The 136,000-nt window shown below is 56.1% G+C and overlaps 7 protein-coding genes and 1 non-coding gene across 20 annotated transcripts in view; 2 read left to right on the top strand and 6 right to left on the bottom strand.

Annotated features, from left to right (window-relative positions):
- Positions 1–7,670, bottom strand: part of SLC5A5 (solute carrier family 5 member 5) — a 12,824-nt gene extending 5,154 nt beyond the window's left edge. The window contains exons 1-12 of the mRNA XM_047096869.1: positions 7,177–7,670; positions 6,305–6,370; positions 5,865–5,916; positions 5,606–5,673; positions 4,924–5,078; positions 4,374–4,514; positions 4,162–4,291; positions 3,184–3,272; positions 2,469–2,581; positions 2,303–2,373; positions 1,778–1,864; positions 1,508–1,701 (exon numbers count right to left, since the gene is read on the bottom strand). Of these exons, the coding sequence (XP_046952825.1) occupies positions 1,508–1,701; positions 1,778–1,864; positions 2,303–2,373; positions 2,469–2,581; positions 3,184–3,272; positions 4,162–4,291; positions 4,374–4,514; positions 4,924–5,078; positions 5,606–5,673; positions 5,865–5,916; positions 6,305–6,370; positions 7,177–7,533 (1,523 nt within the window). The 5' untranslated portion in view covers positions 7,534–7,670. The remainder of the gene's footprint in view (positions 1–1,507; positions 1,702–1,777; positions 1,865–2,302; positions 2,374–2,468; positions 2,582–3,183; positions 3,273–4,161; positions 4,292–4,373; positions 4,515–4,923; positions 5,079–5,605; positions 5,674–5,864; positions 5,917–6,304; positions 6,371–7,176) is intronic.
- Positions 7,671–13,269: 5,599 nt separating this feature from the next.
- On the bottom strand, positions 13,270–16,657 carry RPL18A (ribosomal protein L18a). Its single transcript, XM_047096945.1, has 5 exons — positions 16,589–16,657; positions 15,110–15,289; positions 14,351–14,480; positions 13,649–13,758; positions 13,270–13,427 (listed from the first exon to the last, which is right to left on the bottom strand). Exons 1-5 carry the CDS (start codon positions 16,604–16,606, stop codon positions 13,335–13,337), a joined length of 531 nt encoding a protein of 176 aa, XP_046952901.1. The 5' UTR covers positions 16,607–16,657; the 3' UTR covers positions 13,270–13,334.
- On the bottom strand, positions 13,862–13,994 carry LOC124525243 (small nucleolar RNA SNORA68). Its single transcript, XR_006965451.1, has one exon. It is a non-coding gene; the product is annotated as a small nucleolar RNA SNORA68 (small nucleolar RNA).
- An 11,653-nt stretch (positions 16,658–28,310) lies between the features above and the next one.
- JAK3 (Janus kinase 3) lies at positions 28,311–44,112 on the top strand. 4 transcript variants are annotated; one of them, XM_047094773.1, is made up of 24 exons: positions 28,318–28,822; positions 30,992–31,184; positions 31,626–31,749; positions 32,539–32,650; positions 32,842–32,987; positions 33,336–33,630; positions 34,205–34,327; positions 34,438–34,595; positions 35,046–35,157; positions 35,410–35,596; positions 36,343–36,470; positions 36,639–36,770; positions 37,482–37,566; positions 37,991–38,118; positions 38,759–38,891; positions 38,967–39,118; positions 39,238–39,388; positions 40,002–40,141; positions 40,218–40,407; positions 40,681–40,805; positions 41,072–41,244; positions 41,861–41,978; positions 42,306–42,416; positions 43,302–44,112. In XM_047094773.1, exons 2-24 carry the CDS (start codon positions 31,001–31,003, stop codon positions 43,413–43,415), a joined length of 3,321 nt encoding a protein of 1,106 aa, XP_046950729.1. In that variant the 5' UTR covers positions 28,318–28,822; positions 30,992–31,000; the 3' UTR covers positions 43,416–44,112. The 4 variants fall into 4 exon arrangements, with proteins under 4 accessions (XP_046950731.1, XP_046950729.1, XP_046950728.1 ...); XM_047094772.1 differs by having other exon boundaries at positions 30,988–31,184; XM_047094774.1 differs by lacking the exons at positions 28,318–28,822; positions 30,992–31,184; positions 32,842–32,987 and having other exon boundaries at positions 31,632–31,749.
- Positions 44,113–47,547: 3,435 nt separating this feature from the next.
- Positions 47,548–49,127, top strand: INSL3 (insulin like 3). The gene is made up of 2 exons (XM_047096589.1): positions 47,548–47,740; positions 48,850–49,127. Exons 1-2 carry the CDS (start codon positions 47,548–47,550, stop codon positions 49,050–49,052), a joined length of 396 nt encoding a protein of 131 aa, XP_046952545.1. The 3' UTR covers positions 49,053–49,127.
- Positions 49,128–51,805: 2,678 nt separating this feature from the next.
- On the bottom strand, positions 51,806–66,854 carry B3GNT3 (UDP-GlcNAc:betaGal beta-1,3-N-acetylglucosaminyltransferase 3). Of its 3 annotated transcripts, none has more exons than XM_047096244.1 (3): positions 57,153–57,614; positions 54,943–55,541; positions 51,806–53,339 (listed from the first exon to the last, which is right to left on the bottom strand). In XM_047096244.1, exons 1-3 carry the CDS (start codon positions 57,337–57,339, stop codon positions 52,788–52,790), a joined length of 1,338 nt encoding a protein of 445 aa, XP_046952200.1. In that variant the 5' UTR covers positions 57,340–57,614; the 3' UTR covers positions 51,806–52,787. The 3 variants fall into 3 exon arrangements, with proteins under 3 accessions (XP_046952200.1, XP_046952199.1, XP_046952198.1); XM_047096243.1 differs by lacking the exon at positions 57,153–57,614 and adding an exon at positions 66,697–66,854 and having other exon boundaries at positions 51,807–53,339; positions 54,943–55,560; XM_047096242.1 differs by lacking the exon at positions 57,153–57,614 and adding an exon at positions 66,697–66,854 and having other exon boundaries at positions 51,807–53,339.
- Positions 66,855–78,316: 11,462 nt separating this feature from the next.
- FCHO1 (FCH and mu domain containing endocytic adaptor 1) lies at positions 78,317–104,405 on the bottom strand. Of its 7 annotated transcripts, none has more exons than XM_047095723.1 (29): positions 104,382–104,401; positions 99,410–99,454; positions 99,093–99,179; positions 98,575–98,645; positions 95,412–95,503; positions 94,307–94,381; positions 93,130–93,271; positions 91,327–91,479; positions 91,123–91,227; positions 89,686–89,784; positions 89,496–89,592; positions 88,522–88,566; positions 88,326–88,404; positions 87,800–87,824; positions 87,416–87,473; positions 86,809–86,987; positions 86,699–86,723; positions 86,310–86,361; positions 85,138–85,229; positions 84,507–84,782; positions 82,576–82,688; positions 82,373–82,460; positions 82,128–82,236; positions 81,267–81,422; positions 80,820–80,952; positions 80,175–80,374; positions 79,528–79,583; positions 78,993–79,157; positions 78,317–78,600 (listed from the first exon to the last, which is right to left on the bottom strand). In XM_047095723.1, the coding sequence occupies exons 4-29, from the start codon at positions 98,599–98,601 to the stop codon at positions 78,578–78,580; spliced, it is 2,664 nt and encodes an 887-aa protein (XP_046951679.1). In that variant the 5' UTR covers positions 98,602–98,645; positions 99,093–99,179; positions 99,410–99,454; positions 104,382–104,401; the 3' UTR covers positions 78,317–78,577. The 7 variants fall into 7 exon arrangements, with proteins under 7 accessions (XP_046951679.1, XP_046951678.1, XP_046951682.1 ...); XM_047095722.1 differs by lacking the exon at positions 104,382–104,401 and adding an exon at positions 101,284–101,331; XM_047095726.1 differs by lacking the exon at positions 104,382–104,401 and adding an exon at positions 101,284–101,331 and having other exon boundaries at positions 82,576–82,658.
- Positions 104,406–113,876: 9,471 nt separating this feature from the next.
- Positions 113,877–134,201, bottom strand: MAP1S (microtubule associated protein 1S). Of its 2 annotated transcripts, XR_006965172.1 has the most exons (8): positions 134,081–134,201; positions 132,661–132,762; positions 131,111–131,193; positions 129,966–130,106; positions 126,973–129,328; positions 118,286–118,521; positions 117,214–117,446; positions 113,877–116,839 (listed from the first exon to the last, which is right to left on the bottom strand). XR_006965172.1 is itself a non-coding variant. In XM_047096270.1 (7 exons), the coding sequence occupies exons 1-7, from the start codon at positions 134,199–134,201 to the stop codon at positions 117,291–117,293; spliced, it is 3,195 nt and encodes a 1,064-aa protein (XP_046952226.1). In that variant the 3' UTR covers positions 117,202–117,290. The 2 variants fall into 2 exon arrangements, 1 of the variants encoding a protein (XP_046952226.1); XM_047096270.1 differs by lacking the exon at positions 113,877–116,839 and having other exon boundaries at positions 117,202–117,446.
- Positions 134,202–136,000: the final 1,799 nt, after the last annotated feature.

Raw genomic sequence — 136,000 nt, 5'->3', positions numbered from 1 at the left:
AAAAAAAAATAAAAAAAAATAAATGTTTATTTATTTTTGAGTGAAAGAGAGCGTGAGTGGGGGAGGCGCGGGGGCGGGGACAGAGGATCTGAGGCCGGCTCTACACTGACAGCGGAGAGCCCGACGCGGGGCTCGAACTCACGAACCGTGAGATCACGCCCCGAGCTGAAGGCGGGTGCCCAACTGACGGAGCCACCCAATCACCCCAGGATTTTAAAGAATGGAAAATAACACGTCTTCTCAAGGATGCGGAGGGATTGGAACCCTCATGCAGCCGCTGTGGGAAACAGTCTGCTGGTTCCTTGAAAAGTCAAACGTAGAATTACTACGTGGGGGTGGGGGTTGGGGTGGGGCGTTCGAGCCCCACCTTGGGCATAGAGATTACTTAAACAAACATTTAAAAAGTAAAACAAAAACAAAAGCATTACTATACGATCAGCAATTCCACTACTAGGTGTAAACCAAGAGAGATGAAAACACATGTCCACACCAAGACTTGCACACAAATGTTCACAGCAGCACTGTTCGCAGTGGCCAAAAAGTGTTAACAACCCAGATGTCCAAGGGATGGGTGGTTAAACAAAATGTGGTCCATCCGTACAGGGAATATTATTCAGCCATAAAAAGGAATCAAGCCCTGATATGCGCTACAATGTGGATAAACCTTGAAAACATAAAAACAAACAAGAACAAAAAACAAAAAAACAACAACTAGGAAACACCGTGCTGAGTCAAAGTAGCCAGACAAAACAGGCCCTGTGTTGGATAATTCCATGTATGAGAAATATCCAAAAAAGGCAGGCCCGTAGCAAAAAGGAGCAGATTAGGGGTGGCCAGGGGCTGGAGGGAGGGGGAAATGGGGAGTGACTGCTAATGGGTACGGGGCTTCCGTTTGAGGTGATGAAGATGTTCTTGACTTAATAGTGACGGCCGTATAACCTTGTGAATCTACTAAAAACCACTTTTAAGTGGTTGATTTTAATTACACCTCAATAATATTTATGATACTAAAGAATCAGACCAAATTCTTCTGGCTGGACCTCATCTCCTAACCTTTCTCCTCCCACTAAATACCCCCCAACCTCACCAAACCTCACCATAGTTGGAAGGCACTAAACTGAGGTGGCCTCAGGGCCTTTGCACTTTCCCTCTCTCCACTGGGAATGTCCTTCCCTCACCTCTTCCCAAGAAGATTCCTTTTTTTTTTTGTTTTAAATGCTTATTTATTTTTGAGAGAGAGTGTGTGAACAGGGGAGGAGCAGAGAGATAGGGAGACACAGAATCCGAAAGCAGGCTCCAGGCTCTGAGCGGTCAGCACAGAGCCCGAAGCGGGGCTGGAACCCACCAACTGTGAGATCATCACCTGAGCCGGAGTCAGACGCTCAACCGCCCCGAGCCACCCGGACGCCCCAACACATTCCTCCTTCTCATTCGGTAACTCATTAAGAGCCCCGCCCCCAGGCACACCCTCTCAGGCCACGCCCACCCTTCAGACCAACCCGCTCACCTGGGGCTCTGGCTGGAGGTGTTGGTGGCCCCGAGCAGGCCCTGGAGGCCGGAGGTGTTGGCGGAGGGCACCGCACAGCCGGCGGCCGATGACGGCAGGACTCCCAAGGACTGGGCGCCGGGCGGGTACAGAGTGGCGCCCACCGCCACCCACAGCGAGAGCGCCAAGCCGGTGGCCAGCCCGGAGAGGACACCCTTGGGGGCAGAGCCTACGTCAGGGGAGAGAAGCCTCTCCCCCTCCCAACCCTGTGCCCCGCCCGCCCCCACTCACCGGAGTGTTGCAGGCAGGGAGAAACATTCCCAGGATGAAGGCTCCAAGGAGGGGGCCGCTGATGACTCCCATTACGGTGAAGGAGCCCTGGGACAGTGGGTGGGGGCGGGGGAGCTGAGGGCAGCGCCACCCCACCTCTCCTGGCGTCAGTCACCCCGCTGGGAAAGCCAGACCTGAGGAATCCCACTGCGGGCCTCGAGAGACCCCTCCCGGCTTCAGTTTCCCCAAAGGGGAGGGGGCTCCCCGTTCCTGCCTCTGTCCCCCACGTGGGAGGCAAAGACCGCTGATTCTCTGTCCTGACAAATTCCGGTCCCGCCTCCAAGCCACCCGCCGCCCACCTCCCACCTCCCACCTCAAGGTGCCACCAGCCAGGTGGCTGGCTGCAGAATGCATCAGGCCGGTGGCATCAGACAGAACCCAGTTCCGCCACAAAAAAAAGCTAGGGCCCTCTGCGGACTTCAGTTCAATGCAGGTGATGCCCCCCTCCTTGCGGGGACGGGGCCGGGCCCGGGAGGGGGGGCTCACCTGGAGGACGCCTCCCCCCAGCAGTGAGGACAGAGCCGCCACGGTGAGACAGGCTGAGCCATAGATGAGTGCTGTAGCGGATGGGGATGTCACCCTCAGCAGGGAGATGCCCCCCTGCCCCGCCCCTGAGTCTCCCCCCTGCACACCCCCCCACCCCGGAACTCACAGAGCCCCTTGGAGATCATCACAAGTCTCCGGGGTGTGATGCTTGGCAGCCGAGGCTTGATGAGGTCCTCCACGGTGACTGCGGCCATGGCATTGATGCTGGTGGATGCGGTGCTGGGGGCGGGGAGGGTGGTCATCAGGTCCCATCGAGGGACTGGCCACACCCCCCCTGGGGGAGGCCCCGGCTGCTCAGGCCATCCGACTTCCCAGGACCCCACCCACCCCAAGGACAGAGGCCTGGGTGACAGAATACCCCAAGGGTGGGGGAGGTGTCTACCGTCCCACCATCCCCGCCCCCAGACCCGAGACACCCCCACGGGCGCAAGGATACCCTTGACCAAAGACACGAAGGACACGAGTTATCGTTACAGAGCCATCAATATTGGGGCACAGAGAACGGGTGCGTGGAGCGGGGGTGTGACAGAAGTCATGCAATATTTGAAAACACCAGAACGTGAGGCCCCCTGAGGGCAGGAGCAGGGGACCACATGGTGACGGCCGTGCCCTGGGATTTAGAACAGCAGTAGCACATAGCAGGTGCTCAATCAACATGTGTTTGGGGGAAGAAGGAAGGAAAGAAGGAAGGGAGAGGGGAGTCAGGTGGGGCCCTGAGCTGCCCGCTGGGGACCAAGCAGGAGCTGTAAATGAAGGACACGCCCAGAACATTCTATCCCACAGGGGCTCAAATGTGGCCGGGGTTGCTCAGGACTGCTCACCTGAGGGTACCACTGTAGGCACAGGCCAGAAAGAGCCCGGGGACTCCTGGCAGGTCCTTGAAGATGTCCAGCACCAGCAGGGGCATGTACTGGGGGGAGGCAGGGGTCGACCTCCAGGACAGCAGCACCCCAAGGCCAGGGGATTCTGTCTGTCTTCACACTGCATATCCCCAGGGCCCAGTGCAGCCCGGGCTCACAGCGGGCACTTGGTGTGTGTTTGCTGATTGACTGCATACACCCGAGGATAGTCACTGAGCCCCCACCGCGCACAGAGCCCTGGGATCCCAGTGAGGCAGAGTCCCGTGTCATCTCCATTTTATTGACAAGGACAGTAAAGCTGACAGGTGCAGTCCTTGCCTGCGGTTGCACAGTCAGGCACCGTCCAGGATCTGACCCCAGGGGAGGACAGCAGGTGGGATAGCCTTCCACCTTCCGCTCACGCTGAACGGACTCTGAACCAGGCATGGGTCCTGGCCCTGGTGCTGCCCCTGACTTGCCTGTGGACCTCGGGCAGTTGCTGCCCGCCTACTCCAGCCTCAGTTTCCCCATCTACAAAGTGGGGGCCGTGACAGCCTTGGCCTCATCGCATGTTGAAGGATTTTATGGGAGACCAACTGCTTGTGAAGGGAACAGCATGAGGCACAGAGTAGGTGCTTGGGACACGAGAGCTGGTGATTATTATTAATCTCAACACCGTCATTTCGTGCTGGACCACGCACGGTCCTATCCCCTTGATATCCCTCGGGGAGTCTGACTCTAAATCTGAATGCGCCCCTCCCCTACTCACACCCTCCCCCCCGCCCCTCCCCCCGCAGCTCCACACTGCCTCATCTTCCCCATTCCTTCCAGATCCTCTTTCCTGCCCCTGGGCTTCTGTGCACGCTCTTCTCTCTTCTACCCTCACCCCCCAGAGTGTAGAAATTCAGAGCGGGGGGTGGGGAGGGTAGGAGTGGCCTAGGAGCCCTGGCCCGGACTTACCTGGTCTGGGGCAGAGATCCGGCCTGCAAGGAGAGGGTCGCAGTCTACATAGATCGTGAACATGATCACGCCACAGCCAGCAGCACTGAACACGATCAGGATCAGGCCCAGCTGGTTGATGAGCAGGGCCCTGTGGGGAGGGGCAGCCTCAGGCAGAGGAGGTGGGCAGCGCGGCCCTGACGCCCCCCACTCGGCCCCTCCGAAACACTCACAGCTTGGCCTGCTTCTCCGTGCGACAGGCCACATAGCGCTGCACCTGTGCTTGGTTGACGCCATACATCGAGAGCCACACCAATGTGCCACCCACCACAAAAGTCCAGAACGTGTAGCGGCTCCGTGGGTCCGGGTTAAAGCTGGAGAAGGGCAGGGCAGGACAGCCATGAGGGAATGCCATACTGACTTCACCCTCTCAAGGGCCCCAGATCGACACTCCGGACCCTATGGGCCTTAAGGGGATTTGCGGGATGGGTTTTGAAGTGTGAGTAGGAGTTTGCCAGATTGAAAATTTATTCGCTTGTTTATTAAGTCGACCACGTATGCATTCAAAAACCATTCTCCCTGTGCCCAGCTGGGACCTCCGAGAGCCTGGAGTCTCCAGTCTGGGCTGGGGGACGTGGTGGGACAGATGGAGGGATGGGGGCTGGGGGAGTATAGAGAGGGGAAACGAAGGGTTTGCCTGGGGGGAGTCTAGGGAGGGGAGCAGGAGGCATTGGTTGGCGTCCCCCCCAGGCAGAGGGACGTCAGCTCCACCGTTCAACTCACTCCATCAGGTTGATCCGGGAGTGGTTCTGGGCGATGTCAAGGACATGCCTGGGCCCACCCACCAGCATGGTGCCGCGGGCCAGGACAACCCAGAAGCCAGTGAGCATCACCACGACCTGAAACACATCGGTCCAGACCACAGCCTTCATGCCGCCCTGCAAGATGTGACAGAGTGGGAGACAGGGGGTCAGACGGGGATCTGCCTGAAGCCAAACCCAGTCTGGCCACCAGCAGGGGCTGGGACCGATGCCCCCCCTCTCTGCCTGTTTCCTCATCGGTAAAACGGTGTTGTTAGGAGGACTTAGTTAATCTGGGGGAAATATTTGGAATAACACCTGGCGCACACAAGTGTTCCGTGCGTGAATGAGTGATGGCTGCCGTTATTATTATGACAACTCCTAGCTGATGCGACCCCCAGAGATGGGAGAGCGACCCAGGGGATCCTGTTGTAGCCCCCGGATCCAGCCCGTCCCGAAGCTGGCCTATCCCTGAACTCTCCGCGATAAGCCTTTCAAATTACTTTTCACTATTAAGATGAGGAAACTGAGGCCCAGCTGCGATGCAGGCTTCCTTGGCAGGAAGGAAAAGGAGGGAGGGGAGGATGCCCTCAGGGTGTCCCCCACCCAGCGGGCATGGAGCCCCTACGTGGGGTGGGGATGGCGGCGGGGAGGGGGGCACTCACCACAGTCGTGTAGAAGGTACAGATGGCTCCGGTGGACAGGAGCGATGCCCAGATGTCCAACCCAGTCACTGTGCAAGGAACCCCCCCACATTAGGCCTCCGGGCAGGGGGGGGACTTGGCCCCAGGGCCTAGGCCCCTCCTCTCTCCAGGATTCTTTCCTTCCAAGCGTCTCCTGGGCTGCTCCTCCCCTTTCCTTTGGTCTAGTCTTGAAGCCCTTGCGCCCTCCCCGTCACCCTCCCCTGACCTCCTAGAATCAAACCTTGATTCAGGATGAGCGCGGGGGCGTAGATCACGATGCCAGTGTACATCATCTGCAAGTAGAGAGCGGGGCCGGGTGAGGCCCACGGAGAGGAGGGGGAAGGAGTAGGAGAGGAGGAGAGCGGTGCCCGAGCTGGCGGCGTCGGGACAGCAGGGGATCAGCAGGTGGGGAGGGGAGGAGGGAGGGCGGATGGGCGGGGCCGGGCCGGGCGGGGGCGGGGCCGGGCCGGGCGCGAAGGGGCGGGGCCAGAGTTTGCGGCCCGGCCTGGGCGGGCCTTCCAGGATCAGGGTGGGACCCGCGCGACCCGGTAGCGATGGATGGGGGGTGGGGGGGTGGGGGGTGGGGCGGGGGGCGTGCTGTGGGCGGGGCCGACGAAGACCGGGACCCCAGCGGGACCGGAGCGGGACCCTGCGGGCGAGGGCAGGACCGAGGCCACTCACTGTGGCCACCAGGTACTGCAGGGTCCCGCAGAGCCGCACAGCGCGGCTGAAGCGCAGCTCCAGGTACTGCAAGGAGGAGCCGAGGCTCGTGGTCACCTGGGCAGGTCCTACCCAGGAGATCGAGGCCTCTGGGGTGCTTCGCCCGCCCTCCCGGCTTCTGCCCTCCCTCCGGAGGCCTTTCTGCTCTCCGCTCGTCCCCGCGGGGGCCCCCGCCAAGCGCACACATTCCGACCGGTCTGCAGACAACCTGTGCGCAAGGCGTGTGCCCGGGAAGCCCGATCCAGCCTAAGCGCTCACGTCCCTCCGCCCCCCACTGGCGGCTAACTGGCCCCCGGGGCGGCGCCGCTCTGAACAAACACGCGAACTGCCCGGCGCCTGTGGCCAACTCTCGTCGGTCGCCCACTGTGGACCGGTCACGATTTTAATCCCTTTACCTGCTGCCCTGAAGGGAGGCCCCCTAATCAGCCCAGTCTGACACTTGGGAAACCCGGGCCGAGGGAGGAGGCAAGTCAGGTTTCGAACCCTGCGCCCGCTGTCCGGCGACGGCTCGGGCGTGCGCACGCCCGGGCATGTGGGGGGCAGGTATGAGCCTTCCCAGACTCCGTGCACATCTGGCTCCGCCTTTCGCGGGCTTCCACCGAGGAGAACCGGGACGGCGGCTCCTCTTCCTCCTTCCTGACCCTCCCCCCACTGCCTGGGGCGACTTCCCAGAACCCTCTCGTAGGGCTGCCTGCCCCCCTTCCTCTCCCCTTTAAAGCACCCGAGAGCCCGCCTGCGGCCCCCTGGGCAGCGCTTCAAAGTCCCAGGGCCTCCCCGCCGCATCCCTGCGTCCTCAGCCGGGCGCGTCCTGCCTCCGGGCCTCCGCCCGGTACCTGGTAGGTGCTGGTGAGGCCCAGGCGGTAGAAGACCGGCAGGAAGAGCACCGCGGTGAGCAGGGAGTTGAGCAACTGGCCCAGGCACATCCAGATGAACTTGAGGCCGTAGCGGTAGGCCTCGGCCGGCACGCCCAGCACCTGCACCGCCGACATGAAGCTGGCGGCCAGCGAGAGGCCGACGGGCAGGGCCGCCAGGCGCCGGCCGCCGGTGAAGAAGTCCTCGGCGCTGCGCTGCCCGCCCCGCGCCAGCCCGACCCACAGCCCGATGCCCGTGGACACCAGCAGCATGAGGGCGAAGACCCCGTAGTCCCAGGGTCCAAACGCGGCCCGCGCCTCGCCCTGGACGGCGGCCATGACGCGCAGGTGCGGGGGGCCAGGCGCGTCCTCGGCCCTTCTAGCCACCCCGCGTGCCCCGGGGAAGGGAAACCGGCAGCGGCCGAGGAGGCAGGGCCGCGTGGACGCGGGACGATGCTCGGCCCCCGCAGCGAGGCCGCACGCCTGTCTCCGTCGCTCCCTGGAGGGAGGCAGCGACCGGGACTCGGGCAGGGGCTCCCTGGGCAAGGAATCTGTGGATCCTCGCGGCGGTCGTCTGCCTCCCCGTCCCTCCTCGGCGTCTACGCGTCTGCCGTCTGTCTGTCCGTCCACCTCGCCTCCCCCTCTCGGCCCGGGGCTGCCCAGCGCAGCGGCGTGTCCCCCGCCCGGCGGCCGTCGGTCCCTCTCCCTGGGGGCTGGGCTCAGCGCTGACCACCGGTGGCCTCCGTGGGGCTTAAAGGGGCAGCTCGCGGCGACCGGCTGTGAATTTATTGGCCTCCCCGGGTGCGCGAAACTCCGCCCCTGGACTCGGGGGCGGGCAGGACCCGCACCCTTTCCGCGCAGGACTGGGTCAGAAAGGCCCATGACCGGCCACGTGGGTGGCTGCTGGGGGAGGCTCCCAAACGCCCCTCTTGCTTTGTGGGACGGTTTCCTCTCACCACGAGCTGATGATGTCTCGCGTCGACAGGTGGAGAAACTGAGGCTCCGAGATGGCATATGTCACTCACCTGAGGCCGGCCACACAGCTGGGAGCAGTGGCCTCCGCATTCAGCTCGCCGCTGTGCTTCCCTCTGTGCCTTAGGCTGAGGGGAGCTCACTCTCCCACGGGACAGGGGTTCACTTTCTGGGTTGTCCTGCCGCTTGAACCCCTCCCCCAACTGGCATCTGGACCCACTCCCTTTCTCCGGAGCCCAGTGGGAGGGCATCACCAAGCCCCAACCTCGGGCTAAGCTGAGTGGGAAACATTGGGGTTCAGGGCTTAAATGCACACACACTTGGGGGAATCTTTGTCATTGGGCCTCAGTTTCGCCATCTGTAAACGGGCATATAACAGCCCCTGCCTCGGAGAAATAAATTGAACTTGCATAATACAAGCCCGGCACAGAGTAAGCACCTCATTCACTCTTTATTCATTTGTGGTTTCCAGCACGGCACCGGCAAGGAGCGACTGTCCTGTGCCAGGCATTAAGTGTATGTATAATGGAGGTCCTGGGGGAGGGGCTGTCCGTGGCCATGAGCCAGAATAAATGGAGGACCCCGACTACTTGGGAGGTAGTATCTGACACGTCCCTATGGCACAGATGAGCGGACCCAGTTTGGGGAGGCGAAGCCCGTTGCCTGGGGTCGTGCCATCAAAGGACGCAGACGCTGTCGTCTTGGGGCCCTTCGCTGGTGGACCAGAGGGACTTTGGCCACTGGAGGCTCGGACCTCGGTGCTTGAGTCCTGACTTGGTCTCCCCAAACTGGGTTCCCTCCTTGCAAAAGCGGGAGGGATCAAAACCGCGGGGTTCTAGGCGAGGGTACCGGAGTCCTCCCCAAGCCTCTGCCGCCCCCTGGTGGTCTCCTCTGGTCGACACACGCCACTCTCGCTTGGTCCAGCATCTCCCCCCCCCTTCATCCCTTCGTGTCCGGCGACGGGGGGGGGGGGTGGGGGGGGGTGGGGACTGCCTTCTCGCTCCCTCTCGGCGAGCGGTGCGGAGCGGACCTGCACCCCGCCCCACGGGACTCCCATTCTGCGGCTGCCACACGGGCATCCGTTGCCCGCTGTCATGCACTCCTCAACGCGGGCCAGGAGGGTGGGGAGGACACCGACTTCCTTTCCTTCCTCCGCGTTCATGCTTTCCAGGCCCGGCCTCGCTGCACCCTCCTGGAAAATCTGGTGGGAAAGAGGAAATCCGGGTGGGGATCCCCGTCCCCAAAAGCCGTGCAAACGGATGCAAATATATGCAAACCTTTGCAGAGCAGGCCAACTAGTCCTCATCGCCAGGGGGGTCCCGGGAGCGGTTACCAGCCCCTGCCGGCCTTTCTCTACTTTCTCTACTGTGAGGTGGGAGGCTACAGACTGACGCTCGGGCTGAGGCGCATTCATTGAGTGCCTACTGTGTGCAGAACTATGCCCCGGCTGCTGGGGGCGCAGCAGCATCCAGGCGGACCCCTACCGCTCACCGGCACAGGGCACTGACCCAGCCAGCAGACGACCGCACATTTCAGAAGCTGACGGGTGACAAGTGTGAAGACAAGTCGGAGACGGAGCCGGCCTGGGGGGCGACTTTATGTGGGGCTTCGGGGAGGGGAGCTCTCTGAGGTGATTGCAGACCTGAAGGCGGGGAACGAGCCAAGCTTGGGGGGTGGGGGGAAGGGCACTTGGGGCAGGGGGAACAGCCAGTGCGAAGGCCCTGAGGTGGAACAAGTGCAATGAGCAGAGTGAGGACAGGGAAAGCCACGAGGGACCTCGAGCCTTGGTGAAGCGTGTGGAATTTACTCTGAGGGCGCTGGCGGGGGGAAGGGGAGGGACCGTGGGCACTGGAGAGTTTGGAGCCAGAGGGACCTAATGAGATTTGTAGATTCTGAAAAGCCCACCGCCACGTCCAATCAAGGCAGCGGCTGTGTGGCGGGGAGAGATGGGTGGATGGGAACGTGTTCTGGGAACCCTGAAGAGGTGTGTAGGACCATCTTCTCGGGGGTTCGGGGAGCAGGGTGGTGAGATTTACCTTCCCGGACTGTCCAGTTCCCATCACAGAACAGGGAGGGGGAAAGCAGGACGCAGCCCGGTGGAGGAGGAGGGGCAGGGAGACTCTGAAGGCTGGGCAGCTGCAGTCTGAGCGCACAAGGGGCTGTCGCACGGGTATCTGTTGTCCCCAACCCTGCCTGCTGCCCAGGCACCCTCAGTGCTCCCACAGCTCCCTGGTTATGAGCTACTGTGGCTCCAGCATGACCTTCTGGCTGGCTGTCTTTGAACTTCTACCTTGCACTCAGTAAAAGCAAACTTTTTTTTATTAACAGTGCTGCGTGCTCTGGGAGATTCCACGATTCCTACGTCCTGAGGACCCCAACAGTTCTAGGATTCCACAATTCTCGGTCTCTCTTGGTTTCAGGATCTGGGTCAGGTCTTCTGGGACCCCCCACTTGTCCCACTTTTGCCTTGGTGCCCACCCTTGTCCCTGATGGTCCCTGACTCAGGAGTGAGGGGCAGCTCGTGAGGTCTCTCCCCCAGGGCTCCCAGCCCAGGAATGACACTTGGCACCTGGACAAACCCAGGGACAGGACCTGGGAGTCTCAGCACCGGAAGCAGGAGAGGCCCACCAGGGCCTTGCGGGTTCCACATTCTTGTCCACCTGAGTTGGCTGGGTGACCCCAAAAGAACCTTCCCCTCCCTGGACCCCAGCCAGCCAGAGGGTTAAAAGTCCAAGAGGCCAGCCCTATCTCATGAGCCTCACAACGAAGGGCCCATCGCCACCTACTCTGGGCTTTCGCTCTGCGTGGTTCCAGCACCTCACCTACCTCTGGAGACTAAGGGCCCAGTTCAGCGGTCTCCACCTCCTGCCAGCGTCCTGCCGGCTGCTCTGTGCAGGGTCTGTGGGGTGGGGACACAGTAGAGGGGTCTGCAGGCAGGAATGAGTAGATGGCCGGGGCTGGGGGGGGGGGGGGTGAACGAAGACATGGAAGTTAGGGAATTGGGGTGCACTCGTCATCTGTTCAAAGGTTCCTCAATAGTGGGACTGACCCCACCATTTGGCTGATTTGGGCAGAGCCCTCCCAGCCAGCCCCCAGGCTGTAACACGGATAGTTTCTCGAGGCCCTGGCCTTCCACTTTCCCAGTGATGCATCCAGTCTCTAGCTCACCTGAACTATCCCCATCCCCACTTCACACAGAACAAAAGCTGAGTGGGTAGTGACTAGCCCCAGGCACAACCATTAGGGCCACCTCAAGACCAAGTCACGATTGACTGAAGGGCTCCAGATTCCAGTCCAAGCAGGACTGGGGCTCCTTCTCCATGTTCTAATCTTGCAGACACAGGGTCAGGTGTCCAAGGCCCTTCCACTTTGCTGCTCAAGTGTGGCTTCTCAATGGCCAAAGAGGGCCGCTGGCGCACCGGCCATCCTGCCTCTATTCCAGCCAGATGGGGACGTCCTGGAAATGGCAGACATCACCACTGCTAGTATCACATGATTACTCCTAGATGAGAAGGCTGGGAAATGGACTTTTTCTTTGTGGGGGGCATCTAGATACAGAGACCCAATTACTGAGGAAGGAGGAGGGGTTTCTGCCCGAAGTCCCAAAAGATTAATGAAATCAACAAGGCAAAAAGTTCAAAAACTCTAGCCTGGCTCCCCAAATATACCTTAAGAAACATGAAGCGCCCTAGAAAAGTATTTGTACCATCTACGAGGAAAAACATGTATTTTTCACATCTTCCACCTACATACATAAAGACCTTTACAAAACAGTAACTTAAAAAATGACCCGCAGTCCCGTAGAGAAATGAGCCGAGACCACACAAGTGATTTTTACTTAAAGAAAAGTGCCCACCTCCTAAGAAAAAAGCAAATTCAAATCCTAAGAAGTGATTTTTCTTTAGCCATCGAAGCACAAAGGCCTGGAGATGGGAAAGAACCACTCGAGAACAGCAGGCAGGGCAGCCGCGAAGGTCTCAGAAGCCTGGCACCCCATCCTCAGGGGTCTTTCCTGTGACAACGGCTGGCTGTGCACAAACCCTGGCTTGGGTGCCGCTCCAAGCATAGGTGCAGTTTGAAAGGACCTGGTCTTCTGGAAACCACTCAGACTGATCATGCCGACTAGCCCCCTCCCCCCAAGTGGGAGGGGGAGGCCGTACCCTCGCCTGGGACACTCCAGCGCAGACTGCTGCCCACACCCCACCCCACGCGGACTTGCCCTGCCTTCTTCTCGCTCCCCGGCTCCCCGGAATAGAAGGATCCTGACTGACCTTTGCCCCCGGTGCCCGTAGTTGCGACTCTCCCCAGTACTGTCAACCGAGTAAATTAAATCTGCTCTGTGCCCTCATCTTCTGAGAACATCAAGGCTCAAAGGGCCGGGGCTGCTCAAGGTCACACACCGAGGACAGATGCCTCCCAAGATCCTTGCTCCTTCCTGGCTGTGTCGGCCTCCTGACGGGCTCAGCCAGGGTGGGATTAGCTTCATGCCTAGAATTCCCCAGGCTGTAAGCGGTTGCCTGGAGACAGATACCCAGTGAGTCCTTCACCTCCTTGGGCAGGATTAGGGTGTCCTTTGAGGGGCCCCCAAGCCAGTGAAGGACAAACTACCACAGCTCACAGCCCTCTCAGGTGCCCCCTCACGTCTGCTCTGAGGATCCCGGAACCAGAGACTAGGGTTCTAAGCCTGGAAGGGAAAACTCGTAGATGGAATGAACCAACCCTAACATCCCGATTCCTTCCAGGCATCCAAGTGCCACAGCTTACCACAGACGTGGGGAGAGTTGAGGCCTGTGCCTCACAAGGCAGGTGGAACAGGTTTAGGGGCCAAACCTTTTGGCCTGCAACACGCTACAAAGCTCACAGCAGAGGGCCAGTCGATGGGGCTGAAAAATGGGCCCTCTGGCTCTAGGACCCGGCCCATGACAGCCCCTTGCTGGATGAAGTCCCAGGGGGTGTGGCCTTCTCATTTCTAGAGCTCCCCTTCTGGAGAAATCAAGTGTCTGGGTCCCATTTCAAGAGAGAAAGACCCCTCCCAGAGCAGAGAACTCACAGCTTGGCTTCGCCCTTTTGAGCTCTGCAGGGTGTACAAAGAATACAAGCGTGTCTGAGCACCCGGGTTTTCCCAAGGAGTTTATTTGGGCGGACCTGGGGCCAGGGAGGCTCTGCATCTAAAAGAAGGTGTTGGGCCTCTTGGTGGTGAAGCGTGGCTTGTGCTGGCGACGCAGGACCCGGTGGGGCAGCGGGAACTTGATCTTGGAGTCCTGTGATAAGGAGAGATGGGTGAGGGGGACGAAGCCTCTTAACCTTTCTTCCAGGGGCCACTGAGGTGTGGCCACCCCCCACCGGGCTCCTGCGTCAAACCCAGTGCCTCCCTGCAGCTCCCAAGGCTGGGGGACAGGGGAGCAGCTAGGCCAGCTCCACGTTCCAGGGGAGACCCCCCCCCTCAGCCCAGCCCACCCAGCAGGGCCCCCAGGGCACTCACGTGGAACTGCTTGACTGCCGGGCGGCGGCACTTGCTGGCTGCGATCTCCTCCACCTTCATGATCTGGATCGAGTGGGCCCGGGCACGGTGCCGGGCACCCATGTCTCGGTCTGCAGGAGGATGAAGGTGAACGTGTGCCGGGGGTCCGCGCACTCCTTAAACCCCCCCGTCAAGTACTGACCCGGAAGGACCCCAACAGGCGTGGGCTACCAGGGTTGTAGAACCTCTCAATTCACTTTGAGGAGCACGGCCACAGCCCCCCAAAGGCGACGAGATCAACTTGCTGTCAGCACCTCTGTTTAAACCGCTATTACAAGAAACAGCAGTTCTTGGGTTGAGGTGCTTCGGTTTTGGCCCCGGCAGGCAACCTGCCCTGGGAGCACTTGGGGCCACTGGCACCACATCCGTTACAGACAGGGCCCCGGCTAGATTCTGGGTGGGAATTATCGCCACACGAGTGATCAACTCCAAAGGTCCCCCTGCTGCCAGGCTCCAGAAAAAGATGCACCCGGAACATCCTTTCCACTCCCGTCCCCTCAGCAAACACAAACACTGCCTCTGCATCCCAACCACCATGCCTGGGACCACCCACTCCCCGTCCTGCCTCAGTCTGAAGGAGTGGGAGGACACAGGCAGATGAGCTGCAGACGCCTGCGGGGTGAGTCTAAAGGAGAAACCCGGTTGTGGCCACCGGAAGCTTACAGCACTGGGTGACGGCACCCGCGGTCGTCAGGTCCCGGTACTCCCGGTACATGTTGTGGGTGCCGCTGCGGGAGTCGTAGCGCAGCCAGATGCCGAAGTTCTTCACCCGCAAGGGGGATTTCTCGAACACCTGCCAAAGGAACTGGCTGAGGCAAGTGTGGTGAGCGGGCTCGAGCCCAACTTCTACTACCATGGCTGATCATCTGCCCCTGCTGCTCCAAGGACAGCCCAGCCCCAGGCCTCTCCTGCGCCTATTTCCGAGTCTTTGAATTTTAAAGTACGCGAGGAAAACCTGCTGTCCTAGGACAAATTCCCACCGTAACAGCCGGGGGCACGCAGGAGTCCAGGCCTGGATACTCCCCCCATGTGGACCACCAGCTCCAGGCTCCTCCCAAACGCCACTCACCCAGGTCTATCTAGACCAAAAACCGGCTGCCACCCTGTGCGGCCATATGACGCAGAGTCCAGTGCCCAACACAGCAAACATGCCCAAGTGACGGCACCTTCGTAGATGAGGCCCAGCAAAGGTGCGGGCCTCAGCCAAGGTGTCGCGGCATGCCAGCCACACCCTCCTGGGCCTTGGGCTCTTTCGTTAGGAAAAGGGCACTGAGGGATCCGTCCCATCCTGACCTAGGGCCTAAACAGCACATACGAACAGGCCAGGGGTTATGAAGTCTGGGAACTCTGTGCAGTGAGGCAGGCCCCCACAGGAACGTGTAAACCCACTCCAGACCTCACCCTGTCTCAGACGCCCCGTACCTGCCCACAGTAGACAATTTCCCCTGAAGACTTCTTCATCTTCTTCAGCTGAGACACAAAGTACCAGAAGCGGGACTTGGCGACAACATGATTAGGTGCGAAGATTCGCATGCGATACAGCGGTGGAGTGCGGCACTTGGGGGTGGGCAGACAGCGCCCCACCACCTTGTACTCTCGCAGCTGAAAGAGAGACAGGGGTGAGATGAGGCCTGACCCAGAGCTCTGAGGCAACCGTGAAGATTACCCTGCTCCCTTTCCCAATACGGAGCAGGAGAGCGAGAAGACTGTCCCCTCCCAGGGCATCCGTGTGGAATCCTGATGAAGGAGCCACGCCACTGTCCCAGCCTTTCCACAACAGGGGTTGAGGGCAGGGAGGATTCACTAAGGTGCCTGTGTACCCTTTGCCTCGGCTCCAGAAAGCTGGGCAGGGCTATCAATCTCACTGTCCTTCCTCCTTCCGTTTACATTCCTGGGAAAAGCTGAAGCCTAGGCCTGCAGCCTCCTAACTCCGTTGCATCTTTGCGGCTCACTACGTCTTCCCAAAGTTCTCTTCCACTCGGGGGCCCAAAGACAGTGACCAGCCTGGGATCCCACAGAACGCTCCAGGCAGAACCAGGAAAAAAAAAAAAAAAAAAAATCCAGTGCCCTCCCCAGCCCTGGACTCTCGGCACCGCTGCCACGGGACCTGCAGCTACCTCAGTTTTCCCAGCAGCAGTCCAAGGGGTTTGGACTTCCCAGTGGAAACTCCCTGTTTACACGGATGCACAGACAAGTATGTCGGCCAAGGCCAAACTCTGCGATATAGTACAAAGGAACGTATCTCTCACGGACTTGCCGTTTTACTTATAGAATAGCCCCAAGTATCGCCAACTCGGCTCATACTCCCACCTCTCAATCTGACTCATCAGCCCCGCGGACCACCCGTTCAGGAAGGGACCGATGCGGCTGGCCTGAGACTGGAGGGCTGTACATGACCCCCTTGGTCCCGGGGACTTGCTCTTCCATCTCTGCACCACAGCGCCCTGATTTCACCTAGCACTTGTCACAGATAAGGCTCGCACTCCCGGTGTCAGCTCGGGTTTATAGTTTTCTTCTACTTCTCACAGCCACGCCGAGAGGAGTAATATTATTGCACCCTCCCACTGGGTCCTCTTCGCCAATGGGAAAACTGAGGCTCGGAGGCTCAACAAGGTCCCGTCGGTCGAGCGTCCAAGTCGCGCAACTTGTCCCTTCCCCCGGAAAGGAGGCCCGGCCTCTTCGGGCCCCGTGATTTCCAAGCGGGCCGGGAGCATGGCATTAGCCTCCCCACGCGGCGCCCGCTATGGCCGCCATGTTGGCTGCACCTGAAGGCAGTGGCGCGCGTGGCGAGGGACGAAGCCGGGCGCACGCTCCCTCTACCCGGCCCACGCCACCTGCCGGGGCCCCGGATTCGTTCCGCACCGCACTCCCCGGCCCCCTGCCCCACCGCGCTCGCCTTACTGTGCCCGAGGCCTTCATGGCGCACCCTCCGCTCTCGCCGCCAGCCAAGAAAGGAAGTGGCCGCCCTCGCGCAGCCGCTCACCAGGACTTCGTTGACGGAAGTCCCGCCTCCCGCAAGCCGCACGCCCATTGGTTTGTTGGCCCGGCGCTCAACCAGATCTGCTTTTTCATTGCCTCCGGATCCACCAACCTCACACAGCCCCGCCTTCGTTCGCAGCTAGACTACAACTCACAGGAGGTAAGTCCACTAGCCCCTCCCCTTCCGCCTTGACCGGTAAGGGAGCCTGGGAGTGCCAGGCACGCTGGGAGTTGTAGGCGGCCTAGGGGTGTCTGGGTGGCAGTCCGAGCGTTCCACTTACCGTGATGCTCTTGTGTGGAATTTGTTTGTTTCTTTCTTTATTTATTCGTTTGTTTTTAGAATTTATGTCTTTACTGCTTTATATTGCATGAAGTAGCTTTTCTAGTGTAACATTTTAATTCTTTTAATTGTTTTTTTTACTATATAATATTTTTTATTATTTTTTTAAGATTTTATTTTTTAAGTAATCTCTGTACTCAAGGTGGGGCTCTAACTCGCAAGCAGGCACCGTGAACGTACTCTGTATATTTTTGTTTTGTTTTTATTTTCCTTTTAACTTTTTTTTTTTTTAAGTTTACGTGTTTATTTAGAGAGAGAGCACGAGCTAGCAGGGGTGGAGGGTGGGCAGAGAGAGAGAGGGAGAGAGAGAATCCCAAGCAGGCTCCACACCAGCAGTGCAGAGTCTGAGGTGGGGCTCGAACTCACTAACCACGTATGACCTGAGCTGAAACCAGGAGTCAGACACTTAACCAACTGAGACACCCAGGCGCCCCAAGCCTACTATATGTGTGTGTGTGTGTGTGTGTGTGTGTGTGTGTGTGTGTGTATATTTATTTATATATTTATATATATTTATTTTTGAGACAGAGAGATAGAGCATGAGTAGGGGAGGGGGGCAGAGAAAGAGGGGGAAGCAGAATCCAAATCCGAAAGCAGGTTCCAAGCTCTGAGCTGTCAGCACAGAGCCCGACGCGGGGCTCAAACCCACAAACCGTGAGATCATGACCTGAGCCGAAGCTGGATGCTTAACGGACTGAGCTACCCAGGCACCCTCAAGCCTACTGTATTTTTTAAGTTATTTCCTTAGTGGATGCTCTAGGGCTTCACACATCCATCGTTGTTTTGTTTGCTTGTTTTTTTGTTTTTTAGTTGATTTATTTATTTTGAGTGAGAGTAGGGGAGGGGTGGAGAGAGAGGGAGAGAGCAAGAGAATCCCAAGCAGGCCCCACACTGTCAGCACAGAGCCTGACATGGGGCTCAAACTCACGAACCTCAAGATCTTGACCCGAATTGAAACCAAGAGTAGGATGCTTAACCAACTGAGCCACCCAGGCGCCCCTAACACATACATCTTAATTTACAATCTATTTACGATTTATGCTGTCTTCATTTTAATGAGATGCCAAAATGTTACTCCTACAGTAGCTCCTATAGAGCTCATTTCCTCTTCCCCCTTTTGTCCCAAATTATTGTTATTATTGTGCTATTACTGCTATACATATTACATCTCTTATGTGTTACAAACCTAACAATGCATTGCTATAATTGTTACTTACAACCGCGTCTGTTAAAGAATCATGAGAAATTAAAGGAGGACAAGTATGTATTTATAAAGTTTGTTATATTAATTTTCTCCATTTGCATTTCTGGTTCCCTCCACTTGTGTTTGTGGATTAGCATTACTACCTGGTGTCATTTCCTCATTCCTATACGGCTTTACTCACCTCTTTTGTATTATCGTCAAATATATTACGTGCCTACATGCTATAGACCTAATGATGGAATTAATATAATTTTTATACAATTGCTTTTTATTAAGTTTCACTTATTTATTTTGAGAGAGAATCTAAGTGGGAGAGGAGCGGAGAGAGAGAGACGGAAAGAGAGAATCTGAAGCAGGCTCCATACTGCCGTCACGGAGCCCGATTCAGGGCACGAACTCCTCAAGCGGGAGATCATGACTTAAGCCAGATTTGGTATTTTAACCGACTGAGCCACCCAGGCGCCCCTACAATTGCTTTCCAAATCAGTTAAGAGATCAAAAAAGTGCATTTGTGCTGTTTTTTATAATTACAGCATTGTCTTTGTGGTCTTTCATTTTTCACGTGTGTTAGAATGGACATCCAGGGTCTTTCTGCACTTAAAGAAGTCGTGAGCAGGAAATGGGTTAGGCTGTGCCTTTTTCATGGACACGTAGGTGTTGAAAATTCGGAAAATTGGCGGGAAAGGAGCATGAGAGGTGGAGTGTGGTCAAGGGACCAGGCCTGCCTCCTCCCGGCTCTGGCCCTTTTCTCTGGAAGAGACGACCCCATCCAAACGGCGCTGCCTGGACTGTCCACCAGGTGGCAGCAGGCCTTTCGCTTTGTCTCCACCCGGCTGAGGCCAAGAGCCTGGACGTTGGTGTGGGTGGGGCAGGAACAGGTTCAAATCCCACTAATAGTTCCTTGGAACAAACATCATCTCTCTGGGCCTCAGTTCCCCCATCCGTAAGATGAGGCTAATAATAGTCCCCAGCTCCTGGGGTTATGAGATTTAAATGGCGTTGAATGTTTGGACTGGGGAGGCAGAAGCCCCAGCCCTGGAGCTGTGCGCCTTGGGCACGGGTGAACTCCGTGCGCTGGGCCTCAGTTTCCCCAGGCTGGGGGCAGGAAATGGGAAAGTAGAAAGGAGTCCTGGAAAATGAGTGCTGGGAGAGCAAGAGAGGGGCCAGAGGAGGGGGAGCAGGGAGGACAGGTGAGAAGGGAGGGGGGAGAATGAATGGGAAGGAAAGGCCCCAGGCTCAGCAGGGCTTTGGAGCCAGGTAGGTCAGGGTGACCGCTTCAGCTGGAGCAGAAGGAGGAACGGGGCGGGGGGGGGGGGGTGGTGGAGGGGGCAGGGGGTGTGTCCTAACGTTTGTTAAGCTTCCCTGCCCCCCTTTTGGCTCTATTGTGGAATGCTGCCCTGGCCCCTCCTCTGAGCCCCTGCTCCTCCCTCCTGCCCTTCCACCCCCCTCCATCTGGTGGCTCCTGTTCCTGGCAGCCCCCGCCCAGGGAAGCCCAGCTGGGTCAACTGGTCCTGGCTAGGCATCCCTTCCTCTCTGTTACCACCATTCAATTAGGCCTGGCTGACTTCCTGGTTGGCGGGGCCACCCCTGGGCTGCCCCTCCCTGACTGTCCTTCTTCCTCCTTGAGACCTTGAAGGCTTTAATCCTGGCTCCTGGGCCACACTCTGGCCACACCCTAGTTTGGATCATCACCCTTCCTCAGCTGTCCTGGCAGTCACCACCTCAGCTGCTCCCATCCAGCTCACCCCCTTCTCCATCTGGGCCACCAGCACCTCCGTCTTTCCAGTGCTCCATGCAGTGGCCCAAGATTCTGCTCCTGTCACTTTATCCTGCAAATGACCCAAGCCACTCACTCCCATGGAACCCAGATGCCACAAGGTTCAGGCCCCGGCCTGCTGTGCCTTGTCTCCTGCCCCTAATTGTTCCTGCTCCCAACCCTCCTAAGGCTCTTTCTTCGAATTCATGAATGGATGGATGGATGGATGAAGGAAGGAAGGAATGGATGAATGAATGAATGGATGAAGGAAGGAAGGAATGGATGAATGGATGAAGCAATGAATGAATGGATGAGGGAAGGAAGGAAGGAATGGATGAATGAATGGATGAAGGAAGGAAGGAAGGAATGGATGAATGAATGGATGAATGAATTAATGGATGAATGAAGGAAAGAATGGATGAATGGATGAAGGAATGAATGAATGGATGAGGGAAGGAAGGAAGGAAGGAATGGATGGATGAATGAATGGATGAGGGAAGGAAGGAAGGAATGGATGAATGAATGAAGGAATGAATGAATGGATGAATGAAGGAAAGAAGGAATGGATGAATGAATGGATGAGGGAAGGAAGGAAGGAATGGATGGATGAATGAATGGATGAGGGAAGGAAGGAAGGAATGGATGGATGAGGGAAGGAAAGAAGGAATGGATGAATGAATGAAGGAAGGAAGGAATGGATGAATGGATGAATGAAGGAAGGAAGGAATGGATGAATGAATGAAGGAATGAATGAATGGATGAGGGAAGGAAGGAAGGAATGGATGGATGAATGAATGGATGAGGGAAGGAAGGAAGGAATGGATGAATGAATGGATGGATGGATGAAGGAATGAAGGAATGGATGAATGAATGGATGGATGAATGAATTCCAGTACCTATTGTGGGCCAGGCACTGGGGACAGAGCAGTGATCAAGACAACCAACTCCAGCCCTTTGAGAGCTGATATACCAATGGGAGAAACGGACAAGCACAAGATAAATAAGAAAAATAGGCACCACAACACAGTACGATGTGTGCTAGGGAGAAAAATAAACAGGAAGGGGGTCTCTGTAGGCTCCGTGCAAGTATCGCCACCCCCCCCCATCCCCAGCCAGAGGCCAGATCCCATTTCCCTTTTCTCAGCCTCATTGGAGGATGATCCTAGGGTCTTGTGAGCTGGGGGAGAGGGGGAGGTAAGCAAACAAAGCCAGATTGCACTGCTGAGCGCTGGCTGTGTTTGGTCTTCTCATGATCAATATGATTGCGTTGGTTCACGGTCAACCTCTGAACAGCAGCTCTGGTTACTATTTCCTCTCCCATCCCAAGTGCTTAAATGTTTCCTTTCTTTTTTTTTTTTTTTTGAGGATGTGCATTTTTTTAAACTTTATTTTTTACTGTTCAAAATTTACATCCAAATTAGTTAGCATCTAGTGCCACAATGAGTTCGGCAGTAGATTCCTTAGTGTTCCTGACCCATTTAGCCCCTCCCCCCTCCCACAACCCCTCCAGGCACCCTCAGTTTGTTCCCCATATGTAAGAGTCTCTTCTGTTTTGTCCCCCTCCCTGTTTTTATATTATTTTTGTTTCCCTTCCCTTATGTTCATCTGTTTTGTCTCTTAAAGTCCTCATGTGAGTGAAGTCATACGATTTTTGTCTTTCTCTGATTAATTTCACTTAGCATAATACCCTCCAGTTCCATCCACGTCATTGCAAATGGCAAGATTTCATTCTTTTTGATTGCTGAGTAATACTCCATTGTATGTATATCCCACATCTTCTTTATCCATTCATCCATTGATGGACATTTGGGCTTTTCCCATACTTTGGCTATTGTCGATGGTGCTGCTATAAACATGGGGGTGCGTGTGTCCCGTCGAAACAGCACACCTGTATCCCGTGGATAAATGCCTAGTAGTGCCATTGCTGGGTCGTAGGGTAGTTCTATTTTTAGTTTTTTGAGGAACCTCCATACTGTTTTCCAGAGTGGCTGCACCAGCTTGCATTCCCACCAACAATGCAAAAGAGATCCTCTTTCTCTGCAAGGGATATGCATTTTTTAATTAAAAAAATTTTTAAATGTTTTTATTTTTGAGAAAGGGGGGGGCAAGCAGGGAAGGGGCAGAGAGAGAGGGAGACACTGAATCTAAAGCAAGCTCCAGGCTCTGAGCTGTCAGCACAGAGCCCGACGCGGGACTCAAACTCACAGACTGTGAGATCATGACCGGAGCTGAAGTCGACACTTAACCAACTGAGCCACCCAGGCACCCCTATACGTTTCCTTTTTTGATCACTTACCTTTAAACACTATTAACAAATACAACATTCAACAGGCATGGAAAGGTAAATGACAGAAACTATCTCCCTCCTTTGTCTACCATGGCTCCCCAGTGGCCACCGCGGGAACAAGTTATTTATTGTCTATGTTTCCCTGCAAAGGGTCTACCCATCCTCATCATCTCTCGTCTTTCTACACAAACCAAAGCTTCCTCCCCAGGCAGGTTTGCACCTTTGCTCTTGCCTTTGCGAAATATCTCAGAGGTCTTCCCATATCGTCAGCATTGTGCTGCCTTGTCCTTGTGCGTTCTTTTGCACAGGCGTGTAATATTCATTGCTGAGACCAGCCATGTTTATACAGCAAATCCCCTGTGGCTGGGCATTTAGGTCGTTTCCAGCTCGTTGCTGTTGCAAAGTGTGCCATGATGGATCCTTAGCTCTGTATAGGTATCACTCATGGAAGGCCGATTTGCTAGAAGGATCCTTGCTGGGTTCTAGGGCATTTTCTTCAGCTTCTGCCTGATTCCCTCCACGGGGCTGGGCCATTTCCACTCGTGACGGCAACGATGAGAATTGGCGCAGATCCTTGGGGCGCCTGGGTGGCGCAGTCGGTTAAGCGTCCGACTTCAGCCAGGTCATGATCTCGCGGTCTGTGAGTTCGAGCCCCGCGTCGGGCTCTGTGCTGACGGCTCAGAGCCTGGAGCCTGTTTCCGATTCTGTGTCTCCCTCTCTCTCTGCCCCTCCCCCGTTCATGCTCTGTCTCTCTCTGTCCCCAAAATAAATAAACGTTGAAAAAAAAAAAAAAAGAATTGGCGCAGATCCTTGAGCATACGCTGAAGTCTTATACTTTTCTTTCTTTCTTTTTTTAAATTTTATTTAAAATTTTTTTTAATGTTTATTTATTTTTGAGAGAGACACAGAGCATGAGTGGGGGAGGAGCAGAGAGAGAGGGAGACACAGAATCCGAAGCAAGCTCCAGGCTCCGAGCTGTCAGCCCAGAGCCCGATACGGGGCTCGAACCCACAGACCATGAGATCATGACCTGAGCCGAAGTCGGACGCTTAACCGACTGAGCCACCCAGGTGCCCCTCCTTCTCTCTCTCAAAAATGAATGTTTAAAAATCACCCCCAGCGGGGTCCTGCACCCCTTCACGATGCCTTCCTCTCGGCACCTTCATTGGCAGCAACCTGATCGGCTTTCTGCCGTTAAGAATAGTTTGCACGTTCCAGAATTTTGCGTGTAAGCCTTGTGCTTGGCTCCTTTCACTCACTGATCATCACTGATGATTCTGAGATTGTCCCATATTGTTGCGTCTTTCACTAGTTTACTACTTTATTTTCTTTTTTAACCAAGTTGTATTCCTCTGCATGGCTGGACCACTGGTTGTGTATCTATTCACGTGAGTGATCATCTGGGCTGTTTTCTATTTAGAACCATTACGGATGAAGCTGTCGAGCACATGCGTTTATAAGCCCTTATATAGACTTATGTTCTAACTTCTCTCAACACGTAGGAGGAAAATGGCTGGCTCATACGGTTTCAGAAACCACTAAACTTCACCACAGGGTCTGCACCTTTTTTTTGCATTCCCCCCGCCAGTCCCACATCGTCAACACTTGTCTGTCGTTTTAATTTTGCCCATCCGGCCGACTGTATAGTGCTATCTCACCTTGGTTTAGGTTTGCATTTACCTTATGGCCAATGATTTTGTGCATATTTTCATGTGCTTGTCAGCTTTGGTGAAATGTCTATTCGTATCTGTTGTCCATATTATTATTTTTTTTAAATATTTATTTATTTTTGAGAGACAGGGAGAGACAGCATGATCAGGGGAGGGGCGGAGAGAGAGGGAGACACAGAATCCGAAGCAGGCTCCGGGCTCTGAGCTGTCAGCACAGAGCTCGACGCGGGGCTCGAACCCACGAACCGTGAGATCATGACCTGGACCGAAGTTGGGCGCTTAACCGACTGAGCCACCCAGGCGCCCTCCATATTATTTTTTTAATTGATTAATTTATTTTGAGAGAGAGACAGAGAGAACCAGCAGGGGAGGGGCAGAAAGGGGGGGTACAGAAGATCTGAAGCGGGCTCTGCACTGATGGCAGAGAGCTCGATGCGGGGCTTGAACTGACAAACCATGAGAATGTGACCCGAGCTGAAATCAGATGTTTAACCGACTGAGCCACCCAGGTGCCCCTATATACATTTTAAAGTCAGTGCCAGTTTCTAAAAAAAAAAAAAAAAAAAAAAAAATCCTGATGAATTTAATTTTCATTTTTTTTCTTTTTTTAAATTTTTTTTTTTTTTTTTTTTTTTGGGGACAGAGAGAGACAGAGCATGAACGGGGGAGGGGCAGAGAGAGAGGGAGACACAGAATCGGAAACAGGCTCCAGGCTCTGAGCCGTCAGCACAGAGCCCGACGTGGGGCTCAAACTCACGGACCACGAAATCATGACTTGAGCTGAAGTCGGACGCTTAACCGACTGAGCCACCCAGGGGCCCCAATTTTAATTTTTTTCTAATGTTTATTTCTGACAAAGAGAGAGAGAGACAGAGCATGAACGGGGGAGCGGCAGAGAGAGAGGGAGACACAGAATCCGAAGCAGGCTCCAGGCTCCAAGCTGTCAGCACTGAGCCTGACGCGGGGCTCAAACCCACGGATGGTGAGATCATGACCTGAGCCAAAGTCGGCCGCTCAACCGACTGAGCCACCCGGGCACCCCATACATTGGAATTACGTTGACTCATGAATCAGTCTGGGGAGAACTGACATCTTAACAACACTGAGTCTGCCAATCTATGAACATGGTATACTTTTCCATTTCTTTAAGTCTTCATGAATTTTGCTCAGTAATACCTGTAGTTTTTAGTGCTGAGGTCTTAGACTTCTTTTGTTTGGTTTATCTCTAGATACTTAATTTTTTTTTTTTTGGTGCTGCTGCAAATGGGATTTTTTAAACATTTCATTTTCCAATTGTGTGGTCTTATATAAGAATACATGGTATATAAGAATTCGGTTGACTTTTGTACGTTAACTTTTTAACCTGTGAACTTGCTAATTCCAGGAGTTGTCATAGATTCCCTTGGATTTTTTACATTGTAAATAACCATACCATCTGCAAATAGGAAGAGTTTTACTTCCTCCTTTCCAATCTTTATGCCTTGTGTTTGTTTTTCTACCCTCACTGTAATGACTTTGACCTCCGGAGGAACATCAAATAGAAATGATGAAAATGGACTCCTTGTCTTTGTTCCAATCTCAGGAGGAAACAATTCGGTCTTTCACATTAAGTAAAATATTACCCATAGATTTTTTTTGTAGACACTCCTTATCAGATGGAGGACATTCTCATCTACACCTACTTTGGTAGACGTTTTTATGAAAAGGTGTTGAGTGTTGGCCAATCTCTCCCGCATCCATTGAAATGATCATCTGGTTTCACTGTGCTTTAAACTTGCACTTTCTGGAGGTCCTGGGTGGCTCAGTTGGTTGAGTGTCCGCCTTGGGCTCAGGTCGTGATCTCGCGGTTCATGATTTCGAGCCCCGCGTCAGGCTCTGTGCTGACAGCTTGGAGCCTGGAGCCCTGCTTTGGATTCTGTGTCCCCCTCTCTCTTCACCCCACCCCTGTTTGCAGCCTGTCTCTCTCCGTCTTTCAAAAATGAATAAACCTTATGGGGCGCCTGGGTGGCACAGTCGGTGAAGCGTCCGACTTCAGCCAGGTCATGATCTCGCGGTCCGGGAGTTCGAGCCCTGCGTCGGGCTCTGGGCTGATGGCTCAGAGCCTGGAGCCTGTTTCCGATTCTGTGTCTCCCTCTCTCTCTGCCCCTCCCCCGTTCATGCTCTGTCTCTCTCTGTCCCAAAAATAAATAAACGTTGAAAAAAAAATTTTTTTAATAAAAAAAAAATGAATAAACCTTAAAAAAAATTTTAAATTTGCGCATTTCCTATTATGAGTGAAGCTGAGCATCTTTTCCCGGGTTTAAGAGCCATTTATAAAAAAAAAAAAAAAAGCCATTTGTGCCTCATTTTCTGTGACTTCTGGGTTCATATTCTGCTAAGCTTTGGTGTTTTCTTGTTTCGCAGGAAGTGCTTGTATAATGAAGAGATTTTATCCACAATATGAATTCACGTTTGTTTCCAGTCTTATTTATTCTTTGACTGTATTTATGAGGTTTTTGGCAGCAGGAAAATTGAGATATTTGCCTCACTAAAGTTTCCAATTTATTCTTTTTTTTTATTATTTTTTTTAAGTTTATTTATTTTTGAGACAGAGAGAGACAGAGCATGAACAGGGGAGGGTCAGAGAGAGGGAGACACAGAATCTGAAACAGGCTCCAGGCTCCGAGCCATCAGCAGAGAGCCCGACGCGGGGCTCAAACTCACGGAACGCGACATCATGACCCGAGCCGAAGTCGGCCGCTTAACCGACTGAGCCACCCAGGCGCCCTCCAATTTATTCTTGAGCAAGGTCTGGGCTCTGCCTCCTTGAAACTTCCTCCCCCTTCACACAGCCCTCTCTGGGGCTGAGGATGTCACCTTTGTCCCACCCCTGTTCCCTTCCTGCTCACTCTCAAAATACCACAGTGACCGTCACACTGAAGTTTTCAGGGCCCTAGAAACTCACTGTCCTTCCTGGAGGACTGGAGCCTCTGTCTCAGGGCCAGGGATGGGAGTATGCTTACATTCGTTTCTGCCAAAGCCACCCAGGAAGTAAATGAAAAATACCACAGCTAAGTCCCCCCACCCCCAGCAGCACTTCCTGCCACTAGCCTGCTGGGGCTCCTGCCACGGAGGCCACCCTCCTACCCCTCCCTCCACCCGCAAGGCCCCACTGATGCTTCCTAGCAAGTCTCCGAGCCCTCTGCCCTTGACATCCTGCTCTTCTCAGAAACGCTGTGACCCGGCCTCTGCCTGGGCTGTTCCCTCTGCAGGAACTCCCCACACTTCCAGATCACTCTTTGGCCAATCCCACTTGCCCTTGGATTTCAGTATCAAAGTCATTTCTTCCAGGAAGCCCTGCAGACTCAGGGTGTCTCCTACCAGCCCAGCCCCGAGGGCAACTGAAACAATTATTGTGTAACAGTTTAATATCATGTCCCCCCCCCCCCCCGCCCATGGTCAGCTCCACCAGGCAGAGACTGGGTCCGTTCTGTCCCCCGATGTGTCCCCAGTGCCCTACACACAGGAGGCGCCTGGTAAGTGTCCGTGGGTGATTGAACTAAAGTCAACAAAATACATACATACCAAAGCCGTCTTTTGTGCCAGGATATGTGATGGAATTATAGAAAGAGTCCTCTAAAGTCTATCCCCAAAACTCTATTTTCTGGGGTCTCCCCAAGGATGCTGCCCTAGCCTCCTGCCTCCTCCACTCATGACAGCTTCCAGGGCGTTAAAAAAATATTTTAAATTAAAAAAAAAAGTAAGTCAGATCTGACCCCTGCTCACCATTGTGCCTCCCCCTCCGTTCTTCCCTCTTCCTGCCATTCCTGCCTCCTCTCTGGTCCTCGGACTGCTCACCTCATTCCACCTCAGGGCCTTTGCACTTACAGTGCCCCCACCAGGAGTGCCCTTTCTCTGTCCTGCTTCACATCGCAGCTCAATTAATTGTGGCCTCTGCGCAAAAGGCACCTCCCTGCCCCCAGCTCCACCCTGTGCCTGTCTCATCACCCTGGCTTTCTTTTTTCTTTCTTTTATTCTTTTTTAAGTTTATTTATTTATTTTGAGAGAGAGAGACACAGAGAGAGCAGAGCCAGGGAGGGGCAGAGAGAGAGGGAGAGAGAATTCTAAGCAGGCTTCACATGGTCAACACAGAGCCCAACATGGGGGCCTGAACTCACAAACCGAGAGTTCACGACTTGAGCTGAGACCTTGGTTTCCAACGGAGGAACTTAACCAGAACCACGGAGCCACTCAGGTGCCCCACCCTGGTTTTCTTCCTTATCTGTAATTAGTAATCATCTTCTTGACCGACCAGAGGGTGAGGTGAGCCTGAAGGCAGGCCTAGTCTGCCTGGTTAGAGCTGTTTCTAGGGTTGTGCACAGAGCAAACAGCGTTGTGCAGAAAGCGTGGTGCACGGAAGGGGCCCATTATTCCTCCTAGGGTCTCATGGGGAAAGTACCCTGAAAAAGAACTTGACATTTATCTGGGGCAACTTCCCTGTTTCCTTCCTGGGTGCAGAATTAGTCCTGTTGCAGAATTAGTCCTTAGGGTAAACTGAGGCCCTAGGAGCTGGGGCATTTCCAGGGCCCCACGGTGAGTGAGTCCGGAGCCGGCTGAGAGCCTCTCCATGACCGGGGCCCTTCTCTGTCCTGTCGCTCCTTCCTTTAGGTCTAGGGTCTCCAGCAGCCTGTCTGAGGAGGGCCACCGGGCTGTGGAGGCTTCTGGAACTGTCTGCCCCTCCCTGGCCAAGCCCTCTTGCCTCCCCGTCCCCATCCCCCACATGGCCATGACTTTCAGTAAGTGACAGCAGCTCAGGAAGCCGAGGGGCCCACACAGGAAGGAGCCCGGTGGGACTTTCCTCCTGCTGCCTCCCTCCCGGCTCTGCCCTCCGGTCCTTGGCCCAGGGTCCCCCGCTGCCAGGTAAGAGCTGGTGAGCCACATGGCTCTGGGGTGGGGGTTGGGGGGAGTGTGTGAATGGCTGTGGCTGGGGACAAAGGAAAGGCCTCTGAGGAAAGCTGCCAGACAGACAGCTGGGAGGGCTGGCTCTGTGGCTTGTGACAAACGCTCTCCTCTCTGGGCCTCAGCTTTGTTCGGCATAACACCAGACCCCAAATTCCAAGCTCTCTGGACCTGAATGTATCACTGTGCCTCGAGCCTGGAGTTCATGGTCCCTGGAGGGACAGTTCCTGGCCTCCACCCTCCCAGGCCCCAGGCCAGAGCATTGGGTGACCAACCCACAGCGGGGGTTATGGGACTTTTGGAGTTAAAACAAGGGCATTTTTCCGGGTCTCAAGCACCCCCTCTGGCTTTTTCTTTTTTTTACCTTCAATATTTAAAATGTGGCTGTATCTTTAAGATTTATTTGAAACGAAAGATACACTGCCTGATTCTGTTTACATGAAAGACCACGAAGACCACAATTAAGTCGCTGTTAGGAAGTGATCAAAAAAGAAAGGGGGGTGGGGGCTGCCTGGGTGGCTCAGTCGGTTGAGCTTCCGACTTCGGCTCAGGTCATGATCTCACGGTTCGGTTCGTGGGTTCGGGTCCCGCCTCGGGGGCTGTGCTGACAGCTCAGGGCCTGGAGCCCGCTTCGGATTCTGTCTTCCTTGCTCTCTGCCCCTCCCCCACTCGCACTTTGTCTCGCTCAAATAAATAAATAAATAAATAAATAAACAAACGTTTCAAGAAAAAAAAAAAAAGAAATAGGAAGTGATCCCCTCTGGGGAGAGTGACTGGGAAAGTCCTGATTCCAGGTCTGGAAGCTAGTGACACTGGGGTGTCCCTACGGGAAAGATCTCTTTCCCCTCATGCCCTCCTTCCCCCATAGGAAACGCTAAGCCGCCCTGCCACGGGACCTTCCTGTCTGGTTTAGCGGACTTTTGTTAACTGCTCCCTCGGCATGTTGCCAAGGATTGTGCCAGTTAGTGAGAATCAAAAATGTTGAGACTTTGGGGCTCAGCTCAGCAAACCAAGGCGGGCGGGGAGTCAGCCCATTTCATAGCTGGGAAAGTAGAGTCCTAGCAATGGGAACCCTGGCAGGGTCACAAAGCTTGGATATGGTGGGGTTGGGATTTGAACCCAGAGCTTAGGGTCTTCACCTATTCCAGCTCTAGGCTTATATGCTGGGTGTGTTAAAAGCTCATTAATGCTGCCCCCCCCCACTATTATTCTGGTGCATAGTTTTGTGGTTTTTTTTTTCCCCCAATATTCTCTTTGTGTCTCCTTTATTCGAGTCAATAATGTAAGTGGATCTTGTCCATCTACTCCCCTTTTCTCGCAGGACCCAAAGCCCAGCCGTTCCCTCTGCCTAGCCAGGGGTCCTGAGCTTTGGGAATAAGGGATGAGGGGCAGTTTCCTCCTGGGCCCATTCCAGGGAGGAATAGTGGGAGTGATAAAGGGGACAGGGGTGGTAGTGGTGGTGGGCAGACAAGACGGAGGTCCCTATCGACTGAGTCAACATCAGTCTGGATCTGATGCATGCCATCAGGCATTGCATCATATGCAAACACTTCCAGCCCCAGCCCCAGAAGTGCTTGAGTCTCCTAGATCCATAGGAAGTGATGGTCCATCACGGTCGCCTTAAATCCCCATAGACACAAGCCAGTATCCATCAGTTTCCCCGGTCAGCAAATCTGTGCATCTGTGATTGATTGTTCATGCCTGCCAGGGACAGGGATTCTGCCCTAAGGTATATGTGGAGACTATAGATTGATTGGAGATGTCTGCCCTGGCCACTGACAAGAATTCACACCTATTAAGTGTGTTAACTACACTAAAAAAAAAAAGAAAAAAGAAAAAAGAAAAAAAAAAAAAGAATTCATAGGGTGTAGAGTATCTTCCAGCCCCCAGCATAGCCCTTGCCTGGGGATCTCTGACTCCTCACCCTCCTTGCACACTCAGCTCCCCACCTCTCTTTCTCCATCTCTGTCTTTCTCTTTCTGTCTCTCTGTTCCTCTCTCCCTCTTTCACCGGCTTCAACCACCCTACCTCACCCAGCAGCATCTCCGTCTCCCCCACACCCCAAAAAGCTTTGTAGTCTTTTTCCCTGTGGCCAGACCTGAGTGGCTGCCTCTCTCTGTGTCCAGACAGGCTACACCCATGGCGCCTCCAAGTGAGGAGACGCCCCTGATCCCTCAGCGTTCCTGCAGCCTCTCGTCTTCAGAGGCTGGTGCCCTGCACGTGCTGCTGCCCCCTCGGGGCCCCGGACCCCCACAACGCCTGTCCTTCTCCTTTGGGGACCATTCAGCTGAAAAGCTATGTGTTTGGGCTGCTAAGGCCAGTGGTGAGTCGGTCCTTAGATGGCTGGGCCAAAGAGTGGGGTGGGGCTGTGGGGGGCCCAGACTGGGAGCTGGAATAGCTACCAAGTGGAGTCAGCATTGGAGCTGGGGCTTTGAGGGATGAGGAAGGGCTTGGAAATGGAAGAAGGTGCACAGGGAAAGGCTGTGCAAAGACCCAGAGGCACATGAGCGGAAACGGTTGGTCATCCCTTGAGGTAATGGAGGAGGCTTTCTGGGGAGAGGGGGCGGGCAGTAGGTTGTGTGTGGATTCTCTCCTAAGGGCGATAGGGAGCTCTGGACTGTGTGTGGGCAGGGGTGGGACGCAGTGTCACAGCTGAAGGTGGGAAAAGAGCCCTGTAGGGCTGCATGGGGTTAGGTAACCATGCCAGCCCTGCAGGGGATAGAGGGGGAAGCTTAGGAGGGTGCTGATGGGGGCATCCCCTCAGGCATCCTGCCTGTGTACCACTCCCTCTTTGCTCTGGCCACGGAGGACCTGTCCTACTGGTACCCCCCGAGCCACATCTTCTCCGTGGAGGATGCAAGCACCCAAGTCCTGCTCTACAGGCTCCGGTAAGAAACACATCACCCCGACCCCCGCAGGGGTGGGTTAAATTACCAGGAGGGGGTGACTTTGGTCGAGGGCACAGGGAGTTGCTTTTGTTTTTGTTTTCTTTTTTATGTTTATTTATTTATTTTGAGAGAGAGAGAGAGAGACAGGATCAGCAGGGAAGGGGCCAAGAGAGAGGGAGAGAGAGAGAATCTCAAGCATGCTCTGTCTGTCAGTGCAGGCTCAGTGCAAGGGTTCATCTCGTGAGCGGTGAGATCATGACCTGAGTCGAAATCAGAGCCACCACCCAGGTGCCCCAAAGGGCATGAGGAGTTGAAAACAACAGTGATCAGAGGTACCTGGGTGGCTCAGTCTGTTAAGGGTCCGACTTCAGCTCAGGTCATGATCTCATGACTCACGAGTTCCAGCCCCGCGTCGGGCTCTGTGCTAACAACTCAGAGCCTGGAACCCGCTTCGGATTCTGTGTCTCCCTCTTTCTCTGCCCCCTCCCCCGCTCACGCTCTGACTCTCTCTCTCTTTCAAAAATAAGTAAACGTGAAAGAAATTTCAAAACTCAAATCAAGCGACAGCGATCCTACAACCTTCTCATCTCCCTGCGCTTCCCGGTGGGTGCCCCAGGGAGGATGTGATCACTGCTCATCTCGCAGATGAGGAACTCAGGCCAGAGAGTGTAGGTTCCTTGTCCAAGGGCACGTAGCAAGTCAGTGGCACCACCTGGGCTCTGTGAGGTCTTGGCACCGTCCTCCAGCCCTCTATACTCCTACTCCAGGCTTCTTCCCCTTCCCCAACAGCTTTTACTTCCCCAACTGGTTTGGGTTGGAGAAATGCCACCGCTTCGGGCTACGGAAGGACTTGGCCAGTGCCATCCTTGACCTGCCAGTCCTGGAGCACCTCTTCGCCCAGGTAGGGGTCCGCATGGGGCTCAGCCCGGAGTAGGGGGGTGGTGGGGGGGATCCACAGGGCAACATCAAGGGTCCCGGTGGGGTGGCTTTGGCTGACCCCCTCTGAAGCAGCCCCGGGGTGGGAGTCGGCCCAAGGGTGGGGGTCTGTAGGGCAACATCAGGGCTCACAGTCGGGCTGTGACCGGCCCCCAGCACCGAAATGACCTGGTGAGCGGCCGCCTCGCCGTGGGCCTCAGTCTCAAGGAGCAGGGTGAATGTCTCAGCCTGGCAGTGCTGGACCTGGCTCGGATGGTCCGTGAGCAGGTTCAGCAGCCTGAGGAGCTGCTGAAGACCGTCAGGTGAGGGCTTCCAGGCCGTGATACCCAGCCTCTGCCTGGGAGTCAGAAAACGTGGTTCCACCAGGGCGTTGCCGGAGCCCGGGCTCCCGAGGCCTCCCGAGGCCTCCCACCTCCAAGTCTGCAGTGTGTTCATGTGACTCAGGACCCCACCAACCCAGCCCCAGCCCCAGCCTACAGCCCTCCCCGCCCTGACGTCCTCCCCCACTCCCCCCACCCCCGTGTGTGCGTCGTGCCCTCCAACTGAGGCCACACGCCAGCCCCTCAACTAAAATTGGGTTTGTGCGTGTCCCTGTCCACACCTGTGGCGATCCCTCCCCCCAGTGACGACCTGCTACCCCCCACTCGTAGCTACAAGGCCTGCCTGCCCCCCGATCTGCGCGACCTGATCCAGGGCCTGAGCTTCGTGACGCGGAAGCGTATCCGGAGGACTGTGCGCCGGGCCCTGGGCCGCGTGACCGCCTGCCAGGCTGACAGGCACTCGCTCATGGCCAAGTACATCATGGACCTGGAGAGGCTGGACCCGGCCAGGGCCGCCGAGACCTTCCTCGTGAGCCTCCCCGGGGCTGCTGGTGGCCAGGATGCTCCGGGGCTGCTCCGAGTGGCTGGTGACAGCGGCATCCACTGGAGTCCGGGAGGACACGAGGTGTGGGAGGCCGCAGGGCGGGACCGACGGCAGGGGAGGAGCCTAGGAAGGAGGGGCGGGAGAGTGGGCGGGGTGAAGGCGTGGGAGGACTGGGAGAGCTCCGAGAGGGGCCCGTTGCGAGGGGTGGGGCTGAGCGAGTGGGCGGGAATGAAAAAAATGGGCGGGGCTTAGAGGAAGGGGACTGGTTGGGTGGGCAGAGATGGGGCGGGGCTAATTGGAGGGAGGGGAGGGGTCAGGACTGCGAGGGGGCGGGGCTTCCGGTGTTCCGAGAGAGACTGGGAGTTGGAGTGTGGAGCTGAGAGGGGGCGCGGCTCAGGGAGGGGACCCACCGACAGAGGGAGGTGAGGTTTAGCAGAGGTGGGGTGGGAGACTTTGGGGATGGGGGGGTTGAAAGGGGTGCGATTGATCAAAGGGGCCTGGGCTTGACAGGCGCCAGGTGGGAAGGGGCTGCGGCTGGGGGAGGCCGAGAGGGTCGGGGCTTATGGTGTGGGTTTGTGGGGTCCAGGCTTCCAAGAAGGATCGGGGGCTCCGAGGGGACAGGACCCCCAGCTTCAGCCCTCCCCCTCCTTCCCAGGCCCTCCAGCCCTTCTGCGACTTTCCAGAAATTGTGGACATCAGCATCAAGCAGGCTCCTCGTGTTGGCCCCGCCGGGGAGCACCGCCTGGTCACCGTCACCAGGACGGACAACCAGATCCTGGTGGGTGCTGGACCCTCTCCCCTCCCGCCTTACCCCGACCGCGGGGACGCGGGATCGTCGCGTCCGGGCCGCGGGGGGGGGGGGGGGGGCGCTGACGCGGATCCTCACAGGAGGCCGAGTTCCCGGGGCTGCCCGCGGCCCTGTCCTTCGTGGCGCTCGTGGACGGCTACTTCCGGCTGACTTCCGACTCCAGGCACTTCTTCTGCAAGGAGGTTGCGCCGCCGCGGCTGCTGGAGGAGGTGGCCGAGCAGTGCCACGGTCCCATCACGTAAGGGGCCGCCCCGCATGCCCGCCCTCCGCAGCTAGAACTCGGTTCGAGTCTCGGCCACTCCCCTTCTCGGTGCCTCGGTGCCCTTCCCTCCCGGGAGCCTTGGACAAGGCTGGAACAGCGCCTGGGGCGTGGTTGGCGCTCAGGGAGGTTGGGGTCCCCCTTCTGCTGTCCGGGGCAGCGGCGTCCCTCTCTCTGATTCCTCAGGGCCCCAGCGCCCATTCCTGGGGATGCTTGGCACCAGGCTCCACCTGCAGCCTCCCCTTTAATCCCCTAGTAGGAGCCCCAACTTTTGGCACATTTTATAAATAGGAAGGAGACAGGGGATGTTAGCTGGTGAGGGTCCCAGGGCTTCCGAGGGACCAGGGTTAGAACCGAAGTCTGGCTTCAGTTTCTCTGCCTCCAACTCTATGTTTCCCGCCGTCTTTTCCTCCCACCTTTTCTCCACAGCCTGGATTTTGCCATCAACAAGCTCAAGACCGGGGGCTCCCTTCCCGGCTCCTATGTTCTCCGCCGCAGCCCCCAGGATTTCGACAGCTTCCTCCTCACTGTCTGCGTCCAGGTCGGTCCGCCACCGGGAGCCAGGTGGGCAGGGAGGGCTTCCCGAAGGAAACGACAGTTGAGCTGAGACCCAAAATAGAGTCAGTATTTGCTCCTCGAAGAAGTTGGGGGCGGGGAGTGGAGGCCTTCCCAGAAGGGAACAGCATATGCAAAGGCTTGGGGCTTGGAAATGAGCCTGTGGTGCTCAAGGGAGAAGGGGTGAGGGGGAGGAAGGTGCTGCCCGCTTCCACTGAGGGACCACTCTTCCTTGCAGACCCCCCTGGGTCCTGATTACAAGGGCTGCCTCATCCGGTGTGACCCCACGGGAACCTTCTCCCTGGCTGGCCTCGGCCGGCCCCACAGCAGTCTTCGAGAGCTCTTGGCAGCCTGCTGGGATGCTGGGCTGCACGTGGATGGGGTTGCGCTGAACCTCACCTCCTGCTGCGCCCCCAGACCCAAAGGTGAGCCCGCCCCCTCCCCTGGGCCGCGCAGTCGATCCGGGGGCCCTGCCTCGTGTGTGGCAAGCGGCAGAGATTGCCCGTCAACATGGGTTAGGGAAGAAAAGGTGACTTCTTGGCCTGTGGAATGGATGTTACTCTCAGGCACCACTAGGTCCAGACGCGGCGGGATCTGAGAGATGTCACTGGCGCGGAGTCTCTCTCCGTCCATCTCTTGCCTCTTCCTCTGGGTGACTTTCACTCTCAGACAAACCCCTTGGTGGGGACAACTGGAGGTGTGGGTTCTTCGGAGTCTTCCAGAATCTCTAGCAGGACTGAGACTAGGTGGCTCACAGGGTCACCCCCCCCGCCCCCCCCCCACTGGGGCTTCCTGGAGTCTCCTTTCATTTTTTTCTTGAAGGTTTTTAAAATTTATTTTTGAGAGAGAGAGAGAGAGAGAGCGGGGGAGGGGCAGAGGGGGGGAGGGGCAGAGGATCTAAAGCAGGCCCCATGCTGATAGCAGTGAGCCAGATGGGAGGCTCGAACTCACGAACCGAGTGAGATCGTGACCTGAGCTGAAGTCAGACACTTAACCAACCGAGCCACCCAGGTGGCCCCTGGAGCCTCCTTTCAAAGAAATCATGTACTCGAGTCCTGACCTCAGGGTTGGCTTCTGGGGGAGACCCCAGACTAAGACAGGGCGTGACCCAACCTTAGGGGGTCTTTTACCTCTGGCCTTTGGTTGTTCCCCCACTACCTCCGCCCCGTAGAAAAGTCCAACCTGATCGTGGTGCGGAGAGGTTGCAGCACTCCCACATCATCCCTTGTTTGGCCCCAATCCCAGTGCCAGCTGAGTCAGATGACGTTTCACAAGATCCCTGCTGACAGCCTGGAGTGGGTAAGTGGCCCCCGAAAGTGGAGTGGGGGAGCCTCATTTGGGGTCCACATCCCGTCTACACCCTCTGCTGTGTGGCCTCAAGCATGTGACATGACCTCCTTGTGCCTCTGTTTCATTATCTGTAAAATGAGGCCAGGGTCCCACCAGGAACCCCCCTTATTCTTCCAGCATGAGAACCTGGGTCATGGGTCCTTCACCAAGATTTACCGAGGTTGTCGCCATGAGGCTGTGGACGGGGAAGCCCGGGAGACAGAGGTGCTACTCAAAGTGATGGATGCCAAGCACAGAAACTGCATGGAGGTGAGGGTGATGGGGACCACGAGTGTGGGGTCAGGACTGGCTGGAGAGAGGGTTGTAGATGCAGAGAAATTTAAACACACACAGGTCTTAAAACGACAGAAATGTAGCCACGGCATCTCCAAACCATGAAATACAGAAGGGGTCAGGGGATTTAGACGCAAACAGAAAGAGTACACCAAACAGAAGAAACGGCCAGTGCAAAGGTCCCGAGGCAGGGTTGTGCCCGGCATGTTTAAGGAACAGTGAGGAGGGGGCACCTGGCTGGCTCAGTTGGAAGGACATGTGACTCTCGATCTTGGGGGTCATGAGTTTGAGCCCCACGTGGGGTGTAGACATGACTTAAATAAATACAACTGGGAAAAAAAAAAAAGGAACCGTGAAGAGGCCAGTGGATAGAGAAGAGGCGAGTGAGGTAGATGGAAGTATCAGCAGGGACTGGGCCACCCAGGGAAGGCTTGAGCCTGCTTTCAACCCCAAATGTCCCACTTCCGTGTGAGAGACCCAACGCAGATTTTGCAGCAGGGACTTCCAACCCCCTCCAGAAAACCTTGATAGAGTGCTGTGTACCCCGGTGACAGACTACAAGGTCAAAGGAGGCTTGGGACGAGGTCTCTTCCTGAGGCCGATTTGCGAGCAGCGAGTATGGGGTCCTCGGTGTGACCCTGGAGCGGGAGGAACCCATGGGCCTTCTCTCCCTTCTCCTCTCCCCAGTCCTTCCTGGAAGCAGCGAGCCTGATGAGCCAAGTGTCGTATCAGCACCTCGTGTTGCTCCACGGCGTGTGCATGGCGGGAGACAGTGAGACACCACCCTCGTCCCCACCCCTGCCCACGGGGCGCATAGCGGGAACATGACAGGGGGATACGGGATCATGTGGGTTGGGGGCGGCGCCCTGTGGGTGGTCAGAGGCCGCTAGCCCGCCTTGGAGGTTAGACGGTGATTCTGGGTAAGTTCGAGGCAGAGAAGGCAAGGGTGAGTAGGGACGAGGGGAGAGGAGGAAGGGGCATGTTCCCGGCGGCGGAACGCGCCAAGGGCCGGAAGTGAGCTCTGGGGAGAGCTCACCGCCTTCCAGGCATTTCGGGCATAGTGCTCTCATGGGAAGTAAGGAGGAGGACGGGTGCGTCGAGTAAGGACGGAGGGAACAGTCCGAACTGAGAGCCCGCGGGACCCCTGATGCAGTCCCGCCTCCCAGCCCCGCCCCGCCCCGCCCTGCTGCCACCAGGTGTCATGGTGCAGGAATTTGTGCGCCTGGGAGCCCTGGATACATATCTGCGCAAGTCTGGCCACCTGGTACCAGCCAGCTGGAAGCTGCAGGTGATCAAGCAGCTGGCCTATGCCCTCAACTATCTGGTGAGTGTTCCTCTGCCCGCTCTACCCTCCATTCGTGGAATGGAGGGGGAATGGAGCGCGGGCTCTGTGGTATGCGTAGGAGTGTGGCAAGGAGGCCAAGAGGGTCATTTGAGACTGCGGGAACAGCCTTCGTACAGGCTCAGAGGTGTAAGAGCGGGAGGAGGGAAGAGCAGCTGGCCATTGGTGGGTCTCCGGGGCGTAGGGAGCAATGAGCCTGGGCAGGAGGCCAGAAGAGGGCCGGAGCTGGGTTTTGAAGGTTGCACAGTAGCTTAAGGGGAGGAAAGAAGGAGGGCATGTCAGGCCAAGGACACAGCCTGGGCCAAGGTCTGCAGATTAGAAGGTGTATTGCATGTCCTGGCGTGAATCAGGCAGGAGACCAGGGTGGGGGTGTGGAAGAATCTCATAGGGACAGTGAGCAAGTATCTCAAAGGGCCTTGAAAGCTAGGCTGAGAACCTCTGACCTTACCCTGAAGGCAACGGGGAGCCACAGGGTGGGTTTGAGAAGGGGAGGACCTACCAGTAGTCCAGGGAGTGGTCTCAGCAGTAACAGGTGCGCTTTGAAGGATGCGTGGTAGTTCTCCAGCGAGACTGTCCATCCATCAAACCCTCCCTGGCATTTCTCTGTGTCCGGCCCCCTTAGGAAGACAAAGGCCTCCCCCATGGCAATGTCTCGGCCCGGAAGGTGCTCTTGGCTCGGGAGGGGGCTGACGGGAACCTGCCCTTCATCAAGTTGAGTGACCCTGGTGTCAGCCCCACCGTGCTGAGCCTGGAGAGTAAGTGTGGAAGGGTGGAGGGAGGGGCCTCGTGGGGCCGGGGAGCAGATCCCTGACCCCAGCCCCGCTCTCCAGTGCTCACTGACAGGATCCCCTGGGTGGCCCCTGAGTGTCTCCAGGAGGCCCGGACCCTTGGCTTGGAAGCTGACAAGTGGGGTTTCGGTGCCACAGTCTGGGAAGTGTTCAGCGGGATCCCGATGCCCATCAGTACCCTGGATCCTGCCAAGGTCAGAGCACCAGTGGTGGCCTCCAAAGCCCCCATTTGGCAGCTTGGGGAGGATGGGCTGGTCTGGAGGGGCCTCCTGAGGGTGCGCTGGCAGTGACCAGCCACTCTACCCACCCTCAGAAGCTCCAGTTTTACGAGGAACGGCAGCGCCTTCCTGCCCCCAAGTGGATGGAGCTGGCCACACTGATCCAACAGTGCATGGCCTATGAGCCAGGCCAGAGGCCCTCCTTCCGCGCCATCATCCGTGACCTGAACAGCCTCATCACTTCAGGTGCCCGCTGGGCCGGGCAGGGTGGGCGGGGCTGGCAGGTCATACCGCGCCCAGAGCAGGGAGGAAGGGAGATTTGCCCGCAGAGCCTGCCCTATGTGCTTGGCAAGGTTGGTTGGAGTGGTTGGTGACTGTAACAGTCAGCATGAGCCTCAACAGCTGCTGTAACAAACAGACCCCTCCCCGCCTCAGCTCTGGGTTGAATGTGATGGATATTTACTTTTCTTTCAATGAGGGTGTCCGGGTCAACAGGCACCTCTCCCTCTGTGTGGCTCCACGCATCCCGTGCCGGATCCTTTGCAGACAAGAGGGAGACTGTGGAGGGTCCCCATGTTGGGTTTCCATGGGCCAGGCCTGAAGGAGCACCCAGTGCTCCTCCGGCGCTTTACCTGTGCCCCGGAGCTATGGGTAGTTGCACAGCTTGCATGGCACCTAAGGGGGCTGCCTTTGCCCAGCGGGCATCTTTTTCCAGCCCCCACAAAGTACCCTCAGGCTTGCGGTGGCCCTGCCATAATGCACAGAGAGGGTAAGCAGGCGGACCGAAGTCCCACCGCAAGTCAGCTTCGGAGCGGGACCCAGGACTCAATGTGCTGGTCGCTTTACCTGTGCCCCGCAGATTATGAGCTCCTCTCAGACCCCACACCTGGTGCCTTGGCGCCCCGTGATGGGCTGTGGAATGGCGCCCAGCTCTACGCCTGCCAGGACCCTACCATTTTTGAGGAGAGACATCTCAAGTACATCTCACAGCTGGGCAAGGTGAGGTGGGCTGGGCTGGGCTGGGCTGCGCGGGGAAGCACCCCTGCACGTGGACACCAGCCCCGCCGTCCCCCAGGGCAACTTTGGCAGCGTGGAGCTGTGCCGCTATGACCCGCTGGGCGACAACACGGGGGCCCTAGTGGCTGTGAAGCAGCTTCAGCACAGCGGGCCAGACCAGCAGAGGGACTTCCAGCGGGAGATCCAGATCCTCAAAGCCCTCCACAGCGACTTCATTGTCAAGTACCGCGGTGTCAGCTATGGCCCGGGTGAGCCACTTCCCAAACGTGGAAGCTTCCATTTCCACACCCGAAAAACGGGTCACTATGAGGTTTAAGGGAATCAATGTATATTGTAGAAAGTACTCAAGAGCCATTGGCCATGAAAGGCGTCGTTGTTGGGGTTCCCATTGTATAGAAAGCAATCCCGAGGCTGGGAGGGGCCCGGGGTCATACTGTGACCGGGGAGGAAGAATGGAGAGGGGGGGTGGACAGAGTTGGGCCCTGTGGTGACTCCCCCCAGCCTCTCCCCGCTTCACCCAGGCCGCCAGAGCCTGCGGCTGGTGATGGAGTACCTGCCCAGCGGCTGCCTGCGCGACTTCCTGCAGCGACACCGCGCGCGCCTCGACGCCAGCCGCCTGCTCCTCTACGCCTCGCAGATCTGCAAGGTGCGGGGCCGTGCCTGGGGGGTACCTGGGGCCTGAGGTGGCTAGGCCCGGGTGGGGGTGTGCGTGGAGTCGCGGGGAAGGCTGCAGGTTGAAGTTTGCAGCCCAGGTCCGGTCGGAGAAGCGGTTGAGTTAGGGCTAGGGTCAGCGCTGGAGTGCAGGATGGGTCCAGGGTAGGGTCAGGCTTGGGGTCTGCGGGATTGGATCCCAGATCAGGCTTGGGGCCCCTGCGGCTTATGCTGGGGTCCGCACCTCGTGGTCGCCCGCAGGGCATGGAGTACCTGGGCTCCCGCCGCTGCGTGCACCGCGACCTGGCGGCCCGTAACATCCTGGTGGAGAGCGAGACGCACGTCAAGATCGCCGACTTTGGCCTCGCCAAGCTGCTGCCGCTCGACAAAGACTACTACGTGGTCCGCGAGCCCGGCCAGAGCCCCATCTTCTGGTGGGGATCCCGCCCCGGCCTACCTCTCCTCCCCACTGCTCTGGCCCCCACCTCGCTCCCGCCTTCGGGGGCCGGCCGCGGCCCCGCCCTTGCCGCCGTCCTGGCCCCTCCTCCTAGCGCACCGGCCCGCCCCCTCGGCATCGGCCCCGCCCCTCCCCCTGGAGCCTGGGCCCCGTCCCGACCCCGCCCAGGCCTCCCCCCTCTCCCTCTCCCCTGACCCCTCCGGGGCTTTCACAGTCCTGGCCCCGCCCCTCCCACCGTCCTGGCTCCTCCCTCCCCCCCCACCCCCGCCACCTTGGCCTTCCTACCAGCATACCCTCCCTTCCGCACAACCTGGTCCCACCCCGCTCCGCCCCTCTGTCCTGGCCCCTCTCCCTGGAGCCGGGGCCCTCCGCCCTGAGCCCGCCCAGACCCCCCTTTGGGTTGGTGAATGAATACCCCATCCCACAGGCGGGGAAGACTGACCCCGGAGCCGGGAATGACCTCCTACATTGCAGGGGGAGGGGGGGGAATGACCCCACCTACAACTGACCAGCTCCCCTAGCCCAAGGCTGTCCCCTCTCCCGTCCTCTGCCTCACTCTCGCATCCCAAGACCTCCTCGTCCCCCCGCTCCAGGTACGCCCCAGAGTCCCTCTCTGACAACATCTTCTCGCGCCAGTCGGACGTCTGGAGCTTCGGGGTCGTCCTGTACGAGCTTTTCACCTACGGCAACAAGAATTGCAGCCCCTCGGCCGTGAGTCAGCGCCCCTGGATCCCCAGTAACCCTCCTCTCCCTCATCCCTTCCTGGCCCGTCCCTGCTCTGTCTGTGCCCTATTTGCTCCGTCACTGGTCCCAGCGTTATATAGGCCGTCTATAATGGGGAGGACGTCTCCACTATGGCTGACCCCCACTACCGCTGGCAGCCCCCTCTGCCTCCATCACAGACGACCCTTCCTTCTCCCTTACAGAGGCCCTCTCTCTCCACCGCGGGTGATTCTCTCCCTGCCTTCACTATGGCTGCCCCTTGGCCCCAGTCTCGGGCGGCTCCTCCCCCACCACGGGTGCTCCCTTTGGCCCTAGGAGTTCCTCCGGATGATGGGATGTGAGCGAGACGTCCCCGCCCTCTGCCGCCTCCTGGAGCTGCTGGCTGAGGGCCAGAGGCTGCCCGCGCCTCCTGCCTGCCCCGGTGAGGTGAGCGCTGGAGGGCCTGCCTCAGTTTCCCACTCCCCCCGGACCAGCCAGCTGGCCCCTTTGGACTTCCCCACCCATCGCTGCCTTTTGATTGAGAGCTGAAGGGGATTCTGGCTGTTCTGTGGCTGTATGCCAAGTCACAAATACTCTCAGATCCTCAGTTTACCTATCTCCAAAACGGGAGTAACAATGCCTTATGGGGTGGGGGAAGGTCAAGCAAGTCAACACCTCTCCCGCACTCAGTTTAGAGTCCCGTAAACGTTAATGACTCTTAACAGCTGATCATCACAACTTTTGCGGAAGTGTATGACGTGAGGCTGGTCATCCGTAAATTGATCTGCCCAGGCCCCAAATGTTTACTGAGTGCTGACTGTGTGCTGGGCTTTGTGCTGGGGTGCTGGGGACCCAGCAGAGGACAGAACAGATACCACCCTGTCCTCTTGGTAACCAGCAGAGGCTAACAAGAACATTCTGGTGGTTATCAGTGTCTGGAAAGAGAGGAACAGGGGGACATAAGGGTGGGTGGTAAGTCCGGGAGGGCCTCTTAGAGGGGGCGATCCTGAAAGAGGAGGAGGAGGAGCCCACCCCTGGGGAGAGCCGCGAGAGGGCATTCTCGGCAGAGGACACAGCAGGCACAAAGGCCCTGAGGTGGGAATGAGTTTGGTGCATTTAAATAACGAAATGGGGGCAGATGCAGCTGCCGGAAACAAGAGACCAGGTGATGGAGGGAGACAGGGGAGGGTTAGGGTGATGAGATTTTGTTCGAAGTTCTGTAGGGAGACAGGGGAGGCTTTGGAGCAGAGGAGGGATGGAGGTGAATTTACATTTTAAAACGGTGACTAGGAGTTGCACGTATGATCCTGTTGTCTCCTCGCACCCCCTCAGGTTCATGAGCTCATGAAGCTGTGCTGGGCCCCGAGCCCGCAAGATCGGCCAACATTCAGTGCCCTGGGCCCCCAGCTGGATACACTGTGGAGTGGAAGCCGGGGGGTAGCATAGAGCGTGAGACTCACTGTCTGCCCTGCTTGTCCGCAGGGAGAGCCCCACGCACTTCCTTTTTCTCTCTCCTGCACACCTCTGGGTTCTGGTCTTTGTGGATTGGCCGTGTGACCTTCGGCAGGAAGTTGCCACTCTCTGGGCTTCCTGCTTCACAGAGATCCCCACGGGGCAATGACGTTGCCTTTGGGAGGGCTACCCACCCCTGTTGGGGGGCAACAACCGTCTGGTGGCCTCAGCAACCTGAAAAGGTTCAAGATGAATCCCTCGGTTGGGGGCGTGGCCGGCTGTGCCTTGCGAAGGGAACTGAGGAACCAGACTGAAGCCCCTCCCATCTTCCTACCCTCTTGGATTTGGTCCTGGGCTTCCTGGCGCAGCGAGGACGTGGCATAGCTTTAAATATATGATCCCAGGCTTCTGTCCCCCCTCCCTCTTGTGCTGGAGCGAGCCACAGACAAGAGCGGCTGCCCTGGTTGGAAATTTGCTTTTGGGGGCCAGGAAGGCTGGGATCACAGTCCACCCTAAATGTACCAGAGCGTGTCAGGTTTCATGTTGGCCCACTTGCACACCGGGGCCCTTTCTGTCCTGACTGGAGGGTCACACAGTTGATGACCCTGGAGACTTGCAGCAGCTAAGGGAAGGAAAGGTATTCTCGGCAGAGGGAACAACATGGTGAGAGTGAGGAGGCTCAGAGGACAGAGGTTAAGAGCCCACGGTTCTGCCACTCACTTGCTGTGTGATGGCAGGCAAGTTGCCTCCCCTTTCTGGGTCTCCTGTATAATGGGCAGATTAATGGTGCTGGCCTCCTGCTGTACAGTTTCCAGAGCCTTGTGAGAAAGCATCTTGGGCAGGCTAAGTAACCCCCGCCCCCACCCCCACTTCTCCCCTGCCTGCAGTCTTTTCTGCCACTTTTGCCCCCTGGAAAACGTATTTATCTCTCAAAACCCCAGCTATCCCCTCCCTGCAGCCTTCCCTGGCATGCTCCCACCACTTCTCACCGGCCGATCACTCTCCCTCTGATCCTAGGGCTGGGGTGTCTGTCCAGATCTGTGTCCTCTCACCCAGAGGCTCCCTGGGGGCTGGGCTGTGGGGGGGGGGCCACAAAGGGGATTCTGGGAATGTTTGTTGAATGAATAAAGTTCAGCGAGAAGAATGGTTTAGTTGCTGGACTTGGGGTGATGGGGCGTTATGGGAGGCTGTAAGCTGGGGAGGAATGTGGTTAGGGCTGGGGGATGGAAAGCTCCAGCTGCTGGCCTTGGCTGTGTCCTGAGAAGCTGATTACGGCCTCCTGGTGGGTGGAGAGAACAGTTTGCTCTGGGTGGGGAGGGGTGGGGGGTCAGAGGGCAAGGTTGGGCTGGGAGGGCTAGGCTATGAGGAGGGGGTCTAACATCAGTGGGGGCCAAGCAAGTCTCCGTCGGGACTGCTGGGAGATATGAAGAGGCACAGAGAGAAGTAGAGAGAGAGAGAGACAGACTCAGAAAGGGCAGGAGAGACACAGTGTCTCTCTTCTGTCTCTCTCTCTCTGTCTCACCTGCTGTCTTAGCCCCGGGAAAGCCATCTCCTTGGGTGCAAGGTGGAAGGGGGCTGCTTTGGGCTCAAGCAAGATACGGTTCTCAGCCCGGGCCCTCTTTTGTCTCTGCTTCTTTGCCCTCCTTGGTAAAATGAGGTCCTAAGTCCTCCTGGGCACCAGGCTGCCACCAAGCAGATGCCGAGCAAACACAGCCAGCTTCATTCTGGGCCCACCAGTCCCTGCCCAGCCCAAAGGGAGAGACAGAGCCGGCCAACAGCCCCAGCCCCAGGCCCAGCCTATGACCATGGGCAAGTGTGGCAGTCCCCTCTCTGAGCCTCGGTGTCCTTATTTATACAGTAATAAAGGGGCGCCTGAGTGGCTCAGTTAAGCGTCCGACTTCGGCTCAGGTCATGATCTCGAAGTTCGTGCATTCGAGCCCTGTGTTGGGCTCTGGGCTGACAGCTCAGAGCCTGGAGCCTGCTTCGGATTCTGTGTCTCCGTCTGTCTCTGCCCCTGCCCCACTCACGCTCTGTCTCTCTCTCTCAAAAATAAACATTAAAAAAATTGTTTTCTTTAAATAAATAAAATGGTGGTGGTTGTGTTTAAAAAGACTGCTCCCCCATTGCTCCTCCTGGGGGAGCTACGCCCATGGCCCTGGCCCAGGGGGAGGGCCCCTCACTGTCTCATGCAGATCTCAGCTGCTCGGTAACCAGTGTGGAGGTTACAACCACTCTTGGGGTTCTTCCTACAATGGCGAGATGCCCTTCGGCAACATCCATGGTACACGGCCTCAGGCCACACATGGAGGTCACTTGTAGGAACAGAGTGCAAACTCAGGCTTGGGGCTCTGCTGTCACTGGGGTCCAGGGTGGGGGCCTAGGGTTTCCCCGGCTCACTCTTTCTGGGTGGATTTAAGACAGAGAGCGGGAGTTTAATGTTCGCAGCACAGGGCTCGCTTCCCCCCACATGGCGGCCTGAGTCCCTGTGCGTGGCCGCGTAGGCGTCCTGGTACAGACTCCTTCCTCCGGCCGTCTCGGGCCCCGGCTCGGCGCGTCTAGGCTGCTGTGGCACAATACCAGGCGGCTTCCCCGACAGACGCTTCCTTCCCGCAGCTCCGGAGGCTGGACGGTTGAGACCAGGGTGCATCAGGGTGCCAGGGGTCGGCCGAGGGAGGGCCCTCCGGCTTCCAGATGGCTGCCTTCTGGCTGTGTCCCCGCGTGGACAGGGAGGGGGCGTGGGGGCACATCCTCTCACGGCCCCTCCTTCGGCAGCACCAACCCCGGGATGGGACCCCCACCCCCCTGGCCTCCGTGACCTAACCCCCTCCCGAAGCGCCCCCCTCCAGACACCATCACGAAGGGGAGTGGGGCTCACGCATAGGAAATGAGGGGGTGTTTTGCACTAGTTAGGGCTCAGCTGATCGATGACTAGTGTCGTGGTTGGACTGGCCTTTGTGGTTCTGCTTACAAGACGCCCTTCCGCCGGATACCCATCTGGAAACTGAAAAAAAAATAAAGGTTTCTCACTTACCAGACCTGGAGATCACCCAGCGCCCCCAGGGCCACATAGTGAGAGGGGAAAGGGGGGACTGAGACAGAGCTGCTTGTTCACTGGCTGGGCCTCTGCTCTTATTGGGTCCAGGATGGGAGCCCAGGGTTTCCAGGGCCCATTGTTTCTTGGTAAACTTAAAACATACGAGTAGTGGGGGGTGCGGGGGCAGGGGTGGGGTGGCGCCTGGGTGGCTCCGTCGGTTAAGTGTCTGACTCTTGATTTCGGCCCAGGTCGTGATCTCGCAGTCTGTGAGTTCGAGCCCCGTGTCGGGCTCTGTGCTGACAGCTCAGAGCCCGGAGCCTGCTTCGGATTCTGTGTCTCCCTCTCTCTCTGCCCCTCCCTGGCTTGCGCTCTCTGTCTCTCAAAAATAAATAAACGTTTAAAAAAGAAATTAAAAAACAAAACAAAACATACACGTGGGAATTTAAAGCCCCAGGAGGGGAAGAAACAGGGGAGAAGACAGCCTGGTTCTTTCTCTAGTCGTGTGGCTGGAAAATAGGTTTATTCCAGAGAGCCATCATTCTTTTTTTTTTTTTTTTAAGTTTATTTTTGAGAGAGAGAGGGAGAGAGTGAGCACGTGCACAAGCTGGGGAGGGGCAGAGAGAGAGAGAGGGAGACACAGAATCCAAAGCAGGCTCCAGGCTCTGAGCTGTCAGCACAGAGCCTCACGCAGGGCTGGAACCCACCAACCGTGAGATCATGACCTGAGCTGAAGTCACTTAACCGACTGAGCCACCCAGGCGCCCCCAGATAGCCACCTTTGAAGATGGGCCATCAAAAGTTTAAGTCAGATACTATACCAAAGCCTGGCTCAGGCGGTGGAGCACGTGACTCTTGATCTCTGGGTCTTGAGTTGGAGCCCCACTGGGGGCATAGAGATTACTGGGGTGGGGGGGGGGGAGTGGAGGAGGGACACAACTGCTGGGGCTTACACTACACTTGCACTCACCCTACCCTTGACCTTCTCCCTGAGCCATCCCGCGGAACGCTCTGTCCCCCATCCAAGGTCCCCCAGCTGGGGCTGGCTGGCCGCCTATAAGAAGGGATCCCCGCTGGGGCCGGACTCCTGCCGCCATGGACCCCCGCCGCCCACTCACCTGGGCACTGGTGCTGCTGGGCACCGGTCTGGCGCTCGCGCTGGGCCCCGCGCCTGCTCCGGAAGCCCCAGAGAAGCTGTGCGGCCACCACTTGGTGCGCGCGCTGGTGCGGGTGTGCGGGGGCCCGCGCTGGTCCTCCGAAGACGGGCGGCGAGTGGCTGGCGGGGACCGTGAGTGGAGCCGCGCGACGATTGCGCTCCGGGGTTTCTAGCTGGGGCAGGTGCACGCGGGCGCTGGCGTCGGGGCGGGGGCAGGCGGGTGGTTTGCAACGCGCGTCCCCGGGGGTCCACTTGCCCACGGCGCCGGTGTGTGCAAATTCGCCAAGGATGCGTCCCCTGCCGGGCAGGAATCGGTGCGAGGCGAGCGAGGCGGAGTCTTCGAAGCGCACGGTCAGAGCCTGCCTTATTTACAATCCCAGCGTTTTGATCTTCGCGATTTGGGGCGTTACTTGAGGTTTTTTTTTTTAATTTTTTTAACGTTTATTTATTTTTGAGACAGAGAGAGACAGAGCATGAATGGGGGAGGGTCAGAGAGAGAGGGAGACACAGAATCCGAAACAGGCTCCAGGCTCTGAGCTGTCAGCCCGGAGCCCCACGCGGGGCTCGAACTCCCGGACCGCGAGATCGTGACCCGAGCCAAAGTCGGCCGCTTAACCGACTGAGCCACCCAGGCGCCCCTAGGTTTTTTAAAAACAGTGCATTAAAAGAGGATTAATCTTCATTGTTGAGTGTTTAGGCTCCCGCTTGAATTGCGCACTGAGGCCAGCGCTCGCTCTTCTCATCCTACTGCGGGCCCTGGTGCGGAGGGTGGAAAACAGATTTGTGTGCCCATGTGCGTCACACGTGTGTGTCCTGATGTGTGCGTCTTTGCGACCCAGATGCAGGCGGGCACCCATAGGGGGAGACTGGGAAGGGGTACGAGGCTGTGTGCCCGTGTGTGCGTGTGTCCATGTGAGCCTGCACACGGGTGCACACGTCTATGTCACATGTCACCTCTGCTGTCTTCGGCTTTGTGAAGCGTCTGCGCGTCTGTGTGGTAGGTGGCTCGTGGAAACGTGCACAACCGGGGACCCGTGAGCGCGGCTCGAGAGTGCGCACACCTGGATGGGGGATTATGTCCGTGCTCGGTATACAGTAGGCACTTAGCAGTCGCTCCCTGTTTGTGCACATCCTGAGTGTCTGGTGGGTCACGGCACAACGTGAGCGTGCAGCTGTCTGCACGTATTGGGGAGGGGTCCTCTAGGGTCCCCTGTCCGTGCTGAATTCTGCTCCGTCCTCAGGTGAGCTGCTGCAGTGGCTGGAAGGACGACATCTCCACGGGCTGGCGGCCGATGGGGACCCCACGCTGGTTGTCGTGCCACAGCCCCTGCCCCAGGCCTCTCGCCGTCACCGCCCCCGCCGGGCAGCCGCCGCCAACCCTGCACATTTCTGCTGCCTCAGTGGCTGCACCCGGCAGCGCCTGTTGACCCTGTGTCCTCACTGAACCCGCCTGGGTGTGGCCTCAGAGGATCCAGAGACCCCCCAGGGGTCGGGTCTGGCGGGCTCCTGGAGCACCATAAAGCCCCATCTGGGAGGACGGGGGCGGATCACCTCCCAGCACTCACCGCCTCCCCCGGGCCACCTTCCTCTGTGGGGCCAACTGCAAAAAAAAAAAAAAAAAAAAAAAAAAAAGATCGCGCCTCAACCCTGGCCTGGAGGGTCCTTGGTTTCACGGGGATGCCAGACTCTGAGGGCCAAATGTTCTCACCTCTGAGGAGCCCCAGGCGCCACCCACCCCATATCTGTGACACCGACCCTCGTTGTTGTCTCCCTAATAGTAAATAAATGAAGCTCCTGCAGAATCCGAAGCAGCCTTCTGCATTTTTCTCAAGGAAAAAGGGACAAGCCTGGGTCAGCCCTTGCGTGGGTGGGTCGTACCCCGGCAGCCGGGGACCCACGGGGACCCACCCATCACTTTCAGGAGCGTGACGGCAACTTGTGAATCATCACAATGCGAAGTGGGAAAACAAGGGGCACCTGGGTGGCTCGTTGGCTAAGCATCCGACCCCAGATTTTGGGTCAGGTTGGTAGAATCAGCCCTGAGATGCACGTATGCGCTCTCTCTCTCAAAATAAATAAACAGTAAAAAAAAAAAGGGAAAACTAAGGCCCGGGGGGGATGGCTGTTTGCCAAGGTCAGACACAGAGGCAATGGCCGAGAGCAGGATTTGAATCCAGGTTATCTGTCAAGACCCGTGAGGGGGGCGGGCTTCATGTCACCTAACGTCCACTTAACGGCGGACAAACGTATGGACGCCGGAATGAGTCACAGTGGCCACTGACTGATCCGACTCTGACCATTTTTCTCACCTGCAACCTCCGGTCACCCTGAGATGGAAATCGTACGATAGGCCTCCGGAGTGAAAACGACCAAGCATTTGACTACACGATCCAGTTGTCGCATGTGTCTTACTTCCCTACATCCGCCATAACAAATTAGCAGAAACCGGGAGTCTTAAAATAGTAGAAATTTCTTCCTTCGTAGTTCTAGGAGCCAGAGACAGAAGTCAAGGTGTGGCCGGGTGGTTTCTGTTCGAAAGGCTCTGAGGAAGAACCTGGTCCATGTGGCTACTGGCAATCCCTGACCTTCCTTGGCTTCTAGATGCATGACTCCAAGCTCTCTCTCTCTTTTTAATTTTTTAATGTTTATTTAGTTTTGAGAGAGAGAGAGAGAGAGAGAGAGAACGAGCGGAGGAGGGGCAGAGAGAGAAAAGGAGACACAGAATCCGAAGCAGGCTCCGGGCTCTGAGCCGTCAGCACAGAGCCCAGTGCGAGGCTGGAACCCATGAACCTTGAGACCATGACCTGAGCCGAAGTGGGACACTTAATTGAGCCCCCCAGGAGCCCCTCTGTCTCTGTCTTCACGTGGCCTTCTTTTCCATGTCTGTGTTCATTTCTCTTATAAAAACACCTTCGTTGCGTTTGGGACCCACCCCATTCCTAATCCAGGATGATCTTACCTTGATCCTTACCTTAATTATATCTGCAAAGACCCTATTTCCAAAAAAGGCCATATTCTAAGGTTCCGGGGGGCTGTATCCTGCTCAATCCGGGGCAGCAGGGGAGCAGGACTCTCTCCCGGGGGCAATGGGGAGCCACAGGTGTGTGAGCAGGGGCAGGATGAGGTCTGACCTACATGTTAGAAATCCCTGCAGCCCCTGTGTCATCCGGGCCTGCCTTCCCTTGCCTGGATGGCACCGTCACCCCCCTTCCCAGCAGTCCCTATGGCAGCCATAGGGCTTCTTAAAACTTAAAAAACAATCATGTCCTTTCATTGCTCAAAGGTACCATCACTCTCAAAAGAACACCCTCTCTCTCTCCTCACCCCAGCCCACGAGTCCCCATGTGGCCAGCCCCTGTGACTTCGCGTCCCTCCTTACTCCATATCGTCCTTACTCACCTACCTCTAGCCACGGCCTTTTCGCTGCAACTTGAACATTTCCGGATTGTCCCACCGCAGGGCCTTTGCACATGCCGTGCCCTCTGCCTAGAACACCCTTCTCCCGATTCCTCCCAGGGCCATGTCCTCCTTCCGCAGGTCCCAGCTCCAGTCTCCTGCTCTCTCAGCTAATACTCTTTCCCATCCCTGTGTGTCCACCTGCTTGACTTCTCCAAGTTCCTACCACTTCCGGTAACTTCCTATTTGTTCACAGGTTTGTTTTCTCACTACAGGGTGGGTATCTGCCAACACAGCACCGGCAGCAGGAATATAGGGCAAGGTGTGCAGCATACAGGAGGCGCACAGATCCTTAAAGAAGGGAGAGCAGGAAGTGGGACAGAGGACAGCGGAGCCACGATCCTAGTGGGAGGGGCGTCTGGGGAGGAGAGGGGCTGGGTGGTGTTTGGAAAGAGCCTTGCCGGAAGCAGGAGGCCTGCAGCCAGGAGCAGTCTCACCCCTGTGCCTCTCTCCCCCCCCTCCCCCGAGCGTGCTGTCCAGCTGGCGGTGAGACCCAGTCTGGGTGGGGTGACACGAGCTGAGGGTGATAGGGAACCATCAAGGGTACGTGAGCAGGGGCAGGATGACGTCAGACCTGTTGACAGGAGCTCCCGTTCATCCCAGTCATTTTTGTTGGTGTGTTTTCTACTGAAAACGTGACTTGTACAGATAGTAGACTGGTCTCAGTTAAAACTTGCAAACCGCTTTAAAAACAACAAAACCCCCAAAACTCAGGTCCTCACAAAACGTTTTATTCCCGGAGGGCCCACTCCCCAGTCCTCACTCTGCCGAGGTACCCCCTCCCTCCCTCCCAAGCACAGCTCCGAAGCCTACAAAGTCCAAGCCCCCCCCCGACATCTGCCCAGAGCCAGCAGGGTTGGGGTGGGGGGTATCACTCTTCCGCTTGGATCTCCCCAATCCAACATACCGGGGTGGGGGCCGGTCTTGGGTCCCCAGAGCTCAGAGACATCCAAGGGCTTGAATCGCCCCGTTCTCTGGGCACCGGGGTGAGTGCGTGTGTTGATCTCGTTCCCGGAATTTGGGGGGAGCACAAATATGGGAGCTGGGCTCTCTCGGGGACTCCAGAAAGTCCGAGCTCTCATAGCCTGAGTCAGACAGCCGTCTGCCTCCTCTGCCCGACATTTCCACCATTAGAGCAGGGAGGGGGTGGTCCCACTCACGGGGCTCTCCAGCCCCTTCTACCATCCGAGGTCAGAGGTGGGCAGAGACCCCGGGGTGTGTGTGGGGGGGGGAGGCAGAGGGAGGGAACAAAACCCCTTTCCCAGCCAGCCAAATACTTCTCACTTCAGCTGCATGTGGACCTAGGGTTCCCAACGGACCTTGAACCATGGCTGGAACTCACCTCCCATTAAACCACTGTGGCTTTACTACCAAGGAGGGCTTGGCCACCATGGAAGGTCCGTCCCATGATCAAGGTCGGAGCTGGGAAATGGGACCTTGACTCAGAAGTGCTTCTGCAGTTGGCTGCCCTGGGAAGAGATCGTCCCCCTTCAGCTGAGAGGCTAGGGAGGATGACGGAACATGGGTTCGAGGACCGGGTGGGTTTTGCAGGACGTCTAGGAGTTTGCCAGCTAGACTAGTCGCTCATCAAACCCGCCCTGGCGCTCCGCTGTGCCCGGCCCACTTGGGAGAACAGAGCTTTCTGCTTTCCGGGAGGAAGATGCAGCCCCTTCCAGTGGGGGGTGGAGACCAGAGCCTAGAGGCTGCGGGCCCTGATCCCACCTCAGTAGACCTGCATCTGCTGGCCACAGGTGAGGTTGGGTCGGCTCAGGGCGTCCCACATGAGTAGCATCTCATATGGCAAGAAGCGATGGACCAGCAGCAGCTCCCGGTAGAAACAGGGGTCAAAGGAGGATATGCGGGCCGAGGGAGCCCCAATGCCAGCTGTGCGGATACCGCCGTGTGAGGCGGGCTTCAGGCCTTCCTGCTTCAGGCACATGCCCAGGAAGACATCATCGATAGGGAAGAGGTCCAGTGTGGAGGCGGCCCGGCGCAGGGCAGTGGCCGTGAAGCGGGACAGCAGGAAGCCACCCCCCCCACAGTAGGGAGGGTACTGCTCCTCCTGTGTCACCACTGTTGGTACATAGTACTTGCTCCAGGGAACCCGGATGGGGCCCACACTGTGGATCAGTTGCCCCACAAAGAGGTGGCGGTCGGGATTATGGTCAAGCAGGTAGGAGACCATGTTGTCTGTGTGTGCGAAGACGTCGTCATCCCCATTGAGCACGAAGCTGGCATTGGTGCACCGAGTCTCCTGCCACTTTAGGAAGAGCACCTGAAGGCGAGGCGGACAGGGCACACGAGCTTGAGTGCTGGGGCAATCAGCTGTGGGTCCCGGCCGGCCGCCCAGCCCAAGGAGCCCAGACGAGGCTGCGTCCCCGGGCCAGACTAGCATGGGTTTGAGGCCCCACCCTGAGCTTCAGTCTCCAACCTTCCGGACAGACCTCAGCAGAGGACCTGTCTCCGGGACTGTTGGGGACCTGTGGAGATGATGCTCGGTAGAGTGCCAACAAGTGCTGGAAAACTGTCACATTTACATTTATTGTAGCTCCTTCTGACTCTGCCTGGCCAAGCGCTGCTGGTAAATAGTTACTTGTCTATTATTTAACATCTACCTTCCCCACCAGACTCTAGGCTTCCCCTGGGGTGGGGGTGGACTGTGTCTCTCCCGTGTTATCTCCCGAGCACCCAGTGTGGGGTCATCGCTTCGTAGGTACTGGATTCAGATTTGTCAAATTGACATTTTTACATGCTTTTGTGTTCTGAATGAAGAATGTGGCAGGTTGAGAGGCTCTGGCCCTCTAACCGCCTCAGCTTCAGTTTCCTCCGTAATAACTTTTGCTGCAAGGCCAGGCACCGCCCTCCCTGGAGTCTCTCCTGCAAGCAGGGGTGATCTTCAACCCCATCTACCGATGAGGAAATAGAGGCTCTGCAGATAAAGTGACTTGGACAAGGTCACACAACAGATACGTAGCAACTTAAGGTCTTGAGCCCAGACCCGTCTGTGCCAACTGTAAGCAGGGACCTACACTGGGTCCCCTTCGACTCCTGGGTAGGTCCTCAGAGCCTCTAATTCTAATCTCATTCTAATTCTGGTCCAGAGAATGTCGGTGATGGTTTGTATCAGAATGCTAGAAGCTCGGAGCTTCCTAGTGGGGCAAGTGAAAAGGGAAGCAGGAAGCATCCTCATAGCTCTTAACGGATAAAGAGGGAATTCTTTGGGTTTCTGGGCCATTTCTGAGGCAGGGACGTGAGGAAGACCAGGTCAAAAGGGGGGGGGGGCGGATTCCGGGCACACCGAGCCTGGGAGGCTCACCTAAGGCTACTCCTTTATCTGGGTCAAGGCAGAGTTCTCTCTACTTCTTGTGGGTTCTGGTCCACCAAAACGGTCTTTATTGAGCACCCGTGGCACAGACCTGGGCCTCACGGGGAGACAGAACAAGTCAACAAGATGTTCCGTCCGGCGCCCCGAACCCCCGCTCGTCATTTGAACATCTGGCACTGCTCTAGAAGCTTTGTAAATATTATCTCCTGTAATTCTCGTAACAGCCCTGGGAGGGAGGTGGGCAGATCCAAGCAATCCCATTTCCTTGATAACTATGAGGAAACGGAAGCCCCGAGTGGTAAATGATTATCAAGCAAGCAGTCAAACCTAGGGCATCGGGCTCCGAGAGCCAGCCGGGCTTGTGCATCGGGTCACCCTGCCCTTTCTCCCCGCCTCCCTTAGCGACTCCGATCGCCGATGGCCGTGAGGGCGGCGAAGAAAGCGGGGAGGGATGGATGGGGACTTCTGGGCCCCTGGGCCCCTCAGAGGAGGCGGTGGTGAGGGGGCAGGGAGGAGGGGGTGGCCCTCATCAGGTGACTCCCCGCGGGCTCACCTGTTTGAGCGTGAGGTTGAAGAAGGAGTCGTGGAAGTCCCACTGCAGGATGTCGCCGTGCGCCTGTGCCTCCAGCGCCAGCAGCCGGTTGACCTTGCGAGCCTCCAGGGGGTTAGGGGCCGTCCCCACCAGGAAGAGGCGGCGCAGCTGGGCACCGCGCACCTGGCGCTCGCGGCCCCAAGTGCGCCGCACCAGCTCCCGCCGCTCGTAATTCCTGGGCGAGGATTTGATCACCAGCAGCAGGAAGACGGGCGGCGCGCACTTGCCCAGGGGCACGTCCTGCAGCAGCGGGAAGTCACGGCAGTGCTTGTACAGCAGGAAGTCACGCACCTGCTGTGGCTGCCCCTCGAAGTTGGGCAGGGTGGCCACGGAGGCGTTGGCCCTGCAGGGGGCGGGCGGGGGGCGCGGGGCGGGCCGAGAGGGTAGAGAGGGCCAGGTCAGGGCCACGGGGTTGTCCTGGGGCTCCTTCAGGCTCTGGAAGGCGGGCGAGGACATGTACAGACTGAAGAAGAAGAGGGTGACGATGCTCAGAGCTACAGGCAGGGCCACCTCTGTGCTGCGGGGCCGAGAACATCTCATCCTGGCAGGCCTGGTGGTTCCTGGTAGGAGTAACAGGCACTGAAGATACCAGACGGGTCAAGCGCCTTCCCTGAGGTACCTGTGGACCCCAACACCTGGGTGCAGCCCTACAGTCGCTCCGGTCGGTACGATATCGAAACGCACCCTCTCCTATCCCCCCCACCCCACACCTCCTCCCGCCCCTCAACCCACGTTGGCTCTGACAGGTGCCCGGGCCCTGCGGGGGATTAAATCCTTACAGACAAAACCGAGGCCTGGAGATGCCAAGGTGAGCCTCCCAGGCTCGGTGTGCCCGGAATCCCCCCCGCTTTTGACCTGGTCTTCCTCACGTCCCTGCCTCAGAAATGGCCCAGAAACCCAAAGAATTCCCTCTTTATCCGTTGAGAGCTATGAGGATGCTTCCTGCTTCCCTTTTCACTTGCCCCACTAGGAAGCTCCGAGCTTCTAGGATTCTGATACACACCATCACCGACATTCTCTAGACTATGTTTTTTTAATGTTTATTTATTTTATTCATTGTAATTTTTTTTAATGTTTATTTTTGAGACAGAGCATGAGGGGGGGGAAGGGCAGAGAGAGAGAGACACACACATACACACAGAATCCAAAAGCAGGCTCCGGACTCTGAGCTGTCAGCACAGAGCCTGACATGGGGCTCGAACTTGTCAACTGTGAGATCATGACCTGAGCTGAAGTCGGACGCTTACCTGACTGAGCCACCCAGGCACCCCTGGACTATTTTTAATGGTCCTGTGACCTGAGTATGGCACCTGGCTCCCCACAGATCCCTCAGGCCCAGCACGTTTCAAACGAAGCTACGATCCTTAGCAAACTCATATTCTTCCTTTATAACCCAGCTTTAACGATCCATTCTCTGGGAAGCCCTCTTTTTTTTTTCTTAAAAATTTTTTTTAACGTTTTATTTATTTTTGAGACAGAGAGAGACAGAGCATGAACGGGGGAGGGGCAGAGAGAGAGGGAGACACAGAATCGGAAGCAGGCTCCAAGCCATCAGCCCAGAGCCCGACGTGGGACTCGAACTCACGGACCGCGAGATCGTGACCTGAGCTGAAGTCGGACGCCTAACCGACTGAGCCACCCGGGCGCCCCTGGGAAGCCCTCTTTAACCCCTCGGGAACATTCCTGATTCTGTCTGGCACCTGTAGCTCTGTCTACCCCTCTCTGGACCAGTCTTGATCCCACGGGGGTGTCTGCGTTTAGCTTTGTCTTTCTAAGACTGGTGACTTCCTGAGGGTCCCTGAATTGCCCAGCAGGGGGCAGACACATGGGGGAAGCAGGGAGTGTTTGAATGAATAAATTCATGAATAAAAGTAAATTCACGAAGGTTCTCTCTGGTAAACTCTGGCTCATCCTTCGAAACCCCAGCTCTAATGTCGCCTCCTCCTAGAAGCCTTCCTTTCCCGTATCCAGGCAGAGCCCTCGGGCTCCCTTCCAGATCCCTTTCCCGGGCTTCCCTGGATTCCCTTAATGTCCTTTCGTCTGGAGAGGTAGTGTCTCTAGTGTTTTTCAGTCCTAAATGTGAAGGTCTGTTTTCCGGCGCAGCACGAACCTACTGGATGAGACCCAAGGCAGGACTCACCCATTCTCAGATGCGTGTCGTGTTGACTCACCCCAGAGAGGTACAGACTCCAGAGCCCCACTCCTGGGTTTCAATCCCGCTGCCATCACTCCCCGTGCGTCCTCTATACCCTGGGCCTCGGTTTCCTCAGTTATAAAAGGGGACATCTGAGCCACCTCCAACTCACAGGACTGTGCAAGGATGAAGGGAGCTCCCAGCACCTGGCACCTAGTGGGCATCTTCCCCAGACGTGCACACGGTTCCCTCCCTCACACCTTTCTGGTCTTTGCTCCAACGTGCCCTCCTCAGGACACGCTATCTCACTAGCAGCCCTGGTCCCCGACCCTGTTCTCCTTTTTCTTTTCTTCCACGGCACTTTACATCTCCTAAAATATATGATGAAACTTGAAAAATGTGTTGTTTCTCAGGGCCCCCCGGGGGGCTCGGTCCGTTCAGCGTCCGACTTCGGCTCAGGTCATGATCGTGATCTCGCGGTGCGTGGGTTCGAGCCCCGCCTCGGGCTCTGTGCCGACAGCTCGGAGTCCGGAGCTTGCTTCGGATTCCGTGTCTCCCTCTCTCTCTTTCTCTCTCTCTGCCCCTCCCCCACTCACGCTCTCTCTCAAAAATCAAGCCAAACATTAAAAAGTATATATATGGTTTCTCATCCATCTCCGCCACCAGAACATGAGCTCCTGTCTCGGTCACCATCTTATTCCCAGCCCCCAGAACTGTGCTTGGTGTGCAGTAGGCGCTAAATGGGTGCTGAACGGACGAGGAACGAATGAACGCTGGATTTCCACAGGCACGGGGTACCGAGCCGTCTCCACTGTGGAACCCTCGCTCTTGAGGGCGAACAAATGCCAAATTAAAACCTCACTGAAATGACACGAGGTGACAAAAGGCACAGGAGGAAATGGGGCCTGGTGGCAGGTGTGGCTTTTGAGGTCTGGCGGGCATGCCAGCTGGATGCGAGTGGCACAGAAGAGCCAGGGTGGCTGAGGTCTGGGGACAAGGTCGCAGGGGAGGGAAGGGCAGGTGCACGGAGCTGGCGGGGCCTCAGCAGCTTCAGGACCCTGTCCGCGGGTGGCATAGGGCCTGTCTTGTCGCTGCGACATTCCAGCTTGGCTGCCAGGCCTGGGCGGGGGGGGGGGGGGTGGTTAGGCTGCTGGAGGGCAGGTCTGGGAGACCCCAAAAGGCAAATAACCTTGGGATAAAACCGTGCACCGATGGATGAGGCCCAAGAGTGAACGGAATCCCGGAAGGACATTTTCCCGAACTGAAGAGAGGCCTGAGTTTAGGATGGACGACGGGAAAGGTGTGGTTCCCAGGCAAACCCCGAGCTACAAGGATAGAAAACGGGCGCCGGGGTGGCTCAGTGGGTTGAGCCTCTGACCCTTGGTTTCTGCTCAGGTCACGATCTCGTGGCTCGTGAGTTCAGCTCCGAGTCAGGCTCTGCACTGAAAGTGCTTACCTTGCTTGGGATGCTCTCTCTCCCTTTCTCTCTGTCCCTCCCCTGCCCATGCTCGCTCGCTCTAAAATAAATAAGTAAATTTTTTTAATCTTTATTTACTTTTGAGACAGAGAGAGACAGAGCACGAACGGGGGAGGGGCAGAGAGAGAGGGAGACACAGAATCGGAAGCAGGCTCCAGGCTCCGAGCCATCAGCCCAGAGCCCGACGCGGGGCTCGAACTCCCGGACCGCGAGATCGTGACCTGAGCCGAAGTCGGACGCTTAACCGACTGAGCCACCCAGGTGCACCCCCCCGCCCCCCCATCTGCAGTTTACAGCTGAAAGCAGGGATTTTCAAACAGGTGGTTCTGTCCCCAGGATACACTTGGCAACATCTGGAGACATTCCCGGCCGTCACCATTTGCAAAGGGTGGAGGTATGGCGCTGTTAATGGCATTAAGTGGGTCGGAAGCCGGGATGCTGTTGCAATTAACATCCTGCAGGATCTCGGATAGCCTCGCCTCCAGATAATCCAGCCGCAAACGTTAACATTGTCAAGGCTGAGATATCCTGGTCTACACCAAGAGAAACCCAGAACAGAGAACTCAGAACGAGGGAAGGTTAGAAGTGGAGACTCAGGGGGGAACACAAAACCTTGCGCTGGGTTTTTATACAAATTCATCACATGGAGGAGTTTTGCGCTCCACTGTTATCTCTTCTAAGTTTGTTTATTTTGGAGACAGACTGAGCACAAGCAGGGGAGGCACAGAGAGAGAGGGAGACGGAGAGAATCCCAAGCAGGGCTCAAACTCGTCATCGGTGAGATCGTGACCTGAGCCGAAACCGAGAGTCGGACACTTAACCGACAGCCACCCGCATTCCCCATTTTTTTCTCCCCAGGTCTAAGGTTTCTCTCAATGGAGGGATTCTGGGGCGCCTGGGTGGCTCAGTCAGTTAAGCGTCCGACTTCAGATCAGGTCATGATTCAAGGCTTGTGAGTTCGAGCCCTGCATCTAGCTCTGTGCTGATAAGCTCAGAGCCTGGAGCCTGCTTAGGATTCTGTGTCTCCCTCTCTCTCTGCCCCTCCCCCACACATACTCAGTCTCTCTCTCTCTCAAAAATAAACACACACACACACAAAAAAATTAAACAGGGATTCTGCTACTTTACCCTACCAGCCCAGCCCCCATGAGGTTCCTGATTAGGGTCTGAGAGCTCAAGCTCGAGGCAGAGGAGGGAGACCCACTTCCCCTCCTCCCTATAATAGACCTCCATTAATGCATCCAAGACCCCCTTCCTTTTGCCATCTACCAAGGCAGAGGAAAGAACTTCTGGGCCTCCCTGTCAGCAAGGCTGAGAGCACAGAAGATTTACTGGTCTAGTAAACCTTGTTGGGTGCCGCTGTGGGTGGTGCCCCAGGTAGTGTAGTCACGGGTCTGTCCTTGTGGGTTTGGTTATTACTTCCTCCAAGCTACTGAGCGGCAGCCTGAGGCCTTTGCTGGGTGGGCCAGGTAGCTGGTGAGAAAGAAACTCCTTGCAGGCCTGGGTCCAATTCCCTGGCCCCTACCCAAGACCCTGCTGTCCACCCCCTCCAGTCCTCATTGTACAGAATGACTGGATTTACAGAAGTCCAAACAGCCGCTAACTCAGTGAAGTCCATGGGCTTTGAATAACCCTGGGGAAATCACCACCCCTGTTTCATAGGTGGGGAGGCGGAGCTCACAGTTATCCCAGAGTGGCCCAGTGGGTACCTCATGTCACCACAGAAACAACCTGCTTTGTCTCCAGGTCCTTCAGTCCTGAGAAGGGTCTCAGCAGCTCTTATCCCCAAAAAACCGATAATATGAAAACCGTTCATTCATTCACACGTTCTTTCATTCATTCAACAAATAGGTCTGGGGAACCTGAGAAGCCTCAACCCTGGGCCCGGCCCCCCCAGAGGCTCCCAATCTGGGGGAGACAAATCCAGGTACCTATGGGATCAGGCCTGGGGCCAGAAGAAGGGACCAGGATATTGAAGCTAAGGCTTTGAAGGATGCATAGGAGCTCACCGAGGGGAATTCAGGTAGAGGAAAGAGCAAACGGAAAGGCATGGAAGGGAAAGAAAACAGGCCTATTCAAGGTATCGGCTGTGGTTTATTTTGCTGAAAAGCAGAATTTGGAGAGGGGGTGATTTCCGAGGCTAGGGAGTGGGGCCAGACCCTGTAAAGACCTTGAATGCCAGATTGAGAAGTGGGCTATCTCCCGGAGGTCGGGGGAAGCCACAGAGGGTATGCGAACAAGGAGTGGGAAAGCCCGATTCGTTGCTGAACCCCAGCCCCGAATTGACCTTGGCCAGCCACTTCCCTTTGGACGAGGCAGTGCTGAGCCCCCCGACACCCACCCTCAACGAGGTCACTTGGAATTGTGTGTTAAAGGGCTTGGCTTTAACCACACTGGCTGTGTGGTAACCACTCAGTGACCTCGTCACTGTACTGGCTCCTTAGGTGCCCCTAGAGTCCCTGCTTGCAGATGGGGACACTGAGACTCAGCGTGAAGCAGAATTGGAGCCCAGGACTCCGACGGGTGGAGTCCGCCTATCCTATTCTTCCCGAGATGCAGAATTTCTGGGAGATTCCCCACCGGGACCTCAGAGCCTTCCAGAATCTGTCAAAGGAATCACGCACTTAAACATCTGACAAAGGACAGACAACCGGAGCCCAGGTCGGCCAACACTCCGCTGCTGGGCCACCCTGGGTGCAGACAGGCGAGTGGAACCTATGAACAGGTGTAACTAAACCAGCCCCTTTCTTCCGATGTTAACACCGGAAGGAGGTAATTCGTTTTGTAGCATCCTGATTAACACTGTGGGAGAAGGGCGGGCCCATGGGTGGGGCACCTGATCAGCCTGGGAACTCCTGAAGGATAATAAAGATAATAAGGAAAGATAGCAAGGTCAAAGCCTTGGGGGAAGGGCATCTTGGGCTGAGGGCTTAGCAAGCGCAAAGGGTCAGACCCCAAATGTAAGGTGCCGAAGGCAGACAGAGGGAGGCCCTGTGGCTGGAACAGGGCGACAGGAGGGAGATGATGGTGGGTTGTCAGACCATGCCAGGGGGAGGGTGGGGGGGAATGGGGCAGGCCACGAAGAACCTCTTATGTTGGCACATGTGAGGGGCAATGGGAGCCATGGAGGGGGTGCTGAGCAGGAGAGGGAAAAGATCGATTTATGCTTTAAAGAAGCCCCCTGTGGCTACGGAGGGGATAAGGACAATCAGGCAGGAGTAGAGGCCAGGCAGCAACCAGGCAGAAGAATCTGGGGGCCTGGACAGGGGCTGGTCAGCGAGGTGCAGGGAGGGGAGCGGATTCAGGAAAGAGGATGAAGGGAGTCATCAATGGGTAAAGCCCACGGGAGGCGGAGAAGGAAGGATGGGGAGGAACAGTGTACAAAGCCTGGGAGCCTTTCCCATGGGATGTTCTGGGGCAGTGGTTGACTTCGGTGTGGTGTCCAGCCAAGAGCTGTGGGGACACGATGGCAAGTCAACCAGGAAGGCCCAGCAGGTGTTTGATGGAGGAGCACATCTTTCCACTGCTTGCCCACGGCAAGGCCTCCTTCATGCTTCTTCCCTGCAGATCAGACACAGCGGCTGCGGACAGAGTCGCAGCAGTGACGTCTGGGCTGACTCTCAGGGACCCTCACTGCCAGACCAGCTGATCCTGCTCCTGGCTGTTTGCCTTCCAGACACTGGTGCGATTTCGCCATCACCCAGAGCCTGCGTCTTCTAGTGTACACGGAAAAGCCACTTGTTTGGAAAAGCCACTTGTTTCAACGTTTTCAAGATCCAAGAGCCTCCTCTGGGGTGTGGCTGCCAGGTATGGGACCTCTCAGCTCCCGTTCCCCCGCCCCTAACGACCATTGCCTCCTGGTCTGCTCCAGCTGCACCAGCCTTGTCAGCTTTCAGCCCTGCCACAGGGCCTTTGCGCCTGCTTGACTTCTGCTCTTTCCCCATTGATCTTTAGGCTCAGCCCAATGCTGCCTTCTAATTTTTTTTTGTTTATCTTTGAGAGAGAGAGAGAGCGAGAGCGTGCGTGCGAGTACAGAGAGAGAGACAGGGAAACAGAGGATTCAAGGCAGGTTCCTCGCTGTCACTGCAAAGCCCGATACGGAGCTTGAACTCACAAACCGCGAGATCATGACCTGAGCCGAAGTGGGACGCTTAACTAACCGAGCCACCCAGGTGCCCTCAATGTTGCCTTTTCAGAAGGGCCTCAACCTCCCAGCTAACACACCCTGCCCCCAGCTCTGATTCTCTCTGCTGCTCTCACCACCACTGCACGTGGGAAATCTACTCACTTCTCTCCTGTTTATCTCCCCAACCGGCCTGCCGCCCCAGAGGTGGGGCCAGGTGTCTCGCCCCCGACAGCTGTGTCCCCATGTGACGCTCACTGGCTGTTTGTTGAACGGGGGGAAAAAGACAACGGCCCACATGTCAACAATTTCCTCATGCCTCATTTCAGCCCAAAGCCCGCTGCACGTGACAGGTGCCACGGCCCCGTCTGCCCTACAGGCCTTGGGGGACGACGGCGATTCAGTCACGGTGAGTTAGCAAGTGCCCGTAGAGCAGAGACAGGACCAAGAGGTACTAACGCACTAAAGAGCCAAATCTCCGCAGCGCTGAAATATTCACGATACGTTTAATGAGCAAGAACCCCGACGTTCGTTAACTGTTAATGACCGGCTAAATACGCGGGAAGCACCCAGGAGTTCTAATATACGACGGAACACGTTCGCATTCGTGATGCATGAGTGAACATGAACACAAATGACAATGAACATGAACCAGCCACTGAAGGGTCCTGAGACTAAAATATACAGTCGCTGGGTGGCCACGATTCGTCGCAAATGTGCAGCACTAAATACTAAGGATTCACTGAATATTGATGAGGTACGGGAAGTACAGAAGGGGCTGACCACTCAGCAGAATTCATTCATTCGTTCGTTCGTTCGTTCGTTCGTTCAGGACGCCTGCTCCTGTGAGACCATGGCGGGCCCGCCTGACACGGGCTTGGAGGGGCCCATCAAATCAAGGGGATTCCCCGTGTGATGCTCCCACTTTCCAGATGATGAAACTGAGGCCCGGAGAGGGTGAGTCCTGGACCGCTCTCCGGGCCCGTCAGACACACTCCCTGCCCCAGTCGCTGGGTCTCAGTTTCTGAATCAGAGAAGTGAGGGCTAAAACCCTCGCCCAGCAGCCGCGAAGACCGACAGCCCCCGAAGTCGGCTGTGGACCCTGGGCCGGTAGCGGGTCCCTTCTGGACCTCATCTGCAAAGCCGGATGCTGTCAGCTGCTAACCCATGGCTCACTTCCCGCAGGCGAATGAATACCGGCCTCACTGGGGTCTTCCTCATGCTGTACTTAACTTGACAAGGCTCAGCTGGGATTCTGAAAAGGGCATGGAACGTTCTGGGACTTCCAGAAGGCAAGGGGAGGGGCAGGGGGGGTGGTGGTGACAGGAGAACCCCAGTTGTGCGCACGGCGACCGGGGTCCTGAGACAGGCTGTAAGCCAAACCACACATTTAGGAAGCGCCAACAAGGACCAGTTAACCTCAGCGTCGGTGACCGTTGTCACATACACGCTGTGACTGCTGAGCCACCGCCGAGCACCTAGTGTGTGCCATGCCCTTGGTATACGTTCTGGGCACGCGGCCAAGATGACTGCAAGAAACGCCCGTGTTCACGGAGCTGATGTGTGAATCAGGGGCAGAAAGGCAGTGAATGCGACAGCTTTCTAGAGAAGTTCCTGGAAGAGACTCAAGGGTGGGACTCAGGGTATTTGCAGGAGAGGGTGTGAGGCCCCGGCCTGGGCGTGATCCCTGTGACAGTCCTTGTCCTTGTGAAGCCCGTGAACTACCTTCCAGGCAGACCTAATCTCCAGTTCCCAGGTGATTGAGCTGGGCCCAGAAAGGGAGCGCTCACCCCCCGCCCCCCACCAGAGGTCACACATCCAACCAAGGCCAAGAGTGGTTGCTAGGATTTGAACCCTGATCCGCTGGACCCTGATCACTGATTTCATACCAGCTAGGCCTCCCAGTAATGATGGACCGGTCCCTTTTTGCAAGAAGTAAAAGCTATTTTTGTAAGCAGAAGGCGGGGGGGTTGGGCAGGAAAAAAGGGCTGGTCCAGGATGGCTCCGTGGAGGAGGTGACCTGGGAGAGCCCACCTCAGAAACTGCTCAGGGTACGTGGGATGGGCCAGGTGGGGACCTGCGGCCTCGAACTAAATGCCGGCCCTGCCCCAGCCGAGCCTCAAAGGACATCCTTGGACTTGTTTCCTAGATGGAGGAATCGAGGTCTCATGGGACCTTCCTCTGGGGGCCTCCCGAAAGCCCCCCACACCTTCATGCCCTCCTTCAGTCAGGATTAGAGTTAATACCTGTTAACACCTCTTAAGCCCTGTGTGTGGTCCCATTTGGACCACCTGCTCTCCACCCACCACACCTGCGACTGGCAGGGAGGGCTTTGTTGGCCTGGTTTTTTATGGATAGGGAAACTGAGGCACAGAGCCCTCATCCAAGGAAGGTCACGTGGGACCTCAGTCCCTGCCTGATGAGGCTTCCTTTAGTTTGCTGTGCTGGTAGTGAGCTCCCCATGACCGGGATCAAGCTGAGCCACACTCCCATCAGGGGGCCGGATCACAGTGGGTAGCCTTCTTGATTCATGGGGGGGTGGGGGGACAAGTCACTGTCCCACTCTGGGCCTCAGAGGCAGTGGCAGGAAGAGAAGGCGTCCAGTAACACCTTCCCTCCTCCTCCAAGGCTCACCTAGCCCAGCCCTGGGGTTCCTGGGCCAAGGAAGCCTGTCTGAATCCCTCAAGCTCTGGCCTGGAGAAGGGACGTTTCGAGGCCCCTCCTTGGTTCCCCCACACCCAGGGCACCTGGAGGGAATTGCCACACCCGACGGGTGAGGGAGAAAGGGAAAAGTACCCATCTGGGTTGGACGAACAATCCTCTCACTTGGGTTGAGTGGGGCCCCCGCTGCCCGACGCAGGGTCCACACCTCTTTCTCAAGACTCCTCAGCCCGTGCCTGGCCGGGTGGCCGCCTTAGGAACCCGCAGGGCGGTGCGAGGAGGCCGTAGCCCCAGGGCTGGCCCCAAAGCTGGACTACAGGAGGCTCTGGGGGGGGGGGGGGAAGTGGGAGAGCTCAGTTTCCCCATCTGAAAAATGGCCATAAAAAAACTCGCACCCCCGGGGAACCTGGAAGGGTGGCTATTGATACAGTAATACTTAATATAGTGACAGCTGGCTTCCCCTGGATGTCCACTCACTCCACGGCTGCAGTGCGAGCCCACGTACTTGACCCTCCCCACAGTCCCCTCCAACCCGCCCCACCTTGACACATAGGGGAACGGAAACTCAGAGACCCAAAGTCACTCCCTTGAGGTCCCCGAGGGGTCAGGGGGCCCCCGTCGTAAAAACTGCCGCTGGCCGGACATCTCGGGCAACCAAATGCAAGCTGAGTCATTGTCCTAGTCAGTCAGGGAGGTGACACTGAGGTGCGTTCAAAAACCAGGGGCACCCTGCCCAGGCCACCGAGCCAGGCATTGGCCGAACAGGGAGGGTTGGGAACCCCAGAGGGAGCCGTGAGCTGAGGTCCCCAGCGCCTGGGAAGGCTGGCGGTCAGCAGTGGTTCCCTCAAGAAACCATAAAAACCCCAGCCTGGGCACCAGGGTGCTGTTTCTGCCACACCCTAGCAGTGCGCCAACAATCTCGACACAAACGACGACAGTTAAGAGTAACAGCTGGAGCCTGAAGAGCGCCCTCCACTTCTCCATTCTGATTCAGCCCTTTCCTGGGAAGTGGGCGTTGGGGAGTGGGGACAGGGGTCCAGGGACGCCTCCCTATGTCCAGAGCTGCGACGGGACAGTGCCAGGAGAGGCTTCCTTGCCCGCCAGGCTCGAGCCGGTCTTGGAGATGCCGGCGACGACTATCACTGATGGGTGAGGGCCACGGTGTCATTGAGACCTGGGGCTCCGGGATCTCCCGGCATCTTGAGGGTAAGCGCGGTGGAGACCCGACCCCAGGGACCTGCCTGGGCTTCCCTAGAGCCCCGACTTCTCCTCTCCCCACCCCGGAGGTCCGCCAGGTCCTCAGGGGCCCCCAACACTCACCCCGGACCACGGTCCAGCCTCTGACCTCTTGGCTCCTCTGCGCTGCGAGCAGGAGGGAGAGCTTCACCTGCGCGCGAGCCTCCGCCTATACCTTCCTCCGTCCGCCCCCCCCCCCAGGTTTAATTCCTTCCTGCCTCCTCCCAGCCTCACCTCCCTCCAGGCTCCCCACTCCGCGCCTGGCCGAGCTGCTTAATAGCCCAGTAGAAATTCACCCCGCCGGCCCCTCCCTTCTTCCCCTCCCGACCCCGCCCCTTCACCTCTGCCCGCCCGCTCCCACCTCAACCTTCCTCTACCACCTCCTGCGCGCCCCCTCGGGGCTCTCAACCCCAATTGGGTCCCGCCCTCCCCCCACCCGCCCCCGCCAGCCAGAGAGTGAGCTCCCCGCGGCCCGGGGGTGTGCAAGCAGCGCCTTCCCAGCCCCTGGCACGGGGCCCCGTGCGGGGTTGATCCACCCTGTGTTCGATGAAGAGATGATGGAAAGGGCGACAGCAAAGCAGGTTGAGCCCAGGGGCTCCTCGGATCTCTGCAAGGGGTTTGAAGACTCCGCAACCCGAAAGCCTGTCCTGAACCCACAGCCCTCGGGATGGGAGAGGTTCTGGAAGTTGGAAGTCGGATTTGAAGGTTCTTGCGGTTGGGGTTGGTAAAGATCCGAATCCTGCCTCACGCGGCGTCTGAAATTTCTAGTCTTGACACGTTGGGGTCGGGAGCTCTGGTTTGGGGGGAGAACCAGTTCCATAGGTGTGAACCAGGTGATGGTTCGAGTCACCGCCTGCCTCCCCGCCCCAAGGAGGAAAGGGGGGCGCGGCGTCCTGGGTGGGTGTGCCTCAGTTTCCTGCCGCGGAAAATGGAGGAACTAAGCCCTGGCTCCTTTAGTTGGGAGAGGTCTGGGGAGCAGGGTCAACACAGAGCACGTGCGTCACCTCCATACACTGCGGGTATGAAGGGCCATTGCATCAAATGTCACTGCACCAAACGTGGGCATTTCATGCTGCACTGGGTGCCCACCCACACTTTCTTGCTAGGAAAAATGCTGTAACTTTGGAGCCTTTTGAGGTCAATTCTCCCCGCCCCCCCCCTCCCCCGGGGTTGGGGGTGGGGAGCGGCAGCTCAGGTTTCAGTTTAGGTTCCTTGCTTTTACCTTATGGGGTCCCTTGGGTTTTCTGAATTCATGGGCCCCACAAGGAGCTGGTATCAGGTGCCTGATCTGGAGGGAGCAGCCCCTCCCATCCCCTCTGCAACAGACACTTCCTGCATCCCTTGCCCTGGAAACTTACTTAGGTGTAATCTTGTGTTCAGAGTCACGGTGGAGGAAGTCAGCTGAGGCACGCCCAGCCCCAATGGCTGCAAGAAACTGAGGCCTGCCAGGTCTGAAGGTAGACGTATGGAGACAGCAGGAGTGACTCCATAATCTTCCCGGGCAGATGAGGGTGCTGGAGGGCCTGGGTTCACGTTGCACCCAGAAGGAAGTATCTCATCACCCAAGCAGTTCTCCTGGTAGGTAGCTACCCAAGAGAACTGCAAACCGGTGTTCAAGCAAATCCTCGTACATGCATGTCCCTAGCAGGGCTATTCACGGTAGCCAAAAGGTGGAAACAACTCCAGAGTCCATCAACAGACCAGTGGATGGACACAGTGTCTATCCTGTGAAAGTTAATAAAGGGAAACCTCGCTAAAGTCCACTTGGGAAGGGGGAGCCATGCCACTGGTCAATTGCAGGAAGAATTGTCAATTACAGATCCAACAGAAGAGCCATCAAGAGGGAAGAATTATCAATGGTAGGCCCTAAAGGGGAAAAGGTAGACTTTTGCATTTCCCCGTAAGAGATCAATTACCCCTGGCCCTCAGCCAGTAAACGTGTCAAACTCAGCCAGTAAATGCCGTCAATCACCCTGAACTGCTTTTCTCCAATGGGCTTTAGTTCAAAACAACCCCTCCCAACTAACTCCTTCTCCATAAAACAACTGTTCCCCCTCTCCTTTGTTTTTTGACATGCCCATAGTTATGCCAGAGCTTGCTTGTCCCAAGTTGGGATTTCTCTGCTGTTCTCGAATAAATCCATTTTGCTGGTAAACTAACCAGCTGTTTAATTTTAATTTTATTTTTAAAAATTATTATTATTAAAAAAAATTTTTTTTCAACGTTTATTTATTTTTGGGACAGAGAGAGACAGAGCATGAACGGGGGAGGGGCAGAGAGAGAGGGAGACACAGAATCGGAAACAGGCTCCAGGCTCTGAGCCATCAGCCCAGAGCCAGACGCGGGGCTCGAACTCACGGACCGCGAGATCGTGACCTGGCTGAAGTCGGACGCTTAACCGACTGCGCCACCCAGGCGCCCCTAAAAATTATTATTTTTAAGAGAGAGAGAGAGCAGGGCAGAGGGAGACAGGGAGAGAAAGAGAGAGACTTCTAAGCAGTCTCCATGCTCAGCACAGAGACCAACACGGAACTTGCTCCCAGGACCCTGTGGTCATGAAGTGAGCTGAGATCAAGAGGCCGATGTTCAGCGACCTGAATCACCCAGGCGCCCCTATTTTTAAGATTAACATTACTTGGTGATCACAAGTGGGATCCAGAGAAGAACCCCCCCCACCCCAACAATCCTGAGGCTGGTAAACAAAGAGGTACCAGAACCCACAGAGCCAATGGAGCCCTAATACTTTCTTCCCAACCATGGAGGGTAAGTCTCTCCTGGATTTTAAGCTCTGCTGTCTGTGTGTTTTGAGCTCTCCGGGTTTTCGTTCAGGATCTGTTTTAAGGCTTTGTCTTTTCTGAGAGGACTCATTTGGCCTTTGGTCTGTATCCTTTCGGGCACCAGGTTGTTCCTATTGGAACTGACGCCTCTGGGCTGCCACCTTTTCGGAACTGAGCTGCTCCGATTGGAACTGTACTGGCCTTTGTTCCGATTCCTTCTGGAACTGGGCTATTCCTGTTGAAACTGGGCTGTGGAGGAGTTTTTCTTCTTGCTCTAGAGGAAACTTCTAAGAGATGGGATCTTAGTCATCAAAATGCTGTGAGCTCCCCTTACTGGGACCCCGGCCGGTTTTAAGTTTAGAAAGTGCAGTCCCGGGGCGCCTGGGTGGCTGAGTCGGTTAAGCATCCGGCTTCACTTCGGCTCCGGTCTGATCTCCTGGATCGTGAGTTCGAGCCTCGCGTTGGGTGAACTCAAGCCCTGCATCAGGCTCTGCACTTCTCTCTCTCTCTCTCTCTCTCTCTGCCTGTTACTTGCTTTCTCTCTCTCTCTCTCTCCCGAAAGTAAATAAAACGTTAAAAATAATAATGAAAGTGAGGAACCAAAGAAACCCCAAATTTCTTACAGTTCTCTGGATTAAGTATGAACTATGAGCAAGAGTTCCCCCCATTTTTTTCCCTTTTTTTTTGAGAGAAAGAGAGAGAGAGAGCAAGTGAGCAGGGGAGGGTCAGAAAAAGGGAGATTCTCCAGCAGGCTCTGTCTGCTGTGAGGGCTCAAACCCCTAAATGGTGAGATCACAGCCTGAGCCAAAATCAAGAGTCAGGTACTTACTTAACCGAGTGAGCCACCCAGGCGCCCCCAGGGTCAGGGTTTCTCAAGGTGACCGAGGACCCCCATAGGTTTGCTGAGGAATTTAGCCTCGTTATTCAAAACTTACCAAGCTGGTTTCTGAGATTTTTACCAATTAATCCACATGCTCGGTGGTGAGGGCCAGGCCAAACACTGGATGACACACACTAGCCTGGTGAGAACATCCTGAAAGGGATTTGGAGAAACAGACCCCTAACTTCTGGCAAGATGCTAGAATTCTCGCTGGAAATCTCCACTGAGCAATTATAGTAGCTTTTGGAACAAAATTCAGGCTTGTACGTAAAAGCCTGGTGAACCTGTTCAGGGCCATTTAATCAATGTCAAATTGATTTTTTTTTTTATTATTTATTTACTTACATATTGTTTTTGAGAGCTAGAAAGGGAGGGGCGGAGAGAGTGGGGGACAGAGGATGTGAAGTGGGCTCTGCCCTGATAGCGGGGAGCCCGGCGTGGGGCTTGAACCCACGACCGTGAAATCATGACTTGAGCTGAAGGTAGACACTTCACGACCGAGCCACCCAGGCGCCACTTAAATTGTCCTGAAAGAAAATTCTGGTCTTCCTTTAGATGTTGGATCCACCCAGGTAGCATTTAACCCTTTGTTTTTTTGTTTAAAAAAATTTTTTTTTAATGTTTTTATTTATTTTTGAGACAGAGAGAGACAGAGCATGAGCAGGGGAGGGGCAGAGAGAGAGGGAGGCACAGAATCTGAAACGGACTCCAGGCTCTGAGCTGTCAGCACAGAGCCTGATGCGGGGCTCGAACTCATGAATCGCGAGATCATGACCTGAGCCAAAGTCAGACGCTTAACCGACCGAGCCACCCAGGCGCCCCAACCCTTTGTTTGATTAATGGGCTGAACCAGTTAAAAGGACCAGGATGGAAGGAGAAATCTGTCTCCGCTCCAGATTTAGTTAATTTGGCAAACCACCTCTCTGGCATCCTAGATGAGTCGGCCAGAGGAAAGCCTGCTAATTCTCAATTTTCAGCTCCAGCAAATGAAGGCCCCCAACCCACACCGACCTCCCCCGCCACCCCCGCCCCGCCATTTTCCCCTATTACTGCCAAGGGCTAGAACATTGGAAAAAAAGATTGTTACCAATTTAAGTGCCCCGGGCGCCTTCAGCCCCCAGCCAGCCTTTCCAACGCCCTTCTAATTCTCAGGGACCGGGGTTCTTCCCAGTCCTCCCTCTTAACTGGCTCAGAGAAACCTGTCTCCAGTTGGGGAATGAATCTCTCTGTGTCCTTACGGACACCAGAGCCACCCTCAGAGCTCAACCCCGCTGCTCTCCAGCAGCCCCTGCCTGGGAGGACTAGAGAGCAGTTCACGTAGTCCGGGGCTCTGACAGCCTTCAACATGTTCCTGTCTCTGAACTTATCCCCTTTGCGCCCTTTGAGAGACGCACACCCTTTTCTCCTTAGCTCCTCTGCTTCCATTCATGTGTTGGGCCGAGATTTCTCAGAAAAGTACCACGCTGGGATTTCTTCCGTCCAACAGGGGGATATAACTCTCGCATTTGACAGTGGTAATCAAAGTCCCCCAGCAGGTGGACCAGAGGACCCTTTGACATCTTTTATTTGCTCCGCGTCTGACAGCACGACCCGTGGAGTCTGCGGGCACCGAGCACTTGTCCCTTTGGGAACAGCTTGCGTCCTCTTCCCCGGGCCAGATCTTCAACTGATGGCCGCCGAACTCACAGCCCCTCGCGGCGAGATTCAAATAGCTCCCTTCAAAGTTCTCCCTGGAATTAATGAGTAGCCTATAAATAATGATATATAATGATAATAAGCCTATCATCGGGCCCACGATAGAGGACTACAAGGCTCATGGCCTCATTATCCGCTGCACGTGTCCTGTAACACCCCTATTTTACCTGGGAGAAAACCCAACAGGCCAAGGGTGGAGGTTTGTCCGGGACCTCCGAGCAATAAATAGCATTGTCACCCCTCAGCACCCTGTGATTCCCGTTCTCTGACACCCATTCCCACTGAAAGCCAATGTTTTCCTCTGTAATTGATTTATTCAGTGAGTTTTCGAATTTTTTTAATGTTTTATTATTTATTATTTTTTTAATATGACATTTATTGTCAAATTGGTTTCCATACAACACCCAGGGCTCATCCCGACAGGTGCCCTCCTCAATGCCCATCACCTGCCCCCCCCCACCCCCCATCAACCCTCAGTTTATTCTCAGTGTTTAAGAGTCTCTTATGGGTTGGCTCCCTCCCTCTCTTTTTTTTTCCTTCCCTTCCCCCATGGTCTTCCGTTAAGTTTCTCAGGATCCGCATAAGAGTGAAAACATATGGTATCTGTCTTTCTCTGTAGGACTTACTTCACTCAGCATCACACTCTCCAGTTCCATCCACGTTGCTACAAAAGGCCAGATTTCATTCTTTCTCATTGCCACGTAGTATTCCATTGTGTATATAAGCCACAATTTCTTTATCCATTCATCAGTTGACGGACATTTAGGCTCTTTCCATCGTTTGGCTACTGTTGAAAGTGCTGCTAGAAACATTGGGGTACAAGTGCCCCTATGCCTCAGCACTCCTGTATCCCTATTATTATTTATCTTTGAGAGAGAGCAGGGAAGGGGCAGAGAGAGAGGGAGACACAGAATCCGAAGCAGGCTCCAGGCTCTCAGCTGTCAGCACAGAGCCCCAACGCGGGGCTCGAACTCATGAACCATGAGACCATGCCCTGAGCTGAAGTCAGATGCTTGACCCACTGAGCCACCCAGGCATCCCTCAGTGAGTTTTTTGAGTATTGCAATTGATGAGGAAAGCCAATACCTTTTTGCTTTCACTTGGGAAGGATGGAAATACACCTGGGCAGGAACGCCTACGGCTTCGCAGAGGGTCCTTCTTACTTTTCACAAATCTTCGCAGCTGATTTGGATGACCATAACCTTTCCTGAAGGTTCTGCTTTGTTACCATATGCCCAGGAGTTGCCTCTCTGCTCCCCTTCTGAAACCTCTTCACAGAAAGACAGCATCCACCTGTTAACATTTGTGACCTTAAAGGGCCATAAAGCCTCCAAAGAAAAATTGCTATCCCTTCAAGGCATCCTGAATCTCCCCCAAATCTGAAAATAAGTGCCCATTACGAGGCTTTCTTGGACTGGAGGACTACTGGCAGAACTGGGTGCCAGACTTCTCTCTTCAAGCTCAATTGCCATATGGGTTACTAAAAACAACAGACCTGGGGCACCCGGGTGGCTCCGTCGGTTGAGCGTCCGACTTCGGCTCAGATCATGATCTCGTGATTCGTGAGTTCGAGCCCCGCGTCGGGCTCTGTGCTGACAGCTCAGAGCCTGGGGCCTGCTTCGGATCCTGTGTCTCCCTCTCTCCCCACCCCTCCCCTGCTCGCACTCTGTGTCTCTCTCTCAAAAATAAATAAACATTTTAAAAAATTTAATTAAAAAAAATGGCTCCTGTGTCCAAAATTTATTAGCTGCCATACATGTGCTGGTTTCTCAGGCTATTATTCAGATGGCCAGGGGCGCCTGTGTGGCGCAGTCGGTTAAGCGTCCGACTTCAGCTTAGGTCACGATCTCGCGGTCCGTGAGTTCGAGCCCCGCGTCTGGCTCTGGGCTGATGGCTCGGAGCCTGGAGCCTATTTCCGATTCTGTGTCTCCCTGTCTCTCTGCCCCTCCCCCGTTCATGCTCTGACTCTCTCTGTCCCAAAAATAAATAAAAACGTTAAAAAAAAAAAAAAAAGATGGCCAGGCATGCCAGACTCAAATCCCTGGAGGACAAAATAAACCACCTCGCTGATGTTTCTGCCCCAAATGCTGCTCTCCAGAAAGCCAATAGCTAAACCTCTGTCATGGTCCAAAGGGACATTCTCCCACACGATAATTTGGAAACGACTGACCAGAGACATCTAATAATTGGCTCCAGAAAAGGAAAAAACAATATTGGGAATCTAATAATTGTCGGTTTGATAAAAAGAGAGAACTCTGGTTTGGACCAAGGAATTCGGCCCTAGCAGAAATCCTGAAATTCCCACGAGTTGCCACTGTATAGGCACTAAGCCATTGGTCTCTTGACAAAATGAGAGCATCCATGAACCAGTGCTGGTGGGGAATGGCAATAAAGCCACCAAAAGTGCCTGTCTCGCTTGTCTCACCTGTTCAAAATACAATCCTGGGAAACCTGTTTGCACAATGGATTTCATACAGTTTCCAATGCTCGTGGGTTCAAGCCCTGCATCGGGCTTTGCGTTGACAGTGTAGAGCCTGCTTCAGGTCCCCTGTCTCCCTCTCTCTCTGCCCCTCTCCAGTGCCTGCTCTCTCTCAAAAATAAGCAAACATTAAAAAAAATAATAAAAAGGAAGTGCCTGGGTGGCTCAATCAGTGAAGCGTCTGACTTCGGCTCGGGTCATGATCTCACGGTCCGTGGGTTCGAGCCCCGCGTCGGGCTCTGTGCTGACAGCTCAGAGCCTGGAGCCTGTTTCAGATTCTGTGTCTCCCTCTCTCTCTGCCCCTCCCCCGTTCATGCTTTGTCTCTCTCTGTCTCAAAAATAAATAAACGTTAAAAAAAAAAAAAAACAACTGTAAAACCCTAATAGCTTCTAGGAGAAACTAACCCTGCTGTGGTAGGAAGATCTTTTCACAGCCCGCTCCCCGGGGGACGACGACGACCTTAAGCATCACCCCTTGCCAACCTGGTGATTTCACCTCTTGGAAGAGACACCTCCGGGGAGGCGGTCTTCAGCCTCGCTGGGAAGGCCCTTCTGAGGTACCGCTAACCACCCTTGTGCCACCAGACGCCACAGAGAACAGGCTTGGGTTCACGTGACTTGTCTAACCCTGGCTGGGCCTGCGTACCATCTGGTGACTCGTAAGTAAAGACTTCCCAGAACCGAAGCCGGTGACATCTGATGTGACGACTTCCCCACGATGTCCGCGGAGCCGGCCTGCATACCTTTTCTTAGAAGTTGTGCTGTTTTTTTTTTTTTTTTTAATTTTTTTTTTTTCAACGTTTATTTATTTTTGGGACAGAGAGAGACAGAGCATGAACGGGGGAGGGGCAGAGAGAGAGGGAGACACAGAATCAGAAACAGGCTCCAGGCTCTGAGCCATCAGCCCAGAGCCCGACGCGGGGCTCGAACTCACGGACCGCGAGATCGTGACCTGGCTGAAGTCGGACGCTTAACCGACTGCGCCACCCAGGCGCCCCAGAAGTTGTGCTGTTTTGCAAAAAGTTCACTAGCTGTCGCCTGCCCGTATCTTCCCAAAAGCGGCTGGTAAATTCCTTCAGCGTACTCCTGCCGTAGTCACTCTTCTGTTGTCATGCCCGCTTTAAGCAGGGACTTCCAGGAGGCATACACGACTCTGGGTTTGCCTCCATAGAGAGAACTTTTCTCCCCTGTTGGAATAGGTGCCGATACATTAATTTTTAAAATTATTTGTATTAAAAAATATTTTTAAGTGTATTTATTCTGAGAGAGAGAGCTCGAGTGCGTGCTAGCAGGAGAGGGGCAGAGAGAAAGAGGGAGAGAGAGAGAGAATCCCAAGCAGGCTCCACACTGTCAGCGTAGAGCCCAAGTTGGGGCTTGAGCCCACGAACCATGAGATCATGACCTGAGCGGAAACCAAGAGTCGGACGTTTAAATGACTGAGCCACCCAGGTGCCACCCCCCCCCCCGCCCCGCGATAAATTTTTTTTTAAGATTTTATTTTTTAGAAATTCTTTTGTTTCTAATGTTTATTTATATTTGAGAGAGAAAGATAGAGAGTGAGCAGGGGAGGGGCCGAGAGAGGGAGACAGAATCCCAAGCAGGCTCCGCACTGTCAGCACAGAGCCCCGAAGTGGGGCTCGAACCCACGAACCATGAGATCATGACCTGAGCTGAAACCAAGAGTTGGACGCTTAACCAACTGAGCCACCCAGGTGCCCTAAAGATTTTATTTTTCAGTAATCTCCGCACCCACTATGGGGCTGCAACTCACAACCCCGAGATCAAAAGTCTCACGCTCCGAGCCCCTGTGCCAATAAATATTTTTAGTTGGCTACTCTCAGATCTGGGCAAATTTACACCATATGGTAACTAACTAGAATTTAAAGGAAACCTTGAAACAAAAGCAAAACGAAACAAAAAACCCAAAACAAACAAAAAGTGGCGGGAGAGGGAGCCCTGCCCCTCAACATCAGTGACGGGAAGGACGGTCAATTACAGACTCGGACAGAAGAATCCTCGAGGGGCAAGAATCAGCAACTAGCGACCCCAACAGGAAAGGAGGGGCATTGCACCTCCTACAAGAAATTGTCCCCTCAACTCCCACTTCTCTCCGATGGACTTTAGTCCAACCCCATCCCGGCTTCCTCCTCCTCTATGAAACAACATACCTCTCCTTTGTTTCTTGGACATGCCTAGGTTTTGCCGTAGCTTTCGTGTCCCCAAGTTGCAGTTCCTCTGTTGAGCTCGAATAAACCCATTTTGCTGGTAAAATATTTGCTGTCTTATTTTTAAGGTTAGCAACCCCCGCAATGGACTACTCCTCAGCCATAACAAGGAATAAAGCGCTGACACGCTACGACATGCCTGAACCTCAAAAACACGGCGCGTGAAAGAAGCCAGACACAAAAGGCCACACATAGTGCGCGACTCAATTCATAGGAAATGTACACAACAGGTAGGTCTACAGAGACGGCAAGCAGGTTGGTGGTTGCCAGGGGCTGGGGGAGGGGGAGGGGAAGTGACAGCTGATGGGGACGGGGTCCCCTTTTGGGGGGTGATGGAAATGTTCTGGAACTAGATAGAGGTGATGGTTGTACAACGTTGTGGCTGTGCCACGTCACTGAATCGTTCACTTAAGAAAAGTTTATGTATCTTTGAGAGAAAGAGAACAAGCAGGGGAGGGGCAGAGAGAGAGGGAGACACAGAATCCCAAGCAGGCTCCGGGCTGTGAGCCATCAGCACAGAGCCCGACGCGGGGCTCGAACCCACGAACCGTGAGATCATGACCTGCGCCGAGGTCGGACGCCTCACCCCAGGCGCCCCAGTTGGCTCTGAAGTCTCAACGCCGTACCTGTTTGAGGCGACAAAGGGAGCACGCTGGAGCCTGGAGCCGTCGCCGCCTGGAACGCCCCCGTTTGTTACAGCGACTCCTGTAAACTGCCGTCCATGCAGGCACCGACGATGATGCACTGGGCGGTTGATGCTCCCCAGACGTCTCCCAGCTAGAGGCTTTCCCCCCGTTTTGCAGATGAGGAAACCGAGGCACACCCAGACCTCCCCCGCCCACACACGGTCGGTGCCTCGTGTCTTGGGAGGACCAAGTGGGAGGACCGTCTGGCCCCGGCTTGGTCCTCGGGATCTGTGTGGGCTCAGGATCCTCACGTGTCCACCCGGACTGACCCGGGCCCCACTCAGGCCACACCCCTTGCCCATGTGCGCCGCCCTCCGCCCTGGCTCCCAACAGCTGCCAGCCCAGCCCTGCCGGGGAGCTCACTCCGTGTCAGGTGGTCTTCAAAGTGTGCAACCTCCCTACAGCCTCCGACTGAGGTGGGTTCCGGGGGAGGAAACTTGAGGCCAGGGAGGTTAAGTCACTCGCACAAAGTCACACGGCCACCGGTGGCCAAGCAGGCTCGAAACCCAGGCCTTTTGGCTTCAGAGCCTCATAGCTTCCAAGAGCGCTGTCCTGCTCACAGCCACGTCCCATACAGCCTGGCATACAGTAGGTAGTCAATTAATGTTTGTGGATTGACTAATTGATTTCTCTCAGGACTCACAAGTCCCCATTCCTTTGCCTGGGATGCCCATCCCCATCTTGCAAACTCTTATTCATACGTCAGAGCCCCATTTATAATGCCCTCTCCTTAGGAAGAATCTGACATCCCCCTCTGGGTTCCTCTAGTCCCTTCTGCTAGCTCAGATGTCCATGGAGCCCGGGGCGCCTGTGTCTGGCTTTTTCTCCCCCTGGTGCCGCCTTGCATAGTGCGGGGGGCGGGGTGAGGAGGGAACATTAGGGCTCTTATATCTTCCCCACCCATCCAGCCATCTTCCCTCCCTCTCCTCTCCTGGCGACGTGAAGGAAATTTCCTGGAGCAGGAAAAGGCTTATTTATTTTATTAGAAAATAAAGTGTTTATTCAAAGAACGTTAAAAGTCCGAGGACCCGCGTGAGAATGGGCTGGAGCAGGAGTGACCCTCAGGCTCAGCCAGGCTGGGTGTGGGTCTCCTCTCCGCGGAGTCGGGGGGCGGGGTGGGGGGGGGCGCCCAGGGTCCGGCAGGAAGGCGGGGATCAGTCAGCGAGCACCAGGACAGGACAGTGCAGAGCTGGGGCCAGCGGTGCCGGTCGGCCTCTGCGGGCTCAGCAGCTCACCAGGTACATCCCTGTGTGGGTGGCACCGTGAGCAGGGAGGAAGAGGGGGGATCCCTTGCCCCTACCCTGGGACGTCCCAATCTTCCTCAAAGCACCCCTGTAATTCACTCTTCCCGGTGCCCCGTGGGCCCCAGCAGCCCCTGTGGCGGCAGGAGAATGGGCTGGGAGCCGCGTGGCAGTGGGGCTTCCGGCCTCCTGCCTTGGGTCCTGGCGAGGACACCCTACGGGGGCCCTTCCTGACCCCTCCCACTGGGGCCCTGCTACCCCTCCGCACTTGGGCCCACCAACCTGGGCCTCCAGGGCCCAACGCCCACCGACCTTCCCAAACGCCCCAACTCCTCCCCCTCCCCCCCGCGCCCTGGCAGAAGCGGATGGCGGGGGGGGGGGGGGGAGGGGGGCATACCTGTGGCAAACCTCCTCTTTACAAGCGACATGCGGTAGCCGCTGCCCACCAACTCCAGGTCCACGCCAGACAGAGTGGCCCCCTCGCTGGTGAACTGGGCGGCCACGGGGCTGGGCGTGCTGGGCCCCGAGCAGGGCTCCCAGCTGGCGGATAGGTGGCCAGAGCCTGGGGAGGCCTGAGGTCAGCCGTGCCCCGGCCTCAGCCCGAGTCGAGTCCTGCTGTGACCTGGGCTCTTCCCGGGCCTTTTGATCTGTGGCCGCCGTCTGCCCCTTCTGACCTCCGCTTGTGCCCCGGTACCCTCCTCCTTTGGCCCCGTGGGGCTATGTGTAATTTGCAGAGGAGTTCTGCCTCAGGGCCTTTGTACCTGCTATGCCTGCCTCCCGCCATGTCCTCCCTCACAGCTTTGTCACAGCCCTTTCAAGCTTTCCTTCGTGCCCACGCTCCTCCACCCCGAGCACATCCCCAGTTCTCCCCCATTTTCAATAAGCCCCTCCCACCCGAGACCCCCGCGATCTCCTGCACAGCCATAACTCACCCCCTGCTTCAGAGACATCTGGAAGCTTCCAAAGGAGCCGCTTCTCCTCCAGATTCCTGGCATCAAGAAAAAGCTTGGTCAGCTCTCTCCCCGAGAGGACACGGGGAGCCCAGGGTCCCAGCTTGGTCACCTCTCAAGCTACACGACCCCGGCAAGCCAGGTCCCCTCTCCCCCACCTCAGTTTCCCCATCTGTAAAATGGGTGTGGGGTATGGAGCAGCTGGTCCCCGGGGACCTCAGGGTGCTCTCTCTCTCAAAAGAAATAAGCTTCCAAAAAAATAGCCCAGGGCAGAGAGGGGCTGTCTGGGTTCAAATCCTGGTATGACCTCAGATAAGCGACTCGGCCCCTCTGTGCCTCAGTTCTGCCTCCGTAAGTGGGAATGACGGCAGTCCGCACCTCAAGGGGTTGCTAGAAGCCCTGAGCCGGTCAGCGTGTATGGAGCACGTGGAACACGCCTGACACACAGGAAGCCCTTGGTGTCCAACATTATTATGGTTCAGCGTGTCGTCCTCGGCTCTAAGCAAGGCGAGTGCACACGGAACGGTTGGACCCACGGGGGACCCTTTAGCTGCTGCATCGAGGGGAGGCCCGGGAGGGTTCTGGGCCAGTGCTGAGCCTCCTCCGGCCTCCCTCCCGCACGCCCTCACCAGGTGGCGGCTGGCTGTAGGCGGATGTTGGTCACGGGCTCCCCCACGGGCAGCAGGATCTGGACGTTGGTGAGGGGCGTGGGCACGGCCGTGGCGCCAGGCCGGTAGCTGTACTCCACCGACACCTGAGTGAGGGTCCCCCCGCACTGCCAGTGGGCGCTCAGCTGCAGAGGCACAGACTGGGGACCCGGGCGGGAAAACTAGGAGGGGCGAGAACAGGAGACAGCACACAGCTGAGGCCCTCTGGTCCTGCCCCAGCACGTGCTGTTCCACCAGGACCTAACTCAGACCCAGCTCAGCGTCACCGCTGCATAGACCACTCGGTGGGGCCTAGTCCTTCTCCCTCAGAGACACCGCAGATCGGGGTCCGCGTGACGCCATGTTTCCAGCAGAGGGCGAGAGAGCGCCCGGTTTCGACAGAGCGGTGGGCAGGTGCTGGTGCAGGGCCCTTGGGACAGGCCCTCTTCTAATTTCCATAATGAAACGCCCACCCAGCCACCATTCATTGGCTCCCTCCCTGACTCCCTCCCCTGCTCCCTCTGCTCTCTTTACCCCTCCCCCCCCACCCCCATTGCCACTGCTTGCTCTCCCTGCCAGCCCAGCCCCTCCCTGCTCCCTCCGTCCGGGCCCATCCACCCGGCCCACCTGGTATCTTAGCAACACCACATTGTAGTAGGAGGCAGCTGGATTCTGCTCTGCCTGGTGCTGCAGGGCCTCAGTCAGAGCCGCCATGTTGAGCCAGAAGTCTTTGGTCTCAGGGTCGCTCTGGGAGGGGTCACTACAGAGACCAGGAATGATCACCCCAACCCCTGAGAGGCCCCTTCCCCAAGGTCCTCGGCATCTGACCTACCCCAAGGGCTTCCTAAAGATGCAGATTCCCTGGCTCACCTTGGGGCCAGTAGAGCATGACCCCCACCACCCCCTGGGGGGAGGGTGGGGGGGGATGGGAAGCAAAGGAGAAAAGAAAATGAGGTTCAGAAGGGACAGTGATTTGCCCAGGGCCACACAGCAAATCCCAGGAGGCAGAGCAGGAATTCACCGCCGGGGAGCTCCTGGGCCCCCCTGCCTCTGACCCCCCCACTCCTATAGTACCTAAAGAGCAGGTCAGCATTGGGCTGGAAGTGCTCAATGGCGGACGTGTGCACGAGGCGGAAGCTGAGGACAGGTGGGGGTGGGGTCCCGCTGAACACACGCACGATGCCAGCAGGGAAGGTCATGGTCAGTTCCCCAGTTACTCGAGCCAGGCAGCTGAGGTGGGGGGGAGGGGGGGAGGAGACTGCGTGTTGGCTCAGGGCTCTGCCGGGTACCTCGTCCTCCCCTCTCTCCTGGCTCTGCTGCGGCTTGTGGCCCCCCAGGCTCCCCAGAAGAAGCAAGGCCCTGACCGTGCCCGGCATCCTCACTCCCAGCCTCCCCTCCTTGTGTCCTTGCCTGGACAGCCATGCAGGCACCGGGAAGAAACCACACTGGGCTGAAGAAGGCAGAAACATCCCCTTTCCCTAGTTCTCTTTTCCTCTAGGCCGCCAGGAAGCTCAAAGCAAAACAGTTATAATACGGTCCTCAGCTTGGGTTTCAGGCCTAATACTCTCTCCTACGTGTGGTCTGATCTTTCCTGCTGAGCACTGCTCCCAGATTATTCCCGGCCCCTCAACTCACCCTTAACCCACCCCGCCAAGGGCCTTGCTCCCTTCAGTGTGATGCCCACAGCAGCCTTAGGGGACTTGCTCTCAACTGTGGTTACAGCAAGGCCCGGGCCCTGCTCAAACAGCCTCTGTGGTTCCCACTGCCCTCGGGACAGGGGCCTGGTTGCTTGGCCCCAGAGTTCAAGGCCCTTCTGTGGTAAAGCAGGTCAGGAAACACACCGGAAGGCTGTTTCTCCTGGACCCTAGACGCATAGGCCCCAGAGAGTCCTGTTTGTCCCTGTCACTGTCTGTACTCTCCCCGACGACTGCGTACCTGGGGCTATGGCCTCGAAAGTAGGCGTGGACGTATTCGGTGAAAGCTGTAGCCACAGGCAGGGCATCCTGGGAGCCCAAGACCACAGGGCTGGGTCCCCGGGAGACTCCTGGTGGAGGAGGGGAGGGGACAGGGACAGACAGAGTGGGCACAGGTCCCAGGCTCCAGAACCCACCCTCTGCCCGCCGGGCCTCCGACGCATCACTTAGTGATGCCCGAGAAGGGCCCAGGGCCGCCCCCCATACCGTGTCCCGCCTGCGACGAGAAGCTAGGCCGTTCTGAGATGGTGCTGGCGGACGAGGAGCCCAGCGGGGAGGGGCTCAGAGACCGGGACTGGGGAAGGAGACAGGCCGGGCTGCGATCACCCAGGAGCAGTGCCCTGGGGCTGCCCGTGCCCCCACCAGAGGCGCCCCCAGCCCCACTCCTGCCGCGCGCCCCCTCACCCTACCAGGTCCCCGTTGCTGCGCGTGAGGGGGCAGGACACCTTCCTGGTGCGGGGTCTCCGGGGCGGGGCTGCCAGACCGTCTCTGGCTGTAAGGTCAGCAGGGACAGGCATCAGGTCTGGGGAGCGAGCGTTAGACAGACAGAGCTCAGATGCTGCCGTGGGCCTCTCGGGCCGCCCCAGAGAAGGGACTCGGCCCCAGACTGGGAGTCGGGCTTATTCTGGGGACACCCCTTGGGTCTGAGGTCTCGGGGGCCGCGGGGGGAATTGCCGGACAGGACTGCGGAGGCCATCCACAACCCCCAGCCTCCCAGACACCAGCCCGACGGGAGGTGACTGGGAGCGCGCAAGCAAGGACTGGATGCACAGTCCGGGGGGGGGGGGGGGACGGGGGGGACGCGGCAGGCGTTTTCATCCAACATCAGCAGTTCCGTGACCTTCATCCTCTCCGTGAGGATGAGGTAGCCTCCCACCCTGGCCTCTGTCCGAGTCTCACCCGTTAAGATTAACTAGTGACTGCATAAAACTCAGCTTCCTCTCACTTCCCTGCTTCCTCGGTGTCCCTGCCACCCACCCCCCGGGGACGTGCTCCTCTCTTCCCCAGGGCTGCTCAGCGGCGCTGCTGACGCCTGGGGCTGGAGCATTCTCCGGGGGGACCGTCCTGGGCACCGTGGGGCGCTGACCAGCCTCCCTGGCCCCCACCCACCGCAGATGTCCCTAGTATCCCACCCCCCCTAGCGGTGACAGTCTAATATCACGGGTGACACTGCCAAGTGTCCCCCAGGGGGCAGAACAGGCTTGGTTGAGAGCCCTAATTGCATAGTGCCGCTCAGACAACTCAACTGGACTAGTCTACACCGTGGTCTACACTCACTCTCCTGGGCCCTTCCTTGACCCAGCTCCCAACCGGCTCTTTTCTCTATTCAAGGATGGTGCCAAGCACCCCTGTCACCACTTCTGGGGACCTCATGGGGTCGAAGCCCACAGCCCTCTGACTCAGGCCCCCAGGAGAGCCCATCCCCCACCCCCTTCACTTGCCTCTTCCTCCGACCTGTAGCACTAGGCCCTGCCCTCTCCCGGGTGGCCTCCCCTCCCGCTTCGCACAGCTGTGCCTGGGGTGCCCCAAGCTGGACTCCCCCGAACTCAGGGCCCACGGTCCGCCTGACATCTAAAGGCCCAGTCCCAACACGCCCCGGGCTTCTTCCGCCCCACATTCCCTGCCCCTCCTGTCCCTTCCTGGAAGAACGGCCAGCTGCCCGCAAGCCCTCCTCCCTGACCCTTCTGCTGTCTCAGCCCTGTGCCCTCGCGCCCGCGTCTCCCCACCTCCCTGGACTCCCGTCCCCGGTCTCCAGCTCCCACCCTCGCCCCCCAGGTGGACAGAGGGAGCCTGCGATCTGAGCCAGGTGCCGCTACTCCTCCGCTCACGGCCCCTCTGTGGCCCAGACCTTGCTAGGAGCAAAGCTCACATCACTCCCATCAGGTCCCAGACCCCGCACGGGCCCATCTCCCTGCTGACATCACTCCCTCCTCTCCCTCCGCTTCCGGGTCATCGCTCTGTTCTGGCCTCACGGCCCACCCCCCAGCCCCCCGAGCTGTTCCTCAGAGGGCCCAGGCAGCTACCCACCACAAGGCCTTTGTACAGGATGCGCCCTCTGCTGGGAAGCACCCCCCCCCAACCCTCCACCACATCCCAATGGCTCCTTCCTCACCTCCAACAAATCTCAGCTCAAATGTCACCTCCTCAGGGAGGTTCCAACCTTCTGAGCCCTCACCAGGCACCTGCCACCTCCACTTTGTTAAATGTCTATCTCATTATTGTCCCTGCCAGGGTGAAGGTTCTGGGCTGTGACCCCGGCCGCCCATTCAGGCCCTGGCCACAGTAGGCGCTCAGTCTTCCCCACCCAGGGCTCTGATGACTCTCAGACTCCTGGACTCACCTCCTCCAGCCACAGCCTCCAGCCCCCAGGGACCCGGGGATGGGGCGAGGGGCTGCGGCGAGTCCGATGCTGGCAGGGGCCGTGTCCCCCTCGACTCGGAGGCCGGTGCCCTATAGCTAGGTGGGCTCTGCGGGGTGCCGGGGCGGGGGACCCAGGAATCCGGGGAGGGGCCAGGCGCCACGTGGGATGGCGAATCCAGGCCGGAGTCCTCCACATTCTCGGGCGACGAGGAGGAGAAAGGTGAGGGGCTGGAGGTGAAGCCGAGGCTGCTGGAGCCTAGAGAGGGGGTTGGGGGGGGTGGGGCGCCAGCTCCAGACCCCGCCCACACGGAGGCCCTTTCCTTCCTCCTGCAGGCCACGCCCACGCCGAGGAGGGGCCCACCCCCCTCAGGCCAGGCCCTCCGGTCAGTTCCATCTCCACCGATGCTCCGCCCATCTGCCCATTGTCACCTACACTACCCGCCTTCTCGTCGGCCCCGCCCACCATCTCACTGCCAAGTCTATCTTCTCAGTTGCCTACACAGGACCCCCAAGTGCTCCCTCCAGCCTGTCCCCCGCCAAACCTGCCCTGGCAATGGACCCACCCATCTCGCTAGCCAAGCCTGTGGCCCCGAAGTCCCCACCCCCATCACCTGTAAAGTCTTCGTGGTCAAAGGCCGACTCTAGGGGCGGCCCAAAGAGGTTCTTGGAAAACTGCTCATCTGACTGCAGCTTCTCCGCACAGCTGTGGACCAAGCGGAACACAGGGATGGTTTCTATCCTCCCCTCCTCAGGGCCCGTGCACAGACCGTTCCTGGTCCCGAGCTCTGTGTCCCCAGCCCTCCCTGAGGCCACATCCTGCCGTCTTCAAGGCTGGGCTCAAAACCTCCCACCCCCATCCCAGAGCAGCCTCCCGGGCCTCAACTAAAGCTGCCCGCTGGTATCTCCCACCACACTGCCTGCTTTAGTTTCTTCACAGCATCTGGAAGTATCCAACGTGCTCTAACTTGTTTGCTGTTTTTCAAACCCGAGCCACGATGGGGCGCCTGGGTGGCTCAGTGGGTTAAGCGACTGACTTGGGCTCAGGTCATGATCTCACGGTTCGTGAGTTCCAGCCCCGCGTCGGGCTCTGTGCTGACAGCTCGGAGCCCGGAGCCTGCTTCTGATTCTGTGTCTCCCCCTCTCTCTGCCCCTCCCCTGCTCATGCTCTGTGTCTCTCTGTCTCTCAATAATAAATAAACGCTTAAAAACAAAAACAAAAACAAAAAAAAACCCGGGCCACGAGAATGTGAATCTGAGAAGGAAGACCTATCTTGGGCATATGTCTCTGAACCCAGAATAGAAGGAGTACACAGCGAGTGCTCAATAAATGCTCGTCAAATGAGGGGTGCCTGGGTGGCTTGGTCGGTTGGGTGTCCGACTTCAGCTCAGGTCATGATCTCACGGCCCGTGAGCTCGAGCCCCGCATCGGGCTCTGTGCTGACCGCTCAGAGCCTGCAGCCTGTTTCCGATTCTGTGTCTCCCTCTCTCTCTGCCCCTCCCCCGTTCATGCTCTGTCTCTCTCTGTCTCAAAAATAAATAAACGTTGGAAAAAATAAATAAATAAATAAATAAATGCTCGTCAAATGAACGACTAAGTGGTTCCTCAAATACAGCATGCCCTCAACTCCCTGCCAGGGTGAGAGGAGGGGAGGCAGAGACACAGGGAGGCAGCAGGGGAAGAGGGGAGGGGAGTCAGGGACAGCCCCCACCTGCTCATTCACGTTGGCCCAGTGTTTCCCCATCAAACGCCCCCCCCCCCCCCCCCCCCCGCTATAGGACCCACCTGCTGGCTCTTGGGGCAGATCGAGGCCTCTGTGGTTTTCCAGCAGCGTCCCCTATGAGAGATACACCACCTTGAGCCTTCCTGTCACCCTGCTTCCAGTGCCCCCTCTGTCACAGACCAAGAGACTAAGGCTTGGGCCTGTCCAGCCAGCTGTCCAAGGTGATCAGCAAGTCGGGCAGAGAGGGCTTTGCGCCCGAGCCAACCTGTCTCAGCTCTCATTTAACTCTCGCAATGACCCCATTTCATAGAAGAAGAGACTGAGGGTCAGAAGGGGTAAGCGGCCTGCTTACACGGCAGGGCTGGGATTCAAAGCCACACTCATACTCCAGGCCCAGCCTCCCCTCTTCGTGCTCCTGCCCACACCCGAGACCCCTTCGGAGGCTGCTCACGTGAAGAGTGGCGTTTCATGGTGCCCTGTGGACAAAGTGGGTGGCGTCAGGTCGGGCGCAGCCAGCCAGCCCCACCGGCCCCACCCGCGAACACCCCTCCTACGCCTCACCCCTGGGCCGGGAGGAAGGATGAGGCTGCCAGCCGTGGCCCTGAGTTGCGCCGCAGCTGCCTCGGGGCTGCAGGCCGGGGCGCGGGCAGGGGCGGGCTTGATGTGCACGTAGAACTTGCGGGGTTCCTCATCATCGAAGTCCGAGTCGCTGGAGGAAAAGCGGGAGGGCTCCGCCGTGCGTGCACCGCAGTCAAGGGGCCAAGCGGATCCCGACACGGGGGTCACCCACCCCTTCCTGCTCAAACCCCTCAAGGCCCTGCACAATCCGGTCTGTCACCACTTGCCACCCCCGGCCTCGACACCACGGTTTTGCCCCCAAGTCTGCACAAGCACGCCCGGCCCTAACCAGCAAACTCTTGGTCAGATGCTAAACCCCAACACCGGTGCCCTCTCCTCCAGGAAGCCCCCTTGGCTCTCGCCCTGCCTCTCTTCCTCAGCCCTGAGGATTCTTCGTTTCAATCTGCTTTGTATACCCTGAAGGGCCCCCCACCCCCCACCCCCCCAGGATGTACGCAGAGAGGGTCGCTATTCGCGGAGGGATCACTGCCCCACAGCGCTTTGTCCTTGCTGTGCCCACAGTTGCCGCCAGGGGGCACCAGGAGGATATTGTTCTGGGTCACATCAGGCCGGACAGTGAAACCTTCTTCATCCACCTCTGGACACGTCTGCGGGGACAGGCAGGGAGTCAGGCTCCCCGCTACGGAACCTCCCTCCCGTCTCTCCCTGCCACGGCCCCTCCCACCTCTGGGCTCGGACTCGGACCTAAAAACAGTCCCAGTGGCAGTAACAGTCTTCCCTGGTGCAAGCAGGGGCTTGAGGGAACAGAGTACGCCATGGCGGTAAGACTGAGGGGCACCTTGGAGCTAAGTGGGGGACATCAGTCCCTCCCACATGGCTCCACACGCAGCCGGGATGAGATTTAGCTCCATGAGCTCCAGGCTTGGGGCCCAAGGTGGGATTGAACCCCTCGCACTCGCAGCCCGGTACTCACCCCTGAATCGGGCTCCAGGGAATCTCTGGGGATGGAGAAAGAGATACTGATGTCAGCTCTCCCACCTCACCTGCATGCTCCCGACCCCCCCCCCCCAGCACTAGACATGGCGCCTGGGGGTGGCCCCTGGGCCACGATGTCCTGAGCTGGTCCTCCCGGTGATAGGACCCAGGGGTTTGCCTGGGGCTGGGGGCAGTGAGTCTGGAGTTGGCTGAGCACAAGGTCTCCGCAAACAGCTTGGCAGGGGAGGAACCTGGAGCTACTCTGAGGGGTTGGCTCCAGGAGGTCGGGAATGGAGGGGCTAGCCTCGGCAGGGAACCACCAGGACTGACCTTGACAAGAGGAAGGATTTGGGATTAGGTTGGGGAGTGGCAAATTGAGCTAGCGGGGGACAGAGGTTCCGGGATAGCCTGGGACAGGAATTCTCCCGGGGCTACCCTCAGCAGGGGACTTCTGGGATAGCCTGGGAAGGGGGAAGGGATCCCGGGCTAGCCTGGGCCAGGGCTGGGCAGGGGTGCTTCCTCACACAGCTGCAGGGGGCTCCCGCTCCCGCCGGCTCAGTCCTGGGAGGCGAAAGGCCTTGGCTCCCCGCAAACGTTTCATTGCTGAGAACAGATGAGGGGGTGCAGCTGAGCCCTGGGGGTGCCCCCTTCCCATTCAGATCTGCCTCCCGCACCCCCAGCGTCCGTCCAGCCTGGGCATCCAGGCCCAGACGTACTTGCCTTCCTGCAGGGCGGCTGCACTGTATGCCTCAAAATCCAAAGGCCCTGGGATGGAAGAGACGGAGAAACTCAGCCTGGCTGGGAGACCCGGCCCGGGGAAGGGCAACGAAGCACCCGCGGGCTCACAATGGCACCTGCATCGGAGCTCGAGGCCAGCGGGCATCCAGTGCGCAAGCCAAGGGGCTGAGCCAGCCCCAGAGATGGTCATGAGTGGGATGGGCCAGGGGTTCAGGTCCCCCTTGGGGATGCACCGGACGGAGCGATGCCCGAGTTACTTTTTCTACTTCCGGCATTGCTCACAGGCACTTGAGTGGGTCAAGGGATGGACCGTGAGTCTGTACAGGGGACTGAGGCTCAGAGAAGTCAAGACAGACATCCAAGGTCACATAGCAAGTAGTGAGGAACAGACACAAACCCAGATCTGACCCCAACACTTTTGCTCTTCAACTCCTCCCTGACCTCTCATTTGGACATTGTTTTTTCAAATTGGTCCTTTGCTCAACAGTCCTCAATGGCTCCCTTGGGCCCTCAGGGTAAAGTATGAAAGGCTGGGCCTGGCCTTCAAGGTCCCTCTGTTATCTGGTTGTAAGAGATTTACACATAAGATGGGCCATGAAGGGGCGCCTGGGTGGCTCAGTCAATTAAGCATCTGACTTCAGCTCAGGTCATGATCTCACGGTTCGTGAGTTCAAGCCCCATATCCAACGCTCAACTGACTGAGCCACCCAGGCACCCCTGGGTGTAGATTACTTAAATAAATAAATAAAATAATAATAATAATAATAATAATAATAATAAAAAGATGGGGCATCAAATACTGTTCCTATGTGGGCTGGGGAGTTAGATTTGTCATCGGCCCGTTTTTCTGATGAGGAAACCGAGGTGCAGGGAGGTTCAGTCTCCTGCCTCTTGAGTCCTGTTCCTTCCCTGTAGTTGTGGCCCCAGAGCCCAACCCCCACGATGTCCCAACTCACCAGGCTTCTCCCGGCCTGTGCCCTTGCTCTCTGCAAACTTCTTCAGCAACATCTCCACACTGACGTTCTCTATGTTCTGCTTAAACTCCTCGTGCACCTGGGCCAGGCGGATGAAGCGTGTAACCAGGCGCGGCCGGGGCCCTCCTGCCTGGCACCCTTTGCTTCGCTTCCCACCCCTGGGACCACTCACCTGCCCGATCTGCACATGGGTGTCCTCCACGGAGTGGGCGTAGGAGCCTAGCAGTGCCTTCATGTGCCGCAGGTGGGTCTCCTCCATGGCTTGGAAACGCTGAGCCGGGAGGGGAGGGGCAAACAGGAAGGTGGAGGCCACGAGGAGCGGCCAGGTGACCCAGCCTGACCAATCAGAACGTTCCAACCCCCCTGGCCTCAGTGACTGGGCGGGGAAGAGCCAATGAGAGTCTTCCCTGGGACTTTGGCTAAAACTATGGGAAAAGAGACACTTTCATACCCTGAGTCAATGAGATGGTGGGATCCATGTGGAGGCTGCAGGTGGCCACTTTGCTGCGAGCGTGCGCCACTGCCCCCCCCCCCCGCTCCCCCCCTCCCCGCAACAAACACACACACCCACGCACACCCAGGAGGGGCATCTCTGCTTGGGAGTGAAGTCCCCAGGGAGAAAAACAGACTCAAAAAGCAGAGAGGCACAACTTTAACACCAGTTGAGTACCTGGATCTAGCCATGCCTGAAGCTCTCCCTGCAAACTTTTCAGTCCCCTGAGCCTTTAATCTTCCTTGTCAGTTTGAATGAAGGTTTCTATCATTTGCAACTTTCTATCACTTGCAGATAGAAAGTCAGAAAAAAAAAAAAAATCCGATTCCTAATCCTGACATTCCAATCTGCTTTTCACACATTTGAGTAGTTCCAGAGAGGCATAGCGTCTTGTAAAAAGGTTACATAGGGGCGCCTGGGTGGCTCAGTCGGTTAAGCGGCCGACTTCAGCTCAGGTCATGATCTCGCGGTCCGTGAGTTCGAGCCCCGCGTCGGGCTCTGTGCTGACAGCTCAGAGCCTGGAGCCTGTTTCAGATTCTGTGTCTCCCTCTCTCTCTGCCTCTCCCCTGTTCATGCTCTCTCTCTCTGTCTCAAAAATAAATAAACGTTAAAAAAAATTAAAAAAAAAAAAAAAAGGTTACATAGCTGGTGAAGAATGGAGACTGGGGCGGAACCCAGGTCTTTCAGCCACCATGAACCATCAGTAGGCTCTTGGCTTCTAAACCCTGCCCTGCCCTGTTCAAAACCCTCATCCGTCACGGTAGAAACTGTAATCCCTTCTAGAGAGGTGTCCATGCACCCAGTAGGAGTCTGAAAACATCACATAGAGTGGCTCATTTAATCTTCACAATAACTCCGTGAGGCAGGTACCGTTACTGTTCCCATTTTACAGATGGGGAACCCGAGGCACAAAAAGGATTTGGCTTTTGAAATAATAATGCCAACAACAACAACCACCACCGCAACAGCTAACAGTCTCTAGAACTCTATGCCTTTAAACCTGTGATTCTAAGGCTCCCGGGAGGCGAGGGTTTCAGAGGTTCTGGACTTCCGACGCCCATAGATCCTGGGCCAGGGGATGTGTGGGTCTCCAAGGCACCGATGCCTGCTTCTTACCACAGCCGAATCCAGCATCTTCTGCTCAAAGTCTGCGCGGGCTGAGTTGTATTTTTCCACCGAGCGCCTCAGGCTCTCTGCCGCCTTCTTCGTCTTGGTCTCTGCCTAGGAGGCACAGGGAGGGGATGAGGTCGGGAGGGGACAAGCATCCCCTGGGTCTGCAGAGGGCCGACGGCAGCCGGGGACCCGCAGCCGAAGGCCCACCTTGTCCATCTCCTTCTGGCTGGTGCTCTCCCTCCGCAGCCGCTCCTGGTCCATGCAGCGGTTCAGGTAGTTCTCGCGGGACTTGGGCAGTAGCTGGCTGACACCTGCCAGGACCTGCACGGCGTCCAGGGTGCCCACCGCGTCCTCTTTGCACTGCAGGGGGCGGGGGCAGGGGGAGCATGGGTAGGCCCTGAAGCCCCCAGCAGGTGTCCACTGGGAAATCCCCGGCTCTTAAACCCAGGTCCCACCGATTACTTTTTTTCTGAGTATTCTATTGCTTTCAAAAGTTTTAACGTTTTAAAATAGGGGAGAGTTACACATAGTTCCTATCTCAGAACGTTTCACGGGGTGAGCTCAGGGCAAAACCTACCCCTCCCTGATCCCCAGCCTCTGCCTAGGAGTAGATCTGTCTCCAGAAATAATCAGCACATAGACAAGCAGATGTGTTTGTTCTAGGCCATTTTTTTAAATTTTTTTTCAACGTTTATTTATTTTTGGGACAGAGAGAGACAGAGCATGAACGGGGGAGGGGCAGAGAGAGAGAGGGAGACACAGAACCGGAAACAGGCTCCAGGCTCTGAGCCATCAGCCCAGAGCCCGACGCGGGGCTCGAACTCCCGGACCGCGAGATCGCGACTTGGCTGAAGTCGGACGCTTAACCGACTGCGCCACCCAGGCGCCCCTCTAGGCCATTTTTTAATGACAAGTAGGGGCAACCTCTGTTTAAGTCACAGCTTATTCAGCTTAATAATCTATTCCCAAGGTTATTCTGTATTAGCCCGCAGAAAACTTCCTTGTCCCCCAGTTCCAAAAAAAAAAAAAAAAAAAAAAAAGAAAGAAAGAAAGAAAGAAAAGAAACTCAGGGTAACACACACATAACATAAAATCTATCATGTTAGCCATTTTTAAAAAAACATTTCTTTTGGGGGGGCATTTATTTCTTTCTTTGGAGAGAGAGAGAGCAGGGGAGGAGCAAAGAGAGAGGGAGAGAGAGAGAGAGAGAGAGAGAGAGAGAGAATCGCAAGCAGGCTCCACATTGTCAGCACAGAGCCCGATGTGGGGCTCAAACCCACGGACCACGAGAGCATGATCTGGGCTGAAGTCAGACGTTTAACTGACTGAGCCACCCAGGCAGCCCCCCAACTCCCTCTTTGGACAGGGATAGATGCGGCTCTAGGCCAATAAAGCTTTATTTACTGGCACTGAAATCTAAGGGTCATAGAGTTTTCACCTATTATGAAATATTCTTCTTTTGACTCCCCCGCCCTCACCATTTAAGAATGTAAAAACCAGGGGCGCCTGGCTGGCTTAGTCGGTTGGGCATCTGACTTCAGCTCAGGTCGCGGTCTCCCGGTTCATGAGTTCGAGCCCCGCGTCGGGCTCTGTGCTGACAGCTCGGAGCCTGGAGCCCGTTTCGGATTCTGTGCCTCCCTCTCGCCCTGCCCCTCCCCCACTCACTCCCTGTCTCTTTCTCTCTCTCTCAAAAATAAATCAGAGCTAAAACAAACAAACACATAAAATTAAAAAAAAAAAAAAAAAAAGCACGCAAAATCCATTCTTAGCTCTCAGGCTGTGCAAAACCAGGCTGGATCTGGTCGGTGTCCCATAGCGTGCAGACCCCTGGTCTAGACTTTTGAGCCTGAAATTTGACCGGGGTCAGGTCTGTGGGACTCTGGGTTTGACGTGGTGGAATCGACTGAATTCGCGGAGGAACACACGCCAGGAGCTGGAGGTGCAAAGGCCCCCTAAGTTCTGGGGTCCTTCCTGCCACTGTCACCACCCGCCCCGCGCCGACACACACACCTTTTTGTGTATCTTGAGCTGCTCCTCGCCGTAGCGGAGCACGTCCTTGATGAGGTCCTGTAGTTTCCGTGTCAGCTCTAGGTGACAGAGCGCCAGCTTGTCTGAGGAGACGCGGAAGACCTCCCACAGCGGGGCGAAGGTCCTGGAAACAGGTCACACACACCCAGGGTCCGGCGGGGCCCACCCCCCAGGGGCTCCCCTCAAACAGCACTGCCAGCACCCACCGCGCACCCCAGGCCCTGCTGAGGCAGCTGCACCACAACTAGGAGGCAGGTCTGTGACAGATGGGGAAACTGAGGCATAGGAGGCTCCACAATTCACCCAAGGCTCCTTAGGAAATTGAAACCCAGGCTCTGAGGCCCCAGCATCCTCACTCTGGACTCCAGGCCCCAGCTGATACTCAAGGGCAGCTAAGGCTCAACTTGCCCAAATCAAGTTCACAGGGCTACATCGGCAGAAGACCTCTTTGGCCCCCCCCCAAGAACCTTTGCCCCAGAGCAGCCCCAGGAAATCCTGCAGATGCCAATGGGACCACGTCACCTGTGAATCGGGCGTGCACCGCCCCCCCCCCTTGTCCAACCTCCTGTCTCATCTGTCCCTCACCCAGACCCTGCAGCCAGCCTCTTTGCTCTTCCTTGAACATGCAAAACCCATGGTTGCCTCAGGACCTTTGCACTGGCTCAGCTGCCCGCCTGGGTCTCTGACCCAGACACCCCTGTAGCTGGCTCCACGCCGCTATCAAGGTCTCAGCTCACGGAACCAAGCCCACCCCAGAGGAAGCACCTGTCTCACGCTCCCATTTCATCCCCTTCCTAGAGCTGTTCACCCCAGGAAGGGACTTTGTTCATGTTTGTAATTAACATCTATCTTGCCGCACGCCCTACATGAACGTGGCATGCAGGTGACTGGGGTTTTATCTCTCTCGATCGCTCCTGGGCCTCCAGTACCTAGAATGGTGCCTGGCACACAACAGATAAATATGTGTTGAATGAATGAATGAGGAGGAACCGAATGAATGATTTATATTCTCCTGTCCAATTAGCCCCTTGCGTGGGGGAGAGTTGACTCCCTATTCTACATATCACTTGTGTGAAGAGATGTCCACCCAAGAGTAGGCCCCTGATACCCCAGGACCCTATATCCTTGGCGACCCCTGCCTCAGCCAAGGCCCACTCACCCCACGGGGGTCCCGTTACTGGCCAGCTTGGAAAGTTTTGCCATCGCCTTTGAGTAGGTCTCCTCGATGGTGGCCCTGAATAGAATGGAGAAAAGATGCAGAAGGTTCTGGGCGCCCTTGGGAGACGCTCCATCCCCTTGGGCCTCAGTTTCCTCATTCAGACAGCTGAGCAGTAGCTCCCAAGGAGGATGGTATAGTCCCCTGCTGGGAGGAGGCATTTTGGAAAGTCACGGGCGAGGTTAAGTAATATGCTTTACTAACGACAGCAGGAGTAACAGCAGTAACGGCATCAGATAAAAAAATTTTTGAGCACATACTACAAATGCTTTATATGCTTCGTCTTGTTTAACTGCAGGAGACGAACTTCTATTACCTTTTTCCCTCTGGACAGACACCGCTAATGCCTACCTAATCTCCACTCACATTTTTGTCCAGGTTAACAGAACCTCGATTTTGTTTGGGGCCACAATATGCCCGTGAAAACCAACTACCCATGGGCTCATTTTTTGATAGAGGCACCCAGAGGGTACCACGGGCAATCGTGGATGGGTCCGGGAGGGCTCTCTAAATAAAGAGTGGCCCCTGTCCTAGACAGCGCAGACAGGTCTCGCTAGACGGCCACAAAGAGAAAAACCTGGTTATAATCTTTTGAACTCTGCCCGGATTCAACGCGCATTCAGCTAGCGAGTGGCCGGGGGGCAGAAGGCTGCCTTGCAATTTCAATGTATTATGTTTTCTGAGATATAGATGTCGGAGCACGAGCATTTCCATGCCGAAATGTCGATTATTTCCTCCTACGTGTGTTTTATCATATTCAGGGCATGAGACTGAGTTTTCAGAATTCCCCTTGTAAGTAGGTCATATCACCGTCTCTTCAGGAGGAGGCGTCAGAAACCTGGGAATTGTTGACAAGCGGGCACAGGGCTGACAGTGTTGAGAACCGCTGGTTTCCAGGGCGTTCGAGCAGGTTGGGCAGGGTGTGGAGTGGAGGCGGTGGGACGGGCCGGGGAGAGGTGGGGCGGAGCCAGGGCGGGGCCACGAGGCAGGCGGGGCTGACTGGGCTGCGGGGCGTGGCCAGGTGCGGACCGAGCCTAGGGATCCTCACCTCTCCCGGATGAAGTCGGCCAGCTCCTTGGTGGAGATGGGCCCCTGCTTCACGCTGTGGTACAGGACCTCAAAGCCATGGTTCTTTTCACCCTGCAGGGGATGGACGTGGAGACTGAGAAAAGGGGTGGAGGAGGCATCAAAGGTTGCCTAGCAACGGGGGCGTGGCCGGAGGAGCCAACCAGCGGAAGCCCAACCCCTTGGCGGCGGGGATTGCTTCAGGCCTGAGCCAATCAGCCTGCTGTCTATCCCCTTGGGGGCCTTGAGAGAAAGAGAGATAGAGGGAGAGAAAGAGAGACAACGAACAAGTAGAGGAGGGGCAGAGAGAGAGAGGGAGGGAGGGAGACAGAGGATCGGAGGATCCGGAGCGGGTTCTGTACTGACAGCAGAGGGCCCAGTGTGGGGCTCGTACTCACGAACCACGAGATCATGACCTGAGCTGAAGTCAGAAGCCTAACCGACTGAGCCACCCAGGTGCCCCTCATTTTTTAAAGTTTATTTATTTATTTTGAGAGAGAGGGGCGGGGGCAGAGAGAGAGAGGGAGAGTAAGAGAATCCCAAGCAGGCTCCACACTGTCAGCACGAAGCCCAACGCGGGACTTGAGCCCGTGAACGGTGAGATCATGACCTGAGCTGAAACCAAGAGTTGGACGCTTGACCGACTGAGCCGCTCAGGCGCCCCTCAAAATTGGCTCTTGGTCTCGCCAGAAAAATGGCAAACAGTGCAAAGACATACCGTGCCTTCCTACCACTGTCCCTTTGCCTGGGCTGTTCCGGCCCACCAGGGTGCCTCTCTTCCCATCCATCCAAATCCTTCCACCTGTCAAGGATCCGTTCCAGGCCCACCCTCTTCAGACGCTCACTTCCCTGAATGTTCAGTGGTGCTCCCTCCTGCTTCCCAGGGATGTCTCAGAGCCTCCTTTTGCGCCCTGGGTCGCTCTGAGCTAGTAACTTCACCTCCCTGGGCCTCCGTTTCCTCATCTGACAAATGGGGACAAGGACAGCACCCACCTCCCACGGGTCTCGGTGGGATGAGGCTCGCAGCGTGCTGAACACAGGGCTTCCTGCACGGTGGGGAGGGCTCAGCAAACAGGCCCAGCAGCCCCCACCCCCACCCCCGCCTGCCCCACCCAGGGGATCCTCGAGTAAGGCTGCACCAGGCACCGCTGCCCAGGCCAGCATCTGGGGCTGACTTGCAGCCAACCACTGGCCCGTTTCCCAGACCTGGCAAGGCCCCCAGTGGTATCTGCCCCTCTCAGGCTGTGCTGGCAGTGAGGGTCCTAGGAGGGGGTGTCTTGGGCCTGTGTCTCTTATCAGAACCTCTCCGGACTCCAGTCTTGCCCCCAGGCCAACCCCAGAGGGATCTCTCTAACACAGCTTGATGATGTCCCTCTCCTGCTCACACTTCCCTCATGGCTCCCCAGTGCCCTCTCTGCCTCCAGCCCTGCCTTGGCCCAGTGGGACCAGGGCTTCCCTCTCTGGCTTGATCTCCCCTGACTGGAGGAGCCTCCTTCAGGCCAGCGACACCCAGCAAAGAGCCACCAATACAGACAATTGATTAAAAGAAACCTTGCCAGTGAAAGACATCCCACGCTACACCCTGAGTCCTCTTGGGAGGCAGGAATTATATCCCCTTTCCCAGATGGGAAAGCTGAAGCCTGGAGACACAAAGTCACTTGCCCAAGGGCTCCCAGCAGAGCCCCGGATCAAATCCTGAACTCAAAGCCCTTATCCACTCTGCACCAGGCTATCTTTGGGTGGGGAGTGCATCGGGGGTGGCTTCTATTTTCTCTCTGCTGATCTGGATTTTCTGCAGCAAGCTTGCATGCCTCATGCAATTAAAAAAGAATTTAAAATAAATGTAGGTGCCTCATGCCATTAAGTGGAATTTAAAATAAATGTAGGTGCCGCTGTCAGGGTTCCAAAACGTGGGCAACAACTGATCAGCAAACGGTCAACCTCCTTACATAGAGGCACCAACAGGGGCTCAGAGAGGAGCGGGGCCCCTTGCTGGGGTCACATAGCTATTCAGAGACAAATCCCGGGAATCTGACCCTTGGGGAGTCAGTGGAGGTCAGGCCCCCTCCCCCCTCTGCCCCCTCCCCCCACTCCCTCCCAGCAGGTAGCAAGGGGGTGAGGCCCCTTTAAGAAAGCAAGTGGCAGTAAGAGGAGCCCCAGCTGGGGAGGGGAAAGGGAGGGAGAAGGCCTGTTGCCAGGGGCAACCAGTTACCTAGCAACAAGCTTCCTCTGGCAAGCTCAGGGCGGCGTGCAACTGGGGAAGGGGCTTTCTGCCCCGGTCCTTCCTAGATTCTTCTGTTCATACATTCCCTGTGGCTTCCCAGTAGCCCGGCCCTGGAAGAGGAGTCCTTGTGCCCTCAACTAGTCAACCTTGTCACGCTTCTGGGCTTTTGCTCAGGCTGTTCCCCCTGCCTGGAATGCCTTTCTTACATCCTGGAAAATCTCAGCCCTCCAAGCCCAGGGGAAACATGGCTCTCAGCCCTCCTCTGGTTGCCCCCAAGTCGGGGGGCCCAGCCGTGACCCTGCAGGGGTGCGGATCTCTGGCTGGCTCTATGATTCCCAGACTGGGGGCTTCTTGGGGTCAGAGCCAGGATGAAGCCCCTTGGGGGCCTCCTCAGGTTCCACAGTAGGTTGGGTGTAGAGTAATGGTGGAAGGGAGGGAGGGAGAAATTAATGAATGAAAACAACTTTGTCTCACTGGCCCCCTTGGGTCACAGTATGTGGTCCCCAGCCCAGAAGGCACAGGGCTGAGGGGGGCCACTAGGGGCCAAGTCAAGAAACCCCCCAACTCTCCAGGGTGGGAAAGACGTGGAAATTCCCTGGCTGAAATGACCCTGGATCCTGGAAGTTCAGTCCGGCGCTGGGTTTGAGCCCCGACTCTGCACTTTCTCACTAGGCAACTTTAGGAAAGAGAATCCTACTCTGGGCCTTAGTCTCCCTGTTGAAGCTGGGACTTGTCCAAGGTCACAAGGTCCATGAGGTCTGAGGGTATAGATTCATATCCAGCCTGACTCCTCCCACATTAACTTCGACACCTTGCAGACCCTCCACCTGTCCAAGGCTCTGCCCATAGGCCGCCACATACCCCCAGCTCTGTAAAAGTCCTTCCAGGAGCCCCCATCAAAATAAAAGTACATCTTACTTACCCAAAAATGCTCCCCAAAATACGACATCCTGATGGCCTCTGTGGAGACCCCCGCAGGTACCTGTTTAGTGCCTGTCCAAAGAGAGGCAAATTTGAGCTACAAAGCCATGGCCAGCTTGGGCCTAAGAGGGGAAATTCCAACTATCCTCCCTGTGGAAGAGGAAGAGAAAGGATGGAGGAGGAACCAAAAGCCCCAAGGCTGGCATGCCAGGGCCCCTGAGATGATTCATCCCCAGGCCTGGCCCAAAGTAGCCCCCATTCTAGCGGGGACAGATCAGGATATAGATGTCCCAAGTCCTGTGCAGTCAGAGCTGGACTAGATAGAAGGATAGGGGCTGGGGAGCTTGGTCTAGAGGGAAAGGCACAAGAGTAGGGGTTTTTAAGCACAAATAGGAGTTCACTGGGGGGCTGGAATACTGGATGAGCCCCTCAGCCTGAGCAGAAAACCTCAGGGCCATTTCACAGATGGAAAAACTGAGCCCCCCACCCCCCCGCCCCCTGCAGAGGGAAGCCACTTGCCAAGGTCACACAGCCAGGAAATGACAGATTTTCACCCTGGGCCAGCTGAATCGAGACCTGAGCACTCAGCTCCACGCTGGGCAGCTCCTGTTGGAAAGGGTCTGCTGAGAAATGGACACTGGGACTGTGATCAGCCACAGGGGGGCTGGGGTCCCTGAAGTGTCCCCAAGGACCCCTGGGGGTCTCCCAAATCCCTCTACACCAGTCCGCATCTCATGCACGCTCTGGAATGGAGAGCTCACCCCTCACCATGATGACCCAGCCGGCAGTGGGGCCCCCATGAGTCCCAAGCCCGACTCCCAGAAGCCACTGTTCACCTGGTGTCTGAGTCACTATCCAGCTCTGTGCCTCAGTTTCCCCATCTGCAAAACAAGAGGGAATGCCTAGAAGGGGTCTTGTTGGGGGAACCCAGGCCTCCCCGCAGAGGGGGGCTGGGCCAAGCTGCCTGGCAAAGGAGGGACACTTGGTGTCCTTGGCACGTTCTCGACGCTGGGCTTGTCACAGGAGCCCGCAGGCCTCATCCATAATTCATGACCCCTCGGGCAGCTCAGCAGCAGCTGGGAGCCTAGGAGGCACAGTGGCAGCAGGGACAGGGCTGGTGACCGCAAAAGGGAAAGCTCCTTGGGCCTCACTGGGAAAGGACCAAGCAAGGACCTTGGACAAGGCTGCCTTCATCGAGCCTCAGTTTAGCTAATCTTAAAAGTGAGTTTAATTTGAACCATTGTCGTCGAGCCCCAGGTCCTTTGACTTCTCTAAGTCACCCAGCACCTACCATGTACCCATGTGGCCAGGGCAATGCAAGGGTCCACGAGAGGGACCCGAGGTCTGGGTCCTGGGTCTGGTCCCTGAGGAGCCCCCAGCCTAGGGGTGTAGAGCCAGACGCAGACGCACCAGTCCTGCAGGATCAGGGCTGGGCCAAACGTTAGAAGGGACTGTAGGAGCCTGGACTGAAGGAGGGGGGAATGGGAGGTGGGAGGTTAAAGCATGGATAGGAGTTCACCAGGCAAAAAATTATTCCATTCAGCAAATACTCCCGGGGCGCCTGGGTGGCTCAGTTGGTTAAGCGTCGGACTCTTGGTTTTGGCTTAGGTCACGATCTTCGCGGCTTGGTGGGTTCGAGCCCCCTATTGGGCTCTGTGCCTGCTTGGGATTCTCTCTCTCTCTCTCTCTCTCTCTCTCTCTCTGGCCCTCCCCCGCTCATGCTGTCTCTGTCTCTCTCAAAATAAATAAGTCAACTTAAAAATACGTGTATTAAAAAAATATTTACTTCCAATAACCACCCTGTGCCGGGTGATGCTGGGGACCTTGAGAAATCCTAGTCACTGTGCCCTCCCAGAGGAAACCCAGTCTGGTCCGGAGCTAGGCTGACCTCCCAAGGGGGAAAAGCCCTAAATTCCCATCTCATTTCTTCATTCCTGACCACGATTTGGACCCGGAGTATCTCCAGATCCCTTAGGGCTGAGCTGAGTGATATGGGAGTACTAACCTCACGTGGCAACTGAATTTTAAACGAAGTGCAATGAAATACAATAAATGCTCCCCCCGCCCCCCCCCCCCCATCCCAGCTCCTTGGAGCCAACCTTGCTTCCAGGGCTGGTGGCCACCATATCGGACAGCACAGAGAGAGAAAGTTCTGCTAGAAGATGCTGCTTAGAGGATCCTAGGAGCCCCCGGGCCCAAGTTCCTCAGAAACCGAGAATCTCAACTGTTTTCACAGCTCGGATTAGATTGCCCCTCCCCCCCACAACGCGACGAGAGCCAGTATGTTTGTGGGTCGGTACCCAGCTCCCCCCGACAGGTGCCCGTTCATTCAGCCTTCACAGCCACACCATGGGGCTCCACCCCAGCTTTACAGATGAGGAAACTGAGCCACAGAGAAAGAACTCACTGTCCCGAGGTCCCTGTGATTTTGTCCCTGGCCTGCCTGCCAAAGAACTCTCGTTTGGAACCACCGCATGCGGCTCTGGGGGTCCGTGGCCCCCCCTACTGCCCCACAGCCAGGCCCACCACTCCGAACCGTAATGGGGGACAGAGGGGCAGAGCGAAAGGTGGCCGCCACGCAAGCTCCTGCCCGGCCCAGGAAGTGACACCTGCTGCTTCTCCAGAAACCCCAGGCCAGGCAGAGCCCCTCCCACCCAACTTCTGTTCCTGAGGGGGGCAATGGGGACCTCCTGGCAGGGCTCGAACTCACCAGACAGGGCAGCGAGCGGAGCTGGGGGCCCCCCGACAGACAGGGTGGGCACCAGGAGATAGCCACGCGGGCCCCTGCCACTTCCGTCAGTCAGCACCAAGCCCCAAGGAGGCCTGTGTGCCTGGGGGACAGGAAGCTTACCCTGCCCCGCCTACCTCCCAACTGCCACCTCACCTCCCCCATCAGACCAGCACCCCTGGGACCTCCCTGGAACTGGGCCGGCCGAGGACGGGTAAACTGAGGTACCTGAACCTGGGGCCCAAAGGCTGGGGCTGTTATTACCCAACAAATAACAATCATGACAACAATTGTGAAATAACAGCATGCCCTAAATTGCATCTGTCCTGGGCTAAGCTTTCCACATCTCCCCATCCTGAGGTGGGCTAATGATGCCTGCTTTGCAGAGGGGAAACCAAGGCTCAGAGAGGCGGGGAGACCACATGCTCGTGTTTGTACAGCCGAGGCTCAAACGCAGGGCTGCGTGAAAACTTTCACGGGCCCCTTCCTCTAGCAAAAAAAAAAAAAAAAGAATTTAAACTACATGTTACAATTGCATTGGGACAGAAATGCATATATTAATATTACATGTTAAAATGTCTTCTTTGACCCCAAAGCTCATCTTCTTCCCTTCTGATTTTGAAAGAGGTTAAGACACTTCCACGGACCTCTCAAAGTATCGTGTCTGAGACACGGTGGCCTCTGTATCTGATGGAGAAAAGAGGTCCATAGCACCAGGGCAAAGCCCAAAGATGGACAGGGACTTGCCCAAGGTCACACAGCAGGCTGTCAGTTGACCGGGATGCCCCCATCCTCTGGCTGCCTGGAGGAGAGAACAGAGCCTGTCTGACGCCTGCCCCAGGAGCTGCCAGCACCAATTCCCCCCAAAACCTGGGGCTCTGCACTGGGTCGAGCATGTGAGCAGACCCAGGAGCAGATAAAAAAAGACAGGAATAGAGTCAGCAAAGAAGGCAGGGCTCACTAACTCCAAGCCACCTGTCCAAAGCCCCTGACCTCCTGCTGTGACCTTGGGCCTACCCTGACCTCTGGGCCTCCAGGGTCCTATGGAAGAGGCTCTGACATTTTGCTCCCCGCAGACTCCAGTTCTGTACCCAGTAGGGCCCGTTTGGGGTTTTTCTCTTCCTTTCCTGTGACTGGCCTCTTGGCCCTGCTGTTTCAATGACCATCTTCTGTCAGGAACTTCCTCCCTTCCAGGCCCAGCCACCAGTGACCTTTGCACAATCCGGGTTGATTCTCGCTTCAAGGCAGTGTCTCAGCGTGGCCATTACCCCGCTGGGGAAACTGAGGCACACGCCCCATGTCATACGGCGCCCAAACTGTCAGGCTCAGGAAGTTTTCAGTCCTCCCCACTAGTCTCTTCCCTCTTTGTCATCTATTTGGCAAACACCTATTGAGCACCAACTGTGTACCTGGCTGCCGGGCTCTAGAGACACAGCAGGCAACACCCTTGAAGACTCTCCTCTCTCCTCCCTGCTCCCAGGCAGCTGTGACCCCATTTATGATCACTAATTTTGTAATAGTATTATAATGACCATGTCTGTATTTACAGCGCTCCCATCTTCCCACGTCTCTTATGATCTTCCAAGGGGGATTCAGCCCATTTCACAGAAGAACACGCCAAGTCCCGGGGCGGGGGGGTGGAGAATCGAATTTAAACGTGGGGGTGTTGGACTCCCAGGCCCACACTCACCCCTGTGTCCACTGCAGAGACAAGAGATGGGCTGGCCTGGTGCCTCCCACCTCCTCCTACCCAGGACCCCACCCAGGAACTGGCTTACCCCTGGCGTGGGTGACAATATGTGGGTCAGGGTGTGCCCCAGGCAGTCCCACCGGTAAGACCAGGGTGGTGGAGCCCCTGTTCCAATGATCGCAGCTTGGTAATATATTTTACCGTCCGGCAGAATAGCCCTTCCGGCAATGCCAGAGTGACCACGAATCCATTTTGCGGTGCAGTAAACTGAGGCTCAGAGGCCGGCAAGGCATGTCAGGGGGTCTCCCAACCCACTGCCCTCTCACCCCCAAACCACTGACATCTTAAGCAAAAGGGGAAGTTCTAGTTTGGCTAATGATGGAGTGTGTGGGTTTCAGAATCTGTGGAATACAGCCTCTGAAGCCCTCAGCCCCATTTTCAAAGGAGAAAACCAAGGCTCAGGGAGGTGCTGTCACCTGCCCAAGGTCACCAGTGAGGCAGGTCCATCAAAGCTGCCTCCTGGTCCCCACTGCGGCTGGGGCAGGCAACTCCCAGATTTGAGGCAGATGGAGGGGCCGCCCACCCCACAACCCTCCTCCGCACCCCACTCGCAGTCAGCCTCCGGCAAGATCCTAATTTACCTCGATTTATTTTAATCTCCAGAACAGATGCTGGCTGCCCACCCCCCACTGAGACAGGGACCACCCCCAAGTCCGTGCTCCAGGCCCTTCCAGGCCTTGCCTGGCCAGTCCCCATGCTGACCCCTCCCCAGAATTCCAACTTTGGGGGGTCCCTGCAGAGGATGCCCGTGAAACGCCCCCCACCTCATCCTTGCGGTAGAGGGCTGGGATAGAACAGTCCAGGGGAGGGGCCCGGGGACCACCCCCCACCCCAGCTCCTCCTCCAGGCAGATCAGGGTTCACAGTGGAGAAAAAAGGGAAGGGGGTTCTTCATCTCTGTCCTCAGGGGTCTGCAGACCAGAGCTGGGAAGAGGGAAATTGAGAGTGGTCTCCACTTCGGCTGTCCTGGGTCCCAGGCTGGAGGGAGAGCGGCGCCCCCATCTTTGCAGCCCTGGAACCTGCACCCAAATCCAGGCTTAGAATAAAGAGATTTGGGGAGGGGTCTCACGTGATAGCCGCCCTCCTGCACGCTCCGATTCTAGGCCAGGAGACGGGGGAATTGGAGAAGGGTCCCTATCTCCCTCCAAAGACCCCCGATTATGGCCGCTGGGAGGCCGGGCGCCCACCGCGCAGCCCCCAACCCCCAATTTCGCCATCCCTCATGCCCTGCCGCGCCTTTGCCCCCAGTGGCTTCCTGGGCTACTGGGCGCGGTACGCATGAGGGAGTGCGCGGGCCAGGGGATTCGAGGGGTCCCGAGGACTGCACTCACCTCCCGAGCTCTGGCCGAGCCCCGCGCCCGCCGCCACCTGCGGCTCGGTCTCTGACACCCGAGCCCGCCCCGCCCCTACCTCCGCGGTTGCGGCGCGGCAGCCGCCTGGCTCCGCCCCCGGGGCGTGGCGTAGAGAGTCCCCACCCACCCGACGGCGCCCGGGGGCAGGGGCGGGCTTGGAGTCCGCGCGGTCCGCCATTGGGCCATTCAGGCGGCTGGTTCCGTCGGTCCGGCGAGCTGATTGGCTGATCCAGAGGAGCGGCTCCTTTTTTTTTATCACCCCCCCTTCCACCACCCGCAGTTTATTTGCATAAGTTAAAGCAACAGACGTCTCTCTCGCCACCTGAGACCCAGGGGGAGAGGGACGGGGTGACCACAGTTTATTGAGGGCCCACTGTGTGCCAGGTACTGAACAGAGCTATTTGATGTCCCCCATCGACAAGCTTGTGGGCGGAACCTTATCGGACCTTATTGATTCTCAGTTTATAGATGGAGAAAATGAGACTCAGAAGGGAAGAACTCCCTCGGAGGCCACACAGAGCAAGTCCGCATCCTTGGCCCCAGGACTGGGAAGAACTATCCCCAAGAATGCTGTCATGTCACAAATCAGAAAGGCTTCCGCCCCCCTCACCTGGGCCCTCATAAAATGAGATTTATACAATGCACCTGTCATTCAGCCCTACATTGGAACACTAGGATGATCTCCCGGCCCCGGCCTGCTCCCCTAGCTCAGTAAGGGTAGCCAAAGAGCATGCGCCCCGAGTCCCATAGTCTTTTCTTCCTGTCATCTACGTTGGTCCTGCTGGCCCTGTGTTTCTGAAACACCCCAATTTGTCCATTTTCCTGTAACTCCTCACCCTGTGGCTCAAGGTCAGGCCGAGTCATCTCCAGCCTGGATGCTGCCTTGGCTTCCTACTTGGGCCTCTGGTTGCCTCCACCCCTGCCCAGAACAGTCCCTGTTCCCATGGCAACTGTAGGGTTTTTGTTTTGTTCTGTTTTTTCTTTTATACACGATTTATTTTAGGGGCGCCTGGGTGGCTTAGTTGGTAGAGTTCCTGACTCTTTCTTTCCCCATGTATTTATTTATTTTTTAAATTAATTAATTAATTATTTAAAACATTTTTTTATTTTTTAAATTTATATCCAAAGGAGTTAGCATATCGTGCAACAACGATTTCAGTAGATTCCCTAATGTCCCTTGCCCATTTAGCCCATCCCCCCTCCCACAACCCCTCCAGTAACCCTCTGTTTGTTTTCCACATTGAAGGGTCTCTTCTGTTTTGCCCCCCTCCCTGTTTTTATATTATTTTTGCATCCCTTCCCTTATGTTCATCTGTTCTGTGTCTTAAAGTCTTCATATGAGTGAAGTCATATATTTGTCTTTCTCTGACTAATTTCACTTAGCATAATACCCTCCAGTTCCATCCACATAGTTGCAAATGGCAAGAGTTCTTTTTTTTTTAATTTATTTTTTTAACATTTATTTATTTTTGAGAGACAGAGAGAGGCAGAGTATGAGCAAGGGAGGGGCAGAGAGAGAGGGAGACACAGAATCCGAAGCAGGCCGCAGGCTCCGAGCTGTCAGCACAGAGCCCGATGTGGGGCTTGAACTCACGAACTGCGAGATCGTGACCTGAGCCGAAGTCGGACGCTCAACCGACTGAGCCACCCAGGCGCCCCAAGAGTTCATTCTTTTTGATTGCCGAGTAATACTCCCTCGGCCACATCTTCTTTATCCATTCACCCATCGATGGACATTTGGGCTCTTTCCATACTTTGGCTATGGTCGATAGTGCTGCTATAAACATGGGGGTGCATGTGTCCCTTCGAAACAGCCTGACTCTTGATGTTGGCTCAGGTCATGATCCCAGGGTGGTGAGCATGGAGCCTGACTAAGATTACCTCTCTCTCTTTCCCCCTCTGCTCCCCGCCGCTCACACTCTCTCTAAAAAAATAAAATAAAATATATGCAATTTATTTTAGTTTATGATTTCCAGAATTATGGTGAAAATAGTACAGAGTTCCTGTGTACCCCATGCCCAATTTCCCCGATTATTAACACCTTACATTAATCCGGTATATTTGTCACAATTGTGAACTGAATACCAAGACATTACTAATAACTAAAGTCCGTATATTATTCAGATTTTCTCCACTTTCCCTAATATCCTTTCTCTGTCTCAGGACTCCATGTTTCACTTCGTCTTCAGGTCTCCTTAGGCTTAGACAGTTTCTTGGACTTCCTTGTAGCTGTTTAATGTTTATTATTTATTTTGGGGAGAGAGAGAACATGCAGGGAAGGGGCAGAGAGAGAGAGGGACAGAGGATCCGAAGCGGGCTCTGAGCTGGCTGCAGGGAGCTCGATGGGGGTCTCGAACTCACGAACTAGGAGATCATGACCTGAGCTGAAGTCGGAGGTTTAACTGACCGAGTCACCCAGGAGCCCCTTGGGCTTTCTGGTTTTTGATGTCTTTGCCAGTTTTGAGAACTGGTCAAGTGTATTGTGGGAAATCCCTGAGCCGTGATTTGTCTGGTGTTTTTTCATGGTTGGCCTGGGGGGGGTGGTGACAGCTCTGGGGAAGACCACAGAGGTGAAGTGCCCTTCTTGTCACACCAAGTCCACAGAACATGCCACGAGCGTGACTCTTCACTGTGACGTTGACCTTGCTCACCTGCCGGAAGTGGCATCTCTCAAGTGTCTCCACTGTGAAGTTACTCTCTTCCCTCTTTTGGCGCTGTGCCCCGTGGAAGGAAGTCGGGGGGTGCAGCCCACGCCTGAGGGGTGGGGAGTCGTTTCCCCCTGCACAAATTATTTTGAGTTCCTCTCTTCTCCCTGTTTATTTATCTCTTCAATCATTCACATCGGTATGGAGTCATGGATATTTATTTCCTACTTTGGGTTAAAACCCAATACTACTTTATTGATTTTCTTGCTCAAATTTGTGTCAGCTTTGGCCATTGGAAGCTCATTCAGTTGGCTCCCAGGGCTCTTTGACATGCCCCCATGACACCCATGGTTTCCCCCTCTTAGTACCTCCTTACTTTGTCCCTACGAAATACTTCACGCTCCTCTTGTGTATTTCCTGCCCCCCTCTGACCGTCGGCCTTTTCTCCAAGGAGCAGCCCTGGTGCCTTTTGCTGGAGAGTACAAATAGTCTCCCCTTTTGCACAGTGTCAGTGGTCTGTGATCAACCGCAGTCCAGAAGCAGATGGTCAGAAGGTCAACGGTAGCCCGGTGCTACATCACAACGCCTGCGTCATTCGATTCACTTCATCTCCTCACATAGGCATTTTATCATCTCACATCACCACGAGAAGAGCGAAAAGAGCGAGTACAGTACAAGATGCTAATCTGAGAGACAGACCGCAGTAAATGGTTATCGTGTGCCTAATTTAGAAATTAAACTCTATCATAGGTATGGATGGAGAGGAGAAAACATAGGATAGATATACAGTTCATTACTATCTGTGGTTTCAGGCATCCACCGGGGATCTTGGAATGTATTCCCCACAGATAAAGGGTGCGGTGCTGTATTAATATAAACCAAGATCTGGGCAGGTGTGTGTGTGGCCTGCCACCGGGGTGTCATTGCTTCTAGGCCCTCATAGCTGACGGAGCAAGGACCCAAAATGTGTCCATTAACTGTGTATATACACAGATCTGTAAATACCTCCATATGTAACTGTGTCTATATTAAGTTACACATGAACTCATGCAGATGTCTCCACACCTAATCCGTTAGCAGACGGATCCTTCTAGTCTCCTCCCCTTGCCTGTCTATAACATGCGTCTCCGACAGTGAGAAACCTGGCCCCCACCCTCTGCTTAAGTGCCCCATTCCAGTGTGTGCACGGTGGTTTCAGGATGTTTACATGTGCCCCTGGGTCTGGGCGGAGTTTCCAGACAGAGACGGATCACCTTCCTTTCCAGCTCCAAGCCCTCTCCTGAGGGGTCAGCACCCTTAGTAAAGACCCCCACACCCTCCCCACAACCTTCCAGGCCTATGCAGGAGGGCCCTGTGCACCTCCTTGTCCTCATTTCTCCCGGCCTGTTCACTGCTGCCCTAACAAAACCAGTCCCACCTCAGGGCCTTTGCCCCTGCTCTTCCCTCGCCTGCAGTGCTCTCCTCCCAGCTCTACATCTGACCTGGTGATGTAGCTCTTGGTTCCTACACAGAAGCCCTGGCCAGGCTTCTTTCCGGCCCAATGCTGAACAGCCCCCCACCCCCCCCGCCCCGGGCCAGGGGAAAGGAGGTGGTGATTCTTATGTTACAGGACTGAGGCTCTGAGGCTCCGGGACAAGAAGCTACTCTTTGAAGTCCCACTCCGAAGACAGGTCAGAGGCAAGACTTGACTCGGGTGCACTGGTGCCAAAGCTCTCACCGGCCCTGACCTTGGATCCTAAAAACCGATGCTGTGGGGATGGGAAGGACAGGATGCAGAACTGTCTGTTGGGGAAGGAAGCCTTGGGGGTGGGGGTGGGGGGGAGGCCTCAAGCCCTGAGGCCACCTTGAAATTCAGGCCAATTTTCTTCCTTCTAAGATAAGGAGAGGTGGGGGCAGGGGCCCACAGGGAGGTTAAGTAACGTCCCCAAGGTCACCAGCAGTGCAATCAACATTTCCTGAGCACCTACTATGTGCCAGGCAGGGTAAAGGCACATATCGTGTGTACATGGGTGCCCACCTTGTCCTGTCCTGGCTGCAACCCAGGCTACAGATGAGAAGGAAACAGAGGAGGGTGACTTCTGGTGGACAGCTTGGCATTTAAAGGGAGTGAGTGGGTCGGGAAGAGCCAGAGGAGGGCCTGGAGTGGGGAAGGACAGAACCAGAGGGAGAACAGGGAGGGCTTCCTGGAGGAGAGGTCCTAGCAGGTGGGGCTTGGAAGACGAGAGCTTACTGCACTGCTGTTCCCAGGAGAGGCAGCCATCCCCTCCTTCATAACCACCCCCTAAAAGCCCACTTCTTCCCAGAAAAATGCCCCAGATTCCCAGCCCCACCCTGCTCCCCCGAGCCCCTTGAAGCAGAAGCCCCAAGTGTTTGGGGTGGGGGGTGTCCGGGCAGCCGTAGGGCCCACCCTGCCCCGCAGCAGCCTCCCCCTGGGGAGCTTCAACACCACCAGTCTTCCCCCCCCGCCCCCCCATTCCTTTAAGAGGCCGATCCTGGGCCTCTGTGGTCCCTCTGCCAGGTGCGCTCCTCCTCTTCCCCTAAAGTGGTTTAATTCTCCGCTTCCTCCCGAGGTTTTCTCTCATCCCCAAGGGGCACGTGGGTCCTCCTCTGGCCCCGTGCTACCCGCCCCCCCGCCCCTGACACCGCGGGTGCTTGTATCGCCCTACGTGTCTGACTCTCCCACTGGACACTGTTCCCCGTGAGGACCCAGTATTTGTTGACTGATGAATGGCTGGATGGTGGCCTCCCAGAGAGGACAGCATGGGTGCAGAGGCCTGGAGGTCTGACCTGGATGCTGAAGGAACATGGAGAAATCAGGGGGCAGTTGTGGCCCAGGCTCAGGGAAGCAGGGAGGGGCTGCCCGTGAGCAGGCTGTGCTGAGAGTGCCCGGGCCAAGGTCGCACATCCGGCTCCTGGCGCATGCTCCAGGGCCCCCAGGTGCTTTGGCTGCTGCCGGGATATTTTTAGTGCACACTCTGGCAGAGGCTGGGCCAGACAGCTGTCAGGACGGCTTGTGGGGAGACGGAGGAAGAAGATAGACACAGAGAAAAGAGAGAGGGGGGAGAAAGAGGGAAATGGAGGGGTGAGACCCCAGGCCCCAACCCCTACTAGCTATAGATGGGAGAGAGTCAGATGCCCCAGACCAGGAGCCAGCAAGCCACAGCCCAGAGCCCAACTCTAGTCCACAGCCTCTTTGTGTAGTTTTTTTTAATTTATTTTTATTATTAATTTATTGAGAGAGAGCAGGGGAGGGGCACAGGGAGAGGGGGACAAAGGATCTGAAGCGGGGTCTGGCTGACCGCAGAGAGCCTGACGTAGGGCTCAAACACACCAATCATGAGATCATGACCCGAGTTGAAGTCAGACGCTTAACCGATTGAGCCACCCAGGCGCCCCGTCCCCTCTTTGTGAAGTTTCATTGAGGTTTTTAATGCAGTCATTTCCATCTGTTCAGCTACAACAGCAGAGTTGAGTTGTCTGAACAGAGACCGTATGGCCCGAAACACTGAAAAAATTTACTAACTGGTTCTACGGAAAGTTTGCCAGCCCCTGGCCAAGACAAAACTCTGTCTTTGCAAGAGGGACCTGTCAGTAATCAGTTGATTTTCACCACTGTTTCTGATTCTCCTCCATCCAGGGAGGAGTGTTCCCTTCGGCCCCAGAATCAGGCAGAGTCATGTGACCCACTTCCATCAACGAAATGACAAGTGGGATTGTCACTTTCTGGTAGGAAGCCCTGACTCACTGTGTTCCTTTCCCGCCTTGCCACCTGATATTCTAGGCAGTAAGAGTCCTGTAATGCTGGGCTCAGTGAGGGTGATGAGCCAACATCAGAAATCTGAAGGGTAGGGAAAGATACACCAAGGACTGAGGGCAAAAGCCCAGATCCCGCCCCTGGCCCCGCCCCCTTCCCAGTTTATTAAAATAAAAACACAAAGTGGAGTTATTCCTAGGAATGTGAGGATAGATCAGTGTTAGAAAACCTACTAACAGGGTAAAAAGAAAAAAAAAAGGTAAACTTATGATCCCCTCCAGGGGTTATTTTGAGGCTCCGTTGTTAGGTGCATAAAAGTTCAGAATGGTGACATCTTCCTGGTGAATTAAAAGTTCTGATATGATATTCCTTATTGATATTCCTTATTTCTAAAAATACACAAAAATATAACTTTACTAATGTATGTGAGCTTTCTTTCTTTAGTATTTGCCAGGTTTATTTTTTTCCCTACCTTTAAAATTTTCAGCATCTAAGCATAAATGTTAAGATACTTCTTATGGATGGCTTAAAAACTTGAATTAAAAAAAAGATAACAGTCTGGGGCACCTGGGTGCCTCAGTCAGTTAAGCATCTGACTCTTGATTTTGGCTCAGGTCATGGTCTCACAGTTCGTGAGTTCAAGCCCTGGGTCCAGCTCTGTGCTGACAATGCAGTGCCTGCTGGGGATTCTCTCTCCCTCTGTCTCTTTCAAAATAAATGAATACACTTGAAGAAAAAAAAGTTAACAGTCTGACCATCTTTTGTCTTTTATCTTGACCATTTACATTTATTGTAATCGCTAGTAAATTTTATGCATTTCCATTATTTTATTTTGGGCTATCTGTCCCTCCTTCCCTATGGAAAGATTATTTTGGATTATTTCCTTTTCATTCTAATTTTTGCTCCTTCCTAGTTTGGAAGTTATAGACTAGTTCTAGTCTCGTATTATTTACCACAACCATTAATGTTCCTACTCCACTCAACCGGGTAATATGTCACACTCTCCTCAAACAATACAGGCATACCTCAGAGATACTGTGAGTTGCGTTCTAGACCATGACCACAATAAAGCAAATATTCCAATAAAGTCAATCAAATTTTGTGGTTTCCTAGTGCATATAAAAGTTATAGTTACACTGTACTGTAGTCTATTCAGCGTGCAATAGCATTATGTCTAAGAAAATGCACACACCTTAAATAATCACTGATCACATGTCACCATAACAAATATAAGAGTCTGAAATACTACCAAGCGTTACCAAAATGTGACAAAGTGGAAGATGCTGTTGGAAAAACGGCACTGACAGACTTGCTCAACACAGGGCTGCTCCAAACCTTCAGCTCGTAAAAATTGCTAGATATAAAGATTTTAAAGCCTGACTCCAATCGGCTGTTTTGCCATTGTTGTCTAGTTTAGACTTTAATCGTACCCATTGGACATTTTAATCCTTGCTAATGAAGGTGATGTTTCTTCACCTCTGCTCAGGCATTTCCCACCTTTTCTGCTGTCTCCTCCTGCGTGTCAGCCCTTCCACCTGGCTCATTTTCTTTCTGCCTGAAACAGTTCCCTCAGAATTTGTTCCAGCGGGGATCTTCACTTCTCTACCATTTCTGGGCTGCTGCTTTCTCTCAGAGCCTTGAATGTGGTGCCCCTCTGGGTCCTGAGTTCCAGGCTCTGGGTCTGAGAAGCTGGCTTTCCATCCTCAGGCTCGCTTTTTCTTGCTGACTTGGATTTTCTGCGCTGAATCGGCCGTGTCTTTTTATACACCCTGCTTGGGACGCAGTTGGCTTTCTGAATACTGGTGAATTGACGTCTCGCGTTCGTTCTGGAAAATTCTCTGCCTTCATCCTCTTCAGAGTTTGCCTCTGCTCTTTCTCTCTTACCCTCCCTTTTCTTCCCGTATTTGGGAAATACACTCTGCTCCATCTTCTAACTCATCAGTTTTCTCTTCGGAGAGCTCAAATCCATGGTTAGCCGCATCCAGTGTTTGAGACCTCCATTATTTGCTAATTTCCTAGTTATTTTTGGCTCTTCTCCATATGTCTTGCCCTTTGTTCCACACTTCAGGATTAAACACACTAATTCTGGGTCTAATGATGCTGAGCTGGAAGTCTCTGCTGCCTTCAGGACCGCTGGCTCCCCCGCCATGTGGACAGGTTGAGTTTCGATAGCAGTTCATACGCAGTTCCTGGGACGTGACTAGGGGAGTTCTTTGAATGTTTGTTTATTTTGGACAGAGACAGAGAGAGACAGAGACAGAGCACAAGTGGGGGAGGGGCAGAGAGAGAGGGAGACACAGACTCTGAAGCAGGCTCCAGGCTCTGAGCTGTCAGCGCAGAGCAAACACGGGGCTTGAACTCACAGACCACGAGATCACGACCTGAGCTGAAGTCAGAAGCTTAACCGACTGAGCCACCCAGGTGCCCCATGACTGGGGGAGTTCTCGAAGGCTGGGGTTGGAGGCTCAAACCGCAAACCTTCAGGGTCACCACCACCCTGGATGACTTCAAACTGCTTTGTCTACTGGAGGCCTCTGGACACCCAGATACCGCTAGAGCTGCAAACTCAAGCGAGGTCACCAATCACTGGACTAGATTCTACCCCCCCTCTTCCTCCCAACAGACAGGCTGGAGATAACCGAGTTTCCTTTCCATTCCTGGGAAGATCTTATTTCGATTGTGACTTCACCCTTTGAGGTCTTGACTTAACAGACCCACCATCGTGAAGGTCCGTGAAAACGAAAGACCAAACCCAGCCTAACGCAAAAGCTGCCTCCCGCCTCTGTGGACATTCTGGCCTCTGACTGCTCCTTCGCCTCTGTTTGCCCACGGACGCGTTCATCAAGATTTAACTCTTTTTACTCGGCAGTTTTCACTGTTTTTCTTGGAAGATCGGCTTGAGAATCTAGTCTACGACGTGGTCAAAAGCAGAAGTTTATACCATTTCTTTCTTTTCTTTTTTTTTTCTCTTTTCTTTTCTTTTCTTTTCTTTTCTTTTCTTTTCTTTTCTTTCATCCCTTCCTTCTTTCTTTCTTTTTAAAAGATTTTTATTTTTTAAGTCATCTCAACACCCAGCGTGGGGCTAGAACTCACAACCCCAAGATCAAGAATCACATTCTTTACCAGAGGAGCCAGCCAGGCGCCCCTGTGACATTTCTCATACATGTGTTTGGGCCCCCTCTGTGCAGATTCTAGAACTCCCAAGAGGAAGGGGCATGTGAAAACAGCTGGGAATTTAAGAAGGGAAAAAATAAAATTAAGGAGAAAGAACCTGCTAAGGAGCTATTAAGAGACACCAGACTATATACCAGTGAAAATAGCGGGGAGAGGGCCAGAAAAGTTGGTGATGGATTAGAGCAGATGTAGAAACAGACGCAAACCCACTGGGGTCTTAGTCAGGGAGGAGGGAGCGTTTCAAATCTGCACCAGGCCTGGGACAATCGGCTGGCCCTTGGGGCTGGGGCAACCCCTCCATCTCTCTTCATCCCCAAATAAGTCCTAGACGGATAAAAATAAAAGTTAACATGAGAAACACAGAGAAAACACCATGGGAGAACTTGTGCCAGCTGCGAGGAAGGCCTCTCAGAGCACAAAAGAAAGACCTTTAAAGATTGTGGTTTGAAAACCATGAAAACAAAATGCTTACAGAAAAACTGTTCATAAAGTGGAAAGATGTGGGGGGGAGAAACGAACTCACCGCACAAGAGCTTAATGGTTAAGATGGTAAATCTTATGTGTTTTTTAGCACAATTAAAAACCTTCTCACGTTTCTTGAAAAAGTAGAGTTGTGACGTATCAGTGAGAAGAAACACCTATAATAAAACAGTGGAAGCAGCTAATTAAACAATTAATACCAATGCGAAACCCTCCCTGGTGATAAACGAAATGGAGAATGGGAGGCAGCACCTGCCACAGGGCAGTCTGGCCAAAATGTCACCTCGGGCAGTGTTATAAACAGCGGCCCGCCCCCAGGCCCTGAGCGAAGAAGCCCACCCTTACCCGCAACAGGAAAAGGCAAGACAAAGGGCCGTAACCCTAACCCGCATGCGCGGCTTTGCGAAGGACACGCCTGGTGGGGGGCGCTCGGATCCCAGCACTTCCGCTTTCCCGGTCAACGGACAGAGGGCGCAGGGTCACAGACCCAGGTCCCAGGCGCTGGGGAGCTCCCCAGGCGGCTGCCGCACCTGTCCCCGGCTGGGTGCGCATTGACCTTGGTCGCGGCCTCACCGACGGTGCCCTTGTGGGCCCTGTCCCTGTGGGCGCCCACGCAGGTTCCCTTGGCGTCCACCTGCCCTTCCTGATGCCCGGCCTTGCCAAGTCCCGACATCCCACAGGAAGACCGCCAGACGCCGGTTCGGCGGCTCCCACACGAAGCAGTCAGGTCCCACAGACCAACCCTTGGTAGGCAAGATGTGTCCCTGGCTGCTGCGGCCCTGCCAGCTCCAGACGGAATTGTGTGCCCCCTGTGGGGTAAGGCCAGTTTGTTTCCTTCTTGTGATGCGAGTGCGGGACGTAAGCTTTGATTGCCCAGGCATCCTCTTCAAAGATGGTAGCTGGAATGAACCTACTCGCCAGCCACGCCTCTAGAGAAAGAGGCCGCCTGCCCCGACCGTGGCTCCTTGTTTTAGAGGTCTTGGTTGATTTTGGTAACTGGCCTTTCGGGCCACTCGTTTTGTTTTGTTTTTGCTCCCTCCCATCACTTTAAATTCCCACTGGGAGGTTTTAAGTTTACCAAGAAACAATGGGCCCTGGAAACCCTGGGCTCCCATCCTGGACCCAATAAGAGCAGAGGCCCAGCCAGTGAACAAGCAGCTCTGTCTCAGTCCCCCCTTTCCCCTCTCACTATGTGGCCCTGGGGGCGCTGGGTGATCTCCAGGTCTGGTAAGTGAGAAACCTTTATTTTTTTCCCAATGGGTGTCTGCGGAAGGGCGTCTTGTAAGCAGAACCACAAAGGCCAGTCCAACGACGACACTAGTCATCGATCAGCTGAGCCCTAACTAGTGCAAAACACCCCCTCATTTCCTATGCGTGAGCCCCACTCCCCTTCGTGATGGTGTCTGGAGGGGGGCGCTTCGGGAGGGGGTTAGGTCACGGAGGCCAGGGGGGTGGGGGTCCCATCCCGGGGTTGGTGCTGCCGAAGGAGGGGCCGTGAGAGGATGTGCCCCCACGCCCCCTCCCTGTCCACGCGGGGACACAGCCAGAAGGCAGCCATCTGGAAGCCGGAGGGCCCGCCCTCGGCCGACCCCTGGCACCCTGATGCACCCTGGTCTCAACCGTCCAGCCTCCGGAGCTGCGGGAAGGAAGCGTCTGTCGGGGAAGCCGCCTGGTATTGTGCCACAGCAGCCTGGACGCGCCGAGCCGGGGCCCGAGACGGCCGGAGGAAGGAGTCTGTACCAGGACGCCTACGCGGCCACGCACAGGGACTCAGGCCGCCGTGTCCGGGGAAGCGAGCCGTGTGCCGACCGGCTCAGAACATCTCCCGGGACCGTCACAAGGTCCCACACACAACAGTTCATTCTTGCAGTTCTGGAGGCCCAGCTCTGAAATCAAGGCGTGCACAGGGTCGGTTCCTTCAGAAAGTTCTAGGGGAGAATCACTCCTCACCAGCTTCCGGGGCTGCAGCATTCCTCGGCTCTGGCCCCATCACCCCATCACCCCAGTCTCTGCCTCCATCTCCGCGTGCTCTTCCCCTCTGTGTCACCTCCTCTGTCTCTTATAAGGACACGCGTCATTGGATTTAGGGCCCATCCAGAGAATCTCAAGAGCCTTCACTTAACTGCATCTGAAAATCCCTTTCTCCAGACACAGACACACTCACAGATACCAGGTGTCAGGGCTCAGACGTACGCTTTTCGGGTCGCCGTTCAAGCCAGGACGCAGGGCACCTCGTCTAACGTTCTAGCTAGGTTATCTCCACGCGTGCAGAGAGCAGGCAAGGGGTTCTTCGGGAACGGATGTTTTGTAATCTCTGGGTTTCAGGTTCTCCTCTAAGACCTCCCTGTGGCATGTGACTCTCCTGCCACGAGCATGAGGTATCTCTAGGAACGGAGAGTGACCTGTTCTATCGCTTCAGAGCACAGAGCCTGGGGTTCCAGTCTCACCCCGTCCCTGGCCGGTTTGTGTGGCAGAGTGGAGTCCGGCTGCCCTCAGGGGTTCCAGCTTCCCCGCCAGTACAAATCGGCCTCTCACGCTTGCCGGGTCGGGCCGGAGGGCCGCGGTCAGCGGCGGGCACCGGCTGCCGGCGGTCACTACCGGAAAGGCACACCCCCTCCCCGGGCCTGGCTTTTCCGGCCTGCGACACGGAGGCCGGAGCACGCCTGACCTGGGGGCCGACACGGCGGCGATGACCGTCCCGGAGGCTGCCAAGTCTCCCGCCAGCGGAAGGAACTGAGGCCACAGCCGGGTGGAGTACCTGGTTTATTTGTGACGCAGGTGAATCTCAGGGTCGGGGCGGATGCCGGGCCGCGGGGGCGGGTGTCAGGCGCCGAGCTAGAACTCGACCTTGCAGGCGGGGAAGGCCTCGTCCTGCATGGACACGGTGCTGTTGCTGCCCAGCACGGTGATGCCCAGCGCCTGGTGCCGGGCATGTGTCTCCTCGTACCACTCGTGCATGGCCGCGGAATCGAAGGTGGGGATCAGGGTCACCTGTGGGTGGGACAGACAGGCTGACGGTGAGGGGGAGCACCTGTGACCTCTGGGCCCAGGCCCCTGCTCCACCCCCGGCATCTGAGACCCTTCTTCTCTGACCACAGTTGCTCTGCTTCCCTTAGCTCTCGCCCGGATGTCTGCACCCGCCCATCCCTGAGGTCCTTTCCTGTCCCCACGGCACCCAAAGGACCCGGGCCCCTCTCCGGCTCCTCCCTCGCACACACCAAGTTTGCCCTACCTCCGCCCGGTGCCCGGAACCCTCCATCCTGGCTCCCGACAAGCTGTGCGGTGGGAGGGGGCGCGGGGGGGGGGGGGGGGGGACAGAGGCTGCGCATGCTCCCTGAGAGGCTGGGCGTCGGCACCTCACACGCCGGATGGGTGGCCAGGCACCTTCAAGCCAGACTTGCGTCACCCTTCAAGGATGTGCTTCAAGGCTTCCTTGGGGGACAGCCCCAGCCCACAGGATCAATTCTCAACTTTCGCAGCTACGTGGACACCTCGCCTATTCCTCCTGGCCAATTCTCGTGACTGGGATGGTTAAGAGCCCAGGAGTCAGGGAAGCGGATCAAACCGGGCCCGTCCTCACCCTCATCCAGGCTGCTCCAGACGGAGGGGACAACGGGAACAGAGTCCTGAGAGCTGGTGGGACCCGTGAACCTGCCTTCATTTCCGTGGCCTTGGGGACACAGCTCGGGCTCTCTGAGCCCCACTCCCTCTTCTGTGGGCGGGTGAAGGTCACACAGACCTCCCAGGACTAAGTTCAACAGGAACACGCCAGGAGGTGTGCGGCCCGACCTCGTGCCAAGACTGTCTGGGGCCCCGGGGTGGTCACGCACCTGGAGGTCACGGTCCCATTGCTGCTTGCCGGCCAGCAGTGCGTCCAGGACAGCCCTCATGCCCTCTTCCTTGCGCTGGTCCTGGCCGCTGATGACGTAACAGAGCGCACGCACCCTTCGGAAGAATTCCTCGTCCACCAGCCGGGCGCTGCTCCCGCTGGGCAGGTAGGCCAGGTCGAGGTAGACGGGGGAGCCGGGAGGGGCTGCTGACCCACCTGGCCGGCTGCCAGCTGACCCTGCGGGCAAGAAGGACGGGGTCAGACCTGAGCTCCTGGGACCCAGGGCCTGGGAAGGGGCTCCCGCCTCTGTCTACATCTCTCTGAGTGGCTCCCTCCTCAAGGAGGAGGCCTGATCTCACTATCTTAAAGCTCTCCTTGGCATGGGAAGTTACTCAACGAACTCTGCGAAGACCCCTGGCCATATCCTCGGTGCTTGGACCCTCCCTGGCTGGTCCCTGGACACAGACATACCCAGGGCCAGAGGTAAGGAGGGTAGGAGGAGGCAATCAGGGAGGGCTTCCAGAAAGACGGGGTTTTAGAGCTTAAGCTCCCAAGGCAGCCAGTATCTAGAACAATCTGCTGCTTCTGCGGCATCCATCTGCTCAATTACTCAAAGGGCATTTATCAAGTCCTCCCAGGCATTAGGCACTGGGGACGTGCCAGTGACCCAGACAGACAAAAATCCCTGCCCCCAAGGGCAATGGGGAGACAGAGTGGGTGTGGGAAGGACAGAATTGCAAGAGGGAGACTGGACGTGGCATTGCTTTCAGAGCCTCATCCGTGGCCCTGAACCTAGAGCTTACGCAAAGGGGAATGAGGCCACCGGTCCCAGGCGAGTGTCTCATAATCATAATCAATTGAGGACAAATCGGGATCTGAGGCACGGGAAACTGGCCAGATGTTTGACATCTTTGGACCGTGAACACTGCCTGGCTCAGGGCGTGGGCCCAGAGGGCTGCCGCGGCATCTGCGGGGTGAGTGAATCCCCTAGCTTTGGGCAGGCGGCATCCCTCACTCATAGCTGGGAACAGTGGCGGTGAGGATCTTAAGTCTCCAGAAGAGAAAGCCGCCATGGCCGTGACGAGCCCGAGGGAGACAGGAGCAGCAGAGGCGGAACAGCCAGACAAGGGGAACATGGGCAGAGGCCGCAGGACAGGAGGACGGGGTGGGGCAGGGACCGGCCAACTACAGCAGCGCCTGCTTTCGTAAACGCAGTTTTACCGGAACGCCCTTTGGGTTCCATACGAAGCTGCTGTTCTGCCGCGGCACGGAGTCGAGTTGTTGGGACAGAGACCACCAGGCCTGCAAAGCTGGCAACGTTTGCCCTCTGGCCCTTCTAAGACACAGTCTGCTGACACTAGCAGAGGGTCAGTCTGTCCGAGGCAGTGGGAGAAGGAGACCCTCAAGGGGCCAAACGCCCAGGCACACAGGGGCTCGGATGACTCCCAGCCTCCAGGTGCCAGCCTCGGCCACAGGCCTGGGTAGCCACTCTGGGCTGGGGACCCCTGAGCTGCTAAAGCTCACAGGGGCCCATCAGGTGTCTCCCCCGGAAAGTGCCCAACGAGGATAAGAGGGGGCAGCTCAGGGGGGCACCGAGGCTGGGAACTAATGACAAGCCACGGGGCGAGAGAAGCCTGGGACATCGGTCAGCTTCCGGAGGGCAGGGCCACCAAGGCACCTGCAACCGGTGAGCAAGCACTCGGGGACACCAGCTCAAGTCATCACCACTGCTTTCCCACCACCCCCGGTACTTCCAGGCTCGCAGTGCCCTCCGCCGTGATCACTGAGCACCGGAACGTGGCAGGGACGAGCTGACACGAGCTGGGGTTCGGTGCAAAGCACACACCAGGCACCCAAGACTCAGCGTGGCCACGAGAAGGGGAATTAGCTAGTCATCTTTCATAGCGACAGCATGTTGGAATATTCTGCGATCATAGCACGCGTACAGAGTATGAACTCGGCAGGAGGACCCGGGGGATGACGGTGAAGCTGGGAAGCACCGGGAATCCGTCTCCCCTTCCAGACAAGAGTCGTGCTGGCAGCCTCTCCCTGACTTCCAGGAGATCGAGAGAACGGGAACATTTTTTTCTCCTTTTCTCCCATCTACCCCTCCCCACTTCATTTTTCACTTTTTCCCCTTTTAAGGAGCGAGACACGTAAGGACTAAGCCGTTCAAAAGCCACCGCCTGGAATCGTTATCCTCTACACCTGAAACTCATATAGCTGTTAACTATACTGGAATTAAAATTAAAAACTTAATAAAAAAAAAAAAAAAGCCACTGTATATATATGGGAGATTTGGGAAAATCACCACACACACCCAGAAAGGTGCAGGCTCATGAAAACAGAAACAGCACATGATAATTAAACAAAGAAAGGGCGCCTGGGTGGCTCAGTCAGTTAAGCGTCCGACTTCGGCTCAGGTCATGATCTCGCGGCTTGTGGGTTTGAGCCCCGCGTCGGGCTCTGGGCTGACAGCTCGGAGCCTGGAACCTGCTTCAGATTCGGTGTCTTCCTCTCGCTCTCTGCCCCTCCCCTGCTCACACTCTGTCTCTCTCAAAAATAAACAAACATTAAAAAAAAAAAAAAATTAAACAAAGAAGCCACACAAACCTTCCCCCTGGGGAAGGGGGAGATTTGGATCTCCGGAGTTAACACATTATTAAACTCAAATGTCCAGTTTTCAACAACAGCAAAAATCACAAGGCGAACAAAGAAACAGGAAAAGTATAGCCCAAGGTAAAAAAAAAAAAAAAAAAAAAAAAAAAGAAAGAAAAAAAAAATCAACAGAAACCACTCCTGAGAAAGGCCAGATGGTGGGCTTACTGAACAAAGACTTTAAACCAACTTAAAAATGCCCACAGAAAGGAAGACATGCAAGAAAACGATGTGTGAATAAAAACAGAAACATCACTAAGGGCAGAGAAAATTTAACAATAAACCAAAAGAAGATCCTGCAGCTAAAAAGTACAATAACCGAAATGAAAAATTCACCAGAGGAATTTAATTCATGATGTGAACAGTGATTTCTGATAGGACAACAGCAATTATCAAGTTCGAGGAACAGGGAGAAATAAGGACCGAAGAAAGTGAACGGCAGCGTGAGGGATTTGTGAGACACCATCGAGAGGGCCGACATACACATGTGGAGTCCCAGGAGGAAAGGGGCAGAATGATTATTTGAAGAAATAATGGCCCCACGCTTCCCATGTTTGATGAATGGCGTTAGTAAACGTCCAAGAAGCTCAACAAATTCCAAGTAGGATGACACACATTGAGACACACGAATAGTCCAACTGCTGAAAGAGAATCTCTTTGAGAGACAGCAGAGATAAAAGGCAAGTTTCTGTGTATAAATGTTTATATTAAAAAAGAAGATCTCCATGCAACAACCTAACTATTAACCTAAGGAACCAGAAAAGAACCAAAGTAAATCTGAAGCTAACAGAGGAGAGGAAATGATAAAGATTAGAGCAGAGATTTTAAAAATTGAGAATAGAGGGGTGCCTGGGTGGCTCAGTCAGTTGAGCGTCCGACTTTGGCTTAGGTCATGATCTTGCAGTTCTTGAGTTCGAGCCCCGCATCGGGCTCTGTGCTGACAGCTCAGAGCCTGGAGTCTGCTTTGGATTCTGTGTCTCCCTCACTCTCTGTCTCTTCCCTGCTCATGCTCTGTCTCTGTGTCTCAAAAATGAATAAACGTTAAAAAACATTTCTTTTTTTAAATTGAGAATGAAAAACACAAAAGATAACCAACAAAACCACGAGTTGGTCCTTCAAAGAGATTAACAAAACTGGGGGCGCCTGGGTGGCTCAGTCGGTTGAGCGTCTGACTTCGGCTCAGGTCACGATCTCGCGGTCAGTGAGTTCGAGCCCCGCGTCGGGCTCTGTGCTGACAGCTCAGAGCCTGGAGCCTGTTTCGGATTCTGTGTGTGTGTCTCTCTCTCTGACCCTCTCCCATTCATGTTCTGTCTCTCTCTCTGTCTCAAAAATAAATAAACGTGTAAAAAAAAATTTAAAAAAAAAAGATTAACAAAACTGACAGCCTTTTAGCTAGACTAAGAAAAAAGCGAGAAGACTCAAATTGATAAGCTCAGATATAAGAGGGGGACACTACTACCTACTCTACAGACATAAAAAGCATGATGAGAGTACTCTGAACAGCTGTACAACCAAGAAACTGCATAGCCAAGAAGAAACATACAAATGCCTAGAAACACAAAACCTACCAAAGACTGAATCACAAAGAAACAGAAAAGCTAAACAGATCTATCATTAGTAAGGAGATTGAATCAGTAATCAAAATCCTCCTGAGCCTGTTTCTACCAAACATTTAAAGAACTAACATCGATCCCTCTCTGACTTTTCCAAAAATACTGAAGAGCAGGGAACACGTCCTAACTCATTCTAGGAGGCCAGTGTTGCCCTGATACCAAGGTCAAAGACACTATGAAGAAAAGAAAACTACAGACCAATATCCCTTATGAACCTTGATGCAAAAATCTTCAACAAATATTAGCGAGCCAAATTCAGCAGCATATTAAAAGGATCAGACACTGGTCAAGTGGGAATCCCTGGGATGCAGGGATGGTTCCACATATGAAAAATCAACATAGCCACACGTTTGGTGTAGAGATTACTTAAAAATGAAATTAAAAACCATTTTTTTAATGTTTATTTATTTTTGAGAGACAGAGACAGAGTGCAAGCAGGAGAGGGGCAGAGAGAGAGAGGGAGACACAGAATCTGAAACAGGCTCCAGGCTCCCAGCTGTCACACAGAGCCTGGTGTGGGGCTTGAACTCCTGGACCATGAGATCATGACCTCATGGTTGGACACCTAACTGACTGAGCCACCCAGACACTCCAAAAAATGAAATCTTAAAAAAAAAAAAAAAAATGTATGTATGTGTACGTACACACACACACACACATACACACACACACACACACACACACACACACACACACACACACACACATATATGGGCTGCCTAGCTGGCTTGGTAGGTAGAGCATGCGACTCTTGATCTCAGGGTCGTGAGTTTGAGCCCCACGTTGGGTGTAGAGGTTACTTAAAAATAAAGTCTTAAAAGGAAAAGAAAAATCAATATAATAGGCCACGTTAACAGAATGAATAACACAACGCAATCATTTCAACTGTTGCAGAAAGGCATTTGACAAAATTCAACACTCTTTCATGATAAAAAAACCCTCAACAAACTATGAATAGCATGAAACTGCCTCAACATAACACGAGCCATGTATGAAAAACTCACAGCTCACATCATACCCAATGGTGAAAGACTATCAGCTTTTTTTCTAAGAGCAGGAACAAGGCAAGAATGTTGGCTTTTGCCACTTAGAGTCAACACAGTACTAGGAGTGCTAGCCAGAGCAATCAGGCAAGAAAAAGAAAAGATATCTACGTTAGAAAAGAAAAAATTAGGGGCGCCTGGGTGGTTAAGTCGGTTAAGCGTCCGACTGCGGCTCAGGTCATGATCTCGTGGTCCGTGAGTTCAAGCCCCCGCATCGGGCTCTGTGCTGACAGCTCAGAGCCTGGAGCCTGTTTCAGATTCTGTGTCTCCCTCTCTCTCTGATCCTCCCCCATTCATGCTCTGTCTCTCTCTGTCTCAAAAATAAATAAACGTTAAAAAAAATTTAAAAAAAAAAGAAAAAAAATTAGTTATCTCTGATCACAGATGACACGCTCTTACGTGTAGAAAACTCTAAGATGATGCGCGCGCGCGCACACACACACACACACACAAAAGCTGTTAGATAGATGTATTCGGCAAAGTAGCTGGACACAAAACCAACACACACAAACCAATTATGCTTCTATATGCTAATGGTGAACGATTTGAAAAGGAAACTAAGAAAACAACTGTCTTTACAATAGTATTAACATAGAATAAAATACTTAGGGATTAATTTAGCCAAGAAAACAAAATATACGAAAACTAAAAAACACCGCTGAAAGAAATGAAAACATAAAAATTCACAGAAAGGACATCCCATATTTGTGGATTAGGAGACTTAATATCCGTCGAGCCGTTGGCACTACCTGAGGCAAACTACAGATTCGGTGCTGTCACGATCAAAGTGCCAGCGATGGCTTTTTGCAGAAATAGAAAAACCATCCTAAAATTCATATGGAATCTCAACGGATTCCAGAAGGCAAGACAATGTTGAAGAACAAAGTTGGAGGACTCACACTTCCTGATCTGTAAACTTATGGTAAAGGGACAGTAATCAAGACAGTGTGGTGTTGACATAAAGACAGACACATGATAGGGGCGCCTGGGTGGCTTAGTCGGTTAAGCGTCTGACTTCGGCTCAGGTCATGATCTTGCGGTTCGTGAGTTTGAGCCCCGCGTCAGGCTCTGGGCTGACACCTCAGAACCTGGAGCCTGTTTCGGATTCTGTGTCTCCCTCTCTCTCTGGCCCTTCCTCTCTCTTTCTCTCTCTCTCTAAAAAGTGAATAAACATTAAAAAAAAAAAGACAGACACATGATAGGCCAATGGAACAGAAAGCCCGGAAATAAACCCTCACGTATGTGATGAGATGATTTCTGACAACGATGCCAAGACCATCAGAGGAGAAAGGACCGTCTTTTCAACCAACGGTGCTGGGAAAATCGGAGGTCTACGTACAAAACAATGAAATTGAACCCTTATTCAGCACCACAGACAAAAATTAACTCAATTTATCCTGGAACAAAATGTGAGAGCTAAAACCATAAAACTCTTAGAACAAAGCAAAAGCTTCACCCGACTGGATTTAGCAATGATTTTTTGGATGTGACAACAAAAGCACAGGCAGAAAAAAAAGCCAACTGGTTTCATGATGATTACAAACTTCTGTGCGAAGAACACGATCAACAGAATAAAAAGGCAACCCCACAGAATGGGAAAAAAATATTTGCAGATCATATACCTGACAAAGGGTTAATATCCACAATATATACAGAACTCTCATAACCCAACAACAAAAAGACTACCCGATTCAAAAAGGGGCAAAAGACCTGAACAGACATTTCTCCAAAAAAAGGTATATAAATGGCCGACAGCACACGAAAAGATGCTCAACATCATTAATTCGGGAAATGTAAATCGAAACCACCACGAGGTGTCACCTCACACTCATCAGGTGGCTACTCAAAAAATAACAAGTGCTGGCGAGGATGTGGAGAAACTGGAACCTTTTTTGCACGGCTGGTGGCAATGTAAAACGGTGCAGCCATTGTCGAAAACAGCACAGTGGTTGCTTAAAAACTCAAAAATGGAATTACTGTGTGATCCAGCAATCCCACTTCTGCGAATATGCCCCAAAGAGTTGAAAGTAAGGTCTCCACGAGATATTTGTCCAGTCACGTTCATACCAGCATTATTCAACAGTAGCCAAAAGGCAGAAGTAACCCAAGACTCCATCAGTGGGTGAACGGATAAACAAAATTTGGTCCATCCGTGCAACACGGTATTATTCAGCCTTAAAAAGGAAGGAAATTCTTAAAAACGAAAAAAAGGGGAAGAGAATTATGACACAGGCTACAACGTGAATGGACCATGGAGACATGATACTAAGTGAAATAAACCAGTCACAAAAGATAAATATAGTATGATTTCACTTGCAGGAGGTCCCGAGAGGAGTCAGATTCATAGAAACAGAAAGCAGAACCAGAGGGTGCCAGGGATTGGGAGAGGAGGAGTGGGAATTAGTTTTTAATGGGGACAGAGTTTCAGTTTTGCAAGAGAAAAAGGAGCCCTGGAGACCAATTGGTGGGGCTGGTTGCACAGCAATGGGAACGTACTTAACGCTACGGAATTGTGCACTTAGCAATGGCTGAGGTGCTAAATGTCCTGTTAAGAGACCTCATCACAACTAAGGAAAACCGGGAAGAAAAGTTACCGCAGCGTACCTAAAACTGCTATCCTTAGATAGGTCTGCTTACGGGGTGGCCCTGGCTGGAGTCTGGGGAGCCTGGATTTCAGAAAGGTTCCCACCCCTAAGCGACAAGAGTGGCTCACCGCGCCTGTTTGCTCTGCAGCAGCGTGGCTCAGGCTGAACGCCTGCTTCACCCTTGCTGAGGAGTCTGGGATGCTGGCACATGTCAGGCAGAGGGTGCCAACGCGACCAGCAACACCCTGGGCGCTCAGTCTCTAACGAGCATCCCTGGTGGACACCACCTCGTATGGGTCACCATGGCACGCTGCTCGGGCATTAAGCACACGGTGGGACCACACTGGGAGACGACTCTACCAGCCTGTGCCTGCCCCTCCCCTCCCCGTGCCCCTTCTCTTTGCCGATTCCGTTCTGTATCCTTTTGCTCCAACACAGCTGAGACAGGAGTAGGACTGCATCCCGAGTCCTGACTGCGACACTGAGCCTGGTGGTGGGGGGCTTGGGAATCTCTACGCAAACAGGTTAAATATACTATTAAAATTAATTTCACCCGTTTCTACTCGCTGTGGCGCTAGCGACCTCATGATGACAGATGTGCTCACGTTATGCTTCCGCGGGTGGCACTGCTTGAATGCCTCGGAATTACAAGTGAGCCAGAGCTTCCATTTTGTAGGAAAAACTGATGCCCAGAGAGGGTGGCAGGCGTGGCTGAAGCCACACAGCAAACAGGGAACAAAGACTTGGGCCGGTAACCCTGCTGTAGCACTTCAGCCCCTGGGTACTTACCGGATGGGCCCCGAGTGGTCGTCTTGGGGACCGAGGACTTTCTGGACAGGGGTGCCCGACCTCCCTTGTCACTGGGCTCGCTCCGGGTGCCGAGGGGCCGACCGGCCCGGTCTCCACCGGCCAGTCCCTTGGTTTTGGCAGTGGTCGCGGGAGTGGCTTTGGAGGCGGCAGTGCTGGGGTGAGGGCGAACCCCGGACTTCCGGGTGCGGCCGTGGCCTTCCGTCAGCCGGGCCTGCTCAGGGGGCAGCACCTCGGGGTCCACCATGCAGATGCTGGGCGGGGTGGGCAGCGGCGGGGGGAACTTGAGGGGCTCGGGCAGCGGGTCACGGCGAGGGACCCCTGCGCCCTCCATGTCTTCATCCGAGTCCGCGATGCCGGGGGCGGCAGGCAGGGGGTCCGAGTCAGACAGGGTGGGCAGGGACTCGCTGACGGAGGTGGGTGGGGTCTCCTCAGCTCCCGGGGCCCCCGCCCGCTCCTGGGACCGGGCACTGCTATCAGAGCTGCCCGGGGACGCGGGCGCGGGCGCCACGGGCACAGCCTTCCGGTGCTCAAACTCACAGGGTGACACCAGGCACAGGTCCACGTCGTGCGGGGAGGCCGATCGCCGTACCCGGGGGCCGCGGAGGGGGAGGCTCAGCCCAGCCTCGCCCGCGGTGGCAGGCGGCGGTGGCAGCACCTGCTCGAAGGAGACGGACAGGGACTCGTCCACCTCCGTGGAGTGCGGGGATCCCACCTCGGCAGGCAGTGACGGTGTGGTCACCGTGGGCGAGGCATCCGGCCCAGCCTCCCCGCCCCGCAGCGGGCTCAGCGACAGCCGCCCGCTGCCCTCCGCCGGGCCCTGGTGGGCTCCAGTAGGCGAGGGTGTACGCGGCCGGGGGGTGCTGGCACCCAAAAGCAGCTCCAGCGTCTTCTCCTCCAAGGTGCCGCCGTCCTCCCCGGCCGGGCTCAGCCCCAGCTCCAGGCTGCTCTCCTGGCTGGGGGTGGCCACCAGCTGGGGGGCGGGGGAGCCGCAGGCCTCTGGCGGCGGCGGGCTGGCCTCTCCACAGCGGAAGCTGGGGGGGCTGTGGGGCCCGTTCTCCGCCGGCGGGACGCCCGGGCGGGGGATATTGGGTGCCCTGCGGGGCCTGGGGGCGGCCTGGGCACCCGCCTTCTTCACGCTGACCGAAGTGGAGGCTGCCCGGCGCGCCTCCTGGGGCTGGGTCCGAGGGACGCTTGGCTTGGGGTCCTTCTTCACCTCCCGGGGGAGCCTGGCTTCTTTCTCAGCCCTGCGGGGGGCCTCGACTCGAGGCGGGTCCTTCCGGGCCCCCACAGGGCGCTCCGGGGCAGGCCTGGCCGGTGCCGTTGTCCGGCCTTCTCTTCTTAAGCTGTCCCGGGAGCCCACGCTTTCCTTGCTCTCAGCTCGCCGAGGCCCCACTAGGTCCTGGGGGGTCACCACAGGCTCTCGCAAGAACCCCAGGTGCTGCAGGCGGACCAGGCCATCCAGGAGGCGGGCGGGAGGTGTGCAGCCGGGGAACAGCACGCGCACCACCTTCTCGGTGGGGCCCGCGGGGTGCCACACTAGCAGGGCGCACACGGAGGCCGACGAGCGGTCAGCACCAGCCGCGGGCGGGTGCAGCACATACATGTCCAGCCGGCCCACGCCCATCTTCTGAAAGAGCACGGTGGGCTCGGCCGGGAGCGGCCCGCGGTTCAGAGTCAGGGGCGCGATGCCTAGCCGGGCCAAGAGGCTCAGGGCCAGCTCCGCCTCGTCCTCGCCGCTCACCAGACGCGAGATGGCCACGCGGGCGTTGAGGAACACGACCCCCAGGTTGGGGGAGATGAGCCTGCGGAGCCTGTCGTCCCCGGAGCCCCCGCCGGCCGCCGCCTCATCTCGCTCGGCCAGCTTGCGCCGCAGAAGACTGTTGAGGCCCGGGAGGCTGTCGGCGCCGGCGTGGGTCACCAGCACGGCGTCCACCCGGTCCAGGTGCCGCACCAGCTTCCAAAAGCTCGACTTGGGGTTGGAGCCACCGTTGACCAGCACGGTGAAGCCATTGACGGCGAAGAAGGCGGCGTCGCCGAGGCCGCCGGGGAAGATGTAGCAGCAAGGCCGGGCGAGCCTGAGGAAGCCCACGGACGCTGGCGGCTCGAGCAGCTCAAAGGGAGACGGGGCCTCCAGCGACTCAGCCACGTACTCCAGGAACTGGCTCAGGCCCTCGGAAGCCGGCAGCTGCACGGGTGGGTTCCACTGCACCCGGAGCGCGCCCTGGAGGCCCAGCACCTCAGGTGCCAGCTGGGCCCAGTCACCGAAGGTTGGGCAGATGATGGTGAGCTTCGGCAGGTCTGCAGGTGGGGGTGTGGACGCCAGAAGATCCCGGATCTACAGAGGGGCGGGGGTGACGGTTAAGAAGCCCCCTGGAGCCGGGCAACACCCAGCGCCTCGGGAAAAGTGGGCAAGGGCCCCTCCATCTTGATTCCTGGGGCTGGGAGAGTCCTTTGGCCGACCCTCGTCACCATTACGACAAAACCCAGCCATCCCCCCGGTCCGCAGAGACACATGCTCCTGACTCACCACCTGCTTCCCTCCCCCCCCCCTCCCTGCCCCAAGGCCTTTGCACTTGCTGTTCTCTACAGCACAGCTCCCTCCAGGGACACCTTCCATGCTCCCCACCTCTGCTTTTTAGCTCACCGTCGTCACCTCGCTCTCTACAACGGAAAAAGGTGGTTTATCGGCCGGCTTTGTTCATTTGCCACACCCGGAGGAAGGACTTTAGAAAGGACCCTACCCAGCTGGGACCTGGAAGCTGGGGTGCCACTCGAGGTCTCTGGGATGTCTGCTGATCTACAGGCCTAGCCTCAAACCACACACCGTCGTGGGTGAGGGAACTGGGGCCCGACAATGGGAGGGACATGTGTCACTGCTGCTGCTCCACAGAGGAAGGGATGGGGTGCAGAGAGGGACAGGTCACTAGGGCCACACAGCCCGAACTCAGAGCCAGGGGAAGGAGGTGGCTTACCTCTTTGTCCCCTAGGACCTGGAGGAAGTGGCGGGGCGAGAAGCCCCCCGTCTGGAGCAGCAGCTCCCCTGTCCCTTCCAGGCAGGGCCCAGCCAATACCAGCAGCTTATGAGGGGCAGGGTCCAGCAGAAGGTTCCGGAGCTGAGGAAGGGGGAGACTGTTAAAGGCCCCACTCTGTGCCGTGACAAGGCCTACACCCTGCTTTGAGACGGCTCCCAGCCCCAAATCTACATACAACCACCCGAATCCCTGTCCCCACCCCAGTACTCAACTAGAAGCTGGAAGGGTACCCTCCGGGCCTCCTGCTGAGCCCAACACCCTTCCCCCAACAAATTCCTGCTGCTCTTCCTACAAAGCCAGGCTCCGGGGCCTCCTCTTCCTAGAAGCCCACCATACCCTTTCTGGATTCCCTGGAGCCCACTCTCTCTCTGGCCCAGCCTCAAGGCCATGGAGAAGAGTGTATCTCTGTCTGGCTCTATCTCCTTCAGAGCTCCTTGAGGGAACAAAACGGAGCATTTTCGATCAGAGGAATCCACCTATACCGGGGTCTCTAGAGGGGCGTCCTGGGCTTCATCCTGTTCATTTTTCCTATGGGTAACTAGGAGAAGGGCATAAGATGTCCATGAATTAGAAGGATTAGGAAGTCAATTCGGGGGCTCCAGGGTGGCTCAGTCTGTTAAGCGTCCGACTCTTCGTTTGAGCTGACGGCACAGAGCCTGCTTGGGGTTCTCTCTCTCCCCCTCTCTGCCCCTTCTGTGCTCTCACGCACTTTCTCTCTCAAAATAAATAAATAAACTAAAAAACAAACAAAGAAAACAAAAAAAAAGTCAATTCAGACAACTCCTGGGGGGCCCAGCTAGCGAGAGAGGCACAAGATGCAAACGTCAGCCGAGTCCTGCCTTCCTGCCTCCAGACCTTCCTCGCAAACTCCAGTCTTTCCTGACTTCACCTGTTCCTCCCACCGTCACCTCCGAGGGGGTGACAAGCTGAAGCTGAGGCCATCCAGGGAGACTTCCTGAAGGAGGGGGTGAGGCTGCTGAGTGTCAAGAGAATTTCAAACAGCACAAAGTCAGGGACGCAGGAAGTCAAGACTTGGCATGGTGCCGGTCCCGACAGCCTGCCCCCTGCGGATGACTGTTCCCTACCTCATCGCACAGGGACTTGTCTGATGGATTCAGGAGGACCAGTGTCTCCAGGGTGTCTCCGCGGTGGTGCAGGCTCCGCTGGCCTGTGGGGGTATTGGGCTCTGTGAGTTTGGGGCTGGGCCTTGCGCACAGGGTCAGGCGGTCCCGGTGTCGAGCCCTGCCTCCCTGTGTGACCCCAGGCAGCCACAAGCCCCTCCGGGACTCTGCTTCCGGGAAACCCCAGCCAGGGGGTCATCTGAGAATCAACAGGCACGTGGTAGAGCCGCGGGTCAGGATGAGGCCGGAACAGGAAACCAGCGTTGGCAGGCCTCACATTGGAAACAGTGACAACAAGGCCATCCCTGCTTACAGGCCCCAATTCACAGCAGTCAGCCCTATGGGGGACGCCACTGTCACCCCATACAGGTAAGGAGCCTGAGCCCAGGGAGGGCCAACGAGGTACACCAGGAGGAGGGCAAGACACGGGCAAGGGCTCTGAGGCAGGACTGGGCTCCAAGTGAGGATCAGGAAGTGGCGGGAGAGGCTAGAGCGAGGGGAGCATCGGGGAGCATGGGGCCAGGGAGGCCTCATGGGCCAGGAAGAGGGGAGTGGGGATGATTCCGGGATCTGAACCCTCGTCTGTCCCTCAGAGCCCAGAGGTTTCGGAAATGGAGCACCAGGCCTAAGGCTAGAGAGGCAAGGACCTTTCGGCACTGGTCAACCTTTATCAGTTTATCACACGCTTATCATCGTGTACGGATATTGCCCCATTCCGGTGGGGAAACCAAGGCACAGAGAGAGGAAATGGCCGCCAAGGTCACACAGAACCGATGGGATTTCCAGCCCCTTCCCACCCCCAAATCCTGCGAGGGGTCAGGAAGCCACCAGGAACCGCTGGGACAATGAGGCGAAGGACACTTCCTTCCCCTCCTGCAGCGGCCTAGAGGTGACTCAACGGGCTGGCTGAGGCAAGAGGGGCTGCCGGTGATACCCGGAACCCGCCCACTAGCTGCTCTGTTCTGTGGGTCATCCTGGGCCGTGTGGGGCTGGCCCAGGCGTCCCAACCCCTCCCTCAATCTTGCTCCTCTCCCAGCTCCCCATCCACTGAGCACCTACCGTACAGGGGTCACAGCCACAAACCATACACAGTCCCTGCCACACAGGGCCCACACTCTACCCTCCAGGCCCACTCAGCAGCCCCTCACTTTCCAAATATCTTCTCACCTTGCCTGGGCCCTTCCCTCCACTTGACACACCAGCCCCCAGATGCCTCTCATCCAAAAAGCCCACTTCCTGGAGGTCTCCCTGTCCCCCACCCCTCAGCTGCCTCATCTGCAAAATGGGGACAAAAATACGAGTTCCTGCCATGTGTGGAGTTGATGACGAAGGGAGTTAGCAGTGCTGGTCGGGGCCCAGCCCTGCTCCAACTTGACAGATCTCGGCTGTATTGTTACTGTGGCTGTTTACAGCCATACCCGAACCCTCCCCCGTGCCTGGCACACAGCTGGCACTCAGAGAACACTTGCCCAATGAAGGGGAGCGGCTGGGACACGGGGGGTCTCCAGTCTCACCTTTCACGATGCTGGAGAAGGTGGCAGAGTGCCGGGACACGAAAATCTTGAGCTGCTCATCAAGGCTGCAAATGCCAGGGTCAATGTCCCAGGACCGGATGCCTGTTGGGGGCAAGGGGGGTGGTGGCCGGAGAAGTGAGGCAGGAAGTCAACTAGGCTCCCCAGCTCCCACAATATTTCAGTTAACTAGCATCTGGCAGGTGGGAGCCATCCCAGCCCCTTCCCCTCAACCTGCCCCTGTACGCAACAGCCTGGAGACTCAGAACCACCTAAGGTGCCTCTGGCGTTCCCTCTGCATCCGCACCAAGGGACCCAAAGCGTTAATTTGGCATTTCACAGAGAAGATTCACAACATCAACAAAAGAGCCCCCACCTCCTGAACAGTCATCTGGTCCCCTCCATCATCTCCCCACCCCCACCACTGTCGCACAGCCCCTTCTGCCCTGCCAGGAATGTTCCCACCTCCTGGCCTTTGCACCAGCTCTTCCCGCTCTCAGGAGGTCCTTCCCTCTGTCTCCCGACCCACCCTTTAGGCCCTCAGCGCTTTGCATCCTTCTGAGCACTCCTGACAGCCTGGGAGCTTCAAACTTGTCCTCACCCATTTTGGATCCTGCACCCTATCAGACTATTAGCACCGTGAGGGCAGAGCTGAACCTGTGGTTTCCACACTATCCCTGCGCACGGGGCGGGGTGGAGGTGGGGGAGGATATGGGCACAGACGACGACATTCCCAAGTACGCAGAGATGTGCGCTGCCTTTCCGTTTTGCAGGCGCCAGACCGAAGGCCCTGCCCATCTGAATGGGGGGGGGGATGAATGCCCTCCAAACACGGTGTGGGGTGCACGACGCCTGTGCCAAGTGGCTGCAGGTGAACCTCGCAGGTGCACCTACATGATTCATCTCCCCAGATGCCAAATCCCTTGGGCAGGCTGCGCCCGCCCACACCCCAATTAGCACGCTCCTTGTGGAGCAACGGAAAGTGGGCCCCGGGGCTCCAGGCCCAGTCTCTCCATCCCAGCTCCTCCCTCCGGGACATCCAAGCTGCTATGACCCGGGGCTTCGAGGCGACCCCACCCTCCCCTCGGCGGGCCCACTGGGCGGGAAGCCGAGCCGTCGCCCGTGTTGCCCAATCGCGCGGGTCCCAAAGCCCGGGCCCCCGTCCCGTCCCCGGGCTACACCCGAGGCGGGGCGGGGCGAGGCAGCCCAATCCAGGCCCGGGTACCGCTTCCTCCGTGCGCGCCCAAGGCTTCTGCCCGCGCCGTAAGCCTAACCGTGAGGAAGACCGAGCCTCTGGGCCCCCAGGATCCCGCCGCCGCCCATCGCCTCCCCGCCCCCAGCCCGGCCGCCCCCCCCCCACCCTCGGGCCGAGACGCGCGGCAGCGCCTGCCTCTCGCACCCCGTGGCCCCAGGCCAACCCGACCTCGTTCGAGCTCCTCCAGCACATAAGCAAGCAGCCCCGAGCACCCGCACTCGCCGCCCACCACGAGCAGCAGCGAGCTCGGTGCCTGGGTCGCCCCGGGGCCCGCCGCCGCCGCCGCCATCTTCGCGCCGCACTGACGCTCCGAGCGCCCACCCCACTGGCCCCGCCCCTTAAAGGGGCCGTACCGGAAGACCTGAAGACCCCGCCCGGAAGCCCCCTCGCCCCTCGTGTGCCACCGCTGGCCCCTTTAGGTCTTGGGAGCTGGGGACGTGGGCACCGAAGTGGTTGACAGGCTCTTGGGCCTCTGCTTTGGCCACCCTTCCCACATGATCATTCATTCATTCATCCATCCATCCATTCGTTCATTCAAGAAGCTTTGACTGCATGCCCACCACGTGTTCTCAGGGAACTCATCACGTTAAGAGTGGGCCCAGTGAGAACCAGGCCCACATGCCCCTAGGTCCCTGGGTCAGGGCTTGAACAGAGAAAAGAGAGGTATCTTACAGCTAGGGCTTTAAGGAATGTGTAGGAGTTTGCTAGGTATGAGTGGTGGGGCAAGAGCATTTGAGGCAAGTTAGAGCATGTGCAACGCTTTAGAGGTAGGAAAGTACATTTGTGGTTGGGACACATTCCAGAGCACTCTGGGCCCTGGCGCAGGGTAACACGCTTGCACCTATGTGTCAGGCATTTTACTCCATTAGCTCAATGAATAAACCTATGAGGTAGGTGATGTTATCATGGTCGTTTCAGAGAAGAAGCAGGCTTGCAGAGATGAAGTCATGAGCCCCTTAAGTAGAGAGCAGAGAGCTGAATCCAGGGGAGTCTGATTTTAAATCCAGTCTGCAGCAGGCGCCGACTGCCGGCCTCACGTCGGTAGTAACCCTTCCTCCCCAAACAATCGCACACAGCCCTTTTAACTATGGTGGTCACTGCTTTAAAAAAATCATGTTGCACCAAACTTGCTGACAGTTGCCTGTGCCCAGGGAGGGCTGGGCCGTCTCTCTTGGCACTGAGGCCTCCATCTCTGGAGGTATACAAAACAAATCAAGACAGAAGTGAAAAGGCCTGGGAAGCAGGATTGGCCTTCTGCTGCCCTTCATTATCTGGGGTCGTTCAGCCCAACTTCCTCCCTGGTCAGTGTGTAACAGTCACTGGCCACGTGCTGTCTAATGTTCTAGTACTCCACTTCCTCTCTCTCTTTTGGCCCTAGCATACTTCCTCTACCCTAGTCCCTCCTTCTTAGCTGCCTCCCCTGTGTCCTGGCTGCCTGTGATTTCTTGTATTATTGCTTTGAGCAATAATAGGAATGGGAGTGTCTCTGTCAGGCTCCGTCTCCCCTACTAGGCTGGGAGCTCGTTGGAGGCCAGGCCAGGCAGAGGCCTCTCGGGACCCCCAGCCTTTTGTAGGACAAGGCTGAACATCCTGGAAATGCATAATAAAGCCTTGTGGAATGGGGATGAAAAGCCCATCTCTCCACCATTCATTTATTCCTTCACGTGTAGTGATTAAGTTAGGACTTGAACCCAGGACCTTCTGACTGAAGTCTGTGCTCTTCCTTCTGCCCAAGGCTGTGAGTTATGGTTGTTGCTAATTAATTCTAGTTTGTCTTAAAGGGCCCTGAAGTGTGAGAATGTGTCTTCACCAGGGTGTCTGATTTGGGAGGAAAGGTCCTCTCCAAGGACTCTGGGGGCTGGTGTTCTGAGTGTTCTGGAGTCCTGAGGATTTCCTGTCTCATGATGTCATCCAGACTGGGGACCCTCGTATGGGGAATGTGGGAAGCAACTCCCCAGAGATGAAGCATCTGGGGATCATTTCTGAAATCCCAGACACAAGACTAAGGTCACTGCCCTCCTGCCTTTGTCCCCACCCAGCTCCAGGCCTGTTTCTAGGTCATCAGTCCCTAGAGGGATCAGATAATAG

The sequence above is a fragment of the Lynx rufus genome, unplaced genomic scaffold (assembly GCF_022079265.1).
Source record: "Lynx rufus isolate CCGP_SWC_20201006 ecotype Redwood Valley unplaced genomic scaffold, mLynRuf1.p SCAF_4, whole genome shotgun sequence".
Lineage (NCBI taxonomy): Eukaryota > Metazoa > Chordata > Mammalia > Carnivora > Felidae > Lynx > Lynx rufus.
This window is presented reverse-complemented; position numbering and strand designations above follow the sequence as displayed.

Coding starts and splice junctions, on each gene's coding strand:
- INSL3 (XM_047096589.1), top strand. CDS start 47,548: ATGGACCCCCGCCGCCCACTCACCTGGGCACTGGTGCTGCTGGGCACC. Junction 47,741..48,849: donor GCGAGTGGCTGGCGGGGACC/GTGAGTGGAGCC, acceptor CTCCGTCCTCAG/GTGAGCTGCTGCAGTGGCTG.
- B3GNT3 (XM_047096244.1), bottom strand. CDS start 57,339: ATGCCCACTAGGTGCCAGGTGCTGGGAGCTCCCTTCATCCTTGCACAG. Junction 55,542..57,152: donor GGAGTCTGTACCTCTCTGGG/GTGAGTCAACAC, acceptor TACTCCTACCAG/GAACCACCAGGCCTGCCAGG. Junction 53,340..54,942: donor TCAACCTCACGCTCAAACAG/GTGAGCCCGCGG, acceptor CCTCGCCTTCAG/GTGCTCTTCCTAAAGTGGCA.
- MAP1S (XM_047096270.1), bottom strand. CDS start 134,201: ATGGCGGCGGCGGCGGCGGGCCCCGGGGCGACCCAGGCACCGAGCTCG. Junction 132,763..134,080: donor GCTGGAGGAGCTCGAACGAG/GTCGGGTTGGCC, acceptor TGCCCCCAACAG/GCATCCGGTCCTGGGACATT. Junction 117,447..118,285: donor AATGGGACCGTGACCTCCAG/GTGCGTGACCAC, acceptor TCCCACCCACAG/GTGACCCTGATCCCCACCTT.
- RPL18A (XM_047096945.1), bottom strand. Junction 14,481..15,109: donor AAATTGTCTACTGTGGGCAG/GTACGGGGCGTC, acceptor TTCCTTTGGCAG/GTGTTCGAGAAATCCCCCTT. Junction 13,759..14,350: donor GGGTGCCGTCACCCAGTGCT/GTAAGCTTCCGG, acceptor ATCCTCCTGCAG/ACCGAGACATGGGTGCCCGG.
- JAK3 (XM_047094773.1), top strand. CDS start 31,001: ATGGCGCCTCCAAGTGAGGAGACGCCCCTGATCCCTCAGCGTTCCTGC. Junction 33,631..34,204: donor GGAGTCCGGGAGGACACGAG/GTGTGGGAGGCC, acceptor CCTCCTTCCCAG/GCCCTCCAGCCCTTCTGCGA. Junction 40,408..40,680: donor CGGTGTCAGCTATGGCCCGG/GTGAGCCACTTC, acceptor CGCTTCACCCAG/GCCGCCAGAGCCTGCGGCTG.
- FCHO1 (XM_047095725.1), bottom strand. CDS start 98,601: ATGTCGTATTTTGGGGAGCATTTTTGG. Junction 88,567..89,495: donor CACAGGCCGGGAGAAGCCTG/GTGAGTTGGGAC, acceptor CTTCCATCCCAG/GGCCTTTGGATTTTGAGGCA. Junction 84,783..85,137: donor TGACCACGAAGACTTTACAG/GTGATGGGGGTG, acceptor CCCCCTCTCTAG/GCTCCAGCAGCCTCGGCTTC.